Source organism: Dendropsophus ebraccatus, chromosome 2 (assembly GCF_027789765.1).
Source record: "Dendropsophus ebraccatus isolate aDenEbr1 chromosome 2, aDenEbr1.pat, whole genome shotgun sequence".
Taxonomy (NCBI): Eukaryota; Metazoa; Chordata; class Amphibia; order Anura; family Hylidae; genus Dendropsophus; species Dendropsophus ebraccatus.
In genome coordinates this window covers 34,048,598-34,170,493 of record NC_091455.1, presented here as the reverse complement: position 1 = coordinate 34,170,493, position 121,896 = coordinate 34,048,598, and the positions used below count along the sequence as shown (strand labels likewise).

At 42.5% G+C, this 121,896-nt stretch overlaps 1 protein-coding gene across 1 annotated transcript; it reads right to left on the bottom strand.

Annotated features, from left to right (window-relative positions):
* Nucleotides 1-6,699: 6,699 nt before the first annotated feature.
* Nucleotides 6,700-94,914, bottom strand: SDC2 (syndecan 2). Its single transcript, XM_069957318.1, has 5 exons — nucleotides 94,497-94,914; nucleotides 12,380-12,491; nucleotides 11,237-11,379; nucleotides 10,394-10,508; nucleotides 6,700-9,675 (listed from the first exon to the last, which is right to left on the bottom strand). Exons 1-5 carry the CDS (start codon nucleotides 94,554-94,556, stop codon nucleotides 9,512-9,514), a joined length of 594 nt encoding a protein of 197 aa, XP_069813419.1. The 5' UTR covers nucleotides 94,557-94,914; the 3' UTR covers nucleotides 6,700-9,511.
* Nucleotides 94,915-121,896: the final 26,982 nt, after the last annotated feature.

The following is a 121,896-nucleotide window of genomic DNA, read 5'->3' as shown; positions in this document are numbered from 1 at the left end:
CAACAGCTTTTCACTCCTTCCTCCATCTACAGACGCTATTATGTATGATGCCATTAACAAGATAAAATGTTCCATCCACACAATTGTTATGCAGATTTACTAAATTACATTCAAGCAACTGAGCATTAGATATATTTTCCCACTGTATCTATATCTGTAGATCTATGGTGTGGTGTGATTGCCTTTAAAGCTTTTGTGCAGCCGTTTGCGCCTGATCCGTCCGTAAAAAAAATTGCGATGGAGCTTTGTCCGAGAAGCTCCACGCAAATTTTACCTTATTTTGCAAAATATGGCTAGGTTCACCCAGTGTCTTTTTTTGGCCATTCCACAGCCGTCTTTGTGAACGACCATCATTTTGAGGTCAAATTACGTCTGATATTTTGAAATTACGGACTTTTTTTTGAAAAATAATGACTGTTATTTGACCTGAAAAAGACGGACGTCCACAAAGACGCCTGTCGAATGGGCAAAAAAAAGCACGTTGTGTGAACCTAGCTTATGGCAGACAAACCTGCACATTAGACACCAGACGGAAACCCTAATGGACCCCATCTCTGAGGATCAATTGGTGCTTATTGTTGCTCAGTTTTGGGCTATGTTCACATAATGATCTTCTACAGCTGTTATTTGGTACTCAAAATGTTTCAGCATGTTCATTGCAATAACGGCCATTGGAACATTATTCTAGTTCAAAGTCAAAGATGGCCCTTGTGGGTGTGTCTTTAACCCCTTCAAGACAGAGCCCTTTGATGCCTGGGTCAAATTAATGCAATGTTCCTCCCCGCCTTCTAAGACCGCTTTTATTTTTCCACCTACAGGGCTGTATGAGGTGTAATTTTTTGCGCTAATGTCTCTAGTTTTTATTAATATCATATTGGTGTAACAGAAAAATTTTAATGGCTTTTTATTAATTGTTTTCCAATTTATAATTTAAAAAAAATCAGCAATCTTGGTGTGTGTTTTTTTTTTTCATTTACGCGATTCACCATGCGGGAACAATAATGTTGTATTTTAATAGGTGGGAGAATTCGCATGTTACGATATATAATTTATTTATTTTAAATATTTTTTTATAATGGGCAAGGGGGTATTTTAAACTTTTATTGGGAGGGGTTTATTAAATACCTTTAAAAACTTTTTCATTACACTTTTTTTTCGCTTTAAACATGTAATCATTAGATTGCATATACTGATCTATGCTATGCCATAGCATAGCATAGATCAGTGTTATTGGCGATCTATGCATAGAGCCTGCCTGAGGATGGATGCATAGCATATGCATGGATGGCCCAAGTGACAGTCACTCAGTCAGGTGAGTGACAGTCGCTGTCACTCAGTGACAGAAGCTTGTTCTGTCACTGAGTACCTTAAACGCCACGATCACTATAGATTGCGACGTTTAAGGGGTTAATGGCAAGCAGCTGTGGTATCGCATCTGCCTGTCATTACCTTCGGCTCCCTGGACTCTGATGTGTGTGGGACCGCTCTCACTGCAGCGGTCCCGCACACATCAAACCCCTTGAAGTCAGGAACATTTATATACATTCCTACTACACGGGGTATGTGTAGTAGGAACGTATATGTACGTATTACTGACAGGAAATGTGAACCCAGCCTAACCTAGATTTTCACACACTGCAAATTGATTGCTTAAATTTTTGTGATTGAAAATCAGTTCCAGCCAATCAGCAAGCCCATTAAGATTAATAGGAAAGTCAGGAAAATTCTTGCAACAGCTCCAAATAACAGAAAAAAAAGGTGCAAACCTTTCCACTATTGTTTTTTGTGTTTGTTCTACTCTTTCTTTTGGCTAAAAAAAAACTGGCTAAAATGCTAGGTAGCGTTGCTCTCAAAGGGGTATTCCCATCTCAAATAACACAGCTAAACTTGTAGGGCTTGAAAAATTTTATATTTTTGCAAATTTGCTGCCTTTTCCTGATATGCTTCTGTTTTCTTCTCATTGTGGACAGCTCATTGTGTACTTTACCAACTATCCTGGCTGATGGCTAATATAAAAATATAAGTATAAAAATAAAGTGTATATACCAGCATCTGTCATGTAACTCCCTAAATGCAGTGGCAATTATTGACTGTGGCATCAGAGAGATCTTTGAGGCTACCCACAGACATTTAGCAACTGGCACCCACCAGGTTTTAATCCCTGACGTCATAACCCACCTATTTGTCAGATGTCAGGACTGGGTTAAAGAAGACCTGTCAGTTCTCCTTATATGTATCTTTAAAGTATACTGGTTTCCTAGAGACAAGTGTGATTGGTTTTCTCCGTTGTCTGTAGCCCGCCGCACACCGCTATTCCACCGTAGCGATGCGCAGTGGTTTTAGGTCTGGCCCTAAATGAATAATCAGCCAATGACACAATCATCGGCTGATCGTTCTCTCTATTCCACCGAGCGATAATTGGCCGAATGAGGCCGATTCGGCCGATTATCGCTCCTGTGGAATAGGGCCCTAAGACTGGAGCGCGCCACAGCTAGTCATTGGCCGAGCATGCTGTCACTCCTACGATGACCTGGTCTTGTAAGTAACGGTGGCTACAGACAACAGGGGACACCGGCGACTGCATTGGGACATGGGGGGGAAGTGTGGAGAGGCCAGCATATAATGTTACGTTTTCTTATATGGCAGCAACATATTAAAAATATGCCAGTGCCTGATAACCCCTAGACAACTCCAGGCAGGGTGATTTTTTGTAAAAGTGGCAGGGAGCAGAGGCTGAAAAAAATAACATGCTCTCACCTTCCCGACTCCAGCGCTGATGCCGCGTACCGCCACCGCTTCCTGGTTAGAGAGAGGACCTAAGCTGTGACATGTCAGGGCCGCTCACCCATAATGGGGTCCCACCTCACCCGCCGACTAGCTGAGCGGCCCTGACATTTCACTACCCAGGTCCCCTCTCTAACCAGGAAGTGGCCGGGCAGCGCCACTTCCTTACCTTGGACGCTGTCAGACTTTGTCTTCTTCTGAAGTTATAAGTGTCAGCTACTAGAATTGCTGACCAATTGGTGTGTATCCTTTTACAGCTATGGAATGTTCAGACTCTTATTCTCAGGTGCTGCTGGACCCTGGTGTTTGTGTTATGTTTCTAGGACATGTCAAAGTTTTTTGAAATAACAGTCCACATTTAGATAATTATTTGTAATTCCTTATAAATAAACCTGGGCCATCTTTTCTTAGCACTTTAACCCTTTTGGTATTAAAACAGTGGCAGAGATGAGCCATAAAAAGTGTATAACCTGTACAGGTCAAAGCTAAGGAAGCAAGGCATTTAGCTGAAGAATTCCAAATAAACTTAGTGTCCCTTGGTGAGGCCCCAAGGATAAACAAACGGAGAAGTCTAGCTCTGGATTATAACCAGGAACAATTGATGTAAACATAGTGCCGCACCAACTACCACAGAACATGTAACAATGGTCATGTTAGAATGAAAAAGCCCTTTCAACCAACACAGACTGCACATGGCAAGTGCACATTCGGGTTGACAGGTGTTGCTGGATGTCTCCCCCCCCAGAGCCCGCAGTCCATTGATTATTATGTTTTCGGCACTGGACTGTTCTTTTTGTTCCATTGCAAACTTCATCATCTCCTAATGTGAAAGAATGAGAAAAATGTAAGCGTCTGTCAACGGTGCAGATGAAATATTAGCAGGGCATGGCAGACTTTGTCTTGGCAATATCAGGAATGCTTGGGTTGAAAGAAAGGCGTAATGTTTAATAAAACTGTTTCCTTGTCTATGTTATTAGAGCACTTGGATTTCACTGGATTGTCTAGAAATCGTCTTATTTTTTAACCTTTAGTTCAGCATCGTAAGGATTGATTATTTTAATTGATGACCCCTATACATCCAGCCATAATTCACTACAGTGACAAGTGCAGCGTAGAATGTATAGAACGGGTTTAGAATGGATGGGAAATGTGCCGACCTGTGAAATGATGAAGACCATAACCATGGAAATTGATCATAATAATTTTGATGGAGTATTTTGGTCCTATATACATCTTGAACTGTATATAGGACCAAAATACTATGTGAGAACCCATCCTTAAGTGGATCCGCCCTATCGACAGTAATTTGGCCCAGTACCAGAGATGAACGCAACTCAAGCATACTTGAGTTGCGTTCCGCATTTGATTACCAGTGGCTGAAGTTATTAGATGCAGCCCTAGGGAGTCCTGAAAAACAGATATGCCCTATGGCTGTATCCATGTCTTCCTGTACTCCCTAGGGCTGCATCCAAGTTCTTCAGCCACCAGTAACGAAATGCTGCACGCTCAGGTTTGGACAAACAAGAGCGTGTTCAAGGTTAGCTCATATCTAATATTTGTGAAACTCATGTGTTATTGTCACTGGTATCAATGGCCGTTGGAAGTCCTAGTTTTAACAGGCTTCACCCTGGATGGTTAAAAAAAAAAATATATATATTTGTTGACAAAATCATATAGATGGAGAGATGAAGAAAGAAGAAAAAAAAACACATTTTGATTCTGATAAACCATTTAAAAAGTTTTTTTTATGTTGCATAAACTACTCTATGACAAAAGTTTAGCTCTCTGGAGTTCTTAATTCTTAGGGTATGTGCACACTAAGGAATCTGGGCGGATCACTTGCCACAGATTCCGCAGCTTGCCCCCACTCGCATATCCGCCTTTGCCATAGATTCCATTCTATGGTCAGGCAGATTCCGCCTTCTGCCCGAAGAATAAACAGGATAATACTTGGGGCAGACTGTGGAATCTGCCTGACCACGGAGTGGAATCAATGGCACGGGTGGAGATAAGCGCAGCCGTGAGTTGGGTGCTCTGCCCGGATTCCTAAGTAAGTAGTGTGAGATATGGCCTGGAGAAGAGATCTATAGACTATTGATAGCAGAGGATGGGCCCATCTCTTACAACTAGTCAGATTGAGCACCGAGCCAGGGATTGAAGCACACTTCTCCTTGCTATTATCTAACAATCGGAGGAGACCTCAGCACAGAGATGCTCAGCCACCTAACCTTTTGACATGTCTGTACGACATATTAAAAGTTTATTTAAATGAATAGCTTCAAAGGCTCTTGACATGACAGTGCCATGAGCACAGTACAGCCAGGTGAAGAGCTTTAAAGGCTCTCGACATGACAGTGCCATGAGCACAGTACAGCCGGGACCTGAGATTGTAATTTAAGTATTGTGTCTATTATACAATACATTTTTAGGGGGTGTCCTTGTCTTAATTTCTGGGCAATTCAATTTAATTTCCTGTAAGCAGCCATTTTTTTCACTGTATATTCTAATAAGCCATCGAGAATGATCCTTGAAATCTTGTTCACTTCTAGGTCCCACATTTTTCCAGAAATGTTTACATGCATGGATTTGCCATCCTAACTAACGACTATAGATTCGTGTATTATGGTAAATAATTTCAGGTCATCCCCAGCAGCTCTCGTTTTCAATCGATCAGTGGAAACTAAAAATCGCTTTGTCCAATATGACCCTTGGAATTTGTAACCTTTAGACTTCTATGGGGCCCTACTGTACTTTCATATTAAAAAAAATTATTTTTCCATCAGATCCTGAACGAAAACAAATTTATGTAATTCTCAGTTAGCAATGGGACTAAAGATGAACAGCATCATTGCTACAAGGAGCCGGATAGGACTCTGTTCTGCCTTCAGCACATATACTGCATGCAGGAAGCCTTGAGCGGTCTTATATTATGGAAATTCTTTTAGGGAGAACTTCAGAATGGAACCCCCTCCCGTCTTCGCTTAAACTTTAAGCCACAAAAGGAATACTGGGTACGGTTTTGGGCACCGGTATATAAGAAGGACACAGCTGAACTGGAGAGGGTGCAGAGGAGGGCGACCAAGGTCATTAGGGGATGGGTGGGTTATCAAGCTTGGGGCTATTTAGTTTAGAAAAAAAAAGACGTCTTAGGGGCGATCTGATCACAATGTACAAATATGGACAGTACAGAGATCTTTCTAGTGATCTTTTTATACCTAGGTCTGTAACCATGACAAAGGGGCATCCTCTACATCTAGAGGAAAGAAGGGTTTAACCACCAGCACAGACGCGGATTCTTTACTGTACGAGCAGGGAGACTGTGGAACTCTCTGCCATGTGATGTTGTCATGGCTGGTTCATTAAATACGTTCAAGGGAGGGCTGGATGTCAAAAGATTTCTGGTGATACATTGATCTAGAAATTAATCTGGTTTTGGAGTGGGGGGGGGGCAGTTGGCGTCTTTCTCGTGTTTGTGTGTGTGTCTTGTTGCCAACCTCTGGATCAACACAGTTGGGTTTCTGTAGGTGTGACTTTATGAACTCCTTATTTTCAAGCCTATTAACTATGTTACTTTGTATCTTTAGTTTGCGCAAAAAAAAAAAAATGCCCAATACATCCAGAAAAATAAGAACCACCACCCTGGTACTACTAAAACCTAATATTCTATCATAGAGAGTTTTATTTTCCCTTCCAGTACCATTTTCTGCATCTCTCCTCTTGGATATCGCTGATCTTTACTTTCTCAACGTTTTTCTTCTAGAACACAAAAGCGGCTATTCTGTAACCAGCCTCTGATTAAAATTCACACATTATGGATAAAAGCCTGTAAAAAGAAACCAAAAAAGGAGCAAACCTAATTCGACGTTGTCATTAGAAAGCAGTAAGATGAGAAATGATGACACATAAGAGCCGGTATTAGGCCACATGTTTTTATTTAGTAGTGTTTATGTTCCCAAGTTACATTTTAGGTCTATTGATGTAAGACTACAAAATTACCATTAATTTTTTTCTGTGCTTATAAAATACCAACATTTTTTTTGTTTACTGTCATACACTCTGTAACACAGTCTGCAACAATTTACATGGAATCATAGGCACTTCAAAGGCTTAAAAAGACTTTACAACTTAAATGCATGGTGAAAACGACAAAAATTGCTCTGGAAACTCCTATAGTCGTACCTTCAGGAAAAAAAAAAAAAAAAAAAAAATAATGGGAAGGAGTTTGTACAGTGGCCGTGGACTTCTGCAACTTTGTCAGAATACTGTTATAGTCTTTGGATTTGGCTCATCCCCATTGTCCATACCAGGATTAAACATCCTGTGGCTCTCCGACTCCTGAAGAGCCTCCTATTGTCTCATTCTGGTTCATCACATATGTAATACATTTGTAGCCAGATTCACCCGCACATCTTTACATGCACTGTATGAATGGCCAGCTCCTGTACAGGTGCATCCACTCCTAAAATGAAGTGAACATTATTTCTAAGGCTTGTGTTATCATTGGAGAGAATAAATTTCCATTTCGGAGTTTTTTGTTAAACTGAAAAATAACCCTTAAAATTATAGCCTGTCCTTTTTAAAGGAATTGACCTTATTAGGTTGTGTAGATTTGCAAAAATTAATCTTTGTCGGTAAGAAGGCGTAACAAAGAGAAAATAAAAGTACCTTTCTGAAATCTACACCCCGGTCATTGTTACAGCTTTCATTTCTACATGCTACATTACAGTCATAGACAAATGGTTGGAGACACTACAGTAAGTCAGTTCAAGACCCACTCTAGTGGCTCGGACATTGATTACTTTAGACTGAAAAAAAAAAATGTTCTGTTTTTAATGTCCCCCGATTGTGCTCGGAGAAATTGAAGCACATTAGGGCTACAACCACACGTCGTCTTTTTTTGGGGGGGGGGCATTTGTCATTTCGCACCCAAATTACAAACGTTGTATTTGTGTAATAAGGCTGGGTTCACACTACGTTTTTGCCATCTGTATTTCATCCCTTTTTTTTGCAAAAAATGGATGAAAAAAAAACCTGATGCATTTGTGTGCATCCATTTTGATCCATTTTTCCATTACAAAAAAACGGATCAGTTTTTTTTTTTTTAACATACACAAAAAGGTAGTCAACCTCATTTTTGTGTCTGTTAAAAAAACTGATCAGTTTTGATCTTTTTTATAATGAAAGTCAATGGAAAAACGGATCAAAATAGATGCACATAAATGCATGTTTTTTGCAAAAAAAAAAAGTATGAAAGAAACGGACTGCAAAAACGTAGTGTGAACCCAGCCTAACCGCCGTTTTTTAGAAAGAAAAAAAAAAAAAAAAAGGCAGTTATTTGAGCGCGAAATGACGGCAGTCCAAAACAACGGTCATCAAATAGCCAAATTATAAAATATATATATATATACTTTCTATACTTCCACTATTAGTAACAAGATTGAAAAACTGTTCAAGAGCTAAAGCCTCTTACGAACAAGTCCTGGCATTAAGCAAATGTTCTGACAGTGGAAATTGTGGAAACAAATGAGCCACAAACAAAGAGGCAAGAAAAATTACCAAATGCTAGACCCCCTCTTTAACATACTGGTGTGACTCCTAGACTTCCAGCACAATCACTAGGAAGTGACTAAACTTGGGATAAGTTTAAAGAATAAAAAAAAGCAATAAATAAAGAAAAACAAACCCAAAACCAGCCAAACCATGCCACTAAACTAAATATTGCTACACAAATAGTATGGGAAAAAAATATAGCTTCCCTTTTATTACCTTCTCTACTGAAAAATATTTTTTTCCAGGAATTATGGGAAGAGTGACAACTATTGGGACTACAGAAAAAAAACTACCTACAAAATTTACAAATAATTTCCCAAAAATTTTTTTTGTAAATAAATTTGGTTTTGCACGGTGAAAACTCTCTCCCTTAAACCTTAGAGACAACGTACGTACTGCCGAAGATTCTCGTTTTAAGAGGAAATGCACCTTTAAAAGAGTAGCTTACTACTGTTAGTAACAGCTTGTATATAGATATTCCATTTTTCTTTTTACACATTAGTCAGCATAAATCGGTCAGAAAGAAAAAAAAAGAAGAAGAAAAAAAAAAGAGCGGAAGTGTAAAAAAAATGAATATCATTACACAGATTTATACAGATTTCCTTTATGTTTACATAGGAAGAAAAAAAAAAAGTACATTTACACTATTATACCGTATATCTGAGTTCTAAGACAATTGCACCAGGACAACTACTAAAAGGCATTTTATTTGGAAAAAAAAAAAACAGATAAATTAATGAAATAGAACTAAATTTTTGAAAGATCCGAGACATGCTAAAAATATTCCACAGCCTTCCATAGACCCGATGACTGATAAAGAAACCGTTTTCATGGGTTGGTTTGTATATATTTTTTTTTTATCCATAACAGGTTTGAGACGACTTGGTGAATACCAATGGTCTTAGAAGATAATACTTTGCCACTGCTACCCACTCGAAAATGCAAGGATTTTTTTTTTTACTTTTTATATAATTAAAGAATACATGAAAACCATTTTCATTTTTTTTAATACAATGGGATTTTTCTCATATCATAAAGTTGCCCCCTCAAGGCTCCTTAATGAAAAAAAAAAATGAAATCTTCATTATTCTATGCAAAAGCTTTATTTAAACGAAAAAAAAAAAAAAAAAAAAAAAGAAGTTCAGTGATCTCATAAAAAGAGACACTATAGTAGATTTTATGCATAAAACTCTTTAGTTGGTGCCTTTTGGTAGACAGCGCTGGATGGTTTCCTTTCTCCAAGGTCGTAGCTGCCCTCATCCTTCTTTCTCATGCGGTAAACTAACAGGAGGATTAAGAAAACGGCAAAGAGGAATCCGATGCCTCCACCGGCAATGACCGCTGCAAGACAAGATTGGAAGCATGGTATGTTAGAAGGGGCATTTGTCTTACGGTTCAGGGCTTCAAGCTCTACGCTGAATACTGAATAGTTATCCTCGATGTAGCATGTACGGATTGCTCAAACACATGACAGAGTACAGAATCAGCACTGTAATTTTCTGCAAGACTAGTCACCCCCTTTATGTGCATATATAATATCACTGCTCCAAGTTCAAATGTCAGATCAACCTCGTAAGTTATATTTTATAGCATTTTCTGCTTGGTAGTTACATTTAAAGGGGTTTTATCATAATACCAACCGTCCAGAATCAATGGTGTCTCATCACATGTAGTCCTACTACTACTGGGAAATTTGATACACACACTTCTATAGGCATGTCACAAAAGAGAGCTCTGGGGACCTTAGGTCAGATCTTGAGAAAATTCCATAGGGATTCCAGACAGTGATCCCCAATAAGAACGTAGGATTAAAAGGGAACCTGACATAACTTTCATGATGCCTAGATTGGCAAACCCCAATGGGTTCCTACCACCCCATCGGTCTTAATTGATAGATCTTGATAGATCTCGTCCTTAGATCCGTAAAATGAAAAGACGACACTGCCGGGGACCATCCCGATGACTGGTGGTTCTGGATGGTAGTTACCCTTCACCCATATATTCATCCCTTTTTCCTCTACTATTTTGTCACACATTTATCCCACCCTCCAAGACTCACCTGCAAGTACTTCTGTTCTGTGGAATAGGTTTTCTGACTGCTTCTCCGTTAACACCTCTCCATCACTGCTGGGTTTACGTTCTAAGGGTTCTTTATCACTCTTTACCTCAGGCTCCTAAACAAATACACAGTGATGTGGCATGAGTGACCTGATGGTACAATTTCTGTACATTAGGAATACCAACGTACGTAGACCCAAAAGGGAGAGTGGCAGTATACACCGGTAGCTCAGTAGCTTACATTGTGAGACCTCACTAATAAAGTAATAAAAATAAATACATACTAGAACAAAATCTTGTCTAAATAATTCCCTAAAAAAGGTCTCCTTTAAGAACTATGAAGGTTTAAATTAGAGAGCACTACCCATGTTCTCCCACCCACTTAGATTTAAATCCCAATTTACAAATTTAAAAGCTGTTGGCCAAATAACTGTTCACCGACAGTCCTCTCTTCTGACAAATGTCATACATGTGCATGTTTGGCCTAGCTTGCATGTGTTCTGAAAGGGTAGAGGGGCGTAGGCTCATGGCAGAAACCTCTGGTGATGGCTTACCCAGCTTTAGAAACAGCTCAACTCTTGTCCTTAGTTAGGGTGTGCTACTTCAGCTGAGTTCCATTGAAGTAAATGAAGCCAAGCTGAAATACCACACCCAACCTAAACACAAGAGTGGCACAGTTTTTGGAAGAAAGCAGCCATGTTTTTTCTAAATCTGGATAACTCCTTTAACCCTTCTGAGAACAAAAGGATTGGGCATGTTGAAATACAACTGCCCAATCCTTCTTCCCCCCAACATCAAATAAAATAAATAGTAGAAATATAAAAAAGAAAATATATGAACATACCTCTGGGCTTCTAACTATGCTTGTCTGCATCTTAGGTGTAGTCCTCTCCACTACTGGAGCATCGCTGATTGGTTGGTTTTCTGGAACTGCTCTAATGGTCGGGACTTGTACTGCCACTTCTGGGTCATCGATGTCTACAACTCCTGATAAAGACATTACCATGATAATTTTATACCCATGCAGTTCATCTTTGTGTTTTACAGACACTTAAAGGGGTATTCTCATCACAACACCTATAGCTAAAACAGTAGGTCATAAAAGGTTAGGAAAATTTGCAGTTGCTGTCTTTCATGTTTACAACTCGTTGTCTTGGTTCCCAACCAGGCTAATGACTCCCATGGGTGGTCGGGGATCCGTAAGAACGTTGCTTGGCATAGCAGAGCTGAACAGAACAGGAGAGAGCAGAGCACAGCACCACAGTGCTGCTGGTTAGAACAGTCAGTGACTGTGGAGGTGCCCACCCTCCAGCCAAAGCAGCAGGTGAAAGCAGCTCAAAAGCATGAAGATGGGTCAATTTGGCGGCTGAGAATACCCCTTTAATATCAATATACTAAAACATGGACACTGCAGAATTAGTGGACAGTAATTGCCACCTAAAAATGAGTATGCCGTGAGACTTTTATCCCTGTGGTTAAGACCAGGCAAACAGTCTCCATTTCACTGAAATCCTTCAAGTGGAAGCAGATGTTTAATAAAGCCAATTGTTTGGAATAACCAATACACAGACAGATATCAAGGCAAACAATAAGGTCCATCACCAAACTGATATGATGAAGGGGATTGAAAAAGACATTGCATAGGTCAACCACTGACTGTCCCTCGAATGTCTTAGGTAACTGCAATAAAGATATTTCACACTAGCCTTTAGCCATGAGCAGGCCCAAATAACCCCCCTCCTAACACATTAGCACCCTCTATTCTATAGGAATGTAATAAACATGGGCCAAATATTTTCAGAACACAAAGGTTGAGGCATCTTAGTCAGTGCACCATACAGGAACTATGAATGGTGTCACAGTATTTCTAATACCAGGTCAATTCTTTGGTGGCACCAGTTGACCAATGTCAACGTCTATGCTCGGTGGTAATGCAAAGATCAATTAAAATTTTTAGGTTACAATTTTGTCATCATTTGAACTTTACCTGATCCTGAACCAGAAGAGTAGTCATCGTCATCAATGGGATATACGCCAGAGGATTCTTCAACTGAAGTGCTGTCGATGTACAAGTCTTTGTCTGAGGTTGTGGCCACCATCTATAAAACCAGAAATGGAGATTGTAGGTGGTCAAAAAACGTTAAACTATATCAAAGTTTATATTAACAAGGGTTAATATGAGAGGTCTTTTATATAAAATCAAGAAGAACAAAAAATACTCCTTTGAATGTTAATAAAACTGAAGTCAGATGGAAAGATGAAGGCGTTGGTTGAGCCCCAAGGTACAAGTCATAATTAGTTATCGTCTCCATGAATACATTTTGGAAATTTCTGAAGTAGAACAATACTTTATTCATCTTTCGGTGTACTTCGGTAGCAGTTGCTTTGTTATTGGTACAATCAAGTAAATGGAATCTATAAATGTCAGGCTGTGTGACAGTACAGAAAATAATTGAAGTCGACAAGCCTCAGCACCTGTGCAGATTTTGCAAAAAAAAATAAAAAATTGTGAAAAAAAAAAACAACAAAAAACAGATTTACGTTGTGACTCAATTAGGAAGCCTCTTAATCTCTGGTCTGACTGCTATAACAAGCTATAAACAAAGGTTGTGCGATGCCCAGAGGTGCCAATTACAAGAGAAGCTATAGATAAAAATGCAGGCTACTCCTATGCAAGAACACGTGAAACTTGTTAACACTTGTAAAGTTCACACACTATTCGAGCAAAAGGGACTCGCCTCATTAACTTCACAAATGTAGAGGTTTTCAAAGGTGAGGTCATCGAATTGGGAGAGGTATATAATTTATATGTGCCAATTACCATAAATTTAGAGTGATGATCTCCGACCTGTTGCAAAACTACAACATTCAGCCCTGACAGCGGCAGGAAATGCCCGTTCAGCCAATCACTGGTGAGGAGGATAATCACGGCAGACAATGGCTGGCTGGTTGAGTATTTCTTGGGACAACCTGTCAGAGGATGCAGCAAGGACCAGCTGCTTTTAAAATGACAATAGTGGGAACTGGGGCAGGTCAGTATATTAAAAAAGAAAAAAAATATATTTAAAGCGACTCTGTACCCACAATTTGACTCCCCCAAACCACTTGTACCTTCGGATAGCTGCTTTTAATCCAAGATCTGTCCTGCGGTCCGTTCGGCAGGTAATGCAGCTATTGTGCCAAATGGGAGTATCTGTGCCCTAACTTTGCATTACACCTTCGTCCCTCTTTCCCACCCTCCTCATCATTAGGAATGCTCCAGGCAGATTGCTTCCTATTCCCCACCTGTGGCAGCCCGGCACATGGGCTGGATCGTTAAGGACCTGTGCAATGTTCAGCATGGGGAAAATGCTCCAGTAGTATTCCTAATGATGAAGAGGGGGCGTTCAAAGTTAGGGCAGAAATACTCCCTTTGGGCACGGGGCTGCAAGTTGAAAAGTTGTTTTTTAAGACAATAACTGCATCACCTGCCAAAAGGACCCCAGGACAGATCTTGGATTAAAAGCAGCTATCCAAAGGTACAAGTGGTCCAACGGCCCCAATCTTAGCCCCGTCGAATGCTATTAATCACTCTGTAACCCTTTGTGGTCACAAATCACAGAAGATGGATGTAGCTTAACCTGAATCTATGACCGTTCCACCAGCTTTGGTCCCATGGAAGAAACATAAACGCTGACTCGGCAGCACATTTCAATTTCCCCAAAATTGTGTTTTATAGCTTCAAGGAACTCCCTAAACTGCTTTACCTGAGACGATCATCATCACCTACCTGACTAGACTGTAGATGGGGATGACAAGAGTATTCTCATTTTTATCTACAGCAAGATTAGATTTGCATGTATAAATTGAATTTACCCTTATTCTATTGTCTTAGTATAATGTCATTAACAAAAATAATTATGAATTGCATTAGTGCTCGGCATGCAATTACGGACTTCAATCCCTCCAGGAGAGCGTACATAACCTTTACCATGCACACCACTTGTCTGAGGTCCACCAACCCTTGTACTGTATGGCTTTATCCCTATTTGTCTACATACACAAGGTCATACTGTCTATAAATGCTCTGAGTGAATATGTCCTCATACACACTACATCATTGTAGGTCATTGCTGAGATTTTTTTGTGGAATACCTCTAACTTTTAATAATAATACTTCTAAAGATGCACAAAAATTGTAGTGACCCAGTTACTAGGCCTTGCCGTATATGTGAAGTACACAAGACTCTCATCACTTGTTACACATCCACAATCACATGCATAGCAATTCTGCACATAAATGACTTGGATATGCAATACAAGTCATGGTGATAAAAGCCACTGAACATATAACCCTCCCAACGTGTTTCTATTATTGTTTAGAGACTTCATTGAGGGAGAAAACCTAAAAGGTTGGCAGTGTGAATTGTAAACTTAAGGGGTATGATTCACACCCAAACAACCTCATATTTTCACCCCACTCCCCTTTACCTTCGTATTTACTCCCCCCCCCCCCCTCCTACACACCAACCTATATCATGCCACCTCAGCTTCATATTCAAAACCCATTTTGAAATAAAGTTCACATCCACCTGCCTGAAAAGGGAAAAAGTGCAGATTGTAACCCAATTTAAAAAAAAATAAAGGGGACCTTGTTCTCAGGCTTTTACGAAGACCAAAAACCTAAAATTATTAGCAGCCCTATTTAAAAAGTAAAAACTATTCAAATGGTCAAGTACTATTGTTATAAGTATATCGTTTTGATGACTAAGCGTGGAAGAACAAAATGGTAATGAGAAAATTTGCACATAAAAAAAATTATGATTAATATAACCATTATCATTAAATTCTGCTCCTTTAAAGAAGAGGATTCTTCTAGTTTCTAATTGTTCTGATGGTAACAATCCCGCTCCCCAGAGCCCGCTGGGCCCAATTACCAACTTCATTAGACAAATGTAAAAAAAGAAATAAAAATAGAAGCAGCGTTTCTTCTAGAAGATGGACGTTGCAGGATTAAAGAGGTGCCATAGTACCTGCCAGAATGGGATTAATCACCTCCATTATCTCATTACTTCACTATCAAACCATCACTCCATGGACATGACCCTGCCGGTGAGCCTTTGTCATGCTAGGCTTTGAAACTACTGGAGAACAATACATCGCCTTCACCGGTTACTCAGCTCCAACATGAAAGGGAATAGAATAGAATAGTCTACCTGTAGTTCTCACACTGTTTGCTTGTCAGAGCCATTCATCGTCATTTATCGTACGTATTAGTATAGGGCAATTAGGATATCGCACTCCTTACGTGGTGCAAATTAAAATTTAGTGACACTATAGAACAGTGCTTCTCAAACTTTTTGTTGTCGGGCCTCAGCTCGCGATCTATGTTGTTGCTGGGGCCTCACCAACAAACGCATATTACTGCGCAGCGCCAGAAATTGCCACGCAGTGCACATAATATTCCAGAGCAGTGCCAAATCAGCACCAAAGTGCAAAACCTCTTCACCTGTAGAAACCCCAAACCATACTGAAGTAATAAATACCAAACACCACATGGCAGAAATAAATGTTCCACCTTTAGTAAGCTAACACATGTACTGCTCCACCTGCATTAACCAAACAACATACCGCTCCACCTGCCGCAATCTAACACCACACTGCACCAACACAAACTGCAGCACTCATGTCTCCATAACCCACCACCCTACTCACTATCAGAGTGCCACGAGTCTCCGGGCACTGTGCGCTATAATAGGTGAGATCATAACTTGCTATGAACTGTCACTGCTGCACGTATTACCCATGACATACAGCTCATAATACTGCCCCCTAAAATAGTTGCCCAACATAGTAGTTACTCCATTATTTCTTTCCTGTAGGTAATCCCTTAATAGTGCCCCACAGACAGTTAGTCCTCCCAGTAGTGCCCCACAGACAGTTAGTCCTCCCAGTAGTGCCCCACAGACAGTTAGTCCTCCCAGTAGTGCCCCACAGACAGTTAGTCCTCCCAGTAGTGCCCCACAGACAGGTAATCCTCCCAGTAGTGCCCCACAGACAGTTAGTCCTCCCAGTAGTGCCCCACAGACAGTTAGTCCTCCCAGTAGTGCCCCGCAAAGTGATCCTACTGGCCGTCGCTCCGCGTAATAGGAGCGGTGGCAGCAGATTGCCACTCCCTTCTGTGGGCCCCCTGGACAATCGAAGGATCATCCGGACAGCCCCTCCCTCCCCACACTCGTTGTCTGTGCGTGTAATAGGACAGACAGTGAGCGGGAAACGAACAGTAAACAAGGTCAGCACTCGCTTGCTCCTAAATATCAGGTTGTGTAAAAGGGTTCTTAGGCTAATATATGAATAAACCTTATGGCCTATGTCCATATACAAGAAAAATCATTCATATTGACAGAGATCGCAGATATATTTTCAGTCTCATTGACTAAGTTACATATTAACAAAAAAACATGTTTATTATTTTTTTTAAATGTGATTTGGTGTTCCCAATGCACGCCCTTATGTGCTTTGGCACTAGTGTGCTTGGGGCAAAGCAAAAAAATAAATAAAAATCAGTGCTGAGTTATTCCCTGTATCAATTACCAACTACTACAGGATGCCACAGGCTCACCCCTTTAGGGTAACCATTCACATTTGGCTAATGATTATCTAATGATATTAGATATGGCCTCTGCTTGTCTCCACAGTAAAAAATAAATAAAACATGCATGTTTGGTAGAGCTGAGGTGCACGTTTATAGAGGGGTCTCCAGGAATAGTTATCAGCTTATGGACATTTGAAAGGGGATATCCAGGCTTATAAAACATGGCTGCTTTCTTCTAGAAACAGCACCACTCTTTTTCTTAGTCTAGGTGTGCAGCTTTCCAGCTCAGTTCCATAGAAGTGAATCAAGCCGAATTGTAATACCACACACAACCTGAGGACAGGGGTGGTGCTGTTTTTGCCAGAAGGGAGCTGTGTTTTTTCGAACCCCTTTAAGTGTATGGTTATGATTAGTCTGCGTGTATGTGTTACACCCAGATAGCTGTAAAATTAGCAGGATTCACAGTTAAATTTGTTAGGAAATCCTTCAGGCCCCAACCAAACCTGGGGATGATGTAAAATTTAGGAAATGGTGGGTGACCATGCTGGATTCTTTGGAGACCTTTAAAGGGGTTATCCAGCGCTAAAAAACATGGCCGCTTTTCCCCCTACTGTTGTCTCCAGTTCAGGTGCTGTTTGCAATTAAGCTCCATTTACATTAATGGAACAGAGTTTCAAAACACCACCCAAACTGGAGACAAGAGTAGGGGGAACGTGGCCATGTTTTTGTAGCGCTGGATAACCCCTTTCATGTTAGCCATGGTATTTAGATATAACTTGATCTGAGAGAAGGAAGCCTCCTCTCCTTTGCAAAGCTGTCCATTGTATTAACCCAAGTTTCTCTGTCCCTCTTTGCTTCTTAAAGGGGTTGTCCTGCAAACAAAACATGGCCACTTTTTTCAAGAGATAGCACCATTCTTGTCTCCAGTTTAGGTGCAGGTCTTGCAACTTTGTTCCATTGAAGTGAATGGAGCTCAATTGCAAACCGCACCTGTCCTGGACACAAGAGCGGTGCTGTCTCTGGAAAAAAGTGGCCATGTTTTTGTAGTGCTGGATAACCTCTTTAAATATCCATTTTTTTTAACCTAGGAAACAGATCTACATACAAAAACCGACTATATTGCTCCAGGAAACTACCTGTATAGAAGACATCAAATAAATTATTATTCCATCAACTGGTCCCATCTAAAGCTTTAAATTGTTATATGCATTTAATAGTATTCAAATAAATGAATGTGGAAAGATAAAATTTTCATACACTGAACCGTAAGTGTCCACCAAAAACGTTGGGCGGTGGGTAGCCCCAGTATCCTTACTGCTTCATGTCACGGATCTTGACCTCTGCGGTGGCATAGAGTAAATCTACCAGCAGTGGAGACCATGTTCTGTCACCACACCATAAACTAGATTTTTTTTCCCCAAAGAGAAATTTACAATGAGAATAATATACATCCCACACAATCCCCGAGGACATTGTATAGTCATCTAATCCCTTTATACACACACATCACTGTGTTTGCCTCTGAAACTTTAATACGGGGATCAATACTTCACCACTGTCTTCATTTGTTTGACCCTCATAGTTTCACATGTTGCACAATTATTCCACAGTCATCCTTTGACTTACAGCTTGAAGTAATCTTGTGATCTCACAACAAACATCTGATTTATTACTCACAGGGATGCGAGATGATAAAGATTACGCCCAGTTTGTCCAAGTTAAAAAATAAAAAACAAAAAATAAAAAAAACAGTTCTTTTATCGTACGTCATTTTTTTTTTTTTGCAGAGATTGACGGATAACCAAAAAATATAAAAATGAGAATGTAGGTTGCGTTGTTCTTGGGCATGCCAATAGGTTCTATCATGTTCCCTAGGCTCACAAAAGGGGGGGGGAGGAGTTTAGGCGTTTGAGAAGTGGCAGCTGCGTCTGAACCCCAATTCCAAAGACCGTTCTGTTTTATAAATGGCACAAGAAATATAAATAGTACATGGTAGATGGTGTCCACCATTCATCTGGTCTTAATTATCATGACGTTTGAGGACAACTGAGTGCCCATCTTCTGAACTGAAATTCTCGAATGCAGTATACATATGCGGAGAGATCAGCGTTGGCTTCCCGGCAATCTGTTTGGTTGGCTTCGTACCCAGCCTGACTTTTCAAAGAGATCATTATCAAGGCTTTGAGTTGTTCTGAGCCAATACACACTGTGGAACGGGGCCAAATGCCAGATATTGTCTACTAAACTGCAGATACATACATATGAGCTCACATGCTTATGTTTATTTATCCTTTATTAAAAGTATCCAAGCCTACAAGGTTGCACATATCCATTAGGTATTCCTAGAAAAACAATATTGTAATATCAATGCGTGAACCACAACATTCAACTGAGTTATTTCTCTTGGTTTAATTAGGTTATTACTTTTATCCAGCCCCTTGTTATACGGTCTAGTAGGCCATGATGAGCTGACAGAGGATTCCCTACTCATGAAAGCTCTGTTAGCTAAAGCTGAGAGCTGCTTCCAGCATGTAAGGCGCCTTTTAAAACAACAGGTGTCCAATGAGTTCAATTTGGCGCTCATGTTCCCTGCTGTACCACCAATAACCTAAAACTACTCCAGCAATAACCATTAAATGCCGAAGCTTTAAGACCTTTGTGATCAGCTGGTCTCTGGAGGAGTAACCCCATGAATCATATAAATTTATTATATGAGCAGGTTGGTACAATCTTTGTTTGAAAAATTCCCACATATTTGAAAAGCTTTCTACAGATAGATAATCAAAAATTTAGGTCTAACCTGACTCAATGGTTCGAGAACCATACGTCAAATATTACCAGATTCACTCCATGAATCAAAAATTCACAATATCATGCTATAGTTTTTACCAATTTACCATCTAGACAAGTAAGAAGAATAAACTGTTCAAGCGTCATTCTTGATTCTCAATGATTACTGATAAATTGTCAGTTTGCGTGGGTGGCTCCGTGATCTGTACTATGTCTTGATCTACTGAAAAAATTATTATGTCAATAGGTGGTTTTAGAATTAGGGTGGGTTCACACTGAGGAATTCTCGCGGATTTTCAGGCGGATTCCGCGTCAAAATGCGTGCGGAATCCGCACGGAATTCCGCCCTTTAAGAATGAACATTGTGAATGCACATTGGCTTTAATGGGCTTTCCGCTTATTTGTTCACACAGCAGAATTTCCACGCTGAAAATTCCGCCGCGGATCCGCTTTCCACCTAAAGAATTGGCATGTCAATTCTTTGGGCGGATTCCACTAGAGGAATCCTATAGGAGTCAATGGGGCTTTAATTCTGCTTGAAAATCGGCTCGAATTCCGCTTGAATTCCGCTCAAATTCTGCCAGAGCTGAATAGGCGAGGAATTTCAAGCAAAAAACTTTCCTCTACAATTCCTCGGGAATTCCTCAGTGTGAACCCACCCTTATTGTGTATTGATCAAGTTCTTCCAACAGACTGAAGAGGCTCCTACCGAGCACAAACCATATCAGTTACTTACTTTACAGTACTTTCCACGCACATACAATAGTAAGATGCATTTGATCATTCTCTAAGAACAAACCTATGGTGTATGGCTTTAACACTAGGCAGCAGATGCCTGATTAACACCCAACCTATTCAATTACAGGCATTAGACACCTCCGCCATGTACTGCTGGTTTCCAACTATAAAATGAGGAAATACCATTTCTACTAGTAGACCTCTGAGAAAGGACCTGTAGATCTTGAGGTTACGGTTGTTTTCTTGCTGCCTTAGTGAAGTTGGAAAACTTCCTCCTTATGTTTCAGGCTATAATCCGCAGTAATAGGACACCCCAAAACAACTCTGTTTCTTACTACTTTTTTTCCCCTGCACATTTTGAGTACCAAATGGCTAGAAAAACAGATTGTGCATTGAGCCTCTGTGCCCGATACTGCTTTAAGTTGCATTCATTTCAATGGGGTAAGTAGTAATAAAAAAAATAAATAATCAAGCTTGTTTAAGTCCAAAGTGCCTAATATTTCCTTCCTCTAACAGATGGGAGGCCACCATACATGGTAGACAAGATTTTCTTGTGTGCCACAGAGTAGAGATATTTGTTTGCAGTTTGCCACCCTATCAGTTGGTAGATCCATCTAAAGTTGGTTGGATCTTCCAACTAGAGATAAGAGCAACTCCAGGCTAATAGTTCAGCATTTGAATTGCGTTGGCTGGAGAAGTTGGATACATTAGGGTGTATCCATGTTTTTCTGGACTCCCTACCTGCATCCAACTTCTTCAGCCACCGGTATACAAATGCGGAACCATCGGACGCGAGCCTGCTGGAGTTGAGGTCATCTCAACTCCCAAAATAATCTTAAATTACACGCACAATAGATTGCGAACAAATAAATTGAAGGTAGCTATACACATAAGACAGCTACTAATTTAGCCTCAGGCTATTTCTCCCAATAGGAACATTCTGCCAAAGTCCCCTGACAGTGGCTTACCTTCCCAAATACAAGTTTCAACTACCCAATGATTCTCTCCTATATCATCACCTGCTGGGAGTGAGAAGGCTGTCATAGAGATTATATAGTTGGTCAACCCATAAGAAATCAATGGGTTTGGCTGACACATGTCTAATGTACGTACATAATTCATAACACCGAATTTGAAATTAATAAATTTTTAGATTACGGGCAGGAATTTAAATTTTTTTTTTTACAATTTTCTTTGCCAGGATTAAAGGGATTAGAAGCTGTCCAAAGCAGGAGAGGTCTTCTATGGGGATTTTTTACTGCTCTGGACAGTTCCTTTCATGGACAGTGGTAGCAGCAGAGAGCACTGTGTCAGACTGCAAAGTAAACTCCACTTCCTGCAGGGAAGTACCCCTTTAAGTTTCATTAGATTTCTTAACATTTGTAAAAATGATGGAATTTTAAGAATTTGTAGGTTTTTTTTTATGGTGATGATAGGGTAATTTGTTGCTTACCTCATCAAGTTTACAACATCTACAAAAGAACATTCATGATACACTCCATTACCAATAGACCAATAGGATCCAGGAGATGGAGTAGTTCTTAACACATCTAATAGAAAAGACCTAAGAAAATCTGTTAAAGAATTTGTCCTGATTTTTTTTTTTTTAACCAAAAATTAGCCTTAATTTTTTTTTTTTTTATAGTTTTCTCCGATTCCCTTTAAAACTAATCGGAAAACACATTGTTTGTAACAAGATAGACAGACATGCTACATTATACACAGATCCTGCACTATTCAGAAGGCATTAAACTTGCACGCACCTTAGTGTTATCCTTCCTACACCGCGGGCAGCGGCCACATGACTAAAGCTACTGGGACAACAGCTCAGGCACGCAGGACAAAAGCAGCTCACCTAGCATCCATTGTCACACCCCTGCTCTATCCTCTACTGATTACTACTCTCCCACCAATGGTCACATTTCAGGGCAGCCCCATGGAAACCGGTTTGTAAGTGACTAAGCCCATGCCGAAGAAAGTTGTTTATCATTGAGATTATTCCCTTTACAATGTCACAAAAGGCGTCTGTAATGGATCGTGATAGCTTTCCTTGTCGCATCTTCTGCTTTTCAAAGCTATATATAGACCAATTCTCACATTGTTGGCAGCACGGCCTTAAATTACTCTTAACAAGTGACTGTACGACTTTCACAAACGCAAAGATTTTCCAGAGCTGGAAACAGTGCCACACTTAGGGTCCTATTACACAAAGCGATTTTTAACGATAAACGATCGCAAACGAGATTGTTTATCGTTAACCTGAAATCGTTCACATTAGACAGAACGATGGTCGTTAGTTACGATCGTTAATATGATCGTTTATTCCTTCTGATCCCAGCAAAACAATGGACAATGTGCAATTACACTGAACGATTAGTGAAAAAATGCGGAACTTGAGCGAACGAACGTGGAAATTCAGCGAACATTAACGATGATTTTAGGAGCAGATCTAAATAAACAATCAACGACACACAAACGATTTTTCGCTTGTTGCCAGCAATTACACAGAACGATTATAGTTTAGAGTCGAACGATAATTTTTCGCACGATAATCGTCCCTTGTAATAAGGCCCTTAAATTGGGAAGAGATGCAGTAACAAATAGCGACTACATACAAGTGACTGGGGTAGAACTGCAATACTAGACGCAGCCTGTGTACAAATGAATTGGGCAGAACTGCAATAGTAGACGCAGCCTGTGTACAGATGAATTGGGCAGAACTGCAATAGTAGACGCAGCCTGTGTACAAATGAATTGGGCAGAACTGCAATACTACACGCAGCCTGTGTACAAATGAATTGGGCAGAACTGCAATAGTAGACGCAGCCTGTGTACAAATGAATTGGGCAGAACTGCAATAGTAGACGCAGCCTGTGTACAAATGAATTGGGCAGAACTGCAATACTACACGCAGCCTGTGTACAAATGAATTGGGCAGAACTGCAATAGTAGACGCAGCCTGTGTAAAGATGAATTGGGCAGAACTGCAATACTACACGCAGCCTGTGTACAGATGAATTGGGCAGAACTGCAATAGTAGACGCAGCCTGTGTACAGATGAATTGGGCAGAACTGCAATAGTAGACGCAGCCTGTGTACAAATGAATTGGGCAGAACTGCAATAGTAGACGCAGCCTGTGTACAGATGAATTGGGCAGAACTGCAATAGTAGACGCAGCCTGTGTACAGATGAATTGGGCAGAACTGCAATAGTAGACGCAGCCTGTGTACAAATGAATTGGGCAGAACTGCAATAGTAGACGCAGCCTGTGTACAAATGAATTGGGCAGAACTGCAATAGTAGACGCAGCCTGTGTACAGATGAATTGAGCAGAACTGCAATACTAGACGCAGCCTGTGTACAAATGAATTGGGCAGAACTGCAATACTAGACGCAGCCTGTGTACAAATGAATTGGCCAGAACTGCAATACTAGATGCAGCCTGTGAACAATGAATTGAGCAGAACTGTCTTACCCAGTTCCTGACCCCCTTAACCCACACTAAACAGCAGGGATACATGCCTCCATTTGCTTCCCCCAAAGCAACAGTTTTGCTTTCCATTCATATAAGTAGACCCCTTCACATCATCTAGACCTTTCGGCGCTCAAAGTAGATTTCAATCAACAAAAGCAAATGGAAAGCAATGACTGTTCTTGATAACTCTGCCTATAAACCTACCTATCAGATAGAAGAGAGAACAATTGACGATTTAGTGCGTGGGGCTTTTGGAATTGGTATGAAATTGGCCCTGGTAGGTGTGCATTGGGATATTACACCACAAGTCTCTTCCATGTATAGGATTGCAAAATATCTCAACTATATACATACAAAAAAATTAAGCCTGTAATCGTACAATTTGCAAAATGATGTAAAACTCTATAACAAAAAACAACAACGCAAACAATGTGAGCACAAACATATAGGTTTTCTTCAATCTATTGCATTTCCACAGCAAAAAGACAAAAAAAAAATCCCTTCTGACGTGAAACAAGTTATTTTCTTTATCTCTTCTCTGCTGGAGAGGAGTCCAACCAGGAGCACAATGAACAAATATTCCTCTCATCTTCACATCTTCTGCTGAGCGCGGCTGAGCTGCTGTTGTCCTGTTTTGAAGTCGCCTTTTATATTTCTATTTCTTAGTTTTGTGTTGATTGTTGTTTGGTTTATTCGGTGACGCACGCTTCCGAGACGCTGCTCTTTCAGTTAATTTCTAAGTAAGAATCCCAGCGGCGGCGACCACTTGGTCATTCGTGTATCTACTGGGCACAGCAAGACCGGTCTCCAACGCGCCAGTGACATACATGTTGTTGTGAAGGATTTGATAGAAATAATTGGCAACAAAAAAATACAACTACGTGAAGGGTTCAGAGATTGTGCCGCCGGTTACACCGCTTGCTGAATATATAATCAAGATTTAGTCAACCTAAAATTACAAAAATATCAATCCTACTGTGTAAATTATAGGAGCGTAACTGGCAGCTGTGTGTGTGCCAACCACAAAGCCCAGATCACACTGGTACTGGTGGAAGACAACTGCTCGTGCACATGGCCATATTGTGTACATTTGTATGGAAACCCCAAATGACGAGCACGTACAAAGCTGCTCTGTTCACCTGAGGGTCAATGGACTTCTACTCTTGTGATCAGTGGGAATCAGAATAGCCGTATTGCCCGCTGATCAGCTAGTTATCACCAATCCTGTAGACAGGTGATAACTTTTCTTGATACAACCTTTTAGAGTGGTATTCCTTTCTTTCCGTTTTAAAATAACCACAATTATTTGCCATTCAATGACTGCCATCCACTCAATTTCAACAGTGTGTGAACATAGCCTTTCTGTATTTTTAATCAACTCCGGGTTTGGTTGCAGAATTTTGCCCACAATACTGAGCAAAAATAGTGTTTGGGAACATAGCCTTAAAGGGGTAGTGCGGCGCTCAGCAATTATTCACAGAACAACACACATTACAAAGTTATACAACTTTGTAATGTATGTTATGTCTGTGAATGGCCTCCTTCCCTGTGTACCACCACCCCCGCCCGTGTACCCGGAAGTGTGGTGCATTATACATACCTGATCCGCGTTGTGCCCGTCCATCTTGTGCCAAGACGTCATCTTCTGGAGGCCGGACGAACAGCTCCTGCTGTCCCTGATGCCGGCCCCCCTCTGCCGCGTCATGACTGTGCTCAGCCACGATTGGCTGAGCACAGTTATGCACTAGGGACAGTCGGAGGTGTTCGGCCGCCCGCCCGAAGAGGACGTCATTGTCTGAAGATCGAAGAAGGGGGTCGACACGCGTCAGGTATGTATAATGCACCACACTTCCGGGTACACGGGCGAGGGTGGTGGGACACGAGGAAGGGGGCCATTCACAGACATAACATACATTAAAAAGTTGTATAACTTTGAAATGTGTGTTATTCTGTGAATAATTGCTGAGCGCCGCACTACCCCACTATTCACAGGATAGGGAAAAAGCAAGATCGTGGGAGGTCTGACCTCAATACCCCCTTGGCGATCTCCATATCAGCCCATGGCTCCTTTGATTTGAGTAGAGCCACACTTGACCCGCAGCTCTATTCATTCCTATGAAGCCGTCAGAAAAAGCAGAGTTCTGTACTCTGCTTTCTCCGGTGGCTCCATTCATTCACTTTTGAGGTGCTGGAGAGACCAAGTACATTTTATCTTGGAATACCCCTTTAAGGCATGAATGTCAGTAAAACCTTAAGCAACTGTCTCATAATATAACCTCAATTATTTCTCAAAAAGTTGCAAGTGTCCCAAATGTTGTAAAATTGTCCGCAGAGGCATTGCGACCATTGTCTTTTGTTGTAAGCCAGCGTGTTTTGGGCCCTAACACTAGTGTGGGTTGTTGGATGGGCCCCAATAATTTACACAGCAAGGTAGCTAAATGGAGTGTAATGCATACATAGAGTATACAAGACATATTTATTACGGCTCTCACTGTTCAGTAAGGAAATATTATGGGGGCAGAACTAGATTTGTTAGGTTAAAAAAACCCTACATTACATTTTTTATTGGATATAATTAAAAGAAATATAAAAAAAAGAAGTCAGTAATCACACAGTAATTACTATTGCAATACAAACATACACCCAAATACAACTCCAGCCTATTACACAGGCGCAGCAACCAAGAAGGGATAAAAAAAAAATCCATAATGTTCATTAAACTAATCTGACAACTCGCTTAATGTTTTCATTTGCTCCAGGAAATAACATCATAATGTTTTGCCACCGAGCCCATGCAAGTTAAACGCTTTCATGAGAAGGTGTAATCTGTTTAGCGGGAGCGTTCTGCGTAACTCCAATCAATACTAAGAAAATAATGGGAGACGGCCTTTTATCAAGAAAGCTTGTGTGCAGACCTCCCGAAGCAGCTTCATACACCCAGGCCGATCACACGGATTCTAGAGAGTACATTGCTTTTATCCAGTTAAATACATCCGGATACAGAGGAGGAGAGACAGGGAGAATGTGTTTACATTTTAGCACAATTTTAATATTTTTTCAAATTTTTTTCATTTAAAAATGTAAACATGTCAGAAGACTTAAGCGTTGGGAGAATGGGCCTTATTACACAAAACGATTATCGTCCGTACATGGCCAAGTACCAACCGTTCAGGCCGATAATCATTTGGTGTAATAGGTAGTGTTATAAAGCAACGCTCACCTGACATGCACAATGACAGATGATCGTTGTCTTTCAATGGGCTGAATTAAAACAATACTGATAGTGACAGTCTGCTGGCTGTCGCTCCGCGCAATAGGAACAGTGGCAGCAGACCACCGCTATCCTATGGGCCCCCCGGATGATCTAAAGATTGGTGCATGTAATAGCACAGACAGCGAGCAAGAAACAAGGAGCAAGAGAGCACTGACCTGACAAGTTAGCGCTCATTCGCTCCTTAAAGTGTCACTGTAGTTATAACTTTCAAAATCTAAATCAACAGTAGATGTAATATAAAGCAAGTTTGCAATATACATTCTTTTTTTTTTTTTTTGTTATCATGGAAAACACAGCACTTCCTGTTTTCTGACGGTTTCCTTTTTTTTTTGAGAAAAAAAAATAGTCAGAAAACAGGAAGTCCTGTGTTTCCCAGGCCATTTGAGTGCAGTGCAGAAGGCAGCCATGTGATTGACGGACACATTGAGCCGTGACTCTCTGTACTGGCCGGAATTCCTGTGTTTAGTCTGTTTTTTATATCCAGCACAAGTCAGAAAATCTGCCTTCAGGAGACTGAACCTGGATTTCTGGTAAGTTCAGCTTTGTTTTACAGCATAATAACTATAATGTATCGCAAACTTGCTTTATATCATATCTACTGTTGATTTAGATTTTGAAAATTATAACGACTGACACTTTAAGCCCCTATTACACAGGGTGATGTGGAGAGGAAGCGAGCAACAACCTGTCAAACTCCTCGTTTCCCCACCCGCTGCCCAGGCGATCGTCAGATCGTCTGGGGAGCCCATAGGAGACAGCGGCGGTCTTCAGATCGTGCAGCGACTGCAGCAGGGCAGGCTGACTGTTGGCGTTTCAGCCTGTTGAAAGACAACGATCAGCCGACATTGTGCATCGTGTAATAGGGCTCTAAGACCCTAATGCCCCTATTCCACAGGTCGTTTAGAGGAGCAAACGAGCGCTCTCAACGCTCGTTTGCTCCTCGTTCCCCGCTCGCTGCCGCCGCTATTCAACGCGGCTGCAGCAAGCGGGTGAGTGCGGGAGGGGGCGGCGGGGAACTGCCCGGGGGATCGCTGATCCTCCGGGCAGCCCATAGGATATAGCAGCGTCTGCTGCCGATGCTCCTATTCAACGGAGCGACGGCAGCAGATCGCTGCTATATCAGTCGCTTGTTTTTCAACATGTTGAAAAACAAGCGACTGCAACGATCAGCCGACATGAACGATGTCGGCTGATCGTTGCACTCTATTCCACCGGACGATTATCGTCCGTAGCGGCCGATATCGGCCGAATACGACCGATAATCGTTCCGTGGAATAGGGCCTTTACTGATAGCTGCTGCTCTCCGTTTTAACAATGCAGGCATGAAAGGAAATAACACTAAGTGAAGCGCTACTTCCCATTCCTTTAAATGATCAGAGGGGTCTCAGATGCCGGACTCCAACCGATAAAAATTGCTGATATGGGAAAACTACAGGTACCCTTTTAATGGCCTTGAAGCACAATGAAAATATTTATGTTCCTTTTTTAAAAATTGGCATGGTTTCTGGTGCTATAGCAGCATTCTTGACTGTATCACTATCTCTGGTGCCAGACATCATATACATAAAGCCAAAGTAAGTTGGAAGTTTGTAACTTCATACAATGCTAAAGACATACATATGTGGATGGACTGTTTTGTCTATCACTTCTCAAACATCTGCTTTTTGCATCTCAAAACTAAAGTATCAAATGTAAGGAGCCCCCATAATTGCCTTAGAGAAGAAAAACACAAAATCACATAAACACAAAAAGGGCAAAGCAGAGAAAAAGGAAAAAAAATTAAAATAAAAAAACACATGACATGCTCCACTGAATGCCATATGTGCAGAGACATTGCTTCTTGGGAAGGATATCAGAAATAACATTCACCACAGCAGAGTATGGGAAAGTACAGCATGGAGTCCCGATGGCTCGGTAGTGCTGACCTGCAAGGACTGCCTGTGCTGCCGTACAGTCTCCCACACATGGCTCTAACCTTTCCATCCTACAGGTGTCCATACATCTTCAATGGCGGTCAAGAAAATGTTAGCTCTCCTTCCCGTTCCCCCCAGCCGAATGTCCATGTGTCCTGTATAGGGAGAGGTTAGATCAGCCGCTGACAGGCAGCCCTAGCGGTGGCTTATCTCAATACAACATGCCCTTTATACCACCCAACAAACCCCACCGCAACATCTGCTGGGGAAAGCCAAGAGTGAACCGACTCCATTGATCATATGTCATGCCTTTAGAGGAACCTACCAATGTGGGGACTAGCCGATTATCTATTGTGTGGGTTCCCTAGACTCCCCTGACGATAGATGTCTGAAGGATCAGACAGTTGGATGTCATCATGCCCCATCTTCTTGTTCTTATGGGAGATGGCAGCAACTTTCTTTACTCTCCTTATTCAGACCTCATGCGAGCTGAGCCAAGTAGATGTGCACTCAGGGGATTGGGAGAGATAGTGGTAGGCCAGCTAATGTGTATGGCCAGCCTAAGCAACAAATGGGATGTAACTTGTTCTCCATCATGCCCTGTTGTAGTTGAAAGTCATCTTATTTATGTACAAAAAAAGCTTAGAATGTGCGTGACGACATAATACGATAAAACCTCCTTGCCTTCGAGACCCCAATTGGGACAAGTGACAGGTTGTTACATTACTGTGGCGCACCAAGTAACGCTATTATAACATTACATGTCTACTCTGTACTCTCGTTCTCACAAGTTGCACAGACCGTGCCAGAGGAGAATCATATGCTACAGTCTAATTCTCTGCAGCTTTTCCCTTTATATACGCTGCTCGGCACTGCATACACCATGTGCCTGTGTCACATAATGTTAACGTCAAAGGCTGCATCACACATTAGAAAGTAACCAAATAGCCAAAAACTTCGGAACAAAAGTACAATTCTATAGCTTTTTTTTTTTAAATAAAAGTGGATAGAAATGATAGTGGAATAATCTGTATCAACATAAAGTCTAATCTGCATGCAATGGTTTAGGACAACCACTATACAGGCTGCTCCGGTGGGATTCAAGGCACCTGTACACATTTGTTCAGCTGGTCGCTATCTCTCCTGCCCTCCCCACACATATAATTGGGCACATGTTCATGTGGAAGGGTATTCCACTGCTGGACAGCTCTGGTGGTGGCTTATCCCTCCCACAACAGTAGGGTGGTCTCTCAAGAGTCAGGAGACCACCATGCATACCACTTGAGACAGTGGATGAACCCACTGAACTCTGACTTTGATCTTAAGTGTGTTGGCACCTTTAAAAGGTATCAGTATGCCCCGGAGAGTATCAATGGCAACTCTGCCGCTACGTGCAATACCATCAGGCCTCAGATTGTGGATGACAACACAATGAAAATAAGTTAACATAAAAATATGAAAACCAAGATGGACTTTTATCATCAATGACTGGGCAGAGGAAACTGTAGTATCAGATAACCAGTAAGACTAAAAGAGTACTTCGGGCAGAAGACTTTTTTTTTTTTTTTTTTTTTAAACTATGGCTGGTGGATAAAAAAACAGTGATGTTTACTTACTTTCCTGGCTCCAGCGCTAAGGCAGACATCCATCTGCTCCGGCTCCTGGTCCCCCAAGCCGCTTCCTGGTTTGAGACGTGATGTTTCAGGCCTGCTTAGCCAGTCAGCAGCAGAGACGGGACCCTGCTACAGGGGCTGACTGGCTAAGAAGGCCTTAAAAGTCATGTCTAAAAACCAGTCTGAACGTTGGCCTCGGCACTGGAGCCAGGGAGGTAAGTGGACATCATTGGTTTTACCCATTCCCTCCCCAGCGATAGTTTAAAAAAAAAAAAGAAAAAAACTCCTGCCTGGAGTACCCCCTTAGGGGGCATTCACGCAGTCTGCAATTACAAATGGTGTGCAACAGACTTCATCATTCATTATGATGCCGAGAACTCCAAAACGGGTTAAATCTTCGAGCTACATTACTGACATGGCGAGCGAATGTCCTCTTATACCGACTAACCTGCTGAAGCACAAAATGAAAGGCAGGCTAGCCATAAAAAAAAAAATCCATGGAAATGAATTTTCCCAATTCCTATACACCCTGCTTTTGCACAGCATGAAATCAATACAGGGATTTCCTAACAAACCACATTCTGGTATCGAAACTGGTTTCATTCCCACAGAAACAAAGCGGACAATCGCAAATCCAATGTCAAACAGGCTGCTTAGTGTTTTCGAGCTTGTTGATGCAGTTGTGTGTGGTCTTGGGATATTACTGCATTATTATTATTAGGCTAGTTTTTTTTTTCTTTGTATAGCGATGAGAAACGGCTATCACATGATTTTTCCAAAACTCAAGTCACTGTGGTTAGCTTCAAGTGGAGCTGGATAAACGCGACATTTGGCCCCTCTTCTCCATTAATACATTGCACTGAAAACACAGGACGTCATGCAATAGTTCCATTTGCTAAAATGATGCAAATTTTAGGGTATGTTCACCTAATTTTTTTATCTGGTTGACTTGAATGGGACAATGTTGCAGTTCCTTGCACGGCTGCTACTAACAGGCGACTGAAGAGGCTGAGGTGGGGGCTGGAACAAATGCTACGGCCTGTTCAAACAGCTGATCGGCAAGGGTTGTAGGAGTCAGACTCTAACCCTTTAGCGTGGTAAAAAGATAATTTTTGGGCCCCCACTGCTGTTATTGCACTCCTGAGACTCCTCTACCCGGTAAACAGCTATTTCTCGTTCACCCAATTTCTGTGGCCAAAAATCTGGCCCGTTTGCCAGTTGTACACATGTATGGGCATCCTATTCCTGACTGGCCAGTTACAGCACTTATTCCTATCTGTTATGCTGTGACAATACTGGTGGAAGTGAACTGGACTGAAGAGAATAGCACGTTGCTAGAGGATTTACGATGCGGCATGTGGAGGGAGAAGGGGTTACTGATGCACTGGCTTTGCAAGATGCTATGTAAGAGACCGCAGCAGCACAGCAAGGAAGAGGTTATACTAAGCATTGAACTGCTGCTGAAATGAAGGAGAAGCCTTGATTTACCTTTCAAGAAGTGTCCTGAGGAGACAGACGCTTAAAGAGATTCGGATGACTTCAAAAATGTATCCAGAGAAAGAGCATTTATCTCATCTCCGGTTTGGGTGTGGGGTTTTGCAGCTCAGCTCCATTGAAGAACACAGAGGTGAATTGCAATACCACACACAACCTGAGGTTAGAGGTGGCGCTGATTTTGTGCTGTGCTTCATCTAATCCTGGATAACTCCTTTAGGACTCACTGAATGAGAATAAGGGTAATCCTTAAGCAAATGCGCTGCATAACCCCATCAAATCTGTGGCAGATACCCCGAGGCTCAGCCTTGGATGGAACAAACTTCCAGACAGAATAGATCTACAGCAGTGTCCATGTGACTGAAATGGGAACAGACACCCATAAGAAGGAAGCAGGGAACCTGATCCCTTGGGAATGGCTTCCTTGCTTTCCTCTGATGAGACTGGATCCAGTTTCAGGTCTGAAATACGACATATGACATCAGCATAACATGTAACATGGTGGCAAACTCAATTCTATTGAGGCACAGGTTAAATATGTGGTATTTTTGGCCCATGACAAACTGGCACTCCAGTGCCCCCTATGGTGGGAGAAAGTAATCAGCCTTGAATCATCTCTCTAGACAGCTGTGTGTGTGGTCCTGGTTTTTCTTCCATAAATCACCGCACAGGCATTTATACTATTTCAGGAGACTGCAGCCTAAAGGACTGATGTCTAAAATAACAGACGGTACTTCCAGAACTCATTTCAAGGTGTGAACTGAGCATTAAGGAAGTGCCCGAGGGGGCTCACAGCTCTTCAGTCACTTACAACATTCCTTAAAGATTACGGATGACCCTTCAAGGCAGTTTATTAACCCAAACCAAGTGTATCATAGCTTTAGCGGTAGGTAAGGACCCTTGGTGTTCTCGTGCCCAGGGGGAAGACAGACCACTCTCAGCTTAACCCTGGGCATATGACTATAAAAAGCCAGCCTTCAATTCATTGAATTAAAACTATCCGCGGGTTTGAAGCAATGATCGTCACTTATTCCTGAAGGATGTTCAGCCTGTTTGTGGAAGCTTTTATGGAGTCACTCAACACTTTTAGTCATCGGAGAATAAATACAAAGAGTCAGGCACTCGCCTTCTCTTTCTGAAATGCAGCAGATCATAACAGATCGCTAATAGATAATAGATTATTTACCGACCGACCCCTCTCACTTTTATCCTCTGTAGCAAAGGCAATGACCATGTGACAATACAAAGACTTCATTTACATTCCTGTCACCAATTATGTATCATATGCTGTATGTGTCTCCACCACATGTGTCTCTGATGCAAAGCTCGTTTCACTTTTCAGAAATCATCAGTGCAAGAAATATATTGCAAGGCAAGAGAACATAACTACCATATAGGCAGACCACACAACTGCTACGGGGCCTGTGCGGCAAGGGGGCTGCCCTGGCGAAGCGTGGTCTGCCTCCATGGTACTAGCTATGGCACTAAGAGTAACCAACCCCCACCCTCAGACAGCGGCTCACACCATGAATCAGGCCTGAAGCCCAAGTTGGAAGGAGCTTCTTCTTCAGACAGCATATTACAAAAAGGTATTTTAACTAGAAGCATTGCTCTAAAAAGGTGCCCATACACCTTATCTGAAAGTCAGAAGAATCCATCACCACCGATGGGTTTGGAAGACTCTCTAAATTCGATGGTGGTCTCCCCAGAAGTGTCAACCATGCTGGATTTTTGCTATCATTTTGTTCTGGGAGGTGAAAACTGGTACCAGCGCAGTTGGCGGCTTACCACTCTACTTCCTATAAGGCTGGGTTCACACTACGTTTTTGCAATGTGTTTTTATCATTTTTTTTTTTTTTTTTTTGCGAAAAACGGATGAAAACAAACTGATGCATTTGTGTGCATCCGTTTGATCAGTTTTTCCATTGACTTCCATTATAAAAAAAAATGGATCAAAACGGATCCGTTTTCTTTAATGGACACAAAATTAAGGTCGACTATGTTTTTGCGTACGTTACAAAAAAACAGGTCCGTTTTGATCCGTTTTTCTTTTTCTTTATAATGGAAGTCAATGGAAAAACTGATCAAACGGATGCACACAAATGAATCAGTTTTTTTTCATCCGTTTTTTAAAAAGAACGGATGAGCACAATGGATTGCAAAAACGTAGTGTGAACATTTGACCACGTTGAACATTCATGTGTATGGGGAAAGTAAGGAGAGATAACAGAAAGCCAACAGTTAAAGGGGTTATCCAGCGCTACAAAAACATGGCCACTTTCCCCCTACTGTGGTCTCCAGTTTGGGTGGAGTTTTGAAACTCAGTTCCATTAAAGTAAAATGGAGCTTAATTGCAACAGCACCTGAACTGGAGACAACAGTAGGGGGAAAAAAGTGGCCATGTTTTTGTAGCGTTGGACAACCCCTTTAATAAAAGAACGTGGCCAGCTTTAGAGTAGAGCATTGCCATGATCTGGTGCCACCATACACTGTTTGGGTTCAATGGAAATCAAAGATCACAGAATGGGTCTTGTGGCCATACTATGTTAACCTGCAGCCATATTAAGGCCAGGCTTGATGTGTATGCACTTTTATTTAGGGCACAAAACACAACAAGCCCTCGACATTCCCATTATGAGGATTCTTGTAGAAGACGTATATTGATGACCAACAGACTCCAAAATACACTACCCCCCCTTTCTGGGGACAAGACTTGTATTTTTCCACCAAAATCAACAAATCGACCAAAAAGGCATGCAATGTTTACTAGGGGCAACGTATGCGAGACAGAAGCAAGTTTGTTCATACTGATAAATACTTCTCATGCCACTGGCATCGTCTACGTCTCACTTTACCAGTACTGTATGTGGTCTGGGAGACAAGTATGAGAAGACCTCTCACAAAAAAGATCGCTTGCAGTTAACACAACATTTTTGAGGTTGGCTTAGACTGTGGCTCGCTTAGATCATAGCACAAGTACTGTGCATCCATGGCTGGAAGGAAATATCATCCAGTTACCTCCTCGGAGAAGGAAAGACATTTCAACTTAGATTTGCTTTCCCGTCTTCTCTCTTTTGGAAGGAAAGCCGGTCTGTACACACTTGCACACAACCATGTATTCCAGAGACTTATGCCCTGCAATGAGCATCTGTTCAGTATTCTGAGATTCATCACTGGAGAAAGAAGCTGACTGAAGAGAGGTTTAAAAAACCTAAATAAAAAAATCTTATTATTATATATACACACACACACACATACTTTTTTTTTTTTATTACAAAAATTAAATCAGGAAATTTGAGTCCCGCTACTAGACACTATCAAGCCGAATCTATTGGGCTACCGTTCACTACCGCTGTCTCATACTCCAGAACGGTATAGCTGTCTAGTTAAGCTGCAATATGGAGGTATAGAACTTTGTAACCAAGTAACAATTGTAAATAAAAAACTCCAAACTGAATCTGTTTTTAACATATATTAAAAAATAAATAAAAAAGTTGGCTAATTGTAATCGTTATGACATATGTCCGCACGTATGTTTCTATTCTTGTAGCTCCCCTGCTTGTTTTCAACAATCTCTCGTGGGTCATGTTACCTAGAAACCACTTGACTTCTTGTCTGTGTGACTACCATTTCTGTACATGAGCTATTTGCACATAAGTGGTCTCAAGGTGTTAATATAAGGGTCCTTTTAGATGGGTAGACCCATGCCACTGTTTTTTTTTTTGTTTTTTTTTTTTTTGAGTCTTGATGTTTCTGTAGCCCTTCCCTTACATCATTGTTGATCACACATCTCCTGCTTAGGCAGGCCAACACAATTCCAGCGATCAGCCAATAAAGGAGCAATTGCTTACTTGTTGGATGTTTTTAAAGGGGAACTTCGGTTTAGATTTAACCATGTTCAGTCACCACCTATTATCTAAGCTTGTTTGTTATAGGTTTCTATTACATGAATTTGTCTGCAGGACATTCTGACTCCCTGAAACTGCTGGATATCCTCACTTTCTGGTCCACACTGTCAACTCCTCGTCCTCCCCCTCCCTTCTGAGAAAGAGGTCACATGATCTCCCTTTTCTGTGGTCCGGAAAGCTGCAACCCCACCCAACACTGATATCACACAGTGATCACCTGCTCAAGGGTGGGGAAACAATAGCTTCTCCTGAGTAGTATAGGGGAAAGGGGACACTGTTGTTTTATCTATCTCTATAATCTATGTAGATGGAGAGATAGACAGACAGATGCTGTTTTTATTGTACAAGGCAGATAGTACAAGACAGGGGTGGGTACCTAGCAGTTGGTTCTGAGGTACAGTGCATGCTAGGAGATGTAGCTTCCCGGCCAGGTGCCATGATGTAAAACTGGGATGATTTGTAAAAGCTTGAATCTGGGGCTAGGAGCAGCATAGACAAGTGGGAACAGGTCTCAAACAATTAGTGAGTGCACCTGTGCATTTCATTTTTCAAGGGGTTTGCTGGAGTTTCCCTTTAAGGCCATGTTAACAGTTTAATTGCAATGTATGGAAATAATTACTGCAATGTATGTGAATACAGCCTAACACGGGGCAATAAATGATCCTATTTGGCACATAGCCATATTACATCTTAGTCGTACCCATATGAGGCCCTGCTGTACTTTCATATGTATCTGATTTCATACAGAGGTTTTTGTCACATTCATACAACGTCCTATATAATCCAATATAAATGGTTTCATGCTCCATGGGATGTAATATTACGGAGGTATTCTGCCCTAGCAAATTGCTTCTAGGGGAGAAAATATCCATAAAATGGTGCTGTACTAAGGCACCATATGGCGACACAATGAGTGCCTCTTCCATGTACATTATCCCTAATATGATCTCGCACTCTAAGTAAACAGGAAAACTGCACAAGAAATTCGGGATGAAAACATCCAAGACAAAGAAAAAAAATATACAGGAAGATAGATTGTAGGATATGGAGGATGTGCCGGGGGGGTAGAGACACAGTGAAGCAAGCAAAGAGGCTTCCTAGAAAAGTACTAAAAAATTCTACTAGAGTCTTAATAAAACCATCATCACCATCCATTACATAATGCCATAAAACAAGAGTCTCCACCACACCCACAAGATCCTGAAATGTGAGCAAAGAGGAGATTAACAAATCACTGAGAAAATAAAATTAATAAAGCAGATAACTTGATTTTCTGCCAAATTTTCAAGCTGCGGCGCAGAGAATGGGATTTGACGTGATCCCCAATGTTTTCGGTTCAGCATTCTCCTGGTAGAATTACTTCCTGAAAGGAAAGCCTGTCAAGATAATGGTTGATATACAACAGACAGACGGGGCTCCTCTTTTGTTTCCGAATTTGTTAATAAGCTGCACAAATCCTTCAGAGGTAAAATACATAAAAACTCACGTTCGACTCTGCGCCGAGATATAGAAAGCTATTAAGAGTTCACCTGAGGGTGAGAGGATGGAGGACGAGAGAACGCTCCATACATTGTGTTGGACAAATAAGACATGAATGTTAACAATAAAAAGGCATAAAAAAATCCACTTTATCTTACGGGTCAGCCGGGAAAGAATTATTTGCCCGCAGGGGTTTTAGCTCACAGGTCCAATGATCTGTAAGAATGTTTGTCTTTCTAAAAAGGCTACTAGATCTACTAAAGGAGAACGTGCCCACCAGAAAAGGCATAAAGGCGGCGCAAGGCAGGATTGATAGGCTCCTCGAAGAAGTGGTCTCACGATCGGATGGTATTTTGGCCTCTTTTATACTTTACAGTATTGGCAGCAGAGAATGTATACAGTTAAAAGCAAGCCACCTTATCTCATTGTGTCTAAGGCTGGCATAGATACCGGACGGCTAGGGAATAGGAACTGAAGAGTAGCGTTGGATCTTAAAATACAATGCAGATCCCAAGGGACAGACAAGCCCAATGATGTTTCGGCTCCAAAACATTCTCCTAATAGAAGTTTAGAGACTGTTTAAAGAAAGGAGAACGATTGTGGTCATAAAGCTTAGGGCCTGGCCAAACAGTGTCCTATGACCTGATCCAACAGGATCTTTCTTCTGCAACACAACATCCTGAACATTTAAGGTTCAAATTTATATTAAAAGTTTGCTGCTGGGCTCCTCAACAACCAGTCCACACCGTGACCATATATGTTTTAAGCAGAGAGGAGTGCAACTAGACCATGCTCAAGTCCGATTGTTCGGCATTTGAATACTAGTGGCTAAACAAGTTGAATACAGCCCTAGGGAGTCCAGGAAAACATGGATACAGCCCCCTGACAGTGTAGAGTAATTGGCTGGCCCCTTGTGCCGCACTGTGGCACACCTCACCACTACTTCTTTCTCCCTCTTTTTGATGCACGTTTACTGTTGGCTGGCCTGCTCCATGCTGTCGTCATCATGGAGCACGCATGTGTCGCTGCTGCCAAGGACTGTGTGCGCCGACTTGCCAGTTCACACATGCACCGCTCGTCCGTCGACCTTGCGCTCCTGACATTTCAGGTGGCATATGGGCCAGAGGAGCGTGCATAGGGACTGAAGTCAATGCCCTCAGTTGGGACACTTGACGTGCACGTGCCGCTCCTCAGGCCTATGACACATGCGCAATCAGCAATGTCAGGATAGCGAAGTCTGTCCAGCAAGCAGTAAATGTGCATCAAAAAGAGGGAGGAGGAAGTAGTGGTGAGGCGTGCCAAAGTGTGGCACAAATGCCAAGCCACTACTCCTCTTGGACTCTTGATTACAGTGGGAGACACAAGATTGTATAGAATCTACAGCACGGACACATTTACTACAGGTACCATGCTTACAAGTGGCCATCCACCTACACTATACTGACAGTACCTCTGGTCCGGTCCGGTAGCTGACAGATTCCCTGACAGGCATTAACCAATGTGGTTTTCAAGTAAACAACCTCTTATGTTAAAAGGGTTTGATGGAGAGCAGCATATGGCTGATGCCTTCTGCATAACCTATGCGCACTTCCCCTCTTTTGGTAGGTACTGTATACTTCTAAGTATGGGTATATATTCCAATCAAATGATGTCTAATAGCTGCAACATTGGTGACATTGTGAAGCTACTGTGTTCCAAGTGGACACTGTGTACAGTCAAAGGCGAAAGGTGTGCTTCTGAGACTTGGGAAATGAGGAATTAAATGTCGGAGGCATTAGCAATATTCTGCTCCCCAGACCACCACTTTAATCACTGGTTAGGATAGTTCTGATCTCCACCTCAATGCTTGGATACTGACACCATCGACAAATCAAAGTACATAAAGCAATTGTCCGATTTCATCCAAGGAAAGTGATGAGTGGATTTACTACATGTCTAGAAATATGTGCACAGCTAGCTGTTAGAAAGTTTTCTGTTCTTCCTCCTCTGAGAACAGTCATGGAAGTAGTTTGATGGATTATAAACTCTCAAAATTACTCGAAACTACCAAGCAGCAACCAAGAGAAGAGAATCAATGCACCGTGGACTAAACACCGAGCCAAATATACTGCAAGATGTATGATGTCACCAGTCTACAAACAGGGTACACTTGGCTTTTTAGACACGTCTTCCTTTCTCCTCTTACAGTACACCTGTATGCCACAAGAAAAATTATACAGTGTGGTGGGGAACTGAACCGTGCTATAGACTATATGAGTTTTCCTGTATATTTCTTGCAATTTTTTACTAAACACAGTCGTGGGAGAACATTTCTATCGGATTTCCTCCGATAGAAAATGGAATTGTTATGATATCATAATATGAATAAACCAAAGAGTCATGCCCAATGAAACATTCCTTACAGTCACTTATTGATGACTCCTCCGACAATATATGCCTTTAGGCTGTATGTAGACGGCTTTGTTATGATGTTGCTGCTATGGCTACTTGACAAAAGGTAATGAGTAGAAATGTAGCCAAACGCACTCAATATTTCCAACGATCTAATTAAATTCCATTCCATAGGTGCCCACACAGTTTATACCTAAAGGGTGTTATGCAGGCTTAGAAAAAAACAAAGCTACTTTCTTGCCAAAACAGCGCCACCCCTGTGTTAAGGTTGTGTGTGGTATTGCAATTCAGCTCAATTCCCTTTAATAGAAGCGAGCTGCAAAACTACACCGAAACTGAGGACAGAGGTGTGGCAGTTTCTGGAAGAAAACAATCATGTTTTTCTAAGCCTTAACAACCCCTGAATATCTAAGGTATATGCTGTCTTCCCGACACTCCGACAGATGTCAGTGCCAAGAAGGGTCAGGTGTGCTGGGTTTTTACCACCTGACCCTATGGTTTTAGGAAGAATAAGCTGCTGCCAGATCAATCTAACTGTGGCTTATTCCTCCCCTCTCTATAGACTACACATGAAAATTTGCCTGTGTCGAATGTTCGTGTATGGGGAAGTCAGGAGAGATAATTGTTGGTCGATTACTGTTTGGCAGCCCATTATTGAATGTGTATGACCAGGTTAAGACAAGCACATCCTTGTCATACTCAACAACCAAGAATGAGAACCAAAAAGGTCTCCTTGTTTCCAGAGACGGCTATCAAACTTACTTTTATGACCACTAGAGACGAGCGTCCAAACCCAAACGGGCAGCATATGATTACCGGTGGCTGCAGAAATTGGATGCAGCCCTAAGGAGTCTTGAGAAAGAAGGGTATGGCTGTATCCATGTTTCCCAAGCATCCTTAGGGCTGCATCCAAATTCTTTAGCCATTGGTATATATCTCAAGGTTCGCTCATCTCTGATGACCACCAGTCATTTTTTTAATTTCCATATCTTAACTTATAAAGCAACCCCTTTAAAAGAGTGGGCTGAGTTGCAGTACCTAGCATAGCCTATCGTCAGTAGAGGTGCTGTTCCTTTAAAAAAAAAAAAAAAGAAGATCCTTCTAAGCTTCTATATGTTCTTCAACTCAAGAAAGACACCACATCTCCATGTTTACTCGAACATCACCACCAAATTTCGCCCACCCCAAGCCTTGAGTGAAGTTTTGATTTCGGGATTAGCACATAAGCACTGCCGCCAATAACTCCCAGTCTTTAGCGGATTAATATTGGATCCTTTAAAGCCAGATGAGGCATCAGTGACTTAGCTTCTCTGAAAACTTAATTTAAAGGCCTTTCCTCTCCATAAAGAAAACTTGCTGCACCAGATAATCGAGTATCGCCGAGCCACCAGGAAGACAACAATAAAGACTGTGTCCCCGTCTGAAGGAACACACGTTCGACTGGGCAGCTAAGCTGGTTCCTGATCAAGCTTTTTATTGCCGATATTGCTATTCATAGATTCCTAAAATGCCAACGATTCTTCTTATTCAGGAGCAAGGAACTCAGCGGCTTAATGAATTGAAGAAACACTATATCTTAACAAAGGCAAGGATGCTTCAAGAAGCACGAGGAATTTTCATTTGCTTTATCCCGGCTTAAGCAAAGTAGACGGATACAAAGATGGATCACAAACCGGCAGATTATCTGCTTCTTCCATGTGTCCACAAGGCAAGAATAGTGACAAACATTTGCTTTTTAGGTAAATTAACAACTGCTACAACTAAACAAGATACTTCGGGTTAATTTACACCAACTCGAATAAAAATGATGTTACTGGAACACAAAGTGCTGATAGTCACATTAGCCTGGGCTCTAGGGTTAATCCATTAGTACAACATCTTAGTGTGCTTAGTGGTCTTGCCTCACATTATTCTATGGGTTGATTGTACATAGATGCATTTTAGATGACTGCATTATAGTGAGAACTCTGGCATGACTGCATGGTCTCCTGAACCACTGTGGAACAACCACAAGTCTCCTGATCTAATTCCCCCCCCCCCCCCCCTCCAGGTCTCCTAAAGGGCCATTCCATCCAAACTGAACCTTTCGTAACACCCGTAACTAGGGATGGTCCAAACCCGCCGAGGTACGGGTTCGGATGAACCAGAATGCTCGGCATCGGATTCCCGCTGTCTGCCCGCTCCGTGCAGCGGGCAGATACAGCGGGAGGGCCGCCTGGAAAACTGAGATACAGCCTATGGCTATGGCTGTATCCCAGTTTTCCAGGCGGTCCTCCCGCTAGATCCGCCCGCTGCACGGAGCGGGCAGACAGCGGGAATCATTACCGAGAGTTCGGGTTCGTACAAACCCGAACCGAACTCTGTTCGTACCATCCCTACGTAATACCTAGTTAAACCTAGTAAAACTGCAATTTAAACACTAAAGTTATAAATATACATTAAGAGTCTTAATGTATATTTAGAGCTTTTGTGGTTAAATTGCATTTTTTTAAAATTAGCTGTTAAAAAAATGTTTAACTAGGCGTTACGAAAGGTTCAGTTTGGATGGAATGGCCCTAAACCCCCCTGAAAACACTGCAGGTCTCCTGAACCGCCCAGAAAACCCTGCAGGTCTCCTGAACCGCCCAGAAAACCCTGCAGGTCTCCTGAACCGCCCAGAAAACCCTGCAGGTCTCCTGAACCGCCCAGAAAACCCTGCAGGTCTCCTGAACCCCCCAGAAAACACTGTGAAAATCCTGAAGCACCCTAGCACCACCACGTTTCCTGAAGCACCCTAGCACCACCTCAAGTGTTATGAGCTACCATAAGTCTCCTAAACCACCTTGAAAACACTGTAGGTCTCTTTATTAACCCTCTCACTGCTTCTAAACAGTGCCTAGATCTCCAAGAAATGCAACAGGAATTATATGGATGTAGAAATGGATTTCAATGTAAACAGTGTTCAACTTGGCTTAGACCTCATTCAAATGGGAGAATTGCACTTGTTTTTAACAGTCCATATCCCCTCCCGGCAGTGTACCATCCCTATAGTGTTGTTCAGTTTAGTAGAACTGCTTGGCGTCCCAGTGTTACAGCTGTAATAGGGATAGTTATTGGATAACGATAGACTTGGATAATAAAGCACTCCACAAAAAAGGGGCTAAATGCAAAGACCCACCATGCTGGTACATACGGTATGTATTTAAACACTTTGCTGAGATCAAATATAAAAAAAAAAATTGGGGTCTATGATTGAGGTCTATGGGTGTGTTTTTTGTATGAGCTGAGATATTTACCATGCAAAAAGCATATGGACACCATTGACACTGTATGAATAGAGCCTTAGGGCTTTGTTCACAATGCCATCATGGACTCTATCACCAAGGCAGCAATGCTGGATCTGTCGACCAACTACACGACTATGCCAGCACCCAACAGATCCCAATAAGTTATAATGGGTCCATTGTTTTGACTGGAAGAACGGAACAGCATGCCTGTCAGCTCTGATGGATCTACTAGATCCCTACTAGAGATGAGCGCAACTTGGGCATGATCGGGCTTGATTGTTCAGCATTTGAATACTGGAGCCTGGAGAAGTAAGTTGCAGCCCTAGAGCTTGCTTAGAACCATAACCGAAGGATTGGACTCATGAATGTGCAAGTAGCCCTCATCTGTACTGCCTACTACTACTGGGTGCGCACTGGTCAACTAGACCTTAGGCAACATCTGCCTGGAGTCTGTATCTGGGTTTTCCAATTGCTTGCCCACCTTCCAAAAACATACAGTGGTGCTTGGGATTACGAGCATAATTCATTCCGGGACTGTGCTTGTAATCCAAATCCACTCTTAAACCAAAGCAAATTTTCCCATAAGAAATCATTGATATGCAGACAATTGGTTTCACACCCTAACAATAATTATTTTTTTATTCTGAACAACATGTAGAACAGATGAACCAAACAATGTGAAACAGCTGAATATGTGATATTATAAGTTACTGTACAGTATAGCAATCAGCATGTGCTGTATAATGTATAGTAAATGCATAAATCTGATAACACAGCAGCAGTTTGTAGATACAGGATGGGGCTGCAGATGCCTAGAATAGAGAAGCAGGGCTGCTCTCAGAGGTCTGTGTGGTCACATGACAGCAATGAGGAAGGTGTGTGTGTTCATCAAGGACCAATCAGGACGTGAGAATCCCAGCGCTGTGCAGGAGGGCAGTGACAGAAACTCTCTATACAGCAGTGTGTATAGCTTAATGTAAGTGCAGGCACATTATCGCAGCAGTGTATATAGCTGAGTGTAAGTGCAAGCACATTATAGCAGAAGTGGAGAGGATGGGAAACACAAGGGCTGAAAGAGACTGCAGGAAGTATGAAGGAATGAGCAGGGCAGATGTGGGCACATATATGCACTCCTGGGAGAGAGGGGTTACAGCTATGAAGAGATTACCTCCACAGTCCTGTCCCCTGATGCAAGCCCCAGCCAGAAGTGGATCTGCTATGATTTGGAAGGTGAGGGAGACTTCTTGGGTCAGAGTTCAGTACTGTGGACCCCGCCATGCAGGCCATGCCCCTCCCCGACTTTCTCTTCCAGCCAGTACAGGGAGCTCTTAAACCAAAGCAATGCTCTTAAACCAAGTTACAATTTTGACAAACTGTGAGCCCTTCTTGCAAAACGCTCTTAATCCAAGTTACTCTTAAACCAAGGTACCACTGTACCTCCAAAAATCCCACATTAGGGAAAGGTAGATGGTAGTAGGTTGGCGTTAAACAAGCCACAAGCAATGCTTTTCAATTATTAAAACTACTTTCACAACTACTTCCACATTAGCTACATGTGACACGTGGCACGGCCTAATGGTCTTGGATAATTACCTCGCTATTTTCAACAGATGTTAGAAGTGTAAAGGGTGACAAGTATATTAATATTTAAAGAGCCTGGTGCGAACAGCGGTCAGGACAAATGGTAACCCATCATAGAGTTCTACAGTACCAGGCCGATATACTGAGCGTAAAACAGTTCTCCTTACTTGTGAAGACCACTTATATGATAACTCCCATTAAAGTGCACAAATCCTGGCAGTCCAGCACTGAAGGAGTCAGTCTGAACTACATTAGTTATTTAAGGCATAGATACGTTTCCCCGCACCACAGATTGTTGGCCCCCAGGCTCTAACTGAAAGAACAGTGCAGGTTTTGTTAAACAAGACAATACATTTTTTTATCCAGATGCCAAAAGACTGGAAGCATTTCAGGCAACGGATCCAAGTTTAAGGAAAATGGCAGATAGTGACAAGAACCTCAAGTGCACAACATGGTAACCTGGAAAAAAAGAGAGAGTGTAAAAGGAAGAAACACATACTGGAAAACAGACATTGTTGTCCATTGTGCATAGAATTATGAATGGCCTGAGGATGATCCAACAGTCCAACCCGTAATGACTCACCTAAAAACCTAGCCAACCTGTAATCTATGTACCCGAGGGGGTATCTATCCTGTCTCCACCAGGTACCTGCATTGTCCTAATGCTGTGCTTTTAGCTAGTTAGGCAGGGGCATAACTAGGATTCATGGGGAACCATAGCAAAAAAACTGTGCAGGGCCGAGTCAATCCTGCAATCGTTCCCCCCCCCCCTTAAATACACATACCAGTTAGTGCACGGGCCCCGTAGCAGTGACGTGGTCTGCCTTTATGATACGCCACTGCTTTTAGGGTGCTTCAATGTAATGGATTTGGCGAAGACTCCATTCATATCTGCATTGGAGACTATCACTGATACAGCCAAAAAACATTTGGGGAAAAAAATAGCACAGCATGTCTATTCTGAATATTTTGGATCTGAATAGTTTTGAACAACCATTAAAACACTAAAGTGCTCGTTAGAGTATTTTTCAATAGAGTATGTTTCAAAGCTTGATTGCTTGACTTTAATCACGGACCAGTGATTTAAAGGGGTTATCCAGCGCTACAAAGACATGGCCACTTTTTCCTTTCTCTTGTCTCCAGATCGGGTGGGGTTTGAAAATCAGTTCCATTGAATTAAATGGAGCTTAATTGCAAACCCCACCTGAACTGAAGACAAGAGAGAGGGGAAAGTGGACATGTTTTTGTAGCACAGGATAACCCCTTTAAGCTCCATTTACTTCAATGTCACAGAGTTTTAAAACCCCACCCAAACTAGAGAAAAGAGTGGTGCAAAAGTGGCCATATTTTTGTAGCCCTGGATAACCCCTTTAACCAGGTGCCCCCTACACAGCCTGGTTCACCTTCTTCTTGCAGTGACCTATAAAAAAAAATTTAATTCCAATTTTTGTATATTTCCTCCCTTGAAGGGAGAAATTAGATTTAGAGCTCCCGGCATCATCATGAATGACGATGCTGGAAGCTCTAAAATGGTTTAAATAAACGGTGTGTCAGTACAGTAGCACAAATGCTTAACAGCACCCAGAGCACCACAAGGGGCTCGATTAAGCATCCCTATGCTCAACAGAGCATGCTCACTCAACACTAGATGAATAATACAGGTGTGAACAGAGACCTAAGGCCTTATTACACAAAACTATCATCGGATGTATTTGGCCGATTATCTGCCATTATGGACGATAATCGCTTTGTGTAATAAAAGGCAACGATCAGCCAACATGCACGATGTGGGCTGATCGTTGTCTTTCAACATGTTGAAAGAGAACAATAGCAACGATCTGCTGCCCTCACTCTGTGTAATAGGAATGGTGGCAGCAGACCCCGGCTATCTTCTATGGGCTGCCCAGACGATTTAACGATCAACCGGCTGACAGGTCAGCGCTGGCTTGCTCCCTCGGATCGCCCCGTGTAACAGGGGCTTTAGAAGGGATTGTCCTATGAAAATAATGCCTTTAGCATTTGAAGGCAGAGGGGAGATCAGCTGATAAAAGGTAATCCTCAGGAATGGTAGACCTGTGGGAGGATTTACTGTATATATCCCATTATGGCATATGTAAAGGGTGGCCTTGAGGAGACAACCCCTTTAATCTCTTCCTAACCTGTTACAGTGTATGGATTAAATATTGGCTGCACACAAGGCCTTGAAAAAGTGTATTGCTCTAACTTTTTAGAGCCTCGGACAGCCTCTCCGATGTCAGATTCCATATTCCTTTTTTTGAACTAATTCTTAGTTTTGAATAAAAAAAAAAACCTGCATCACAAGGACACATGTGAAAGCTCTGGCAGAGGTGCACAGTGTACATGCTGAAGTCTAGGGGTGGGCTGGCTGACCTGTGACATAACCATATAATAGCCAATGACTGAGCTTTTATAAGCTTTAGGCCCACGTTACTGCACTGTGTGGATAGAACCTCAGAAATGTACCTCTTCTACTATCTGAAATGGCAGGTCTGGAATGCCTATTATGAGGAGATTAGAGGGGGGGAGGGGTATGTAGGCAAAACTGTTACGGCCGTTAGAGAGGAGCACAATCCGGGCATGCTGGAGTCCAATTGTTTGGCATTTGATTACCCCATGCTCATGTTGCGCTCATCTCTAGAAGCCACTGGACATCATGTGTGGGCATGGACAGGGCCGGTTTTAGACTAGATGTGGCCCTGGGCGAAGTTAAAGGTGGGGCCCCAAATGCTGAAATATTTTAGCAACAATTTAAGGTCCCCATACATGTTACTCTTTTGTTGGTGGTACCTGTTGCTCCTGGTGGGTTCGGCCATCAGCGTAAGGTGTATGGGGCTCTCTGGACAGTCCTCTGACAGATGATATCAGTGGACATAGGGGGTCGAGCTTGATGGAAAATCAACGCCCAACCTCTTTGTTCTCAGAGAGATAAGCCGGCATCAGATCTGTATGGCTATGGCTTTCCCCTCTCATAGAGAACACAGGAACACTCAGATGTGCCAAATTTCTGTGTATGGGGAGGACGGGACCGGATGGGACAGATAATTGTCAGCTGAAGGATTGTTCAGCCAGCAGTTATTGGAAGCATACGGCCACTTTTAAGGCCGTATTACACGGCCTGATATTCCGCAGAAGCGAGCGCCAATCTGGTAGAATGGAGCTCGCTTAGAGAGCCTACTACATGGCTCTTTTATGATGCAGCAAAAGCTATGGAGGAGATTTATCAAACTGGTGTAAAGAAGAATTGGCTCAGTTGCCCCTAGCAACCAATCAGATTCCACCTACTTAGAATGTGAGTAATGAAAGGTGGAATCTGATTGGTTGCTAGGGGCAACTGAGCAAGTTTCATTTTACACCATGTTTGATAAATTTCCCCCCCTATGTGTATATATACAGTATATCATTAGTGATGTGTGTGCAATCCTTGCTGTATATAGTAAACAATAAAGATATATACTACCTGATTAAGGTCCCCCGGTGTCCTCAGGCCTTGTCTGTGATATATACTACCTGATCATGTTCCCCAGGGTCCTCTCAGAGCGATAGCGTCCTGATTCGGACAATTTTCGCTCCATGTATTAGGGCCCTTACTCAGTTCAGAAGGTTACATGCCGGGACTGCCGCTATATGCCAGGACTGCCGCTACATGTCAGGACTGCAGCTACATTATGGGTCTGCCGCTACATGTCGGGACTGCCGCTACATGTCGGGACTGCCGCTACATGTCGGGACTGCCGCTACATGTCAGGACTGCCGCTACATGTCAGGACTGCCGCTACATGTCGGGACTGCCGCTACATGTCGGGACTGCCGCTACATGCCGGGACTGCCCCTACATGCCGGGACTGCCGCTACATTATGGGACTGCCCCTACATGGCAGGACTGCCGCTACATTCTGGGACTGCCGCTACATTATGGGACTGCCACTACATGCCAGGACTGCCGCTAGTGGTGTAAACACAAGAACTATTTATATGAATTGCATTAAAAAAATAAAATAAAAAAATCACTATAATCAGGACCAAATATTACCTCCATACCGTTATTGAAGAAAACACACTATATATAGGCCAATATTACCACCATAAAGTGACCGCCCCATAATGACTTTATATACACTATATACAGACCAAATATTACCGCCATAGAGTGACCACCGCATGACTCTTTATATACACTATATACAGACCAATATTACCGCTATAGACTGACCACTGTATAATGAATGACTCTATATACACTGTATACAGACCAATATTATGTGTCTGTAACTCTATGGCTGTACTTTTGGTCTGTATATAGTTTATATATAGAGTCATTATGTGGTGGTCACTGTATGGCGGCAATTTGGCAATATCATTATGTGGTGGTCAATCTATGGCAGTAATGACTATATATACACTTTATACAGACCAATATTATTGCCAAAGAGTGACCACCGCATAATGGCTCTATATACAGACCAATATTACCGCCATAGACTGACCACCACATAATAACTCTATATACAGACCAATATTACTGCCATACAGTGACCACCACATAACTCTATATACACACTATATACAGACCAATATTACCGCCATAGATTGACCACTGCATAATGACTCTGTATCCAGACCAATATTATGTGGCGATCACTCTATGGCTGTACTATTGGTCTGTATATAGTGTATATAGTCATTATGTGGTGGTCACTGTATGGCGGTAATATTGGTCTGTATATAGTGTCATTATGTGGTAGTCAATCTATGGCAGTAATGACTATATATACACTATATACAGAGCAATATTAATGCCAAAGAGTGACCGCCACATAATGACTCTATATACAGACCAATATTACCGCCATACAGTGACCACCACCTAAGGACTGAATACCACCTTATTTTTTTTTCTCACCGTATTGCCTTATATACATAGGAGCCGCAGCCAATCAGCGGCCTCAGTGGTCACCTGCAGCAATTACATAGGACTGATGAGGCCAGAGAATGGCTGCAGCTCCTATATACAGTCTATTCACCTCAACACTTGGAGTCAGCAGTGCTAATACACACACACCATTATATATATATATATATATATATATATATATACACACCATTATATATATATATATATATATATATATATATATATATATATATATATATACACACACCATTATATATATATATATATATATATATATATATATATATATATATATATATATATATATATATATATATATATATTATATATACACACACACACCATTATATATATATATAAAAAAAAATTGAACACGAGGACGGCACTCCAGTAGTGTATAGTGAGGATTTATTCACCCAATCACAAACAGCTATATATATATATATATATATATATATATATATATATATATATATATATATATATATATATATATATATACACACACACACACACACACACACCATTATATATATATATATATATATATATATATATATATATATATATATATATACACACACACACACATCCATGAAAACACATTATACAGATACAAACCATCCAGTCCACACACTATACACAGGACATGTAACACACACTACATTCATGCATTATACACTTACATTCATACACATTACACACTACATATACAGTATACTTACCCCCTCTAGCATGCTGGGTGTAGTGGTACATCCCCCTCATGTTCCTTGCAGCAGCAGCAGCAGGCTGTCATCCTCCCCCGGCAGCCCTCTCCTCCATCGTCCCGACAGCTCCACACCAGAGCAGGAAGTCACGTGCAGTAAGAGGAGCTGGAGGGAGGGGGAGGGGGAGCTACACACACGGAGCAGACACCAGCCCAGCGTCCTGCAGCCTCTGCGTGACCCCTGATGGCAGCAGCCAGGGATCACTCCCAGACGCTGCAGGACGCTGTCTGTGCTCTCCTCTCCTACTGGAACTGCGGGAGGGGGCCCCTGGGGGATGGGGGCCCTGGGCATTTGCCCTGCTTGCCCCCCCCTAACGCCGGCCATGGGCATGGATTTGCTTGCATATGATGTTTGCGATATGCACCCACTCCCCTCTTGTTTTGGTAGGTGTACTTTTGGGACAAGTAGAGACAGCCCCTTTAATTTGTCCCCGGACAACCCCGTTTAAATTTATCAGACTGTCTGTTTTAACAAATCATCTAATCCCTAAAGATTCCCCTACAATCCCGTAGTATCTCTTTTAATGCTGCTTTTACACGTAAGATAATTCGCCCGATCGTACGATTAACGATTTCATAGTAACGATTTTTTTTATAACGATCAGCATTTAGATGGAACGATATATCGTACGGAAAATTTGTTTTTGCGATCGCTTAAGCCAATCTCGCACATGGATAATATCGGTGAACGACTGTTTACACGGAACGATCTGCGAATTTTTTGCCAACGACGATTTAAGAACATGTTCAAAGATCAAAATAAACGATTTCTCGCTCGTCGTTTGATCGTTCGCTGCGTTTACACGTACGATTATTGTTCGAATTCGATCGTTATCGTGCAAATTCGCACGATAATCGTTCTGTGTAAACGCAGCATTAGAACTCTTCATTGTGCCTCCATTATTAGGGATTGTTACTAGTTGGGGGCGTGTCCCTAACAGTCCAATCAGAGCTAAAACTTCCAGACTGTAGGAACACATCCCATTTGACAAGGGGAAAAGGTAACACCCAGTTGTCAGTATAGCCATAAATTTCTAGGAGAAACAGAGGCACAACATAGATATATATATAAAAAAAAAAAAAAACAGAATTTTTATTCCCATGAAGAAGTTTTTACTGAAACAGACAGGTCAGGAGGGCAGACAGATCCTCTTAATGGACCGATCCCCTTAATGGTTGCATCCAACACCAACTTTATAAAATGGGTTAGATACACCTCCAGGTTCCAGTACCCTCAGTAATACAGCAGAGCAGATACTCGCTGTGTGTTATGGATCAGGAGCCGACGATTTGTTAGTCAAACACGAGTGAAATCTGCTTTGTACGTAACAGATGGTTGCACCAGCTGTGAGCGGTGATTTTGGTAAAGAGAAGATACACAGAACATTACATAGACAGTGATAACAACCAGAGCAGGGCAGGATTAACCCACGCACGTGTGTATGGTGGGGGGGAGGGGGCTGCTTCTAGGATGAAGACGAGAACAAATGAGAACTGATTTCTTCTGGGAGAACAATGACAAGGTCAGAAAGCGTTTGGCAGACTTCCCTTAACTTTGGCTGCGGCAAGGAAGGCCCAGAGCACTGCGCTCCTCTACATGTGCATGCATTCCCCAAGACAATAGGCAAGTATGCCAAGACTATGAGGGGATACTTCAAGGGAAAAGCCACAAAGAGCTGCCGGAAGGCAGAAAGGAGAACAGAAGAGTTTACATTAAAGCGACTGAACTGTGCGACTTATATTAATGAAGAAAAACCTCATCTATTTCCTATAGCTATCATAGCACCAACACATGCTGTAGCGCTGTACAGATCCGTATATCCCTCCTATCAAAACTCAAAATGTCATATACAAAGAACGCAAGGACGACTTATCTGCCGGTATGGTTTTTAAACGGGGTTTCCAACCATTACTGGCGCTCTACTAGGGGCTGCATCTTCATAAGTGGGGGTCTTAGGGCCCTATTCCATGGGACGATTATCGTTCACGATAAACGATCCAAACGAGCGCTATTGCGAAAGACCTAAAATTACATTTACATGGAACGATAACCGTTACTTATGATCGTTCTTGTGGTCGTCTTGTCATCGCTATTGCGTTCGTCACTACTGCGAACGACATCTTATTCGATGCGAACGACTTTGAACGAGCAACGATAAAAATAGGTCCAGGTCTTATTAAACGATCAACAATTTCTCGTTTGGCCGTTAATCATTAACTGCTATTCAACCGAACGATTATCACTTAGATTTGAACGATTTAACAATAATCGGAACGATAATCTTCCTGTGGAATAGGGCCCTTAGGGGTTAGACCTGACCACATGGACATCTAATGGAAGCGATCGCCATTAATGGTGGAATAGAACTTAAAAGTGTAAATAAAACATTAGAAGGAACCTATGGGAACACAGGGAGGGCATATTAAATAAGATATACAGAATATCCCAGAACATCATAACCCGCTAGCACACATTCCTGCCCACTTCATGCTCCATGGTATCTATTGGGAGTCCTGCTTACCCCATCCCAGACAGCTTTCCCTATATCAGTGTGTGTACTGAGTAAACTGTCAATCACTGTGTGTGGGCGGGATTAGCAGGACTCTGACTCTCTCTCTCCTAAGAGAGTTTTACTCTACTTTTTACTCAAACACTGCTCAAAATCATATAAAACTTATACATCCCATAACTCAGCTCTTCTCCCTCTGTCATATCCTGCTCTCAGATGGGACAGCAGAAAAATCACCCCACACATTCACTTTAACAGAAAAAGTAGTATTCCATTGTAGACAGGTCCCACACCTAGTCCCACCTGATGGCCTTGGCACTCTACTTTCTTCTATAAAGAAAGACATTCATGGTAGCCTCACCAATGGGCTATAAGTTGATCCGTGATTGTGCATCCACTTTGCAGGAAGTGTGAACAAGGCTACTAGTCAATTCTAGTAATAGACAGGGGGCCGGCTACACTCTCTGTATTACCACAACAGGAGACCGTAGATGCAGTGGTGTGAAGGGTGTGAGATCAGGGCATCCTAAGATTTCTAATGGTAGCAAAATATTACGTGTTGGGTTAGCTACAGATTCTATTTAAAGTGAATGTACCATCAGGCCTGGGCTGAAGCACTGGAGGCGGACTGACCCACCCCCAGTGACAGGGCTCCATTAGAATGAATGGAGCCGTATCATAGAGGGGCTGGGGTTTCCTCCCACTGAGGGTGGGTCAGCCCACCTCCAGTGCTTCAGCTCGGGCCTGATGGTACATTCACTTTAAATAGGTTGCTAAGATCAAATGAAGTTCAGCTGACGACTGGATGAGCTTGCCAACAAATCCATTGGCATGTACCAGTTATCCCGTACTAATATTAACTGTAAATTGTGTTTCAAGAATGTAATTTTCCCTTAACAGTGACCTTTCACCTTTTATAACATGTGTACATTAGTAAACACTCGCACTCACTATTAAACACTCTTAAATATCTTATTGCCGAACACACCCATTTGACAATTTGAAGGGTAGCACCCAGTTGCCAATTTATTCAATATTATTCTGCAGGAATAACAGACGACAACTCTGTTGCGCCTGCAGAATATCACTAAATAAATGGGCAACTGGGTGTTACCATTCACATTGATTGGACATCATCATGATGTAGGGGTACCCCCCCCCCCCCGCCAACATGTAACATCCAGATGTAAATATATTATTTTTCCCCTCGTCCCTTCTTAATAGCAAAAGTAAAAAAAAAACAAGCCAAAATTGTGAGAAGAGAAGTTCCTGGAATGATAATTTCACGACTAATACAAGAATTTACTAAAAACGATAAGTCAGCAGAGTTGGCAAGACCTTTATAAGTGCGGCCTTTCCATTGGCAAGGACTAGTATGCAACTTGTATACGAGAGCAGCCAGCAAATACCACGCAACATAAAAGAATATATTCTTCCTCAGTTTGTTGCTTGGCATTTGGTGAAGAAATATAAATGTTCTATAAATAATGCTGCGTCTGGACTCCTCGCAGCCCAGGCCTCAGGTGATTCAGGAAATGGTGAACAATAGGAGTTGACAGAGAAACTAGGTCATAAAAATAGACATGCACTACAAACAGGAGCTGTACTGGAGCTCTTTGTGTCGGATTCCCATGGGAAGAGCAACAAGCAACACCAATCCTTCTTATTGATTACAAATGCAGAACTTGTCCAGGGAGACAAAAAACAAACAAAAAAAAACCGAAAAGGCGACAACAGCACCGAGCTTAATGGCCTCCTCATCATCCCTGCTTAGTAAATAAATAATGCCGCCATATCCCTATACTAAATGATATTCCCCTAATAGCACTTTTATAAATATTTACTCTATACAGGAATAAGATAATGTATCTGGACAGGATAGTAGGGAGCTGTTTATTTCAGATTAATACTGTAAAGGCCCCAAATAATTAAAATTGTTGCGAAAAAAGTTTTCCCCATGTAAAAAAGTTGCTAACATTAATAGGACAACCCCTATAAAAAAAATTGAAAAAAAAACCAAAACAAACACTAGAAAACTGAGAATAAAGGGGACACAGCATGGATTGTCACTGCACCCCCCTTTTGCAGTAAATTGCAAAAGTTTAATTTACTTGAAAGGGGCCACTTTGTATTTAAGTGGCCTGGGCCGTTGTGTAGGGGAGACAGCGTCACAGCAATGCGGTGCCCACTATAATTCTTGTGATCCCCCCAGACAGCATTTTGTTATGGGGGCCATGAATCCCTCCCCCCCCCCCACCTCCCATACATACTCACCTGGCCCAGCACAATCCTTCACGTTCCTTCTCTCTCCCAAAGTTAAAGTGCAAGAAAGACTGACAAGGTGGGAAGCCAATTGCTCCTTGCTCTGTCAGTCAGAGTGCTGCAGCATTTACCTGTGAGCGTCCATCAGGAATGCTCACAATTAAAAGGGCCAGATGCCAGTGCAGGCCTGTAGCCCCCCTGGTGCACATGCCCTGTAGCAGTGACGTGGTTGCCTTTATGGTAGCTACGCCACTGACTGTGGACATACAGCTGTAAATACACTGGATTTACACAAGGGGCAACTGCCCTCATCTTTATGGTGGTTACAGATAAGGAAGCCTTGATTTACCTTGCAGGTACACAGTCTCAGCCCTCATTCTCTGTTTGCACATAGCACATGCTAGGTCTCACTCCATTTCCCTCAATGTCCTGGTCTAGATGTTATTTGAGACAAATTTCCCCTGACAACAGGCAGTGGACGGCAGATTGTACAGAAGTGAGACACCTAGTGGCCAATACTTGAGATCTGTTGTTCTGGGATGAGGAGTCATTTTTGGTAAATGAAGCGATTTAAAAAAATAGGTTAACAACTTCATCGGCTATCACATGGAGGGAAGGCGTTTGCGTCTGGGGAAAACGCATTGATAAACGCCACATGATTCTTCCTAATAAATATTCAGATTGCGAGGGGTGTCAACAAACAATGCTACTGTAAAAAAAGACAAAACACACTGGTATCAGAAAAAAATTCCAAAGCAAGTTCTTTCTTTTGCACAGAAATAAAAACCAATATGAAAAAGAACAGCATGATTGTACTTTCCTTAAGGGTATAAACCCACACACCGTATATGCAGCAGATATGCAACAAATACGCAGCAGATTTGTTGGTACTGATTTGATGCTGTGTTCAGTTATTTAGATCTAATCTGCTGCGATTTTGCTGCGAGTTTGCTGCGTATCGCAGCAGTAAATACGCTGCATATACGGTGTGTGGGTTTATACCCTAAAACTTTTTTTTTTTGGAAACATAAAAGTCAGTAAAGCTTGAAAAACGATGTATAAATTTGTGTCACAGCCCCCCCAGTAGTTCTGCACCAAAATAGCAGCCATTTTTTTCCCTTTATTTTATGCAGAATACACTCGGTTCGCTGACAATGTGTAAATGAATCTACATTAACATATGGAATCCATTTCCATTTCATTAGCACGTTATTTCATTATTACACTTGTGCTGAGGAAATAGATTGGTTGGAGATCAAAACAATTCTGCTTTGTCACCTGTCGGGAGGGGGGGGGGGGGGGGGGGGGGGGTGACAGGACGTATTACATGAAAGGGAAGTAAACCTGTGACTCGTGTCACCAGACTGACCCTTATTTATGTTAGAGACGTCAGTCAAAAGTGATAGAACACGACACAGGAGACGTGTTCTACCATAGACTGGGTACTGAGGAATAGGATATGTGGGGTGCCTTTAAGATCATGTCTTGGTAGATAGCTTGAAGTCAAAACTTTATACCTTTATGGGGTTATCTAGCGCTACAAAAACATGGCCGCTTTCTTCCAGAGACAGCACCGCTCGTCTCCAGGTTAGGTGCTCTGCTCCATTCACTGTCTATGGGACTTCCGAACACCGTAGAGTACTGAACTTGGCTATGTCTGGAACTCAAGCATGCGTGAGTCGGATCACCTGGCGATGTTAGATGCCACCCTAGGGCTGCCAAAAAAACATGGATACGACCTATGGCCTATGGCTGTATCCATGTTTTCCTAGACTCCCTAGGGTGGAATCCAACTTTGTCACCCGCCAAGCGATCCAAGTATGCTCAAGTCATCTCTAGTCTCAGAGTCCCATATACATTGAACAGAGCAGTGGCCAAGCATGCACGTTGTTGCTCCACAGAATGGAGGTCAAATGTTGCACTAGTGATCTGTGGGAGTCCCAGTGGTTGAATTTATTCCCATCAGCTCACTTATCCAATATCCTGGGGATACTTAAAAGGGTATGGTCCCATGTAGACAAAAACATACTAATATGTCAATTATGGCTATTAAGAGTCAATGATAACAGAATAAACATGGTTTAGTCATGTGACCCCTGGTATTCAGGTAACACCTTCCAGGTAACCAAGAGGTGAGTAGTAGATGGCCAAGAAGCAGAACCAACATGGAATCTGTTTAACAGATACATTGTAGGTTTTTTTTTGTTAAGCAGATGCCATTATAGCCCATGGGTGATGGACGGCATTGTTATTGTCAGGCATCCATGTAATAAATCCATCACTTATGTGCTATAATGGCATCCACTTAATGGATATGTCATGAAAAAGCTATTGAAAGGCTCATTATATATCATATACAGTTAATGGATGACATACAAACGCCATCCATCACCCATAGGTCATCGTTTGAAAAGAAATCTGAAAAAATAATAACCGTATATTTTTTAACATATCCTTTTTAACCGAACTATCGACTAAACAGGGTCAAAAGGCCACCGCTCTGCCCCGGATCTGACAGCGGAAGGTTATGGACGTAATTAATGTGTAGCAAAAAATAACCTATAGGATAAGAACAGCCGCTAAATGCGCACAGAGAAGAGGTTATAGAAGTAACTAGAATAGCAAAAAATAACTAGACACTAAGTGCAAACAGTGCACCGCCATACAATATACTATATACAATAATAGCATCCAGGGCTGAGGCCATAGTTCAGTGTACAGCACTTCTACACCATGGCTAATACCGTCCTGGTTTAGCTTATGCTTCAATCTGTTCCTGTAAGATGAAGGCTAAACTGTTTACCTCAAGATCCCCCATTACTGGGAGCACCAGAGTCCACTCCAGGATCCCGCGGCCCTAAGTCATGTAATCACTCGACAAAGCTCCTCACGGAATCAAATAGCTACAGGTATTTAAAAACATCTTGAACAAACAAGTACACATGTAGCAGAGCTGAACGAGGCATATTACATATTTGTGCATTATAACAAAAATTTCGAAATTTTAAATAAGTGACCCCCCCCCCCCCCAAAAAATAAAAAATAAATCACTATTAAGCCTCAGTCAGATGTATTATAGCTGTATGTAAGATCTTACACTGGATAAGACACCTAGAACCAGTCAGTGTTTACAGCACTAGGAAGACTGAATAAAACTGAACTATGGCGAGTTACGTACTACTTCACCATTGTCAATGAAGCCTTGGGCTCAATTCACACTCTTGTTGTATGTAATAGTTAATCTCCAGCTCATATATACTAAACTGCCCTATTTGTTGGCTTTCCCCTTTAAGGGTATATTCACACTGAGTAATATAGGTGGATTTCCATGGCAGAGGTGGAATTCGCCTCCCACAGTGTCTTTATAGGAGGTGCACGAGCCATCCCATAGACACACTGTGTGACACTGTGGGAGGCGAATTCCACGGCGAGGAGCTCCGCCACGGAATTCCACTGATATTACTCAGTATGAACATACCCTAAAGGAGAAGTCCGGGGATTTTGAAAACCTGGCAGCAGTCAGGTGGGGAATTTGATAACGAGTAGGCACCTACCTCTCCCTGTGCCTGCGGTGAGCGGCGAGACCGGCCTCAGGACCCCCACCGGGCTCCGGGGTATACATGTCATGACCCGGCTGATGGACTGACCACTCAGCCGGTCAGTGACAGGGGCAGGACACCACTCCAGTCTCTGATTGGCTGAGCGGCCAGTCCATTAGCAGAGACAGACATATCCCCCTAGAGTCGTGACGTCATCACAGCTGGGAAGGAAATGCCTTCCGGCGGTGGTCCTGAGGCCGTTCCCGCCACTCACTGCGGGCACAGGGAGAGGTAAGTTCCTACTCATTATCAAATTCCCCCCTGCCCCTGCTGGCTGCCAGATTTTCAAAATCCCCAGACTTCTCCTTTAAGACATAGTACTGTATACCGTTTACCTCCAACCCTACGTAAGCCGACTGATAATTCACAGAAGTATCGGGATATGTCACTTCTCTACTTGACTCTCCACTCACTGTAACCTTTGTGGCTGTTTTCTAAGAAGAAAACAATTAGAAGATCATTGTGTATAGAGGTTGTAAAGGCCACATTTTATCAATTCCCCTGATAGCATCTTATCAATAACCAATGCCTAGCAGGGGACTATGAACGTCTTTAATGTTACTATTACCAGCAGTACAACAACGATGGAGAACAGGGAAATGAAGGTGCTCAGTGGTGGGCACAGAATTTAAATTCTTAAAAAACAACTAGGGGGCGCTATCACGGACATTTTTTTTTTTTTTTACATTTTTTAATGCAATTATAATCATTTATGTTTCCTTTACAGTCAAAAACCAAAGCTGTATGACATTTTATTTTTACAGGAATACCATTTTATTTATACTGGTATACCAGCCCAATGGAGGCCAAAATAATACTTTTTTATTTTTTTAACAGAACCTTATGGACATGCTTAGCAGGAACATTGTTGGAAATTAACACACTAAATCCAGTGGATGGCCATAAGGCACTAGGGGGACCACCATTTGCAGTTTAACTGACTAGATGCCACAGCTGCTATTCACTATGACATCTAAGGGGTTAAGCAGTTAGAATCAGAAGTCTCTTTGATTCCCTTCACTTGGTAAAACCTTTCCAAAACTATGATTAATGCTTCATCAAATGTTTGGAAAGGGTTAGAGATTGTCTCATCTAGATAATCGATTTTGAACCAGCTGAGTTACATTTCCCAACAGTGCCACCACTGGGGACAAGTAGTATTACACAATGTCCATTGTGTTGTCTGCGTAATGCAGGTCAGGACAGATCCTCCAGAGAGGAAGACACTCTTTGTAATCACGCTCTACTACTCTAGACAAAAGACACTTGCACAGTGGACTCCCACTCTATTAACTCAATATTAGGAATATATAAATATGGGTTTCTAAACTGGAAAACCCAGAAGCTTGTCAAAAAAGTAGTAGTAGTAGTAGTAGTATGGTAAAATATGTCAAAAAATATTCTGTAAGAATATTTAAAGAAGTACTCCGGAGAGAAAAAAAAATATTTAAAATCAGTTATATAGATTTGTATTTACTTCCATTTAAGAAATCTCAAGTCCAGTACTTATCAGCTGCTGTATGTCTTGCATGAAGTAGTTTATTCTTTCCAGTCTGACACGGTGCTGTCGCCATATTTGTCCGTGACAGAATCCATTGAAAGCAGGAAAGGTTTTCTATGAAGACTGACTACTGCTCTGGACAGTTGCTATCACAGACAGAGGTGGCAGCCTGTGTGAATGGTAAGAACACACCACTTTGTGCAGGACATACAGCAGCTTATAAGTACTGGAAGACTTGAGATTTATTATTTACAATAAAGTCTATACAACTTTCTGACACCAGTTAATTTAAAAAGAAAACATTTTTTCTTTTAAGTATTATGTGTATGATAAAAGCCTTACACCTGGATATTACTGAATGTTGTAAATGACAATGTGCAAAAAGCAGTGACATCACCATGTTATCCAGGAAGTGACATCACCATGTTATCCAGGAAGTGACATCACCATGTTATCCAGGAAGTGACATCACCATGTTATCCAGGAAGTGACATCACCATGTTATCCAGGAAGTGACATCACCATGTTATCCAGAAAGTGAAGCCTTGATACAGTAGTAAGTGCAGGGAAAAAAACACTTTATAAGCATTTGCCATAATAAGTGTATTATTTGGGGGCAATACAATATTTTTCACTGGACTTCTCCTTTAAACACAAGCATGATCAGCTCAGCTAAGTGTGCATGTGTCTTTAGTCAGTTAAAGGGGTACTTTGGCAAATTGTTTTAATTCTTTCAAATCAACTGGTGTCAAAAAGTTGTAAAGATTTGCAATTAACTTCTTTTTAAAAAGCAGCCCGTTGCCCTTGAATGAGCGGCAGCACGCACTGATGAGTGCCATTATCCCACCTACACAGCGGCTAATCAGACAGAAAGATGGCGGCTGGTCCTCCTCCCCATTCACCTCTCTGTATTGCCAGGGTGGTTTACTTAACCAACTCATAAAAACTTCTCCCATAAACACTATAGGATAAACCAGTCCATTACACGAAGCGTCTTAATTGTAGTCTTTTATCCTGCTCTCTACAATAATGGCACATTAGGAAACGTTTTACGGCAATGCAATTATGTGACGGTAATTAAGAATATTCACTACGCGGGAGGGATGTTATGACTGTCAACCTCTGACCAGAATAAAAAAAAAAAGAAAAAAAGAAATAGTCGCCTCTCTCAGGCAGGGTCTGTATTTGTACATCAGTGAATCATCAGCGTTCCTATTTGAACAACATGTGCCTCGCAGATGGCAGAAGCGAAAATCGTTCTCCGTGCTGGTCATTAATCTCAGAAAACGACGACGAACAAAGAACTGAGAGAATAACTCCAGCAATACAATGGGAAACGGAATACAGCCAGAAACTTTATTTTGAATTCAAGTATAAAAAAACAACAACTTTGCAATAAGTTTTGATTAAAAATCTCCTACAATTTTGTGCATAGTGTTCCACTGCACAGCTATGTGTCTCCATGGTTACAGACTACAAACAGCAGTCCCACAGTCTTAAGCCATTTTGGAAGTACAATGCACTCTATGATCTATGTAGTTATTCAATCAGGTGAGAAAAGACAAAAACAAACACCTCCTACCCCCTGCAGTCACCAAAATCAATCAAAAGTAAGGCGCCAGTACACATTCAACAGTTGTTGGCCTATTGTTAGTTTAGCCAGCAATCAATCCTCCTGACACCCCTCCCAACCTTAAAGGAGAAGTCCGGCAAACATTTTTATTAAAGTATTGTATTGCCCCCCAAGAGTTATACAAGTCACCAATATACACTTATTGTGTATATGCCTATAAAGTGCCTTTTTTTCCTGCACTTACCATTGCATCAAGGCTTCACTTCCTGGATAACCTGGTGATGTCACTTCCTAGATAACATGGTGATGTCACGACCCGACTCCCAGAGCTGTGCGGGCTGTGGCTGCTGGAGAGGATGATGGCAGAGGGATGCTCAGTGTCCCTCCAGTGCCCTGTGTCCCTCAGCATCCCTCTGCCATCATCCTCTCCAGCAGCCACAGCCTGCAAAGCTCTGGGAGTCGGGTCGTGACATCACCATGTTATCCAGGAAGTGACATCACCATGTTATCCAGAAAGTGTGCATGTGTCTTTAGTAAGTTAAAGGGGTACTTTGGCGCATTGTTTTTATTCTTTCAAATCAACTGGTGTCAAAAAGTTGTATAGATTTGCAATTAACTTTTTAAAAAGCTCAAGTATTTCAGTACTTATCTGCTGCTGTATGTCCTGCAGTTGGCCTTTAATAAGAATAAAAGTCCTTATTAGACGATGTTGAAAAACCTGGCAATTTTAGAGAGACTGGTCAACCATCAAAAGTGTCTCTGCGGACAGATGATATCAGGGAGTGAAGGATACGGCAAGAAATTTAACTGCCCAATCCTTTTGTTCTTGGGCATATAAGCCACAACCAGGGGAGTCTTGTAGTGTCTTACTTTCTCAGTCTCAGTGCAAACAGTGCATTCATGTGTATTAAGGGAACAGGATAGATCCACCAAATTTGGGGTTGTTGCTAGGACATATCCTGGTATATCCTGCTGTGCTCAGACTTAGAGCGGGGCAAGCGTAGGGTCTTCTTGTATAGGTTTTGGTCTGGGGACAGTGAGGCACTATAAGCTCCGGCATCTGCTGTCCATTATAAATGTCAGTGTCCTGTACCTGTAGAATGTTTCCATACATATCCCCCAGGACAGTCTGTGTGACAACCACGTGTTTCACTAATACGCTTTTAAGGACGGGGTCAGCTGGGTCTGTCAATCGAACTTCAAGCTCCATCTCTAGCTTGGTGTCACACTGTGAATAGCAATCTAAGAGTCGTTTAATGAGCCTCAATGAAACAAGCAAGTGATACATTGTATTCCATGAAGGGGTGGGTGCCAAAAGGTAATTGGTTTTGGAGTAGGAGCCACCAATCTAGATCCCAAGTGCGTTCGTCTTTCAGGCTAATAGAAGCTTCAAGATCTGTCAGCTCTTCTTACACATGTGGAACTCGAGGATATGCTGAAACAGACTGTTCTTTTCTTAGAGTCAGGTATCTTGCCGTTCCTCTAGTGTTCCCTCTTGGAAATGTACAATTAAATTGACAAATGGGCGTTATCATTGTCAGTTGGACATATCCTTGCACAGCCTGAAGCGGTCAAACAAATGCTCCAAGAACAGCACCATGTCATTCTGGAGGTAAAGAGTAGCGTTCAGCGGACCTGTCAAACTGTTGGGGTTCGGAGAACGTTGCCGAACCCTAACACTCAACAACTGATTCCCCGCGGCTGCAGAAGTTGGGTGCATCCAACTAATGCAGCTGCGGGGAATCAAATGCCGAGTGTTCAGATTTGGAAAACTTTGCCAAACCCAAAAAGTTTGAAAGGTCTGCTCAAGACCAGTAGAGATCAGGCCCTTACTATGGGGATCAGACCTAAACTAACTTCAGGATTCAGGAAAATTGATTTATTTAGGAAAATTGTGATTGATTTAGTTGTCCATTTACCATGAGGCTGGGTTCACATTTGCATAAAACAGACACATTTTTGCGCCCATATTGAAGGGGTTATGCAACATTAGGAAACATGGTTACTTCCTTAGGGTCCTATTACGCGGCCCGATCGTAAACTCTAAATAAGCTCCAATCTGCTAGATCGGCGCTTTACTGAGCAATTACACTGACCCACTATCGAACAGCAAGGGCTGCACAGACATCGTTAGCGATGTCCGTGCAGCCCTTGTCGTTAGGGTAAAAAAAAAAAAAAAAAACAATAAATATTTACTTGCTTTACCACGTTCCCCGGTGTCCTCAGGTCTTCCCCGGTCTCTGCAGCTGCAGCTCTGCCTTCTGTTCTGGTCTCAGCCAGTGACTGGCTGAGCGGCCTGCAGAGACTAGACCAGACGGGAATAGAAGGCTGAGCTAAAGCTGCAGAGACAAGGAAAGGCCCGAGGACACCGGGTAACATGGTAAAGTAAGTGAACACTTTATTAATTTATACACATCTTTACGTGTAATAGCCCAACACCCAATGATTTTAGGTCTGGACCTAAATAAACAATCAGCCAATGATCATTTCATCGGCTGATCGTTCTCTCTATTAAACAGACCAATAATTGGCCAAATTGCTCTTTGTAATCGAGCACTTCCAGAGACACAACCAATCTTGACTCCAGTTCAGATGTGGTTTACAATTAAGCTTCATTCACTTCAATGGAGCCCAGTTGCAAAACCTGCACCAAAACTGCAGACAAGATTCATGCTGTCTCTAGAAGAAAGTGGCCATGTTTTTCTAACCCTCAGTAACCTCAAAGTCTGCATACCCCGGCCTGACTGCAGGAATGATGACCCAAACTAATGGCTGCCAGTTCAGGCCATGAGACCCATGGTTGGGCAGCCGTATTATGCTAATGTGAACCAAACTCTTTTTACTACCCTGGACTCCACAAGGAGTTTTACCTTACAATTGTGATGCCACCATGATGGACACAGAGCACAGAAAGTACTGACCTGGAGGAAAGACTAGAAATCATGGGTTGGGACCAGTTAACTGTACAGTCTGGATCGTGCCTTAGTACATTCAGACTGAAGTATTATAGTATCTCAATAATGCAACTGATTAAACCCAGAAATATTCTTTACAGCCGTTCCCATATTAAAAGCGACTCTGTTCCCACAATCTGACCCCCCCAAACCACTTTGGATAGCTGCTTTTAATCCAAGATCTGTCCTGCAGTCCGTTCTGCAGGAGATGCAGTTATTGTCCTAAAAAAAAAAAAAAAAACTTTTAAACTTGAAGCCCGTGCCAAAGGGGAGTATCTGTGCCCTTACTTTGCACCACCCCTCCGTCCCTCCTCCCCACCCTCTTCATCATTAGGAATGCTCCAGGCATGCCTCCTATTCCTCACCTGTGTCAGCCCGACACATGGGCTGGAGCGTTAAGGACCTGTGCAGTGTTCAGCATGGAGAAAATGTTTCAGTGGCATTCCTTATGATGAAGAGGGTAGGGAGGAGGGATGGAGGGGTGGTGCAAAGTCAGGGCACTGATACTCCCATTTGCACGGGCTTCAAGTTTAAAAGTATTTTTTTAGGACAATGACTGCATCACCTGCTGAACGGACCCCAGGACAGATCTTGGATTAAAATCAGCTATCCGAAGGTACAAGTGGTTTGGGGGGTCAGATTGTGGGTACAGAGTCGCTTTAAAAAGGAAAAATAAAAAATTCTTTACACCTAGAGAAACAAGTTTATGATGGTCGACAGGAAGCGGTGTGAGAGCTTTTTTTTTTTTACTGCCAGTCTTAATAGTCATTACTCTGTGGGGGAAGTAAAGGTTCCCATCTAGCTCTTTATTTAAAAAATGTTTTCTTCTGAAGTCAAACCCTCAAGACATTGTGGTGCACTTAGCCGACCACAGGATGCTGTTTACTTCCTAGATGCCCTGTCAGAAATATAGAATTTGCGCACAGGTATTGTGCAAGGTCTAGCGCCACAATCAACAGCATTATGGATGTTGGTTGCTGTAGGCATTTGGATAAGTGTTAGGCTTGATAAAAGATCCAGCAGAAGATAACCAATATGCAAAAACCTAGTAGTGCTATATTTATCCATCTACATACCCTTACACGTGTGTATAGGGAAGAAAAAAAATTGATCCAATTCCTTACAAATTTTTTGAAAAAAACAAAAACAGCAAAGCCATTTACACATCTAGAGCTTGTGCATGAGGATATTATGACACTAGTAAAAGGGTTGCACAGAGGAGAACTCTGCTCAACCTTCCCATATCACATGTAAAGAGAATATCTCCATCTATATTGCACCCAAGGAAACCACTATGGCTGCAGACAGAGGATTCCAAAAAGGTCAGACAACTGATGGACCACATGATGCAAAACCCCCCCCCCCCCAAAAACCCCCCAAGGATATTGGGATAAAAAGTCAGCCATACAACTGACCATAGACACGAGCGAGCCGTCCTACAGCAGCTCTGTCTGTACACACATAGGCTGGGATCAGCTGAGCATGCATGTTTATTTCGGTAAGTAGAAAGGAATAAACTACAGACAGACACCGCTGGTAGACGGTGGGAGAGATTTATTATTGCAAATGCTCTCCAAAGGCCATAGGCTGTGTCCCAGTTTTCCCAGAATCCCTAGGGCTGCATCCATCAAATACCGAACAATCAGACAATTTCTATGTTTGACAGCATTCTCACTTGGCAGCACTTTTTCCACCCTGCCTAAAACTTCTGCTCAGGCCTGTATCAAATAAGACAGAGAATTAGAAAAAGACCATCTTTCGCAAAATATAACAAATATTTTGAGGATATACAATGCATTGGCCCAAACCTACATGGAAATAGGTTATTTATACTGGTATCTTCATAAAAAAAATATAATATATATATATATACACACACATATATATATATAATGATTTATTTACCACCACATCGGGAGCACATGCAGTAGGAGTTAATATGGTAATTTTTTTTTTTTTCCGAAGAAGAAACTGTATCACACCGACAGATGTGAATATCGCAGATCTGCCGGAGACACCTGTTCAATCCCTGGATATCTCATCTGCAAAGTGATACCAGGGGCTTTATCATGGTTTGTAAGAGAATCTATGCGATCGATTAAGCTGCTCATAATATTACACCAACTTTGGCAATGAGGATTTGTTCCAGCAGCTCGAATGGTCATACGTATGGGATATTATTAGCCTGGTGCAATAGAAAGCTGAAGTGTATAAATAGGCAATAAGACGGCGGACCAAGACGACAATGCGCGCTGTTGGCAGTGATACATTAAGCAATATCCTTCCACAATAGAGTCAGCAGCCCATCACACCTGGGAACAGGCGAGCAGTGGTCATTTATAAGTCTGACACACTGTTAATCCGCTGCCTCAATAAATCTCGGCACAAAATTTCATCTGAAATCCAAGAAAACCCACTGCCAGACAGGCGGCATTAGACTTACAGACTTGTATGAGACACAGATATGGATGGTGCGTGGGGGAAATCTCTAGAAACATTTAATTCCAATGTCGGCGTCTCCTTTCTGCTATTTCTATCTTACAGACCAGGCCACTTAGGAGTCAACAGGATTTTCTGCAGAATCGGTTACTCCCAGATGTTTCTAGTTCTGTGCAGTCTTTACCACCCACTCATAGGGTTGTCGACAGCCTCTTCCATAAGTCATGTTAGGGCATATGGACATCAAAGTCCTGCTCGGGACTACTCAACCTACAAGAAAGTGAGAAAGGAGAGCTGCTCATAAGCTTTGGCTATTACCCTGTCAAACTTGAGCTGTGTATGTGTAACATGAACAGTTATTCATTTGAAAAGTCGCATGTAATACTATATTTCCCCTGTAGTGGGCACTGCAGGAAAAACTACATACCAATGGTTACATCCCCTGCCTGTTTGTTGGAGGTCTAGGGGGTGGGGGTGATTAGCTGTGGTTCTGGTAAAACCTATGACATTTACTTGCATAATATGGCGCCACCTGGCGTTCAAAGTGTATAGTGATGTGCACGTCCACATGTCGGTGGACACACATGCTCTTTCACTCTACTCATAGCCAGGTCTTTGCATAGTGATCCTGTGTTCACAGCCAATAGATGGGGAGGGTGCAGATCCTCTGTAGTGACATGGCAGTATAGCTTTTAAGACTCCTCCAGCACATTAGGAGTCCAATATAAGGAATGGATTTGAAAAGAGGAGAAATCCAGTCTTTCCTTCATGACCTGTTCCTGGCTTTGGCTTTAAAAATCTGTCAGATGATTTGTCAACTATCTGTTGGTGTAATAGGGCCCTAAGAAGTGGCTACACTGCCAGCTGCCAGAGGAGGAAGGAGACTGATTCTGTCCAGTCTTAGGTATACACAGGAGTAAAACATGATAAAATGGGTATTTTCTGTTACCAACATTGTAAAGCAACCACTAATCATTCATGTGATAATGTTTAGATGGCCTGCATGTCTACAAAAAACATCTTCGCAGTATCCAGATTGAAAATCCACACGTATTCATGCTACAAGTAAAAAAAAAAAAAGCCTCCAGGATCGGCATTTACCAGCGAGACTCTAAGCACAATATAAACTTCTCCCGGCTTTGTACTCCTCCCATGCCAAGCAATGAATATTTCTGTGCGGTCTGACAACCACTTAGTGAATAGTCTTGAATACACAGGACATGTTGAGGCGATGGTTGTAATAACAAGGATGGTGCATCAGGAATACATCAGCATTGCTTTCATCAACTGCACAAGATAAGGATGGAGATCAGCTGGAATATCTGCGTCTCAGACATGACCAGCTCTGTAAACCCGGTCAATGTAGTCGAAAATAGCCTCTTTTCCTGTGAATATGTCAGCTGGTGGGAAACAAAAGGTCATAAGGAGGAAAATGCAGCTACAGTACACCGGGCTGAGAGGTGAGGTCTATAGCCCAATGTAGTGTATTGTTCTGTATGGCTTGTTATCAGGTAACATGCTAATCCCATGTGACATGCAGGTGGGGCAGCAATGCACAACACGCCATTCATACATGGCTGGTAACGTGCCATCCTCTGCACCTATAAAACATTGTTTTCCCAGCCATCGGTTATGGGACTGCATGCTTTGACATGCTGGTTTACAGAACTCCTACGCAAACATCATTCCAAATATGGCCGCCTTCACAATCAGTGTGTGAACATTGCCACTCCTAGAGGCTTCACGGCCTATACGTCAGCTGTGGATATGTCGTCAGATCAGCGTCGTGCTCTAAAAAGGTGGTGTATTCTGACTGCAGGGGAACGGCACACGTCAGGAAGGGTAGCCTGTCAGCAAGGGTAAGGTCAGCTGATCTCAATAGGGTCTGTGGTTTGTGTGCCTTTAAAGGGGTTATCCAGCGCTACAAAAACATGGCCACTTTCCCCCTACTGTTGACTCCAGTTCAGGTGCAGTTTGCAATTAAGCTCCATTTACTTCAATGGAACTGAGTTTCAAAACCCCACCCAAACTGGAGACAACAGTAGGGGGAAAGTGGCCATGTTTTTGTAGCGCTGGATAACCCCTTTAATTGCAAACTGCACCTGAACTGGAGACGTGTTGTCTCTGAAAGAAAGTGGCCATGTTTTTGTAGCACTGGATAACCCCTTTAATTAGGGTCTCTAGACCCAGGGTTGTGTTAGGGCCTGCAGGAGTAATACAGATACAAACACGTCTGCATTGCAACGTAAAGGCCCTTTTACATGAAGCGATTATTGCCCGTATTTGGCGATCGGCCATAATGGCCGATGCTTCGTGCGATAAAAGGCAACAATCAGCCGACATGCATGATGTGCATCCCTGATAGTTTTTCTCTTTACTTTGCTGCAGCTGCAAACAGTGTATGTCACAGGACCAACAAAGGTCGGTGACTGCCGCTCTCCTGATGTTGTCCTACATCATCTTCAGGACTCCGACTGAGCGTTCACACTTCCGAGACTGACTCGTCTGAGGGTGAGAGCCCACCCAGCGGCCAACATGGGACCGCACCATGACTAGTGATTGGCTGAGTGGGCTATCACACCCAGATGAGTCTGTCTTATAAGTGGGACTGCTCAGCCAGGGTCCCGAAGATGACATAGGATGAAATTGTGGGTGTGCTGAGGGGTAAGAAAATGCTGTTAGTTGTTATGTCATCCCAATGGGTAGCAACATATAAAAAGTTATGTTTAAGCGGATTAGCCCTTTAAGTATATTTCCCAATTTTGGAAAATCCCTTTAAAAAGGTATGGTATTTTAACCCAGAATTTATGGGGAAAAAGACTGATACTGAATGACAACTTTGCCTGTACAGTAATATATTTACTTCTACATATCAAAAAGATAAAAACAACAGAGGATATTTATCCTGCTGTCTTGCTATGTTTTTCTAATCCTAGATAACCCCTCTAATGCAATTAAAGATGAGATTTTAGATTTCCTTGGTTGCCCATAGCAACCAATCACAGCACAGCTTCCATTTAACCAGAGCAATATGAGAAATGAGCGGAGCTGTGATTGGTTGCTATGGGCAACATAAAAATATACTATTTCCACCATTCACCTGCATGGAAGGGCTTACCTAGACAAAAACATAGCGCCAACCTGTCCCCCAGCTTGTGTTGGGGTATTACAGCTCTGCTTTATTCACTTCAATGGAAGCGAACTGTAATACTTCTAACCGAGGACAAGGAGTGCTACGTAGCAGCTACGTTTTTCTAATCTTGCATGAAAACATGAAGCCATGGCTCAAGTTTACCGCAGCTCAACCTCATCCACTTGAAAGGGCCTCAAACTAGAGAATGAGACTGAACTGCAATACCAGACACTGCCTACGGACATAGGTGGCGCTGTTTCTGAAGGGGGGGGTACAACCTTTACTAACCAGAAACATGGTTTATACCACTTATGTCCAGAAACCATTTAAAAAGTAAAAAATCCTATGAGCTATTACAGATAACTGGACGCACGCGGCCCAGGACCCGATGATTTATCACTAGAGAACACATTTTCGCGACTTCCACCATGACCGGCGAGCTGTGCGCTCGGCTATATTCTGTTACAGTTTGATCTTGACCCAGCTTTTAAGCTTTCATCTCTGTATTACTGGTGACTGTGCCTTCAGATAAAAGGTGCCTAGTGAGTGGGTCCTGGGCCTTAAAATAGCAGCGTTATATATAGAAAATTAACTGTACTGAGCGAGCATGAATGTGACCTGAGTGAAGGCCAGACACGACAGGGCACACATGGAATAAAGGCCACGTTACACTTCACCTTCCAGCACGCTTGCTCTGGGTGTATACGCTGTATCTGGATCCCCTGATAAAAGCCGCAGCACATTTCATCTTATGCACTTTAATTAACATGTCCAAGAGGGAATTATATTTTCTGTGCGACTCGGCTTGAGGCGACAGAACAGAAAGCAGGGATATGCTTAAAGTCACAATGTGACAGGCACAAAAACCTTGAGCTGAAGCAGCAGGTGGGGAGCTCACTCATTGATTCACTATAATCCCTGAATAGATACCCTCTCAGCCAGAATGATTCGGAAAGAAACTCCATCACAAAGTGCTGATCTGATGGCAATATCTGATGGCTTATCCGCAGATCCTGTGTTGTGGACGGTAGCCATGGCTCTGCCGCTAATAGGAGGATGCAAAATAGCTGTACTGCAGAAGGAAAGGAGAAATGTATGGGTAACAAGAGTAGGCCTTAAAGGGAATGTAGGGTTATAGGTTGAACTTGATGGACTATGTAATTATCGCCTAAACTTTCTTTTACTGAATACTAAAACATGGGGGGAGATTTATCAAACTTGGTGTAAATTGAAACTGGCTCAGTTGCCCCTAGCAACCAATCATTCCTCACAGACTCTTTGGAAAATTAAAAGTGGAATCTGATTGGTTGCTAGGGGCAACTGAGCCAGTTTCACTTTACACTGTGTTTGATAAATCTCCCCCATGTTCTTTTATTATAATCAGTTTCTATTTACTGACTAGAATTTTTTTTGTACATTGTTCTGGAGGCATGCATCTTCCTGAGCTGTTTTTAACAGCATTTAGTGACTTGCTTTACAGCAAGCCTCATGGACATAGACAACAACAGCAGCCTCCTCCTATCAACAAAATAGGACGTCTTAGCTTAGTTTTAGACCTAGTGGATAAAATGAAAACTGCAAGAGTTCAGGATTTTTTTTATTTAACAGTAAAATGGGAAACTAGAAAAAGAAATTGCAACCTACCAATGAAAAAAAAAAAAGAAAAAGTTTAACATAAAAACTTGATTTAAACAATAGGTAATTTTCTGATGACACATTCCCTTTAAGGAGAAATGCTACTACCTCAACCCTACATCAATGGCCTCCCTGTCAGTCAGCTCTCTACTCTGTACTGATAAGAACCAAAAACCCCAAAACAGCCATCAACAGATAGGTAACTTGATGAGCGCAACTCAAACACGCTCAAGTCTGATCATTCACTATTTGAATACCGGTGGCTGTAGTTGTTGGATGCAGCCCTAGGGAGTCTGGGGGAAAAAAAAGTTAAAGGGGTTATCCAGTGCTACAAAAACATGGCCACTTTTCCCCCTCTCTTGTCTCCAGATTGGGTGGGGTTTGAAACTTAGGTCCATTAAAGTAAATGGAGCTTAATTGCAAATAACACCTGAACTAGAGACAAGAGTGGGGCAAAAGTGGCCATGTTTTTGTAGTGCTAGATAACCCCTTTAAGGGCAACAATACGTGGATGGTGACAATCAAGGAAGCAACCATAGGAGGTACAGAAGTAGCAGATGCACTGGTGGCCTGTGAGCTGAGGTCCCCAAAACTCCTATGTTCATTAGTAACCAATATTATAAATAGCACGTGGTTGACATAGGGTCCAGAAGCAACAATGTACACTCAATGGTCTGACCCAGTATCTAGAGGAATAGTTAGTACCCAGACATCTACTGTATTTAAAAGGGAACTATCAGCAGGTTAGACAAATCTAACCTGCTGAGAGCCCCCTGATTGTACAGGAGGCGCAGAGGATGGAGGTATGTTTTTTCCCTTCATCCTCTGCGCCATTCCTGTGCAGTTAGCTGTTTACTCCTCGGTCTGGTAAGACTGTTCGGAGCACTGCCCCGCCCCCCATAACGCTGATCCGGCAGTGCCCCAGTGCTTCAAACGGTCTTACTGGACCGAGTAGTAAACGACTAACAGCACAGCAACGGTGCCAAGGATGAAGGTAAGAGACATGTCTTCATCCTCCTGTGCAATAGCAGGTTGGATTTGTCTAACTTCCTGATAGTTACCCTTTAAAGAGTAACAAAGGTGTTATCCAGCTCTACAAAAACATGGCCACTTTTCCCCCTTTCTTGTCTCCAGTTCAGGTGTTGTTTGCAGTTAAAGGACAACTCCCACAAAAATTTTTTTTTGCTCATTTAACACACATTACAAAGTTATATAACTTTGTAATGTGGTTAAATACCCGGCCTGGCCCCCTTCCCCCACTTTCGGACCCCCGACCCCCCACCCCGGAAGTTAAGGAATGTATACATTACCTATTACGATCGTCACGGTCCTCTTCTCCGGGGCGGCATCTGGTGACGACGACGTCAGAGCCGAGGGGCGGTCCGGGTCTTCTTCCTCCTCGGCGTCTTCATGCAAAGTGAATGGGGATGAAAAGGCTGCTGGTGCACATGCGCACCAGCAGCCTTTTCATTGGCTGGAGCGCATCACATGGCTTCCAGCTTGCTCAGCCCTGATTGGCTGAGCTTGCTGGAAGCCATGTGATGCGCTCCAGCCAATGAAAAGGCTGCCGGTGCGCAAGCGCACTGGCAGCCTTTTCCATCCCCTGGACCCGGAAGTTGGAGACATCGCTGGATGGCGGACGGCGGCGACGGAGAGGCGGACGGCGGGCGAATCGAGTGGCGATCGTCACCGGAGAGATGGTGAGTATGGTGTCTGTGTGTGTCTGTGTTTTTTTTTTTTTTTGGGGTCCCGCGGGAGTTGTCCTTTAAGCTCCATTTACTTCAATGGAACGGAATTTAAAACCCCACCCAATCTGGAGACAAGAGAGGGGGAAAAGTGGCCATGTTTTTGTAGCGCTGGATAACCCCTTTAAGTCTAGTTGTGATGGAGTCCCCGTATGGCTCATGCACTTTAAGGTTATTCTTATGTGCAGGTTTGCTTTCACTTTACAGTGAGCACAATGCTACCCTGGCTGATGAAATTAATCATAGAGTCCTATGGAAAACAGTCTCCATGCAAAGACCTTGTATCAAACTAGACAACAGATAAAGACGGCAGCAAATAAACCAGGTTGTTATGAGCAACTGTAAAAGTCAAACAATATAAATGACCTTAGACTCTGAGCTAACTTCTAGACACAAGAGAAAAAAATATTCTGTGGTTTACTAGAAAAAAAAATAAATAAAAAAAAATAAAAAGGAAAAGTAAATAGAGCATTCCACTCATGACATCTCCTATTCAGCGACTGATATTCATACACACCAGGGAAACCAGCGCCCCGGAGTCAGGAAGCCAAACTGCTCCACATCCTTCATACATGGCTCCCATACAATAATAAGTAATAGCAAGTCTTGCGTTATACAGCAACTACAATATGGATCCCAATTGCAGTTGTCGTGTATAAGGCCTTATTTTTAAAGGCCCAAGAGAAGACCTGCTTACATAGTTAAATGGGTACTCCAGAGTAGAAAGTTATACAGATTTATAAATTATTTCTATAAAAAAATCTCAACTCTTCCAGTACTTATCAGCTGCTGTATGTCTTGCAGGAAGTGGTGTATTATTTCCAGTCTGACACAGTGCTCTCTGCAGCCACTTCTGTCCATGACAGGAACTGTCCAGAGCAGTAGCAGATCCCCATAGAAAACCTCTCCTGCTCTGGACAGTCCCTGCCATGAACAGAGGTGGCAGCAGAGAGCACTGTGTCAGACTGAAAAAAAAATACACCACTTCCTGCAAGACATACAGCAGCTGATAAGTACTGGAAAGACTGAGATTTTTAAATAGAAGTAATTTACAAATCTGTGATGGAAACTCTAGATGAGAATGACTCGGAAATGGGAAGATGTGTATTTTGATGGTAAAATGACATCTTTGGAACCTGCAGGCAACAAAAGATATAAAAACACTGCATTAGAGATACATTATAACTAACTGAGACAAGGCACAAAATACACCGGCCACAATGGTGATAAATGAAAAGCCTTAAGCGACATATTAACTTCATAGCGAATACTGGTAACAATGCATCTTCGTAAAAGAGGAGGGGGAGGGGTTACTAATCGAGCTATAGTATAACGGTGTAGTATAGGGAGTGCATTGTACCGACATAGATGTTACATTACTGATGACCACTTCAGTACAGGCTAAATCTGCCACATGGGGGTCTAAGGGCCCTATTACACGAAACGATAATCGGCCCGATTCGGCAGATTATCGCTCCATGTAATAAATGCAACGATCAGCCGATGACAACGATCATCGGCTGATCGTTGATATAGGTTAGAACCTATTTTGTCGGGCGCCAACTGCGCACCGCTACGTGTAATAGCGGTGCACGGGCTACGTGTAGCCGCGGTCCCGGCCTGTGATTGGCTGCGCGGTCTATCAGCTGACAGTCCGATGTGAAGCTAGAGCGCGCACGGGACCCCGGGAGAAACGGACGGCAGGAACAGCCCTGGAACGTGGATGGGTAATGTATGCCAGTTTAGCAAGGGCTGCAAGGACATCGGTAACGATGTCCTTGCAGCTCTTGCTAAACGATTATCGGGCTGTGTTATAGGCCCAGTAAACGAGCGACGATCTAGCAGATCGGCGCTCGTTTACAGGTATTATCGGGCCCTGCTCGGCCCGTGTAATACCACCCTAAGTGTGGGTCCCTATGTGCATGTTAAATTATACTGAGAATTTAGCAGACATTTCACCCAGTACATCAAAAACAGATGAAAGCCATGATGGAAAATCTGCATTGGTAAAGCTTCCCCTACTTCCATGCTACTGTATCTCCCTGTGGATTGTACCGGTTCTGCAGCCATTCCGCCCCATGTTTGCTTTCCCTAATAGTGACTGCAACCACTGCATTAGCTAATAGCAAGATCCCTCTGCAACGTGGCCAAAAAACACGCAGATAAGCAGCTTTTAGAACATTGCGAAAATGTGTCTCGTCTACTGGAACTGCGCCGCCAAAACCCACATTACAAAACGGTTACATTTCACAATAAGAACCAACATCCAAACCATGCTCGGTTTCAATAGAAATGAGCTGTAATCCCACACACAACCTGAGGACCAGGGTGGCAATGTTTCTGGAATAGAGCCCCTTTTATGCTGCATTTACACGGAGCGATAATTCGCCCGATCGTACGATTAACGATATCGAAAGATCGATGTTTTTTTTTTTAGAACAATCAGCGTTAGACGGAGCGATATATCGTACGCAAAAATTGTTTTGCGATCGCTTAAGCCTATCTCGCACATAGGTAAAATCGGTGAACGACTGTTTACACAGAACGATCTGCGAATTTTTTGCGAACGACGAGTTTAGAACATGTAGGATCAAAATGAACGATTTCTCGCTCGTCGCTTGATCGTTCGCTGCGTTTACACGTACGATTATCGTTCGAATTCGATCGTTATCGTGCAAATTCGCATGATAATCGTTCTGTGTAAACGCAGCATAAGACTCTAAAAACCAAAGACTCTAAAACCCGTTTGCACCTCAATAGTCACTATAAAGGCTATGGACAACCATGCTTTGTGCTTAGTTTCTCTCCTACAGCCTCTACAGTCTGTTTTTACTCTACACCCTAAGTGTCACAGTCGTATTTTTTTTATTGCAGAAATCAATAGTCCAGGTGATTTTAAGAAACTTTGTGATTGGGTTGATTAGGTAAATATGCCATTATCTGCATTCAAAAAGACTTTCCCCAGGTCCCTCCCCCCCTCCTCTCTCTCATTCACTGCTCATTATCAGGAAATCTTGACTCTTTTACATCAGTCGAGCCCTGTCTGTTCTATGGAGAGGGGAGGGGGGAGATTAGTCACCAGCAGAGAGCAGAGAACGGATTACACAGTGGCACCTGTGTGAAAGCCGGTATTCAGAGGTCAGTGCTGACTTCAGAGGAGATAGCCTGGTGATGTAGCTGCAAATTAACTCTTTGTTGTCCTGTTTTTGTGCCTCATCTTCCTCAACCCCTTCCCCTCTCCATAAGAGAACCATGAAGGGGGGGGCTTCAAACTGCTTTTTCATGATTAAAAAAAACAAAAACAAACATTTTTCGGATAATAAACCCAATTACAAAGTTTCTTAAAATCGCCTGTACTACTACTTTCTGATACTTATAAGCTGCTGTATGTCCTGCAGGAAGTGGTGTATTCTGTCCAGTCTGACACAGTACTCTCTGCTGCCACCTCTGTCCATGTCAGAAACTGTCCAGGGAAGGAGAGGTTTTCTATGGGGATTTGCTACTGCTCTGCAAGTCCCTGTCATGGACAGAGGTGGCAGCAGACAGCACTGTGTCAGACTGGAAAGAATACACCGCTCCTTGCAGGACAAACAGCAGCTGATAAGTACTGGACGACTTGAGATCTTTAAAACAGAAGTAAATTACATATTTATATAAAACTTTCTGAAACCAATTGATTTGAAAGAAAAGAAAAATACTTGGTGGAGAACCCCTCTACAGCATTAGGAAATTCCTAATGAAAAGGATTTCCAAAATTCCGCAAATAGATTTTTTTCTTAAAATAAATAAGCATGTTAAGATGTTCATACCCTTTAAATCTGAGGATTACAAGAACGTAAATTATATATATATATTTTTATTTTTTATTTTTATTTTTTATTTTTTTTGTTAAGGACGAGATGCAAACGCAGAAGCCTTACCCTGCCAGGATCTTACAGCCAAACAATCAAATAATCAACATATAATTAATCCAACCCGAGTTACCAAGAACAATAAAAGCTACAATTCAGCGCCTAGGTGCGAATCTCGGCAGAGACATAACACGAACAACAACAGTGATTATCCCATCAGCAAACATAAAAAAGAGGATCTAATATTTATACCAGTAAATCCGAGCCCGCCACCGCCACGACTGCGCTCACACGTAATAAAACTTTAATTAGTGGCAGTCCGCCTTTTGCTGGGAATAAACATTTATTTACTCGCTGCCAATGTCAAATTAGAATTTTTCATTTCCAGCCCAATAAAACATTTATAAAGACTGCAGATTGCATAAAATCCCCCCCTTTCCCCATTGTCAGCCATTACATAATTCCGATAAATCTATAATACGCTTCTCATTAGCAGCTTTCTGATAGTGTTCGCTTCCATTTCCAGCCAGGTGTCACCGGCTCAGGAACAGCAAATGATGGGTTAAATGGACTACGGTTAAGATGCAAATTACAGTCACACCTGAGTTGCTGCAGGTCACCTTCACTACCATGGAAGCCGCCTTCCCCTGCACACATTACAATGGAGGGATAGCAGGGGGGGGAGGAGTGGTTCCCCCGGTATGATACAATAGGCCATCGCCTGTAATCCACACCATTATTAAGTCAGGTTTCAGTTTTCACTTTAGAAATATAGCTTAAATCCCCTTTAAAGAATGGATCAAAGTTTAGGCTACAGGTACATGGTAACCTTTGGTCATCTATGAATGGCCGTAAAACCATGACGTAACAGTGATGTGTCCCAAATGTCCAAAGGGGGGGTGGGGTGGAATAAAGATTGTAGACCAGGGATGGAGAACCTTCAGCCCTCCAGCTGTTGCAAAACTACAATTCCCATCATGCCTGGACAGCCAAAGCTTCGCTTTGGCTGTCCAGGCATGATGGGAATTGTAGTTTTGCAACAACTGGAGGGCCGAAGGTTCCCCATCACTGTTGTAGACCATCACCAAAAGTAGTCATATAGATTTTGCAATACACACACCCCATTGAGGTCCTCATATGAACATATTCCACAATAATACTGGCAATATTGCACGGCTACTGGGGGAGAAACGGCCGATTCCACGGAAATCCAGCCTAAAAGGGCTGTCCAATTCGGACAACCACTTTTCACTTTGTAGATTCCTCAATGGGAACCCTCGTAATATATATATGGTCATGCCGAGTCTTCCACAAAGAACAAAGTAGAACTAGTAGTGATGAGCAAACTTGCTGAACTTTCAGGTTCGTCTCAACTCAAACACTCGGCATTCGACTCCTGATGCCTGGAGAAGTTGGATGCAGCCCTAGAGCTGTTAGAAAAACATGGATATAGGGGGAGATTTATCAAACATGGTGTAAAGTGAAACTGGCTCAGTTGCCCCTAGCAACCAATCAGATTCCACCTTTCATTTTCCAAAGAGTCTGTGAGGAATGAAAGGTGGAATCTTATTGGTTGCTAGGGGCAACTGTGATCCAGCATCCTGTTCTCCAGGTCCCAGGACAGAGGAGGCAGCGCGTGAAGACAAAGTGGCCTGATGGGAGAGTGGCGGCACACTAGTTAAGTATGTACTGTTGTGTGATCTGGAAACCGACCGCACAGATATACATATGTACATTTCCACGGCTGCACAAATGATACATGGATCGTTTATGCAGCCTGGGCACTTGATTTGTCATGCTAAGTAAAGCTGATCGGCGATTAGCGGTTGCTTGTGGCTACCCACGGCCAACAAATCTGGTAATGTAGAAGGACCCTTACTGGATACATTTATCTTTGTACATAATTATGGGGGAAGCCATCTTCCCTGAGCTTTTAAAGCATTAAGAGATACTATAAAAGAAACACTGACCTAGGAAATCATACAATGGAGGGGGTTTACTAGGTACGCTTTGTGACCTGTGCAGAGAAGAGGGAAGGAGGAAAGCTGTGAGCTGTGTAACATTAAGAACTTTATTAACAGAAAAGGTCATCTTATTATTAGGCTTAGTGGCCAGACTGAAAACAGAAAGATTTCAGCATTGTTTGCTTATGAAGTGTTATGCAGGATTAGAGAAACACGGCTGCTTTCTTCCAGGAACAGCGCCACTCTTATTCTTAGCTTGGGTGTGGTATTGCAGCTCAGTTTTATTGAAGTGAATAGAGCGGAGCTGTAATACCGCAAATAACCTAAGGACAGATGTGGCGTCGTTTATGAAAGAAGGTAGCTTTCCTGAATAACCCCTTTTAGCTCGTAGGCCAATATTTATGTAAACCAGAAAACCCCTTTAAGCCACTTTTTTTATATTTAGGTCAAATATATGGACTGAGAGACTACATTACAGAAATGCACGGCCGAGTCCTCAGACGCACACAATTTTTCTGCTTTCCTGGCGATAGACTCCGCTCATAATTTGATGAAAATATCATGTCACACAGCTGAACATACACCATTCCCCTTACATAGAGGCTCCTTGTCCACCAAGAATGTGTTTACAGGCGAGAAGTTTGCAGGATTGTTTATCAGAGTCGACCTCATTCATCATTACAAATGTTTCCTTTGAAAACCCTTTCTGGATGTGCTAAAATAATAAACGGCTCCTCTCCATCTGCAGGGCGAGTGTTTAGAAAGTCAATAAGAAACATAAAACACAACACATGGACCTCATATTAACAAAGAGGCTAAGGTGCCAAGCAGAAAATATTCCATTACTCATCTTCCAAGGGAAGATTCACATGGCTGCAAACTTAGGTCAGTGATAGTTATTTTTTTCCTCAAAAAATATTCCCCCCCTCCCCCCCCTCCCCCCCCCTCCCCCCCCTCCCCCCCCTCCCCCCCCTCCCCCCCCCTCCCCCCCCTCCCCCCCCCTCCCCCCCCTCCCCCCCCCTCCCCCCCTCACCGGCCACTTTATTAGGTACAGCTGTCCAACTGCACATTACCACTTAATTTCTAATCAGCCAATCACATGGCGGCAACTCAGTGCATTTAGGCATGTAGACATGGTCAAGACAATCTCCTGCAGTTCAAACCGAGCATCAGTATGGGGAAGAAAGGTGATTTGAGTGCCTTTGAACGTGGCATGGTTGTTGGTGCCAGAAGGGCTGGTCTGAGTATTTCAGAAACTGCTGATCTACTGGGATTTTCACGCACAACCATCTCTAGGGTTTACAGAGAATGGTCCGATAAAGAAAAAACATCCAGTGAGCGGCAGTTCTGTGGGCGGAAATGCCTTTTTGATGCCAGAGGTCAGAGGAGAATGGGCAGACTGGTTCGAGCTGATAGAAAGGCAACAGTGACTCAAATAGCCAACCGTTACAACCAAGGTAGGCAGAAGAGCATCTCTGAACGCACAGTACGTCCAACTTTGAGGCAGATGGGCTACAGCAGCAGAAGACCACCCCGGGTGCCACTCCTTTCAGCTAAGAACAGGAAACTGAGGCTACAATTTGCACAAGCTCATCGAAATTGGACAGTAGAAGATTGGAAAAACGTTGCCTGGTCTGATGAGTCTCGATTTCTGCTGCGACATTCGGATGGTAGGGTCAGAATTTGGCGTCAACAACATGAAAGCATGGATCCATCCTGCCTTGTATCAAAGGTTCAGGCTGGTGGTGGTGGTGTCAAGGTGTGGGGAATATTTTCTTGCCACTCTTTGGGCCCCTTGGTACCAATTGAGCATCGTTACAACGCCACAGCCTACCTGAGTATTGTTGCTGACCATGTCCATCCCTTTATGACCACAATGGACCCAACATCTGATGGCTACTTTCAGCAGGATAATGCGCCATGTCATAACGCTAGAATCATCTCAGACTGGTTTCTTGAACATGACAATGAGTTCACTGTACTCAAATGGCCTCCACAGTCACCAGATCTCAATCCAATAGAGCATCTTTGGGATGTGGTGGAACGGGAGATTCGCATCATGGATGTGCAGCCGACAAATCTGCGGCAACTGTGTGATGCCATCATGTCAATATGCACCAAAATCTCTGAGGAAGCTTCCAGCACCTTGTTGTATCTATGCCACCAAGAATTGAGGCAGTTCTGAAGGCAAAAGGGGGTCCAACCCGTTACTAGCATGGTGTACCTAATAAAGTGGCCGGTGATTGTGTGTATATATTATTATTATTATTATTATTATTATTATTATTATTAATAATAATAATAATAATATAATAACCTAAAAATTATTATTATTATTATTATTATTTTATAAAAAGTCATAAACCACCCCATCAGGTCTTTCAATTGGCAATACCTAGTTTTTCTTGTGTATACAGGCAACAACCGAAAAATCATTGATGTCACAAATCATTGTGTCATTGATTACATCTTTTAAAGGGGTACTCCAGCGAATTAGTTTTTCTTTTAAATCAACTGTTGTCAGGAAGGTATATTGATTTGTAATTTACTTATCAGCTGCTGTATGTCTTGCAGGAAGTAATGTATTGTTTTCAGTCTGACACAGTGCTCTCTGCTGCCACCTCTGTCCGTGTCAGGAACTGTCCAGAGCAGTAGCAGATCCCCATAGAAAACTTCTCTAGGCAGTTCCTGACACGAACAGAGGTGGCAGCAGAGAGCACTATGTCAGACTGGAAAGAATACACAATTTCCTGCAGGACATACAGCAGCTGATAAGCACTGAAAGAGTAAAGATTTTAAAATGGAAGTAAATTACAAGTCTATATAACTTTCTGAAACCAATTGATTTTAAAGAAAAGGATTTTTACCAGAGTAACCCTTTAAGCTGACCATAAAATCACTAATCGTTGGCTAATTTTTTGGTGTATGTACGCATTGTTCGTTCAATATTAGGATTATTCGTGTACTAGAGTGTACAAACTATTGTAATTATTATCACATTTGCACCCTCACTCATGTCCTCAGTTTGGGTGTGGGCTTTGAAGTAGTTTTCCATTGGAGTGAATGGAGCTGTAATACCACACACAACCTGAGCATAGGGGTGGTGCTGTTTATACAAAAAGTAGCTTTGTTTTTTCTAACCCTGGATACGATAGTTGCAAAGTTTAGATTTCTGAATGTTATACTTTTCTAGGCAATGCAATAAATGAAATTCAGAGAAACTATTCTTTTTGCCAAAGAAAAAAAAATGATGAAGTCTGGTGTGGTCTGAGATGACCTTGATCCAGCAGCACCGCACATTATCAAGAATGTGACTCAACATTGTCATTTCTGTATTTCCCTCGCTTAAGAGAAATATTAAAAAACACCCCACCCCCCGCAACATAGGACCTGTGGCCTCTCCAGACCCGATTTAGTAAATTCTTTTATTCCTATGAAACAATTAGGGCTCATGCACACTGAGCAAAAGAGGCGGATTTTCGAGCGGATTCCGCGCAAAATTCTGCTGGAAAATCCGCCCGTTTAAATTGAGCGAAGCACTTTGCCATTGTTTTCAATGGGCTTTGCGCGGTGTTTTTCACACAGAGGAATTTTGCGTTCGTAAATTTCCGTCGCGGATCGGCTTTCCGCCAAAGAAGTGACATGTTATTTCTTTGGGCGGATTCCACTAGAGGAATCCTGTAGAAGTCTTGAATTCTGCTTGAACTCCGCTTGAATTCCTCTCAAATTCCGCTCAAATTCATCTCCTATTCTGCGCCCATTCTGCCAAAGCAGAATAGAATAGGAATTTTCAGGCAGAAATCTTTCCTCTTCAATTCATCATCTATTACTCAGTGTGCATTTTTTGAGCCCCAATTCTGGAAGGTCTTTTCTTATAGCTCTGTGTCATGCTAGAAATAGAGGACTAAAAAGCCAACTAGGTGTTACAAGTTGGGGGTGTCCCTACACTGTGACACTACCTAATCAAATGTGACAATGCAGGGACACACCCCCAGCGGATAACACCCAGTTGGCCATTTATTCATACAGTTCTATTGAGAACAGCACAACACGGAGCTATAAGAGAAGATGTCCCAGGATCGCCATATCATGGGGGATACAATGATTTACTAACAGGGCACAATCCTCTTAAGTGAAGAAATAGTTTGGCGCAATGTATTAAATATTGTATTGGGCAAGGGGGCTAAGAAACCCATTCTAATATGAACACTATCATTAGAATAGCTCATTTTAAACAGGTTTTATAGCTGCTTTCCCATGGGCTATGCACGATATTGCAAATGTCACTGAGCTGCAATACCGCACACAAACTACAGACGACAGTGGCACTGTTTCTGGAAAGTAGCAGTAATATTACACTGTGCCTTTTTTCCAACAAAAATCTTTTTCTTTCAAATCAACTATTTTTTTCAGAAAAGTATACAGATTTGTAATTTATTTCTACTGAAAAATCTCCAGTCTTCCCATACTTATCAGCTTCTGTATGTCCTGCAGGAAGTGGTGTATTCTTTTCAGTCTGACACAGTGCTCTCTGGACAGTTCCTGACATGGACAGAGGTGGCAGCAGAGCAGTAGCAAATCCTCACAGAAAAACTCTCTTGCTCTGGAAATTCCTGTCTCAGCCAGAGGTGGCAGCAGAGAGCACTGTCTCAGACTGAAGAGAAAACAACATTTCCTGTGGGGCATACAGCAGCTGATAAGTATTGGTAGACTTGAGATTTTTAAATAGAAGTAAATTAAAAATCTATATAAAACTTTATGGCACCAGTTGATTTGAAAGAAAAAGATTTTCGCTGGACAACCCCTTTAAATTTAAACGAAGATCCCCAGACCAAAACAAACCAATCTTAATTTTCTTTGAACTCTTGGAAAGAAGGCGCAAATATGTCAAAATGTTTTGTTCGCCAAGGGGATTTAAAAAAAAAAAAAAAAAAAGTTCCAAAACATACAGGAGATCTAAATTGAGGCAATTGCTTCTCATAAACCACCCCTATCGCCTGCAGGAATTCTCTTTCTATCCATCATTGCTTTATAGTAAGCTGGAATTTACCACCTCCCATTAGCCAGACACCTAAGAAAATAAGACTCCGTTTTTACTGGACTCATCGGATGACTTACACAAAGATGGAGGGCCACCCCTCCCCGGTGAGATCATTGACATCTGGATCCCATGCAGACCTGGAGGATGAGGGAAGCTTTGAAGCAGCAGAAGGACAAAACAGGGCAACTGAATGACAAGTAATCATAGGGTAAATCTCAGGGATAAAAGCTGTGTGAACCTGAGTCGAAAGTAATTGTTGGGTGCAAAGCAATGAATAATTTTACACAGGACTGTAGTGTTCCTAAAGCGGAGCTGTGCAATTCTTATGATTGAATAATCGCCATGTTTGAGGACCTTTAAAAAGGGGTGGTCCGCTTTCTGACAACCCTTTGTTAAATGTTTCCCCCTACAAAGTGATCACTTTATCTAGATAATGGGTTCCCCATCAATCAGCTGTAATCTGTGGGAGGAGTCAGTAGTAAGAGTGCAATTTGCCTGCAGCACCCCCGCAGGTGGAATGAAGTATTACATAGTTCTTGTTAAAATCATTAGCCTGGCCATGTAGTGAGAAAATAGAGCCAGAAACATTCTTTGTAGCCATATACTCTACATATAAGCCATACTGTGCCATCACTACATATACAAATAGAAAAGCTGTAAACTACAGCGAACAAAAAGGACAATGTCAAAACTGTCTCTTTATATAAATGTATGCCGCCATTTAGTGCTCTGTATGATGCAGCCTTACCAAAATATTCTTTCCTACAAGCAATATTTCTAATGGAATAGTTTCATAATATGGCATCCTATGGAACATAGCATTGAGTACAGAGACATATGGGGGTAAAGTCTATACAAATCAGAGTTATATGGCGCTGTAACACAGGCCTTAGGCACAAACAAAAACATTTTGTTGCAGCAGAGTATTGATACAATAGTAGTTTCTGATATCGGAAAACTTAAAGGAGACCAGTCACCCCCCGTGCCCCCTATACTTACGTGATCCCGCCGGGTCCCGCTTCCTGAGCCGGTCGGGTCACGGAGATTTCAGCGCCCAAAGCCCGGCGCGTGCGCTCACAGGAGAGTCCGATGCCCATAGAGAATGAATGGGGAGTCTGATGCTCCGTCATTCTCTATGGGCATCGGACTCATCTCTCAGCGCGCGCGCCGGGCTTCGGGCGTTGAAATCTCTGTGACCCGACCGGCTCAGGAAGCGGGACCCGGCGGGATCACGTAAGTATAGGGGGATCTAACAGGGGGTCGGGAGCCTGTCAGCCCGTCACGGGGAGGTGACAGGTCCTCTTTAAAGGGGTACTCTGCAATTTTTTTTTTATCAACTTCTGTCAGAAAGTTATATAGATTTGTAATAAACTTCTATTTAAAAATCACAAGCGTTCCAGTATTTATCAGCTGCTGTGTGTCCTGCAGGAAGTGGTGTATTTTTTTTCCAGTCTGACACAGTGCTCTCTGCTGCCACCTCTGTCCATGACAGGAACTGTCCAGGAGAGGTTTTTTTTATGGGAACTTGCTACTGCTCTCGACAATTCCTGTCACATACAGTGGTAGCAGCAGAGAGCACTGCGTCAGAAAGGAAAGATTACACCACTTCCTGTAGGGCATACAGCAGCTGATAAGTACTGGAAGATTAAAGATTTTAAAACAAAAGTAAATTACAAATGTTCCGAGTGTTTTTCTTTATGGAATAAATTATTCACGATTTTTTTCACCACAAGACTGGCGTGCTGCAGTTATATCGTTTCTGCTATTAAACATACACCCTTGGATCAGGGTGATACCGCTGGCACCCAGGATTCATTCATCTCTGAGTGCCGCACTTTTTTGAAGAGTTATATATATATAAAAATATTATATTATATATATATATATATATATATATATATATATATATATATATATATATTCAGACACCAGTTGATATAAAAGAAAAACATTTCAGCTGCAGTACCCCTTTAGAGGGAAACTTTGGTATAAACAAAAGAAAGCCCAAATGCGGTGACATCACCAAACCTGTCCTGTTCCAGTGCCGTTACCTCACCAAATTGGCTGGCGGCGGCATTAACTGTACTTTCAATCCCACTACAAAGAAGCTGAAGCATCCAAATATACATTTAACTCCTTCTCGCTACTGTGCTATAAGAAGTGGCCATGATGGAAAATTGAATGGTGGCCAAGTTCTCCGTCTGGAACGATACTGTTCTGGTACTGAGGAGCCAAGTATTAGACATAAAGGCGAAATACTGATCTCCCTGATCATTGCTTCATTACAGCGGGCAAAGGCAATTACTGTTACACAACAAACTACACATCATGCAAACTGTCTCAGGCAATGCTGACCGAGGAGGACCTGCTATACTAATCTGGCCTGGACGGCTCGACTGCAATTGAACAGATGTCAAAGCCCTGTATTTAACAAGCTGGAACCACTCATAATAATGGGAGCTTTGTTTTGCCTGCATCAGAAATATTAAAATTGTAAAACAGCAAAACCACATAAAGCAATAAAATGGCAAATAGAGCAAAACAAAACCATCAAAATAAAAATGATGGTCTTTTACATTGGACTCAAACTGTTTGCACGGACAGTTTCTGATGCGATTCCACCCCCTCCCCCCAACAAAGCCAAAACCCATTCCTTCTTCAGGATTCACCTGGTCTAGCTTATAAAAAAAATAAAAACGGCATTATATGAACAAACATTCTTAGGCCATGTTTACATGGTGTAAGACACCGAACGTTCTGTGACACGGCCGTGTCACAGAACGGCTGGTGTAACAGAAGATCATCCTGGTCGGTACGGCAGTACCGGCCGGATGATGTTCATTTCTGTTGAATTGACCATTGCACCAATTCAACATTGCACAAAATGGAGAGTGCGGCCGGAGCCGCACTCTCCAATAAACTACTTACAGCACTGCAGCAAATGAGGATACAAATAGGATGTCATATAATGCCATAAAAATAAATAACAATAAATCTTTTTACATGCAGCATTAAATGAATTTACTTCCATTCCACTAAAAGGATCAATGCCCTTTTAACCACGGTTATACAACTCTAGGCAAAAATTATGGAATCACCTTGTAATCTGGATTTCTAAAACAAATACCGCCACAAATGTAAAAATGCAAGTTCTCTGCGGGTAATAAGTATTAACAGACCTAGGTCTCGGTTAGTTGGTATAAAACATAGCGCCAGTTGTCTATTAGAAATAAGTGAAACTCAAGCACGCTCGGATTCATCCTAATCTGAGTGTGCGGCATTTGATTACCAGTAGCTGAAGGAACTGGAAAAATATGGATACATGGAAACATGGTGATCAAATGCCACATGCGTATAAAAACCTTTCACAATGGAAAATCAACACAGTGTGACACAAGATGTTGGTTGTTCCCAGTCAGCCATGCATGTAAGAAATGTTGAGTGTAGAGGATTGGATGAAAGTAATATCCACTAATGTGAACTGGCCATTTTTCCACTCTTATAGAACATGGCGCTCAAGTGACGGTGATCATTCCCTCAGTCATTGCACAGAAACAACACCGCATTTGTCCATGGGACATAACTTCTAATGCAACATTCACTTAAAAGAGGACGACCTGCAATACTATATAAAGCCTATGGATAACAGACCTATTTTAACAGCCACATATACAAGGTAGTGGCTCATATACCTGGGTAAATGGTTACCTTAGAACATATCCAGCCCCATGTGAAATACAGGCCATTAGAAATTACATTATATACACACACATGTTAGTAAATAATTGTGATTCAGCCTCATGCTATGAATCCTGAACCCTCCTGGATGATACAATAGGAGTTTCCAGCAATGGGGGCCAGGGGAGCAGCTGGTTTTGTTCAAGAAACTCTCTCTCCCTCAATTGCTTCCAGAACTTTTGTTCAAAAAAAAAAAGTAAATGCCATTAGAGTCATAGAATAGGGTACGCCCCCCTCTCCCCCCTTCTTACTATGGAATGTGCAGAGCTTTTCTATTTTCTACATGACCATTTTCTATTATTAAGAAAACAGCTAATACCTAAGAGATTCCTACAAAGGCCGAGCTCACGCGCTGTACCGAGCCTAGGAGGAAGACTATTGAACACTGTCAGTAATTTGCTTATTAACCATCTGCACCGATCAGGTATTGACTGAACACTGGGGGTCCCAGAGTCCTGTATATTGGATGAAATTTTCTTTAAGAGGCAAAAGGATTCTAGGAGGAACGTTTAGTGGTGTACACTAGTTTTTAGTAGATATGAGCGAACACGAGCATGCGGCATTTGGTCACCGGTGGCTCTAAGGCGGCCTATTTTTAGGAACTCCTTAGGGCTGCGTCCAACTTCTTCAGCACAAGTAATCAAATGACACTCTGGTTTGCTTATCTCTAGTGCTAAGTCATGTTGCCGAAAGTTTGGGTTTGGCAACAGCGTTGTCTCCCATTGTCTGGAGAAGTTGGATGCAGCCCTAGATAGTCCATACATAGTCTGTATCCATGTCTTCTTGGCAGCCCTAGGGATACATAGAACTTCAGATGGCAGAAGTCAAATGCTGAGCATTCAGGTAGGGAGAGTGTTGGACTGGCCCACCAGAAGATTGGAGAATCCCCCTGTGGGCCCCTAGCTTTAGAACCTCCACTAACATTGACCGACATGTCATTTCTTACTGGTTCTTCATTGGTGGGCCCCCAGGATAATTTATTCTGGTGGGCCCCAGATACCCCAGTCCGACAAACATTGCCAAACCCAAACTTTTCGGCAAGTTTGCTCAACACTAGTGCGGATTGCAAGGTTTTGTTTTTTTCTGCAGAACTCCTATGAGTAAATAACGGTATGCACCTATGTATTCTAGATCCATGGGCTACAGATATATAATACATTCCTACCCACATTTAGTTGGAGTTTGAGCAGCAAGGAGGGCACTTGTTCCTCAGAGACCTGAAGAAGGACCAGAGCTATAACGCATGACTACATCTGGTCTTTGCTTCTCCTGAAGGGCACCATGGCTTGACGATCATCACAGACCCTCTCTAACTATTAATGGAGCTTTTTAGCACATGGAATTGGTGTTGCCAAAACGTTTGTGTAACTGGTGCATATACGTCCTAATAGGTAGGGGGCCTCTGCTCAGGATCCTTATTTTCAGACCCCTGTCCCCCAATATATAAAGCAGCTCATTGATACAAGAAGGCATTGTGTAATGCTTAGTTTCTCCAATAGGGGGAGCTGCACAGAACCTCAACACTTACTACCATGTTTCCCTACATATTACAGCTGATTGCTGGATGGCCTAGTGAGAAGGACACTATGATCAACTCAAGAGAGACCCTTTGAACAAGCAGGAATTCTCTGAAGAACCCCTTTAATAAACAAGTGTTAGGCAGACATGAGTGAATTTACAGTAGCGCTCTGCATTTGGCTCCCAGTGGCTGGAGAAGATGGATGCAGCCCAGTTCTCTCCTCTCAAGTGTCAGGATAGATCCACTTGACCTAGCTCATAGGTTGGGACAGCTCCTAGCATATACAGTAAGCATATTGCTAGTTGCTATTGCTATACCACGCAGAGGCACCCACAAAAAAAAAAAAAATTAAACCCTGGTAGCGATTTCTTCCCCCTAACCCTGCTGCTGGGTGAGTAAAGGAGGGAGAATGTCCAAGGCAAGATTAGGCCAGGTAAGTAAGTACAAGTGGTCCTTATGATGTGGTTACATGGGGAAAAAAAGGCGACAGGACCTAAACATGTGAATATATCCTAATGTGGTCAAGTATTGGCTCCTAGTGTCTTACCAGGCCTCTAGACCTAGTTAAGATTTGTCCAGGCCCATAGTACAATGTCCTTATTATTGTTGCTGAGCAACAGTAGAAATTTACACAATAGGATTAATTATATATAAAGCTATGATGCTGTGTATTCTGTGCATTTCATAGCCAGGTACTCTGCAACAAAATTGTAATACGCCATTTAATCTTTCTCCATGCACAGTATAAGGCCTTATTCACACATCCTGTTAAGTTGTCCGTAATTGCGGTTCAACTTAGAGCACATTAGAGTTTCAAAACACCACCTAAACTGGAGACAACAGCCATGTTTTTGACAACAGGAAAGTGGCCATGTTTTTGTAGCGCTGGATAACCCCTTTAAAGTAAATGGAGCTTAATTACAAACCACACATGGACTGGAGACAAGAGAGGGAGGAAAAGTGGCCATGTTTTTGTAGCGCTGGATAACCCCTTTAAGGAAACTGATACAGGAGCAGATGCAATTACAGATGATTTCTACAGATTACGGGGAAAAAAATAAAAAATTGTGGGAGGCTTTGCGGCCCAGAAAAATCACTGAACATGTGAATGAGGCCTAACCTTTTAGTCACTCTTCACAACCGAGTCATTGTACAACCACATAGGACTCGGTTTTGCCCATTGCACTGCATTCTATGGTAGATTGGGAGAACCAGGCAACAATTGATTCATCTCTGGCCTCAGATTTAACATTGGGGTCTCTAGGTTCAAAGTAAAAGTGATGCTATGGCTTCTGATCACATTGGTCCATTATTACTTATTTTTAATGCACCTTTGATTCCAAAGCGGTATACAGGTGAGAGGGGGTGACAAACAGAAAGTTACAACATCAGAACACAGGCACTGTGGGAGATTTATCAAACATGGTGTAAAATAAAACTGGCCTAGTTGCCCCCGGCAACCAGTTTCCACCTCTAATTCCTCACAGACTCTTTGGACAATGAAAGGTGGAATCTGATTGGTTGCTAGGGGCAACTAGGCCAGTTTTACTTTACACCATGTTTAATATATCTCCCACAATATGAATAAGGCAAATGGCAGACTGGTACATAGATATAGGGGACCCGTCCCGCAAGGGGCTTACAACCTACAAGGTAAGGGCAGGGGGACAGAAGGTAAAGGGCAGCCAGTCAAAGGGTAGTCCTTAAAGGGATTATCTAGCGGTACAAAAACATGGCCACTTTTGCACCACTCTTGTCTCTTACAATTAAGCTCCATTCACTTCAATGGAACCAAGTTACAAAACCTGCAAACTGGAGACAAGAGTGGAGCTGTTTTTGGAAGTAAGTAGCCATGCTTTTGTAGTGCTGAATAACCGCTTTAATGTGGATAGGGATGTTACCACTGGAGAAAATCCCTGCGCATTGCTGCAGAATGTGTTGGAAACATATAAATAATCCTCTACCATAGTGTAGTCCATTGTCGTAGATGAACACAAGTAATTAAAAGATACATTGAGGATCCACTATAATCTGTACTAAAGGTATCGCATATATTAGAACAGGAAAACAAAGGTGTAGGAATAGTTCCATCCGGAGCAGCAGTTTGGCGCGTTTCACAAGCTCTCTGCAGTCTAGACAGTATGCACTCCAGGGCAGGACCCCACCATCAACATTCATGTCAGATCTCGGCTATTCTTTCCTATAAACCCAGGGGTTAAAAAAAAAATTCCACTGAGATTTATGTCAGTCGGAAAATTATTTTCACAACTGCCCTAAAGCCTTGGATGACGCTTACTAAAAAGAGGTTAAAAAATGCACTAGCAATATCAGTGTATTTTATATTCAGGATATATGTGATCAAACGTGCAGGAAAAACCCACCCAAAAGCCAAACAGCAGAAAAACGTTGGGGCAGACCCCCCTCCCTCCCCTCTCCACTATACACTGGGACTCTCCAAACAAGTTTTCAGAGTGCGCTGCTGGTCTGCAGGCTCTGTCAACAAAAGGGGGAATCTGGAGTGGATGAAGCTTCAGCAGGAAGTGGGGGAGGGGAGCTGGATATCATAAACACAGCTGAAGCACTGGGGGGGCTCATTCTTCCAGCCATCAATTAATAAGTTACTGAAACTTTAGCAGCTCTTAAAGTGCCCCCCCCCCTTCCGCCACCATGACATACGTGTGTACAGGATCCATCATCAACCTTATCCAGAATCAGGGTATCTTCATAAAAATCTCTGCATTTCACAACTAATTTTACTTCAGGCATTAGCAAGGAGCAATAGCCCCACACTAGGGTTCGCTATATGGATTACGGTGATTTGGGGGTCCCTTGGACTTTATGAATTAAAAGAATTAAGCCAGCAATAAACAACTTTTTACATGGTCGATTATGGCTGTGGATGCTGGGGACTGTTCACACTGGACAAACTGAGCATCTATCTAATCCAGGGTTGTATACTGAAATAAGTGACATCACAGTACCCTGCATGCTATGGCCATACACTGCGCTGCATATACGTTGGTGGGTTATGACTCCGTATACGGTCCAAGGGGGTAGACAACTTAGACTCTAGAGCAGTATTCGCAAAGCTGTAGCAGAACTACAACTCCTAGCATGCTCTGATTATACATTATAGACATAGTATGACTATATTCCCAGGGATGAGAACTAGGTTCTAGGGCAGCCCTCCCCAGCCTGTGGCTCTCTAGCTGGTGCTGAACTACAATTACCATAATGCCCTGACAGCCAATGCTATGATCATACATTGTGCTGCATATCAAAACCACAGTATAAGAGAACATTGTGACTTACCAGCCCATGGAGTATACCCCCAAGATGGTTGAGAACCTAGGCTCTAGTGCTGCCCCCTTCGCACCTGTGGCAGAACTACAACTCCCAGTATGCTCTGAATTTAAAATCAATGGGGATTCTAATCCAAACAGGCTTTCCAATCTAAACTTTTTATATGTAATACAGATCACTTGAGGGGTAGGAGAGCAGGAGTAACACGATAGGCAAATCATAGTCCGTAAGCAATCCATAGACAAGTAGATGCGATTACAAGTAATTAGCCTTTAATATTCCCTTTTGGAAAAGTCTGTATTTAGTAAATGAAACCTGAATTAGTCTAATTATGGCTATTGTTTCCCCCGACTGACGTAGGGGAAATCACTTTCATTGCCCATAGACATAACCGATGACTAATAAAATTCTATTGTATTTTACTCCGCAATAATATTATCCCAAAATGACGCAAAAAATTAAATAATAATAAATAAAATTATATATAATTTTTTTTTTTTTTTTTACATATACATATATGTATGTATATTCCTGCTACTTGATCCCAATGTGAATTCTTAGTAAATAATCCCAACCTGTATGGAAATCCTTCAATCAGTGAAAGTCTAATCAAGTGATCCCAAAATCTGTTAATAAACTATGGGATCAATTAATGACGTCATGTAGTGACAAATGACGTCACACAGTTTGCATTCTAGTAATTACCATTTGCTATAGGACACATTAACCTGTTTATTAGGACTGTAACAACTAGTAGTTCCAGTGCAGATTGTCTATTGGGCTGTGTTCACACACACAAACACTGTTTTGTTCAATATTTTCTTTTTCCAGCCACACATAGAAAAGATTTGCACTTTCTTCTGCGTTTTGGAGACGGTCCATGTGAACAGAGCCTCAGTTGTGTCCGTGTTTACAGTAAATCCGATACAAATTGTTACCAACAGAAGTTTTATTTACAAATAGAAACTTTTTCGGTAAACAAATAAAGATCGAACTATAAATAAGTCACAGCTACACACAAACTAGTGGGAAACTACAACTCCCAGCATGCCCTGACAGCCGAAGGCTGTCAGGGCATGCTGGGAGTTGTAGTTTCCCAACAGGTACTATTATAAACTAGCAAAAATAGACAGGAACTCACCGTCTCACCAGACACCAGGGCCAGCAAGGCAAAGCTTAGTAGTATCCACATATTCCTCATGATTCCCCCCAGTAAGGCTGTGTGGGTGACACCAGAGACACAGGAGAAAGTTGCTGTAGATCTCTCACTTGTTGCTATAGGAATCCCCAGCAATGTCCACCTCCACACTTGTTTATGTCCAGGATCCGCAGCCCTTGTACACCGCTACTGCTGCAGGAGGTGATGGAACTATTATATGGTGATTATATCACAGCCCCCAGTCCTCTCTCCCAGTGTGTGCGGCTGCAGAGTGAGGCTCCAGCTCTGTCTGCTCCTCTTCTCCTCTGCTCCTCTTCTCCCCCTTCAGGCTGAGGACTCGTCTGTTCCTCCCTCCTCAGCAATATGTAGAGCTGGAGAAGTGCGACTCCTAGTTAAAACCCAGGAGAATGTGCACACTACTCTATGGATTGGCAGTGCAGGAAGTGACATTCCTCCTCTCCCTCCATGACCCTCCTCCTCTGCCTCCTCCTCCTCCCCCGCTTATTCTTACTACAATCCACAGTTCTTCACCTTTTCCTTCTTGCAGTTTCCCATTCCCGATGCAATAGACAGTGACATGATGCACAATAGACAGATTGCAGATGTACTGGGAGAGATACTGGGAGAGATACTGGCATCACTGGTTATCTGGGAGGGAAAGGTGCAGCACCGATTTACAAAGCAATCAGGTCTATCCCCTAAGCAATGCCTGGAACAATTAGATAAACTTCAAACTGCTAACAAGTGAGCACCTGGTGTCACTTAAAGGGGTTATTCAACGTTTAGGATGCGTTCACACGTGCAGGATCTGCAGCAGATTTGAAGCTGCATATTTCCTTTCAATCTGCAACTTCAAATCTGCGCCATTAAATCTGCTGCAGATCCTGTACGCGTGAACGCACCCTAAGGGTGGGTTCACACTACGGAATTCTCGAGGACAATGTCCGCGGAATGCCGTCGTATGTCCGCGCGCAAGAGCGCGCCTTTCCGCCGGCTCCATAGACACCATTCTATGGGCCGGCGTATTCCGCTATCCGCCGAAAGAAGTGACATGTCACTTCTTTCGACGGAACGCGGAATCCGCCCGTGCATGGAATAGTGTCTATGGCACGGGCGGAAATGTGCGCCGCCGTGTGCGGGGACGAGCGACGGAATACGCCGCGGGTTATACGCTGCAATTCCGTAGTGTGCACGCACCCTTAGGGTGGGTTAATCCTGAAGAATTCTCGCGGATAATATCTGCGGAATTCCGTCATCTGTCCGCGCGCACGGTCGCGCGCTTTTCCGCCGGCCCCATGTCATTTCTTTCAGCGGATAGTGGAATACGCCGGCCCATAGAATGGTGTCTATAGAGCCGGCGGAAAGGCGCGCGGCCGTGCGCTTGGACAGCCGACGGGTTTCCGCAGAGTTTATCCCGTAGAATTCCGTAGTATGAACCAACCCTTAAAAAGATTTTATATATGACTTCACTTGTTGAACATAAAAAAACATTTTGTGGGAGATTTATGAAAGACTGTTTAGACAAAGCGATTGGCGAATTATCAGCGGGCGATCAACGATGATTTGAGAACATGTGGAAAGATCAGAATGAACGATTTCTCGCCCGTCGCTTGATTGTTCGCTGTGTTTACACAAGCCGATTATCGCTAAAATGCGATCGTTATCGTGAATCTTTCAACGATAATCATTCCGTCTAAACGCACCATTAGGGTCCTATTACAGGGAGCAATTTTCATCGACTAACGGTAAACAATCCCAAATGAGATTGTTTATCGTTTACCTGAAATCGTTCATCATATTACACAGAACGATAGTCGTTAGTTATGATCGTTACTGCAAACATTATTTCGATTGTTACTAAGATCGTTTATTCCTTCTGATCCCAGAAAAACAATGAACAATGTGCAATTACACTGAGCGATTAGTGAAAAAATGCGGAACTTGAGCGAACGAATGTGGAATTATGCTGCGTTTACACGTAACGATTATCGTGCGAATTTGCGCGATAACGGTCGAATTCGAACGATAATCGTACGTGTAAACGCAGCGAACGATCGAACAACGCACGATAAATCGTACATCGTGATCTTTCATCAGGTCAGCAAATCGTCGTTCATCGTACGCAAAAACTTCGCAAATCGTTCCGTGTGAACAGTCGTTCGCCGATTTAACCAATGTGTGAGATAGGCTTAAACGATCGCAAAACGATCGCAGTGCGAATTTTCGTACGATATATCGTACCGTCTAAACGCTGATCATTATAAAAAGAAAAATCGTAAATCCGACATTGCTAATCGTACGATCGGGCCAATAATCGTTACGTGTAAACGCAGCATTACAGCTAAGGATTAACGATAACTTTAGGTTCAGATCTAAATCAACGATCAACGACATACGAATGATTTTTCGATCGTTGCCTGCAATTACACAGAACGATTATCGTTTAAATTCGAACGATTTAACGATTTTTCGCACGATAATCGTCCCGAGTAATAAGGCCCTTACTTAAAACAGTTTTCCCTGTACCCTGCTCTGTAGTTTGTTTTACTTACAGTTATCGATAGTGATGAGCGAATACTGTTTGATCGAATAGATAGTCGATCCAATAGTAGGGTATTCGATCTATCGAATATTACAGAATAGTTCGCCGAATATTTAATAAATATTCGATAAGCGTTCAAATCCCCCAGCTTCTGGTTTTTACCTCCAAGTGGTCGAATAGATGTTTTTCAATAATCGAATACTTGTTCCCATTGACTGTAATGGGATCGAATATTTGATCGAATAATCTGGAGATATTCGTACGAATATCGAATATTTCACTATTCGCTTATCAGTTATCGGCTTATTTCTACCTTGTTGCAAAAAGTGACAGCTGGAAGTGCAGCCATATTAGTAGATAGTAATACTGATAGTAAAACTTTTACATTGCTATTGGTTGAACATGTTATCAGAATAGCTGAGAGCAACCAGTTTCTATGATACCTTCCTCATACTGTTGTATTGTTGCACTCTGGGTGACAATCCCTATGAGATATTCAATTATAGTTAAAGGGGTACTCCGGCCCGGTTTTTTTTTTAAGCTATGGTTCCAGCACCGGGTCCCGGATCACGACGCCCGATACACTCGTCCCGCGGCCGCTTCCTGGTGTGAGCTGCGGCATGAGACGTGTCGTCTCAAGGCAGCTCAGCCATTCAGCGGCTGTAGCGGAGTTCTGCGTCTCATGTCACGTCTCATGCCGCAGCTCAAACCAGGAAGCGGCAGTGGGACGGGTGTACGGGGCGACGCGATCCGAGACCCGGCGCTGGAGCCGGGGCAGTAAATGACCTCTGCCGTCCATAGCTTAAAAATACCCCGGGTCAGAGTACCCCCTTAAGTAGTTGTCAAGGACAAGATTATATATTTACTGAGTATTGTTAGTTTCATCTATATTCATTCTCCAGAAATGCCACTTCCATGTTTAAAGGGGTTATCCAGTGAAAATATTTTTCTTTCAAATCAGCTGGTTTCAGAAAGTTATATAGATTTGTAATTTACTCCTATTTAAAAATCTTAAATCTTCCAGTACTTAGCAGCTGCTGTATGCCCTGCAGGAAGTGGAGTATTCTGTCCAATCTGACACAGTGCTCTCTTCTGCCACCTCTGTCCATGTCAGGAACTGTCCAGAGCAGTAGCAAATCCCCATAGAAAACTTCTCCTGCTTTGGACAGTTCCTGACATGGACAGAGAGCAGAGAGCAGTGTGTCAGACTGGAAAAAGAACACCACTTCCTGCAGGGCATACAGCAGCTGATAAGTATGGGAAGACTGGAGATTTTTAAATAGAAGTAAATTACAAATCTGTAAAATTTTCTGAAACCAGTTGATTTGAAATAAATAAATAAATAAATAAATAAATTTTTGGCAGAGTACCCCTTTAATACTAAGTGCACTAGATGGGCCACATGTGAGAATCCAGAATATGTTTAGTAATAGAACTCATATTTTTATTTCTTTGAATTCCATAAACTCTTGGCATTCCTTCCTTTCTTCCTTTGTTGTATATTACAGCCTGTCTTCATACCACAAGGCTCTGCTTCAGCCGATCAGAAAATATATCTGTTCTGCATTAAGGTCACGGTTTTGATAGTCAGGCATGTGTCGCGGTGGTATCAGAGATATACGGTAACATCAGCAAGGAAAGAGTGAGGAAACCAGGCTCCTTTTCTTCTATGAGGCTTCTAGTGTTATATAGAGTTCCAGGCCCATCCACTCCTGTGACCCCAGCTTCCATAAATGGGGATGCCACTTAAAGGGGTTATCCAGCACTACAAAAACATGGCCACTTTCCCCCCTACTGTTGTCTCCAGTTCAGGTGCAGTTTGCAATTGAGCTCCATTTACTTCAATAGAACTGAGTTTCAAAACCCCACCCAAACTGGAGACAATAGTAGGGGGAAAGTGGCCATGTTTTTGTAGCGCTGGATAACCCCTTTAACTGGAGCCTAGTATGCTATCTGTCCCTATCGTTTTAGGGTAGATTTTCTTCCTCCCTAGTGTATAGTGAAGAGTATATGGATGATGCACATAACAACACTATTCACACTCCGTTCTAATTACTAGATACAAGCTGACTTCTGGACAGTGACTTCTAGATAGTCCAGCCCAGCAAGTTTTCTTGCAATGCGCATCAACAACAGGGAATCCGGTATAGTAAATCTGCTGACAATAAGCCAGAGATGCTTACAGCATTGTTAGCTTACTGTACAGTACAGGAGCAGAGAGCCAAAAAAGAAAAATTCTTTTAAATCAACTGGTGCCAGAAAGGAACAGAGATTTGTAATTTACTTCTATTAAAAAACCCGCGACCGCAGACAATTTTACAGGACGTGTGAATGCAGCCTCAAAAAAGAAATATAATTGAGGTCTTTAAAGTGATACTCCAGAGGAAAACAAAAACCTTTTTAAATCAAGAAAGTTATACTGTAAATTGCTTCTATTTTAAAATCTCCAGTCATCCAGTACTTACAAGCTGCTGTATGTCCTGCAGGAAGTGGTGTATTCTTTCCAGTCTCGCACAGTGCTCTCTGCTGCCACCTCTGTCCATGTCAGGAACTGTCCAGAACAGGAGAGTTTTTCTATGGGGATTTGCTATTGCTCTGGACAGTTCTTGACATGGACAGAGGTGGCAGCAGAGAACACTGTGTCATACTGGATAGAATACACCACTTTCTGCAGGACATACAGCAGCTAATAAGTACCTGAAAGACTTGAGATTTTTAAAGGGGAACTCCAGATAAAGAAAACTTGTTTACTATTAAAAGTACATTAAAAGTTATGTAGATGTGTCTATACAATGTATTACCATATGTGTGCACTTCTGCCACACTGGTAGCTGATTGACATACAGGAAGTGAAGAAAAATGGCCTCTGTGCCAATTCACATTGTCTCCTGCTCCTTCTGCTCTCCCACCTTAGAAGACAAATCTTCCATGCCTCTGTCTCACATTATGTGTCTGCTGAGTGCAGGCTGATGATGCAGACAGGGGGCAGGGTGTGATGTCCCAGGAGGCTTGGCTGGATCACCCAATGCCCTGATTGATTCACCATCTCTGACCGGCCAGAAACAGCTGCTGCAACTTCATTGATTGTTTAAAAGTCTGCAGTGAAATTCGGGTTATGTTCACACATGTTGGAGTTTCATTGCAATACTGCAGCGTATTCGTAAAAATGATGCAGTAACACAAGTAAATGCTGCTAAACGGCACAGAGTATGAGAGCCGGAACTCTCAATCCCACCTGGAGAAAAAACAGTACTTTCCATGTAACATAATATCAGATTAAGTCCTTATTGTGGAACTCAACCTCAAAGATAAAAGATGCTCAATCATAATATGTGCGTGGAAATTAAAATTAAATTTAAAAAGTTCTTTACTTTATTACAATATCTGTGTTACAAGTAAAGAATACAGCATGCTGTGTAGGTGTTACAGGTAGAGAATACAGCGTGCTGTGTGGTGTTACAGGTAGAGAATACAGCGTGCTGTGTGGTGTTACAGGTAGAGAATACAGTGTGCTGTGTGGTGTTACAGGTAGAGAATACAGTGTGCTGTGTGGTGTTACAGGTAGAGAATACAGTTTGCTGTGCGGTGTTACAGGTAGAGAATACAGTGTGCTGTGGGGTGTTACAGGCAGAGAATACAGCGTGCTGTGTGGTGTTACAGGTAGAGAATACAGTGTGCTGTGTGGCGTTAAAGGTAGAGAATACAACGTGCTGTGTGGTGTTACAGGTAGAGAATACAGCGTGCTGTGTAGGTGTTACAGGTAGAGAATACAGCGTGCTGTGTGGTGTTAGAGGTAGAGAATACAGCGTGCTGTGTGGTGTTACAGGTAGAGAATACAGTGTGCTGTGTGGTGTTACAGGTAGAGAATACAGCGTGCTGTGTGGTGTTACAGGTAGAGAATACAGTGCTGTGTGGTGTTACAGGTACAGAATACAGCGCTGTGTGGCGTTACAGGTAGAGAATACAGCGCTGTGTGGCGTTACAGGTACAGAATACAGCGCTGTATGGTGTTACACGTAGAGAATACAGCGTGATGTGTGGTGTTACAGGTAGAGAATACAGCGCTGTGTGGTGTTACACGTAGAGAATACAGCGTGATGTGTAGGTGTTACAGGTAGAGAATACAGCGTGCTGTGTGGTGTTACAGGTAGAGAATACAGTGTGCTGTGTGGTGTTACAGGTAGAGAATACAACGTGCTGTGTGGTGTTACAGGTAGAGAATACAGTGTGCTGTGTGGTGTTACAGGTAGAGAATACAGGGTGATTTGTGGTGTTACAGGTAGAAAATACAGCATTCTATTTGGTGTTACATGTTGTAACAGTGTGCTGTGTGGGGTTACAGGTAGAGAATACAGCACAGTGTTGTGTTACAGGTAGAGAATACAGCGCTGTGTGGTGTTACAGGTAGAGAACACAGTGTGCTGTGTGGTGTTACAGGTAGAAATACAGCGTGCTGTGTGGTGTTACAGGTGGAGTATACAGCATGCTGTGTGGTGTTACAGGTAGAGAATACAGTGTGCTGTGTGGTGTTAAAGGTAGAGAATACAGCACAGTGTTGTGTTACAGGTAGAGAATACAGTGTGCTGTGCGGTGTTACAGGTACAGAATACAGTGTGCTGTGTGGTGTTACAGGTAGAGAATACAGGCCACTGTGTGGTGTTACAGGTAGAGAATACAGTGCTGTGTGGTGTTACAGATAGAGAATACAGCATGCTGTGTGGTGTTACAGGCAGAGAATATAGTGTGCTGTGTGGTGTTACAGGTAGAGAATACAGCGTGCTGTTTGGTGTTACATGTTGTAACAGTGTGCTGTGTGGTGTTACAGGTGGAGAATACAGTGCTGTGTGGTGTTACAGGTAGAGAATACAGTGTGCTGTGTGGCATTACAGGTAGAGAATACAGCACAGTGTTGTGTTACAGGTAGAGAATACAGCGCTGTGTGGTGTTACAGGTAGAGAACACAGTGTGCTGTGTGGTGTTACAGGTAGAAATACAGCGTGCTGTGTGGTGTTACAGGTAGAGAATACAGTGTGCTGTGCGGTCTTACAGGCAGAGAATACAGTGTGCTGTGTGATGTTACAGATAGAGGATACAGAATGCTGTGCGGTGTTACAGGTAGAGAATACAGTGTGCTGTGTGGTGTTACAGGTAGAGAATACAGGCCACTGTGTGGTGTTACAGGTACAGAATACAGTGTGCTGTGTGGTGTTACAGGTAGAGAATACAGGCCACTGTGTGGTGTTACAGGTAGAGAATAAAGCATGCTGTGTGGTGTTACAGATAGAGAATACAGCATGCTGTGTGGTGTTACAGGTAGAGAATACAGTGTGCTGTGCGGTGTTACAGGCAGAGAATACAGTGTGCTGTGTGGTGTTACAGGTAGAGAATACAGCGTGCTGTGTGGTGTTACAGGTAGAGAATACAGTGTGCTGTGTGGTGTTACAGGTATAGAATACAGTGTGCTGTGTGGTGTTACAGGTAGAGAATACAGTGTGCTGTGTGGTGTTACAGGTAGAGAATACAGTGTGCTGTGTGGTGTTACAGGTAGAGAATACAGTGTGCTGTGTGGTGTTACAGGTATAGAATACAGTGTGCTGTGTGGTGTTACAGGTAGAGAATACAGTGTGCTGTGTGCTGTTACAGGCACAGAATACAGTGAGCTGTGTGGTGTTACAGGTAGAGAATACTGTGTGCTGTCTGGTGTTACAGGTAGAGAATACAGTGTGCTGTGTGGTGTTACATGTTGTAACAGTGTGCTGTGTGGTGTTACAGGTAGAGAATACAGTGTGCTTTGTGGTGTTACAGGTAGAGAATACAGCATGCTGTTTGGTGTTACATGTAACAGTGTGCTGTGTGGTGTTACAGGTAGAGAATACAGTGTGCTGTGTGGCATTACAGGTAGAGAATACAGCAAAGGGTTGTGTTACAGGTAGAGAATACAGCGCTGTGTGGTGTTACAGGTAGAGAACACAGTGTGCTGTGTGGTGTTACAGGTAGAGAATACAGCGTGATGTGGGGTTGTTACAGGTAGAGAACACCGTGTGCTGTGTGGTGTTACAGGTAGAGAACACAGCGTGATGTGTGGTTGTTACAGGTTGAGAATACAGGCCACTGTGTGGTGTTACAGGTAGAGAATACAGCATGCTGTGTGGTTTTACAGGTAGAGAATACAATGTGCTGTGTGGTGTTACAGGTAGAGAATACAACGTGCTGTGTGGTGTTACAGGTAGAGAATACAGTGTGCTGTGTGGTGTTACAGGTAGAGAATACAGTGTGCTGTTTGGTGTTACATGTTGTAACAGTGTGCTGTGTGGTGTTACAGGTGGAGAATACAGTATGCTTTGTGGTGTTACAGGTAGAGAATACAGCGTGCTGTGTGGTGTTACAGGTAGAGAATACAGTGTGCTGTGTGGTGTTACAGGTAGAGAATACAGTGTGCTGTGTGGTGTTACAGGTAGAGAATACAGCACAGTGTTGTGTTACAGGTAGAGAATACAGCGCTGTGTGGTGTTACAGGTAGAGAATACAGTGTGCTGTGTGGTGTTACAGGTAGAGAATACAGTGCTGTGTGGTGTTACAGGTAGAGAATACAGTGCTGTGTGGTGTTACAGGTAGAGAATACAGTGTGCTGTATCGTGTTACAGGTAGAGAATACAGTGTGTTGTGTGGTGTTACAGGTATAGAATACAGTGTGCTGTGTGGTGTTACAGGTAGAGAATACAGTACTGTGTGGTGTTACAGGTATAGAATACAGTGTGCTGTGTGGTGTTACAGGTAGAGAATACAGCGTGCTGTGTGGTGTTACAGGTAGAGAATACAGTGTGCTGTGTGGTGTTACAGGTAGAGAATACAGCGTGCTGTGGGGTGTTACAGGTAGAGAATACAGTGTGCTGTGTGGTGTTACAGGTAGAGAATACAGTGCTGTGTGGTGTTACAGGTATAGAATACAGTGTGCTGTGTGGTGTTACAGGTAGAGAATACAGCGTGCTGTGTGGTGTTACAGGTAGAGAATACAGCGTGCTGTGTGGTGTTACAGGTAGAGAATACAGCGTGATGTGTGGTGTTACAGGTAGAGAATACAGTGTGCTGTGTGGTGTTACATGTAGAGAATACAGCATGCTGTGTTGTGTTACAGGTAGAGAATACAGTGCTGTGTGGTGTTACAGGTAGAGAATACAGTGCTGTGTGGTGTTACAGGTAGAGAATACCGTGTCCTGTGGGGTGTTACAGGTAGAGAATACAGCGTGCTGTGTGGTGTTACAGGTAGAGAATACGGTGCTGTGTGGTGTTACAGGTAAAGAATACAGCGTGCTGTGTGGTGTTACAGGTAGAGAATACAGCGTGCTGTGTGGTGTTACAGGTAGAGAATACAGCGTGCTGTGTGGTGTTACAGGTAGAGAATACAGCGTGCTATGTGATGTTACAGGTAGAGAATACAGTGCTGTGTGGTGTTACAGGTAGAGAATACAGCGTGCTGTGTGGTGTTACAGGTAGAAAATACAGTGTGCTGTGTGGGTGGGAACACAATGAAACGATAAAGTAAATAATTCAGTAACACAATGAAACTGCAATGTGTGAATACAGCCTAGTTGTTCTGCAACAGCTTTGGGCGGGGAATGGGCAGGGTGGAGGACTGTGATGAACAGCTGTGGGAAAGCATTGCATTCTAGAACCTGTAGTACTGTGTACAACTGATAAACCAGGAAGTACAACCACACAATACAGAACAACCCCCCCTCCAAAAATAAATAAATAAATAAATAAATAAAAAAAAATGGATTTTTGGTAGTTTCAAAACTGAGATAGATAGGTAAGTATTGCTTTATGCTTCTGAAGAAGTTTCATTTTTTTTACCTCTACCTGGAGTTCCCCTTTAAATAGAAGTAACTTGCAAATCTGTATAACTTTCTGACACCAGTTATTTTTTCCCTCCGCTAATAATACATAAAATCTCATCATCTGGCCTCGCTCTATTCAGGTTATCTTAGGTTTTTACCTCTTTACAATTAATTCTAAGTAGGCTTTTTCCCCCCCTTAAGATACAATGAAGCCATCTGAGTAATAGAATCCTCTTGTCTTATTAAAGAAGTGTGACGCTTTATTCCAATGCCTTGTTCTGCATGATTTGTGATCACTATTAAGACTTCTCTTTTATCTATTTTTATACGTAAAAGCGGTTACCCCAGCGCCGCTGAAGGAGGGGAAATGTTGGCCTGACATTAAAAGAAATGAGAGATCTGAGATGTCCCAGAATAGTTTGCGGGAAGGTTGACAATGCGGAGGAACCCGTAGCTTTACTATAGAGAAGCTTCCACTGGAAAGAATAACAAGTACAGTAGATGACATGTGCGGACTGGCTATATGGCTGTCTACCTATAGAGAGGGCGGTAAACAGACCTCAGCCTGGCACCTGTGTTATAGCTTCTAACATACCGACTCGCTTGAGTAAACTCCATTTTCTCTCATGCAAAGGTTAAATGTGCAAATGTACTCAGCAGATCTGTCCGCACATGATGTGACATATTAGATGTGCTGACAGGTCGGCCAGTGAGATCATCCCAATGTTGTCTATTAGATGGCTTCTAAGTGCTTCCAAAATTCTTTCTTACCAGAAATAAGATGGTGGTGGTGGGGAGGGGAGTCAGGGATGAGATGGTCGTGATTTACAAGATTTGTTACTATATAAAGGAAACTCTTTGTCAGATACTCATATCATTATTGCTTCCCGTCACTTCTATGTGTGATAATGCACCCCCGCTGTACGTGATAGGGATAGGAGAAGAAGACGCTATAGAAAACACAAGGCTCCAGATCGAAAACATTTATACAGGGATATATGTGATAGGAATGACGTGATGTCTTCTAATATGCCTCAGCTGATGCAGAACCTCTTTTTTGGAGAGTAATGGTGTGTTTAGACGGAGAGATTTAGTTGACAGATTTTTGAAGCCAAAGCCAGGAATAGACTATGAACAGAGAACAGGTAATAAAGGAAAGACTGAGATTTCTCCTCTTTTTTTTTTTTTTTTTGCTTCGAAAATCTGTCAAATAAATCTTTGTGTAAACACACCATAAGGCTGGGGTTTTTTTTCCATCTGCTGTTGCAAAAAAAAAAAAAAAAAGGATGCATTTTTGTGCATCCATTTTGATCCATTTTTCCCATTCACAAAAGAAAAAAAAAAAAAAAGGTCAAAGCGCATGTTTTTTTTTAGCATATGGTCTACCACTTTTTTTGTGTACGCTGTTTTGATCCTTTTTATCATGGAAATCAATGGAGAAACGAATCAAAATAGATGCAGACAACTACATCCATTTTTCCATCTTTTTTTTTTTTTTTAATAAAAAAAAAAGTCTGGAAAAAAAAACAGATTGCAAGAAGGTAGTGTAAACCCAGCCTAAGGAACATATTCCAGCTCACCTGAACGCTTTGAAACATGGAACTTCCTCAAATTGGAAAAATAAAGTAGAGTCACATTATTATGGACCAACAACTAAAGTCGGAGTAAAGCTGGGTTCACACTGAGGCCCTTTTTTAAATCTGTTTTATGCAAAAAAAAAAAAAAGAATGTATTTACAGTATGTGCATTCATTTTGATCAGTTTTTCCATTGACTTCCATTATAAAAAACGGATCAAAACGTATCCACATAAACCCATATGGGCTGTGTTCACACTACGTATATTTCAGTCAGTATTGCAACCAAAACCAGGAGTGGATTAAAAACACAGAAAGGATCTGTTCACACAATGTTGAAATTGGGGGGATGGCCGCCATATAACAGTAAATAACGGCCATTATTTCAATATAACAGACGTTGTTTTAAAATAACAGCAAATATTTGCCATTAAATGGCGGCCATCCACTCAATTTCATCATTGTGTGAACAGAGCCTTTCTGTGTTTTTAATCCACTCCTGGTTTTGGTTGCAATATGAGGACCACAATACTGACTGAAATATATACGTAGTGTAAACCCAGCCTATACTGTATATAGATACAGTATATACATATATATGTATATATATCGGCCAGACCACTGTTTTTAGAGCAGAGTGGTGGTCGGTAAACTAGACAACGAGCTGTCAAGGGGAGGAAAAGAGCAGCATATCAGGGGAAAGAGGACAAGTTTGCTTAATAAATGTATTTGCAAAAATATGTAACTTGATGAGGCCTACAGGTATAACTATATTAGCTGAGATGGGAATATCCCTTTAAGTCAATGAATGACAAAATGAATCCCAAAGGGGCCATGATGTGGCTTCTCTCTGTAGCTTGAAGCTCCTCAGCTTCCATTGGTTACAGGTCACACTTCCCCAGCTTTCCTCTTGAAGAACACATGTATCATATCCTTTGGGTCTCTCCACATCCATTGCCTTATAGTAGGATATGAGAACAGATACATGATGCAGACGTCTGTTAAAAGGCAAGCACTACTCACAAACAAACACTTCAAAATTTCCATAGTCGCAGCATCAGATCCACTTAGCCCGACCCATGTTTCACCCTTGTGGCTTCTTCGTTCCCCTTAGAAAAAGCTGTAAGGGTAAAACCTGGGTCAGGCTGAGTCTGATGTGACTTAAGAGTTGATTGATGTAACACTGTGGGATGTCAGAAGTTTTCTCCTAGTAATTTAAAGTGTATTGTTTCTAGTAAATGACATGTCATCAGATATCTCAAAAGTTACTGATTGTACCAGTTCTCACTCCTGAGACCCTCCGCAACCCTAAAATACTGCTAGGGAGAGAACACTGCAGTAATCTCCACTCCCCGCCAGCTGAGGTTTTTACTCATTCATTTCATAGACTATAATGAAGCAAAAGAGTTGGATTCAAATGCCAGTAGGACAGCTGCCCCACACTTCTATCGCAGTGGGTCTCAGGAGTGAGACCCTGTATAATCAATTCCTTTTGACGTGTCTCATGACATGTTAGGAGTTATTAGACATGAAATTAACACTTTAAATTATTAGAAGTACAGACCTAGAGAAAGAGGAGCTGCTGCACCTCACACCTATGGTTGACACTAATGCCTCTCGGCTATATTTAAAAACCAACCAAACCAGGATGTTGGTATATAAATTGATCAAACCATATTGCCCCATGTACCGCCTGCAGGTCTTCCGGCACACATGACTCCATACACTAAAAACAACACTGTGATGGTCAACGACCGCCAACCCCGCCAAGCAAGTGCCAACAGGGGAGAGGGGGGGGGCACAGAATGGCCCTGCAACCCCACTGTCACAGGACCAAACCCCATGGGCTTCCCCACACACCCCGCAGGCACCGCCGGCAGAGAAGCAACAGAAGCGTGAACAAGGTTTTACTACTCACCAATGCACCAGCAGGTACAATGAGAGAAAGAGGAGGTACTTACCATATGCGCACAGGTGCTTCCTACTGATTGGGGTTACATGGGTTTTACAAGGGAGGAGTGCTAGCCACATAGAAAGGTGTTTTTCTTTAGGTCTGTATTTTAAATTGTTAGAAGCATACTGGCATCCTTCTGACTCTCAAAGTGCACCTGTCATAAAAAACTTTTGACATGTCATAGAGACATCGATCGGTCCTAGTCTGAGTGTTAGGGCCCTATTCCACAGTAACGATAATCGTCTGGATCGGCCCCATTTCACCCGATTCGGCCGATTATCGTTCGGTAAATTAGAGAGAATGATCAGCCGATGATCGTGTCATCGGCTGATCGTTCATTTAGGGCCAGACCTACAATCATTGTTCCCCCAACACGCATCGTTACGGTTGAATAGCGGTGCGCGGCGGGCGACCGACGATTTGACAAGAAGCATCATCATACATTAACTGTCCAGGCTTCTTCTCCGCGCTGTCTTCATCCCCGGGTCCCCCGCTCTCTATCTTTAGAATAGCCAGTCAGCTGACGGAGCGCTCAGCCAATCACAGGCCGGGACCGCCGCGGCCTGTGATTGGCTGAGTGTGGCCTGTCAGCTGACTGGCCATTCTGAAGATAGAGCGCGCGGGACCCTGGGATGAAGACAGCGCGGAGAAGAAGCCTGGACAGGTAATGTATGATGCTGCAAGGGCTGCAAGGACATCGGTAACGATGTCCCTGCAGCCCTCGCTCAACGATCATCGGGCCGTGGAATAGGCCAATTAAACGAGCGGCGATCTAGCAGATCGCCACTCGTTTACATTGTTGATCGGCCCTCCTCGGCCCATGGAATAGGAGCCTTAGACCTGTACTGATTGCAAGAACAAGTCACTAAGCATGGTCCTCTCCCAGCTCTGTGTCACGTGATGAGCAGGGTTCCAATTCTATGGAGCCCGACTCTCTGATCTTGTTCTCACGATCGGACAGGTCACTTGAAATTCCTCATGCTTGACCATCTCTCCATCTATTGATGGAGAGTCAGGAATCCACCATATACCATAGCGTATCCATGGGGAATCTGTTGCAATACTAGCTTTGGCTGTCCAGGGAATTGGGAATTGTAGTTTTGCAACAGTTAAAGGGCTGCAGGTTCCCCATCCCAAGTCAGACAAAGCCGCCACCATCCCTTGGTATATAATGTACTGGCACTATATAACTGAGCTTTCCTTGGAGAGACGACTGAGCAGAGTACGGATCCATAGAAAGTCTTACAGCCAAGGATAGCCGTGCAAAACAAAGAGGCACAGTGCTCAGCAGAACGCTTCTACCCTTTGCTTTACTGCTTGTCGAGGGTCTCAGCACCCCGATCCCCAAATGGCAATTATGCTGCAGTTGTATATATATAGACTGAATAAAGTCAGCAAACTTCTACTATAGCTGTGCATTATGTGAATATTATCCCGGGACTTCCTTTGTCCTTGATCATGTGATCTACATATTTGGCAAGGTTTCCAGCGATAATTGTTGACTGATATCTCACAGACCGTCTGGGAATCATAGCGACCGCAGAGAAGATGTTTGTTGATACAATATGGTAACGGTTTGTCAATCAGTCGATGGCGACCTTCACCCTGACAGGTCCGCTTCCTGGCTGAATCATGTCATGTGATTAAAGTCGGCAGGAGTCTGGTTACATGCAGCTGAACGTTGTCATCCTGAGGGTAACACACATAATCTGGGATGGGAATGTGGCTCAGGGTTTAGTTGCAATGGACATTCTTTATGAGTCTCTAAGAGTGTCTCTTATGGTCCGTTTACACGAAGCGATAATTCGCCCAATCGATCGTTTAACAATTTTAAAGCAACGATCAGCATTAATGCTGCGTTTACACGGAACAATTATCGTGCGAATTTGCACGATAACGATCGAATTCGAACGATAACCGTACGTGTAAATGCAGCGAACAATCGAACGACGAGCGAGAAATCGTTCATTTTGATCTTTGAACAAGTTCTCAAATTGTCGTTGATCTTTCGCAAAAAATTTGCAGATCATTCCGTGTGAACAGTCGTTCGCCGATTTAACCAATGTGTGAGATAGGCTTAAGCGATCACAAAATGATCGCAAAACGAATTTTAGTTACTCTGACCTCATTAATCATACGATCGGGCCAATTATCGTTTCGTGTAAACGCAGCATTAGACGAATAAATTATTAAAAAAATCGTAAGAAAATTTGTTAGAAAAATTGTTATTGCGATCGTTCTTAAGATCGCTTAAACCCATCTTTCGCATAGGCTGAATCTTTAAAACTATTTACACAAAGCGATCTGCAAATTTTTAGCGAACGACCAACGACGATTTGAGAACATGTTGAACGACCAAAATGAACGATTTCTCGCTCATCGGTTGATCGTTCGCTGTGTTTACACTAGGGGGGTACACTAGAGGGGGTTCCATGTAAGCGCATTATTACTCCGGAGGACCATAGCTGTCCTGAATAATTTAAATCAGGGATATGGAACCTTCCGCCCTCCAGCTGTTGCAAAACTACAATTTCCATCATGCCGGGACAGCCAAAGCCTTAGCTTTGGCTGTCCAGGCATGATGGTAATTGTAGTTTTGCAACAGCTGGAGGGCCGAAGGTTTCCTATTCCTGATTTAAACTGACAATGTGTAATTCTTCATTTTACCAGTAATGGCGCTGTTGAGAGTTTGAACACTTACAAATTACAGGTGATAGATGGAGGGGAAAGCTGGTGGATATTTTTTTATCCGTTCACTGCCTATAAATATTTTTTTTTTAACAGTAACAGAGGACATGTAGCCCTGCACATAGATAGCAAACACGTAATGTTCATAAGATTGTGGCTGTGATCAGTGCTGGAGGATTCAGTGAGCTCTGGACTCCAGGGAAATCAGCAAGGTTCATTGAAGCCTATAGCATGAAGTGTATGGTTAGAGGCAGCATTGCTTCATGATGTCCGCAATAACCTATAAGCTTGCGGAGGTATCATAGTGTTCAGAACATGCTCAGTGCTCGTTCCTACCTTAACCAAGTCTTCATGAACCTTTACAAAATCTACTTTTTGTTCCTTACCATCTCATCCTAATTAAATTGAATGAACCAGCAGGTACACTGCTTTATGATTTTTATCTTTCATCTTTTTTAACCATGGCCCGTTTCCCTCGCATGGCACCGGTCTATTTCCATCCCGGTCTGAAGCACTGGAGGTGGGCCTGCCTGCCCCCAGGGTGATGAATGTTACACTGGGGGTGGGCGGGGGGTGGGCCCACCTCCAGTGCTTCAGGCCAGGCCGGGAATAGACCGGTGCCATGCGAGGGAAACGGGCCACGGTTAAAAAACAAGGACGCACCGGCATCCCCGTGCCAGAGCTGGTTTATTGATGTAAAGATCTTAAAGCAATTCAATTGTTCATTCAATGTAGCCCGGCTAATAATACTGCTACATAACACCCTACAGACTGAGATATAATTCTCTATATAATGTTATATAATCTTCTGGTGCTATATAATAAATAAGTAAGGCTGGGTTCACACTGCGTTTTTTTTTGGAATCTGTTTTTCTTTTTTTTTTTTTCATCCGTTTTATGCAAAAAGCAGATAAAAAAACAGATGCATTTGTGTTTTAGTGTATTGAGTTTTTCCCTTGTAATCCGTTTTCCATTGACTTCCATTATAAAAATAAAGGATCAAAACACATCTGTTTTTTCTAGCGTACACAATGACGTGGTAGACCACATTTTTGTGTACACTAAAAAGACATGTTTTTTCGCCTTTTTTTTTTTTTTTTAATGGAAGTCAATGGAAAAATGGATCAAAACGGGGGGCACACAAATGCATCAGATTTTTCATCTGTTTTTATTTTTTTTATGCATGAAACGGATTCAATAAACGCATTGCAAAAATTCAGTGTGAACCCAGCCTAATAGAATGAATAACAACAATGTTCATGCAGCCCGGCCGCTCATTTCACCCCTTGCTTTGTTTTTTTTTGGTACTCTTAGCCCTTAGATTTGTGCTCTTTATTGTTTTGGCCCCTAATCGTTCTGCCCGGCTTTAATTGATCTGATCTATACAACAATCATGTATACATGAAAATGACGGCTCAGTCTTTGATGTATGACAAGATCAAAAGTGTTTTTTTTTTACTTTAAGGTATGATTCTTACACAACACAAACAAAGCATGAACCACAGTATGTTCTCATCATTCAGTGTGATGCTATGAAGCTTTCATGAAGTGAGAAGTCATAGGTCAGACCCACACACAGCATGTTCTATAGATGTAGGAGAAGAACAACCCTGACCAAAAAACATAAGAAAAAAAACGTTTGAGGGGACCCCCCAAAGAGCCAGTGTAGTTAGCTGCTAAGTATACAAGGCTATGGGCTGCTATGATCAGCTTTGCTAGGCCTGATTATTTAAAAAAACAAACAAAAAAAAACAGGGTTATGAAGGACAGAATAGATCACTTTTTATGAAGAAAGGTTGGTGTTGATTACACAGCAGCACTGGTAGAGGAGCTGGTACTTACAGACATAGCTGCCCTTAGCTTTATGGGTATTAAGAGAGGAGAGGAAAGCCTTGATTTACCTTTCAGGAACAGTATGGATCATTTTCAGCAGGCAGACTGGCTCAGCTTGTGGTTACACATACCCTCTCTCTCTCTTGGACCTAAGCACATCTAGTTATTTGTTCTGTTTTGTCTAATACTAGAGACAGATTCCCACCGACAACAGGCAGCGGACAGCAGATTGCAGTGAAAGGGAGACAGGGAGCTGATTTTCGGGGGTAAGGGTAATTTTTTGTTTTCAATGCAAAGAAGAAAACTGGAGGGCACTCACCGTATTTTCATGTAAACTTTATTTTATATGAAGAACTTTAAAATTCCAGAAGGAACTGTACATAGGTATTGGGCTCGGACGCCAACCACTCATCAGCAACAACCCATTACTTGCTGATGAGTGGCTGGCGTCCAAGCCCGATATCTATGTACCTGCTGGAATTTTAAAATTCTACATATGGAATAAAGTTTGCATGAAAATACGGTGAGTGCCCTCCAGTTTTCTTCTTTGCATTGGATATTACTGATGAGAGACTCTATATTCATGAGGAGCACCCCTTTCAGCATTTTTTGTATGGAACCTCATCTTGCAGCCCAGTAGGAGCCGTGCCAAAAAGGTAGTGCCGGTACTTTTTCTTTTTATGAAATGGGTAATTTTTTTTTTTTATCAAAAGGAACCAATTTTGGTGACATTTCTTCTAATTTTCCATTATTTTATCTATATTATAAAATAATCCTGACATCTTGCAGTTTTTATTCTCACCATTCTCAAAACTAAGCTTAGGCTTCCTGTTCTGTGTATAGTATTAAGAGGAGGCTGCTGTAAAGTCATCTGTACAGCATTACAGCGTCATCTGACACCCGTAGATAGATAGCATCAATACAAAAGTATGTCTATTGTCATCTATGTCCATGAGTCTTGCTGTAAATAATGTCAATAAATGCTGTTAAAAACAGCACAGGCAAGATGGCGAGCCCCCATAACAGTGAACAAATAGTAAAATAAATAAATATTAAGGTCAGAAAATAGAAACCGAACTAAAAGAACAAGTTTTAGTATCTGACTCTAATTAGTAAAAGAAAATTTACATGACACATTCCCTTTAAGTGATTTACAGATATGTTACAGATCACATTAGCTTTTAAATAGAAGGGGATTGCAGCTTTATTCCAAAAAGAAGCTAATAAACGAATCAGGGCTATGAAAAATCGTGGACAGAATGAATAACTTTTTCATGATTTTTTATTTATAAGTTATTAATTCATGTGTGAAGGACACTGTAGGAGGCCAATTTGCGGAATGAAAATGGAAAACATATTATTATTTATTCATATACTGCCATTCAAGAAAATGCAATAGGATTCATTCGATCAATATCGATAGGTACTGTTTATCAGAAGCAATCACAAGATATATAGGTCCTTTAACACTTTTCATATATAATATTTAAAATTTAAAACTGCACACAATTCCAATAGAGCGACTAAGTGGGAAAAAAAAAGGTTTCAGATGCCAGAAAACAAAGCAAACAAGACATTGTAAGGGTAGTAATGCATATAAAACAGACTCACCAAGCTACTGTAAGGAGCGCAGTATCTAAGGGGTAACTAATATAGACAAACTTGTTAATTTACAGCTAATGTACCATCAGGTACATTAATTTTAAGTCTTACACATTAATGACATAATTGACACATAGGCCACACCCTCTTAACGCCCATTGGTATGGGCCGACCCAGAGGGGGTGGGGCCTAGACCTTTAGGCCAGGCTGTTCCAATAGTCGTCAAGGGGGCGGGACCTATGTGTCTATGACATCGTGGAGGAACCAACAGTGGTGCTGTGGACGGGGCTAAGTAGCGCTGTTGCTGTGAGGCCCCGCCCACTTAGCACAATCTGCAGATGATAAAACATCACTTTTTACTTGAAAAAGCGCCATGACTTATGATATAAAACAAAGTATGAAAACTGCTAAGTTTACCGTTTACATCTGTGTGGAGAAGCCATAATGCAAAAAGGGGGTGACAGTGTCACTTTAAAGCGAATGTACATGATGGTACAGTTGCTATAAAAAGTTACCAAATAAATTAATTTAGCAAATTTGTCTTCTGCTGATATGCTGCTCTTTTCCTCCCAATGTTGACAGCTCATTGTCTAGGTTACTGACCACCACTCTGCTCTAAAAGCAGTGGTCTGGCTGGTCTGTGTATAGTTATAATGTAGATGTATAGACATACAGGAGGGACTTTATCAAGACCGATGTATGAGTACAAGTATGTTTGTCTTACCTAAGGGTCCATTTACACAGAAAGATTATCTGACAGATTATCTGCTAAAGATTTGAAGCCAAAGCCAGAAACAGACTATAAACAGAGTTAGGTCATATAGGAAAGCTTGAGATTTTTCCTCTTTTCAAATCCATTCCTGGCTTTGGCTTCAAATCTTTTTTTCTGTGTAAAAGCCCTACCCCCATGCACTCTGCCAAATTTACTAAGAGGTACACACTTTGCATTATATCCATGTGGCGGGTGCAGACATCTATACCTGCTCCAGAGCTGGCATAGAATTTTGCTGGAAGTTGGATGCATCCCTGAGGCTGCCTGGAAAACATGGATACAGCCATAGGCCGTAAGCTGTGTACATGTTTTCCCGGACTGATCCAATTTCTTCAGCCATCTGTATTAAAACCGTAACTATAAAATATTTTGACCTTTCAGTTTTAGTTAGCTTAGGTCATGATAAGAATTTTTGCAGTATACATTAATAACATTAATAACCTAAAATGAACAGTTTTTTAAATACATAAGGCTGATTATGCCCTTACAGCTCTGTCTGGCTCTGACTTATTTCTGCATTCCTGCTGGACACGCCCCCTTGACTGCAGACCCATACCTAGTGTACAGACTCTGACAGCAGCATCAGATAACAGCCCTGACACAGAGACAAACATAAACAAACCCTCCGGCCCCCCTCCCCTCACCTCCTAGCAGCACATTCTCCCCCCTCCCCTCACAGAGGTGACTAAGCAGAGCTGAGGATGTTGTGTGTGAGGAGCAGCGCAGGGGAAGAGATGGATGGAAGCACAAGTGTGTCCAGTGCCACCATCACTCCAATGTACTGCATGAGGGAGGGTAGGTGAGTCACTAAGGGGAGGACTACAAGTCCCAGCACAACACAGCTGTAGTCCTTCCATAGTACATATAACATTCACTATCAGATGTCTGCAGCAGGTGACCCCACCTCCATGGCTGACATTATCCTACAGTGTTATGAGAGCAGATGACTGTATCTAATCCCACTGTGTGTGATTATTATTATTTATTATTATTATTATTTATTTATAAAGCGCCCTTAGTTCCAGAGCGCTATACAATAGATAGGCAACAGGCAGGAACAATACAAGATCAGAAAACATTACATGAAGGCAAAAGACAGACTGGTACATGGGGGAAGAGGACCCTGCCCGCGAGGGCTCACAATCTGTGGGGTATAGGGAGAGAAACAGGAGGTAAAGTGCAGCCATTCAAGTGTGATGCAGAGTTATTGTAGGTTGTAGCCTTGTTTGAAGAGATGGGTTTTCAGGTTACTTTTGAAGGACTTGATGGTGGATGAGAGACGGATGTGTCGGGGTAGCGAGTTCCAGAGTATGGGGGAGGCTCGGGCAAAGTCTTGGAGGCGGTTGTGCGAGGTGCGAACAAGGGGGGAGCGGAGACGGAGGTCACTGGAGGATCGAAGGTTGCGTGAGGGACGGTAGCGGGATATCAGGTCAGAGATGTACGGAGGGGACAGGTTGTGGATTGCCTTGTATGTCATGGTCAACAATTTAAAGTCAATACGTTGGGCAATGGGGAGCCAGTGGAGGGATTGGCAGAGGGGAGAGGCTGAGGCAAAGTGAGGGGAAAGGTGGATTAGTCGGGCAGCAGAGTTAAGGATAGACTGGAGGGGATCAAGGGAGTTAGCTGGAAGGCCAGAGAGGAGGATGTTACAGTAGTCCAAGCGGGAGATAATGAGAGCATGGACCAGCAGTTTGGTGGAGTCAGGGGTGAGGAAAGAGCGGATTCTGGAAATGTTTTTGAGGTGAAGGCGGCAGGAGGTGGTCAGGGCCTGAATATGTCATTTAAAGGACAGGGCAGAGTCAAAGGTGACGCCAAGGCAGCGGACTTGGGGGACAGGGGACAGAGTACAGCCATTGATAGTGATTGACAGATTAGAAGGCGGGGTGGAGCGAGATGGGGGAAAGATGATAAGTTCTGTTTTGTCCATGTTGAGTTTTAGAAAGCGGGAGGAGAAGAAGGAGGATATGGCCGATAGACACTCTGGAATCCTGGATAGCAAAGAGGTGACATCCGGACCAGAGAGGTAGATCTGAGTGTCATCGGCATAAAGATGGTACTTGAAGCCATGGGATTCTATGATATGTCCCAGGCCAGAGGTGTAGATGGAGAAGAGAAGAGGCCCGAGTACAGAGCCTTGGGGAACACCAACAGTAAGGGGACGAGGAGAGGAGGTGGTGTGGGAGTGGGAGACACTAAAAGTGCGGTTGGAGAGGTAAGAGGAGATCCAGGAGAGAGCTAGGCTAGTGACACCAAGGGATGAGAGGATTTGTAAGAGGAGAAAATGGTCAACTGTGTCGAAAGCAGAAGATAGGTCAAGGAGAAGGAGCACAGAGTAGTGGCGCGAGGTTTTGGCAGTCAGCAGGTCATTAGCCACTTTGGTGAGGGCAGTTTCTGTGGAGTGGTGGGAGCGGAAACCGGATTGCAGGGAGTCAAAAAACGAGTTGGATGAAAAATGTGAGGAAAGTTCATGGTAGACATGTTGTTCCAGGAGTTTTGAGGCAAAGGGGAGAAGCGAGATGGGGCGGTAGCTGGATAAGGAGGTAGGGTCAAGGGATGGCTTTTTGAGGATGGGTGTGATGGTTGCATGTTTATATGGAGATGGGAAGATGCCAGAAGTTAGTGATAGATTCGTGATACCATCGGCTGGTGCTTTGTATCTAATCTTACATTGTGATACTGTATGTTGGGGCTGTATCTAATCCTGCTATGTGTGATACATCTGCTAAGGTGCTGCTCAGTGAATGGAGGGACGCAGCCAGGGAGATGAGGGAGAGGCCACGCCCACTTTCTCTCAGCCAGAAGAAAAATTCCTTTATTCCTCTGAGCCAAACAACTGGGGATATCTCAGCGAGCGTACAAGCTATCAACGCAGTTTAGGGTAACGCTCTTTTTAAAGGGTAACACGAGGGCTTTTTATCTGAGGAATTTCATTTTTTGGCTACTGAAATTATAGTTACGCTTTAAATGCCAAAGAATCGGACTTGAGCATGCTTGATTCACGCTCATCTCCATTGCTAAGCAAAAATGTAAAAAAAAAAGTATAAGGTTCGTCTTATCATTTTAGCCCATTTCCGTGTTTCTTAGCAGCTTTGAGAAGTTGATTTGTTTTTGTTGCAGTACTATATACATTATGGGGGAGATTTATCAAACATGGTGTAAAATGAATCTGGCTCAGTTGCCCCTAGCAACCAATCAGATTCCACCTTTCATTCCTCACAGACTCTTTGAAAAATGAAAGGTGGAATCTGATTGGTTGCTAGGGGCAACTGAGCCAGTTTCACTTTACACCATGTTTGATAAATCTCCCCCTATATGCACAACTTTGGGGGATATTTTTATATTTCAGCTAGTGGTAAAGCTTATAGATCTTTCTAGGCTATGATGTCTAATTAGGTCTTCGTCTGATCCCCTTCTATTTATCTCTCTACACTATCTATATTTTTTTCCTTGAAACACTTTGCACACCAGGTAACCATGCTTCACAGATGGGAGCCTAGAACTGATGCTGTCTCTTTAATGTATAAAGCACAGATGGAAGCCGGCTGAATTGAATATGGCTGCTTTCATTGCAACTCACCACTTATGCTACCTTTAGGCTACGTTCACACAGAGCAAAAGGAGCGGATTACGCAAGGAAATATTTCCGCCTGAAATCAACTGACGCTGAATTCCGAGCAGAATATAAGCAGAATGCAAGCAGAATCCCTGCGTATTCTGCTAGGAAAGTGTTCAGCTCGTAATCAGCTCTTGACAAATTCAGCGCGGAATACTCGAGGAATCCGCGCTGAATCCGCATGCATTCAGCGCTGAAATTCAGCGAGTATTTGGTGAGTAAACTAGACTGTACCAGAACATATACTAGAATCCTCCTCCCCCCCCTTTTCCCCATTTCCGCGCTGATTCAGCGAGTAATTTCCGCTTGTATTACGCTTGTATTCCGCGCTGAATCCGCGCTGAATCCGCGCTGAAACAGAAAATCAGAGCCCCATTGATTTGTATAGGCTTCCGCTAGCGGAAGAATGAACATGTTCATTCTTCTGGCGGAAAGCGGATTAGTTCAGTGCGGAAATTCCACTGTGTGAACTGCAGAGCAGAATTTCCATTCAACACAATGGAAATTAGCTCTGCACCTATTTTAACGGCTGAAATTTCAGCGCTGATTCAGCGCAGAAATTCAGCTGCTTTTGCTCAGTGGGAACGAGCCCTTACACAGAGATTTATCTGACATTTTTTTGAAGCCAAAGCCAGGAATGGATTGCAAAAGAGGAGAAATCTTAGTCTTTTCTTTATGGGCTGTTCACTGGTTATAGTCTGTTCCTGGCTTTGGCTTCACAAATCTGGTGTAAACGCACCATTATGGTACTTTTACATGGAGCGATAATTCACACGATTAACGATTCCAAATGAATGATGTATTTTTCATAACGATCAGCGTTTAGACGGAACGATATATCGTACGGAAAAATCATTTCACGATCGTTTAAGCCTATCTAACACATAGCTTAAATCGGTGAAAGACTGTTTACACGCAACGATCTGCGAATTTTTTGCGAACGATTAACGATGATTTGTGAAATGAACGATTTCTCGCTCGTCGCTTGATCGTTCGCTGTGTTTACAGGGAACGATTATCGCTCAAATGCGATTGTTATCGTGCAAATTCGAACGATAATCGTTCCGTGTAAAACCACCATTAGGATCTTATTGGTCTTGCTAACCACGTAGGAGGCTTTAATGCTTTATTAATTGTACCATATATGCATCGTTGTGTAAGCATCTCATTTCTTTTGTATCTTCATTTACCAACAATCCAGCAAAGGGGATCAAAGACCTGGAGCCCGTATGAACCATTCATAGGTGCCCAAAAATATTCTTTATTAATCCAAACTATTTATACACACTTAGGCTAGGTTCAGACGCTGTAACTGTGCGGCTGTATTTGCGGCTGTAATTGTGCGGCGGTATTTTTGGTGGTTCATGCGTACGCTGGAAAGTATAGGATATACGGCTGCACAGTGCACACTATGTATGAATCTACGGCCCGATCGTAAACGGACCCGTAAAAAATGAACAAGACCATTGTTTGCGGCTGGACATGCGGCCGAGGATTGACAGGCGGTCCGTACGGAGTACTTCAAAAATAGCCGGCAATGATGCCGAATGCCGATGCCTCTAATAGTTAATATATTAAATTACTAAAACACATTCTCTTTGTAATAAAGACACTTTCGTTGTTCAATAATTTATTTCTAACGAATCCATCATTTTGCAATTAAATATACTGTTAAAATAAATAGATATATAAATAAATGTATATTTATCTATATATTTATTTTTTGACAGTATATTTAATTGCACAATGATGGATTCGTTAGAATTAAATTATTGAACAACGAAACTGATTTTATTTCAACGAAAATGTGTTTTATTAATTAAATATTAATTAGTACAGGAAGCTCTATAAGCCGTTAATTCATATTCCCGGCAATAGAGCATTCTGTACTAATCATCACTTTACTTTAATTAAAACATCAAATGTTTCTTCTAATTATGTTATCACAATAGCATTATTAGAAGAAACATTTAGAATTATATGTGCGCTCAGCTGATTGGCTGATCGGCTCAGCGCACATATAATTAGCGGGTCCGCAGTACAGTCACTTCATTGTGCTGCGGACCAGCGAAGAGGACACATCGGGGTGAGTATAGAGCTCTCCCCACCCCCTCCCCTGCACTGCACCCCTCCCAGCAAGGAAGGGGGGGGTCACTTAACCCCTTCCTTGCTGGGATGGGTGCAGTCTGGCATCAGTCTGGCCCCCAAGGGGTTAAGGGGGATGCAATACATCCTCCCTTAACCCCTTGGGGGCCAGACTGTAAGCAGCGATCTGTAAAGATGCTGCATACTGTAAGGAGCACAACACCGCTCACAAGGATGGGTGTTGTGCTCCTGTTTGTGTGTTTTTGTGTGTGTTTCTCCCTTTTTGTTTTTCAGATATCGGTATCCTGTGGATTACGTCGGATTCCGTGGACTACGTCGATGACCAGCGGTTGTTGTTTTAATTTTTTTAATAAAATGGTCAATGAGGGGTGTGGGGGTGTTTTTATTTGAATAAAAAAATTTTTAAACTTGTGTCTTCTCTTTATTTCTTTACTTTATAGACTTAGTAGTGGAAGCCGTCTAATAGACGGAATCCATTACTAAGTTGGGGCCTAGTGTTAGCCGGTATAAAATGGCTAACACTAACCCCCCATTATTACCCCAGTACCCAATGCCACCAGGGGTACTGGGAAGAGCCGGGTGCCAGTGGTCCCGGAGCGTCAAAATTGGCGCTCCTGGACCGGGCGGCAGCAGGCTGGTAAGATTTAAGCTGGGGAGGGCCTAAACCAATGGCTCTTCCCACCCTGGTGTTACCAGGCTGCTGTCGTTTGGTTTTTAACCCGTCTGGTTATAAAAATAGGGGGGACCCTATGCGTTTTTTTTTTTAAATAAATAAATGATTAAAAAAAAAACGCATAGGGTCCCCCCTATTTTTATAACCAGCCGGGTTAAAAACCAAACGACAGCAGCCTGGTAACA

Bases quoted from the DNA above. Each gene is read 5' to 3' on its own strand.
- SDC2 (XM_069957318.1), bottom strand. From the start codon at position 94,556: ATGAGGAATATGTGGATACTACTAAGCTTTGCCTTGCTGGCCCTGGTG. The intron at 11,380-12,379 runs GTAAAGTTCAAA...TGTCTTTATCAG, and splicing joins CTCTTCTGGTTCAGGATCAG to GAGTTGTAGACATCGATGAC. The intron at 10,509-11,236 runs GTATGTTCATAT...GTATTTGTTTAG, and splicing joins GCATAGTTAGAAGCCCAGAG to GAGCCTGAGGTAAAGAGTGA.